We start from the raw sequence: 119,331 nt of genomic DNA on the forward strand, positions 1-119,331 counted from the left end.
GTAACGCGAAATAAGCGTTGCGATAGTCAAATTCGCAACACGATTTTCGGTTTGCGAATTTGACTTTCGCGTTGAACGAAACATACAACATCAAGTTATATACAACATCAAACACATTCCAAGCTATAAATACAAGCTAAGGACACTTGAAGAAGCAAGATAACAACTATCCAAGCAATCAAACATAAGAGAAAATCCCAACATGATAACAACTGAACAGATCATAGCAATGTTCAAACTCAAGTTAATAATGAATGTCTAACTGAAAATGTATGCATTCACACATAAAATACACATAATACAACGTTTGCATTTAAAAATCACCTAAGTTAATAAGTCCCAAAAGGTGAAGCCGGTTGTGATTTTTTATTTTTATTGCGATTTTGATTTTCTTTTGCTTTGCACCATATTAGCTTTAGATTTTGACGAGGATCCATTTTTTGGTAGAGGAAAAGATGATTGTGATGGAACTGGTGATCCACATGTCAACCTTGTATGACCAATTTCCTTGCACCGACTACATATCGATATCCTCTTCTCTTCACCCTTAGACGGTATACGATCGTGATTTTTTGGTCGGCCATGTAGACTGCTGTCCATGACTGGTGGCAAAACTGTTTGTCAGTCATCTGGTATATCCCACTTAGAAGGATGTGGACATGGGTAGACAATCTCGGCATAAGTATGTCGATATACTTCTGTAGTGTAGCAATCCATAGCGTATGCGCTTGAATCATCTTGGTTTAGATGAAGAGAAACTTTTATAACATGGCGACACTGATAACCAGATGTTTGCCATTTCTTACAACTACACGTCTTTACATTTAGATCGACAAGCCCATTTAAGTTATTATCCAATACTTCAAACAAAGTGTTTGAACATGGTTTAACTCTCCATGGCGTTGACTTCACAACACGTTTCGTTATCTTTTTTTAGTCCATGGTGTAACACGACGTTCCAATGTTCCTGTAAATTTAAATAAATAATACTTAGTAAAATATATGATAAGTTACAAATTTAAAGAAATAATACCTGCATGGTTTCTTTTCTTGTAGTACCACTGTTGAATAGAGGCTCGAAAAAACTCCATTAACATAGTAATAGGTAATTTTCGGGAATGACGACTTAGAGCGTTGATTGATTCTGCACTATTAGACGTCATGAAACCATATCTTGCTCCAAGTTGATGTACTCTTGACCATCTTTCAAACCCAACATCTTCTAGTGTTTGAGCACATTGAGGCAAAACACGTCTTAAACAATTTATATGCTTATTAAAATCCACTTCCCGATAAGCTTTTACAGCCTTCCAGTATGTCCATTTGTGATTTTTTATACCAGCAGACCTTGATTTTAGATTTATGTACAAATGAACACCACAAAGTCCATGAAAAGCATCTGGGAAACACCTTCTAACAGCGTTGTCAATTGAGTTTTCCCTATCGGATATGATTGTCAGATTGCTAATAGGACCTATGCAATCCCTAAGATGCCCCATAAACCATGTCCATAAATCAGAGGTTTCAGATTTGCCAACCCCATAAGCTATTGACATTATCCCATTGTTAGCATCCATGGCTACTACTAATAAGTTTACTCCAAGGTATCGACCTTTCAAATGTGCTCCGTCAACTATAATAACTGGCGCATGCAAGTAATAAACGAACAAATCTACAAAATCATATACACAAGAAATATAATCATTTAAATGTGAAATGCATGCAACTAACAAAAATGAGTCAACAAAATTATAATTATTTACTAATCGCAGCACCAATGGCGATAAACAACAACTCAAAGCGTCCATCTCTATCTGTTTTGATATGAGTTACCGACCCAGGATTTTTCAGCTTTAAATTGTGACAATAAGTCGGCAGTTAGGAAAACGATGCTTCTGGCGACCCCCTCAACAATTCCAAGGCATAACATTTGGCTCTCCAAGCTTGAGAATATGAGATACTAATCTTGAACCGAGCATTCATGTCAGTCATAATTTCATGTCTCTGATATACCCTTCCATTCAAAAACATTAACTCATCCATAAAACCACCCAACACCTTTTTGTTTGTCTGTCTATGGGGAGGAAAAACTTGGGTTCTTGAACATGTATGTTTATCAATAAAAGTCCTAACTTGAAACATTTCGCAATCTTTTATCCTCTTTGCAATCATACGCCACGTACAGTTTTTTTCAATCATACATCTTGTTTCAAAACGATCTTTGCTTGATTTGTTAACTTTTAGTTGATAGCCATCTTCCACACATTTCGTATATAAAGCTATCTTCAAGTCTTCCTTTATATCAAAACAATCTTCTTTCTTGATACGAATAACTTTTGTGTAACAATCAACTGCTATCTTGACCAACTCTTCTTCCGGTATTTGAAGTAATTTTGGCATATTCCAGTTATACTCCCGTGGCATTTTCTTCTTTTTCCTTTCTTCGGGGACTTCTTGTTCTTCTTCTTTTTCTTCAGGGTTATATGAATTACAGAATGGATGTTCAACATGTTCATTCACAGTCGTAACTTCATCCTCATTATCATCAACAACATCTTCCTCGGCAACGGCTGTTTCATCATCAAAATTCGGGTATTGACCAATATCAAAATCATTACATGCAGGGTCTGTTTCTTCTTTCATCACATCATCAAAATCCGAGTATTGACCAATATCAAATTTTGAATACTGACTAGTACTCACAATTTTTTCTGTTGGCTCATAATCGTCTAACTGGTCAATACGAAAACCGAAATTTGGTGCTGAAAGTTGATTGAGATTTGGATTAGGAAAAGGTTATGGGTTTTGAGATTGTGTTTGATATTGTGTTTGGTATTGGAAATCTGGTGAAACAAAATTTGCTTAGTGATGAAATTGTGGTGGAACCATTAAATTTTGGGTTGAAGAACTTAGTTGATTACTACCCGCTACTGACCAAACTTCACTAATTCTAGGTTCAACAACATACAATGTAACATCATCTTCTTGCGAAACACTAATGTAAGCAATGAATCGTTCAACATCTTCATTGTCGGTTAACAAATAAGCTTTACCTTTTCTCTGATAAGATAGCCTAAATCCACTTAGAGGCTCTAAATTTAATTTCTTTGCAACACGTAACATTAGAGTTTCATAAGTTAACTTTTTTAATGATAGTTTTAGTTGAAGATTCATGGGTAGAGGCACATACTGTAAAACACCATGAACATTCTCCCATGACCCTCCAAAACACAAATTTATCCAAACATGATCAACATTAGATGATTTCATTCTACAAATTGTAAATTAATTTACTAAACAAATGAGCTATAAACTAGATATTATCACTAACTTAGAGAAAAACATACCTTTATTAAGTTGATAGTTGATAATTTGGGAGAGAAATCATTGAAAAATTATATAGAAATAAAATTATGTAAAAAAAATTAGAGATGGGGAAGGATGTCGCCGAAGAGAGTGATAGATGGAGATGGAATGAGTTGCGATTTAGGTTATGAGTTGATGCTGCTGCGTTGTTATATACCCAAAACATTTGTGTTGCGAAACTAAAACATGTTGCGAAATTAAATTCGCGTTGCGAATTTGAAATTCAGTTGCGAATTTGAAATTTTGCGTTGCGAATTTGAAATTTTGCGTTGCGAATTTGAATTTGTGTTGCAAATTTGACTATCGCGTTGCGAATTTGACTTCTGTGTTGCGAATTTGGAAAATCGCAATGCGATTTACATATTCGCGTTGTGAAATTGGAGTTCGCGTTGTGAATTTGTTGGTCATTTTGGCAAAACCAAAAAAAATTGGTTAAATTCGTATATTATAAGGCATTTTCGGTCACTGAAGTTATTTTCTCAATGAAATATATGGGCTAAAATACTAGAAAAAAATAAATTCTATTCTTTAAGCAAAGCGAGGAGGTTATGACAAAACCAAGAGAAACGGTCCCACAAAGCCTCATCACCAGTAAGCCACACCCCAAGCCAAGGTCAAAAAAAATTACTCATTTAAGCAATAATGAAATCAGGATTTTACGTTAGAAAAGATAAAGTTATAAAATTTTGACAGGTTAGATCTATAAAATTAAGAAATAAAAAATAGATTTTTAATAAAAAATATAAAATATATAAAAATTAAAAAAAAAATACTATCCCACCCACTATCTTGATGCAAAGATAAAGTTACTTCTCCCAATGGGTAAGGATGTCCCTATGATAAGTTGTTGAACTAAAAGACGAAAATGATAGCATATGATCATAAAAGTATGGTTTTCAGAACCGGATCGGTTAGCGAACCGGTCATACTACCGGTTCACTAGTTCAACCGGTCGAACCGGTTCGACCGGTCGGAAGAACCGGACGACGTCATAATTATTTAAAAAATTAAATAAAAATACCAAAAATATTTAATAAAAAATAAATTTTTATATCACAATTCATATTCAAAGCAAGTCATAACATAAATAAGTTAAAAACCATAAAATCAAGTGAAACAAAATGATTCAAATTAACTACAACATAATATTTAAGGTAAAACATATTAAATAATAAATATAATTAAAAAATAAATTTGTGGCTAAAAAATCATAACAAAATTATATTCTTTGGTTTAATTTTTTTTTTAAAATAATCTCATATGGCTAAGAAACATAGAAGATCATCCCAACTAACTTCTATAAATAATAGAGGTAATTTGACATTCAAAATCATGGAGCCTTTTGGTAAGCATTGAGTGAATTATTCTTTCACTTCAATCAAACTCGAATTTTAGGCTTCAATCGAGGTTCTAAATTTTTTTTGAGTTCAAGCTTTTTCGAGTTCAAGTTTCAATATTATATTACGAGTTCGAGTTAAACTTCATAATTTTTAGCTCGTGAGTTGAATCGAGTTGAGCTTACTTTTAAATTTTTCAAGTTCGAGTCGAGCTCAACAATACTCGAGTTCGACTTGGCTCGTTTAACAAACGACGTCGTTTGGTTTAATTTAAAAAAAAAACAAAATTGCCGGTTTTTCCCGATTTCTTCTGATTTTCAGCCGGTTCGGTTTGAACGGTTCAACGGTTTCAGCCGGTTTACTAGTAGCGGTTCAATCGGTCTAAATTAAACCGGACTAGACAACGATTCCCGGTTAAACTGGTTGAACCAGCCGATCCGGTCCGATTTTCAAAACAATGCATAAAATAAGATAAACAAATAATTTATTATGAAAAAGTTAAAGCAAAGATTTTATGTAAAGATATTTCACTTTGTCCAGGGAATTCAAGTAATCGACAGCTCTCTCTGTTCACCTTTAAGGTGTGCTCGTCCATTTCGATGTTGGGTGATCCCCTGTCAATGTCATCCCCAAATCATCAGCTTTTTTTTTGTTTCAGTGAATCGAATTAACAAACACTGTATACACACCTACTTTCCCCACCAAAGCTCCTTTTGGGTGGTGTCATCGATAACAACCCTCTTCTCTCTTGGGGACCGCCCGGTTTTGGCTCCTGATAGGGTTGCCAGCGCACCGGTTGATGTAATGAAAAAACCCTTCTCATACTTTATCGCCTGCTCATACAACTCTGCACCAATTCCAAAAACAATCCATGATTTTTACTTGATCAGATAGTTATTTTTCGAGGGTGAATGGTTTATGTTTATTACGTACCAGAAGGGGAGAGATTGTAGAGGACATGAGTGAATTTCAAGGAACTGTCACTGACGCCGATCGTTGGTGCCTCCACATGGTGGTGGTGCGCCACGAGTGCCACTGCTTGAACCTTCCCTGCCGGATCTCCTCGCACCACTTTCGGCTCTGTCCCTCGGGTCAGAGACGCCAAAGATGCACTGCTCAGAAAAATCAAGAGTATTACGAAAATTACTAATCAAAATTTAAAGATGCCAAAAGTAAATTATATTTATTACATTCATAATCAAATTATTCATAGGGATTTAGAAATTTAATAATGGGTCTAAAATTTTAATTTGTTTAAAAAAATATATATAATAGATATGTAAAAAAAAAATCTATTTTACTTATAACACTAAGTTAAATTTAACTATTTTTTTCAAAACAATGAAATCTTTTGGGCATCCGCCCTGTAATTATTAACTAATGCTGTCATATAAATTATTGATAGGGGGTTTCTTTTTGGCTGTTGTGCAGGTGCAGGTGCAGGTGCAGGTGCAGGACGTTTACCTGATGGACTGGAGCTGTTGGCGCTGACCTCATCTTCGGAAATGATGGCAAAGGCACCCAGGGAGCCGTCTAGAGGCGTCGTGGCGCGGATCTCTTTTTTTTTTTTTGCAAAGCATAGTACTAAATTGCGACAGCAGCTCGCATTATAACGTTTTTTTAAGGTCATCGTGACGTATTATCGGCGTAACACGATAAAAGAATCGTATCACAATGGTTATGGTCCAAAATCGTTATGTAACACCGCATCACGCTATAAATTGTGTCGCAACGCCGTAATAAATTTTAAATTATCTAAAATATAAAATTACATAGATGAATTTTTTTAATTTAATTCTTAAAATTGGATTATAAATATATATCATTAATAATATCGTAATAGTTATGTTTAAAATTAGTTACTTAAATTTGAATTAATTAAATTATTTATTAATGTTATTTTAAAATTAAATTAATTTAAATTTAAATTGAATTTTTCTCATATCTAAAATTGGCCTGATCAATTTTAGATTAAATTTTTATATTAATATTAAGTATCATAGTTATATGTTTATTTATTATTATATTGGGAAATAATTGATAGACAATGGAGTAAACAACTTTATAATAATTTACTTTATACTGGTATGTTATAAAACTTTTAAATTTAAATTGTGATATATTGTTTATATATTAATTATGCTATTTTTATGTAGGATATTTTCTAAATCCACAATTTTTATACGCCACAAGTGAAGTGATTCGTGAAACTATTAATGGAGTTAGAAATGTCATACAGATGATAGAACCCAACTTGAATGGCAAAATTCTTGCAATGAACCAGATATGAATTTTATATACTTAAATTGTTTGAAAAAAAACTCATAAATTATCATGTTTAAACTACTAATTCATTTACAAAATGGATTCTTTTGGAACACCATTTGCTCAAGATGCAATTTTGAAGACTAACCCTGCTAAACAAAAAGAATTTATCCTTTATAGTTTTGTAGATAATAAAGATATTTGTATAAATATTTTATGAATTATATCTTAATATTTATGTTTTTATGGCTGAATGGTGGATTAATTATGGAAATTGTGCACCACAACTTCAACGCATCTTTGTCAAAGTTTTGAGTTAAACAACTTCATCTTCAAATTGTGAGCGTAATTAGAGTACTAATTTTAGTTTGATCTATACAAAGAAGAGAAATAGACTCAAGCATAAAAAGCTTCAAAAATTGGTTTATGTTCATTATAATATGAGGTTGAAGCTGAAACACATGCAAAGAAAAAGTGAACAAGAATTAGAAATGGGTTCTAATCCGATTAATCTTGAAAATATTTTTGAATTAGATGACAAACTAAATGCATGGATTGAAGAAAGAGAGAATGATGCACTTGATAGTGAATAAAATTTTTCATGGTTGCCTGAGGAGTTACTTTATGAAACTGATGAAGAAACTCAAGGTGAAGATATGAACAGTTCACCTACTCCTTCTAATGAGGAAAATGTTCAACTATCGACTTCATGTTATGATGATGACGACGATGACGACGATGGTGGTTGTGATGATCATGGTGGTGATAATGAAGGTACGTATCAACCAAAATATAGACACATTTATTCTGCTTCTTTTCATGGAGATCAAGGTACGTCCAAATATCCTTACGATGATAATTCATGTTTGTATAGAACAAATGCATCACAAAATAGAAGAGATGATGAAGAAAAAAACTCATAGGAGGATGGGAGAACATTTTTATGATTCATTTGTAGGTTCATCATCATATAGTTCATCTACAAATGATAATGAAATTAGTGAATCATCTTATGGTTTTCATTCTTACCAACCAAATTCATGTTATCCTCCTTACCTTGAACAAAATCCAAGTTATGGATTTTTTGGTCATCATTTATCATACAACATGTTTCCTACCAACGATGCATCTTATGATGCACATAATGTGATGTCTTCTTCACATGAATAGGAAGGAATCAAAACCAAGACAGTGAAAAAGATGAAAATGCTTTAGATCCGTCACTCCATTCATTTTGGTGGTGAACTATAAGATATATAACTTTTATATTTATTGTTTTGTATTTTTTCATTCCAAGTTATGTAAAATGAACAATTTTATGTTACAATATAAAAAATTTGATATGATTTTAGTGATATTGTTTATATGTTATTCATTAACATTATAATTGTTATTACCCATTATCCAGTATGATAACACTTCTATGGTTTATATTTGGTTTTAATAAATTTTTATATATGAAATTAAATTTTTATTTTCAAAATAAAATATTAAAAGAGTATATTAATATTAGTATATTAAAAGATAACTGTAAAATGTATAAATATAATATTTTAGACATATTATGATTTTTGAGGAAGAGATCACACCCGCGACAACTGCAACACGTTAAGTAACGTCCGCAGCATCTGTAACCATAACACCACAACCGTATCCGCAACCGTAATTTAATACTATGTTGCAAAGAGTGAAGCTCGTCAATCGTCTGAGCCTTACTGGCTTCCCACTATCATCGTGGCATATTCTATTCTTATGCGTCTGAATCCTCGCCATCGGACTCCATGGTGCCGTCGACACTTCATTTCCGCTTGCCGCCATATCTTCACCCAAAAAAAATACACTTTAGTTTTTTTTAGTATCATCTCCCTAACTTAACGACGTTTTAACCAATGTTTGTTGTTAAATAGAACCCCGAGGCTCTGACATTATATCAAGTTTCATATTTTGCTAACAGTTTTTTTACAGAAATGGTTTGCTAACAATTCACCTTGGAAGAAGGTATTACGTTTTGGGCCAAAGGGAAAGCTGAGTCCGAGATTCATTGGACCGTATGAGATTTTAAAAAGGGTGGGACCCGTAGCTTACCAATTAGCTTTGCCTCCAGATATGAACAAGATTCATAATGTTTTCCATGTATCTATGCTTAGAAGGTACAGATCAGATCCATCCCATTTGATCACCCCTGAAGAAATAGAGATCTGACCAGATTTAACTTATGAGGAAGAACCAGTGCGGATCTTGGCTAAGGAAACCAAGGAATTGAGTACCAAAAGGATTTTGTTACTTAAAGTGCTTTGGAAGAATCATAAAGTAGAAGAAGCTACTTGGGAAAGAGAGGAGGATATGAGGAAGTAATTTCCACATCTCTTCGTTTCAGGTACTTCTTTAAATTTGAGGATGAATTTTCTTAAGGTGGAGAATTGTAATATCCAAAATATCGAATTAGGGACTTTATTGAAATGATTTAAAATTTGAGGATTTATTTGATTAAATAATAAAGATAATAATTATTTGGAATAGTGGTTTAGACTAAATTGTAATAATGGATGATTAAGAAGGCATTTTGGTCCTTTAAGGGGAAAATGAATTTAAATTCATTTTTAATAAGGTATTAAAGTAAAAAGAGGAAAGAGAAATTAACTTACCGATAGTCATCTCCCTTTTCTTCTTCATTTCCCATGGAAAAAGCTCTCCTCCATAACAAAGGTAAAATTTTATTTGGTTAGTGTTTCCTTTCGATTCTGGTTGGTTCTTGCAAACTTAAGTGATATGTAAGCTTAAGGAAAGGTTATATAATATTTAATCTATGAGATAGAGGAAATATTGGAGATTTTAGAAAATGGGTTTTGAAATGATATGTTAATATATTAGTGTTTATTGATGCTTACTAGTATATTTGACTTGTCAAAGAGGTAAATGAGAGATTAGAAGCATTGGAAGGGTTTGAAAACAAGTTAGAAAAAGTGGTGTGATTCTTAAATTTGAATGTTCTTGGAAGATTTTAGATGTTTTATGAAGCTAAATGAAGGAAAGTCAGTATGGATAAGTAAAGAAGAGTTTATAGTAGTGTTGGGTGTAAACATAAGGAAATTTGACCCAATTTGGGTAATAATCGGGTTGAAAACTAGAAAATATGGGTACAAGTATCAGTAATGATAGAACAATACCGGTACTATAGGCTTAAAATGGGAAGAACAACTGAGTAGTATCGATATTGATGCAAGCAGTATCGATACCGAAAGGGGGTATCGATACTGTGAGGAAGGTATCGATACCATTGATAACATAATGAAAAAATGGTATCGATACCGTATTAGAGTATTGGTACCGTAGTATAGTAGTATCGATACCATGGTAAGGGTATCGATACTCTTGAGCCAGAAATGTTAAGATAGGCTGAGATTGTTATAGAAATTAAATATTATGTACTCTTGAGTAATGTTTAAATATAATTGTTAGGAAATATACTAACAATTGATATTGTACGTGGTTTTATTTGGATACTTGAGTAGATCGAAGTCCAGCTCCCGAGTCAAGCAAAACAAAAGGCAAAGGCAAAGTACCTGAGTAGTCAACTTTGCGTTTTGGATACAATAGCGAGGCAATCTAGGTGAGTGCATTTAATGTGTACTTTAGGTACGATAGTCATAGATGTATGATTGATTGATATATATATATACGGGGACTACCGAATGACACTGTGTGTGCAAAAATTTAAGAAATTCATACTAAGTGTATGAATTTTCGTATGGGCACTATGTGTGCAAAACTAAGAAATTCATACTAAATGTATGAATTTCCGTATGGGCACTATGTATGTAAAACTAAGAAATCCATACTATGTGTATGAATTTCCGTATGGGCACTATGTGTACAAAACTAAGAAATTCATAATATGTGTATGAATTTCTGTATGGGCACTATGTATACAAAACTAAGAAATTCATACTAAGTGTATGAATTTCCGTATGGGCACTATGTGTGCAAAACTAAGAAATTCATACTTTGTGTATGAATTTTCGTATGGGCACTATGTGTGCAAAACAAAGAAATTCATACTAAGTGTATGAATTTCCGTATGGGTACTATGTGTGCAAAACTAAGGTGGTGTTTGCTTTTACAGTGTAAGGTCTGCAAAGCTCTTATGTCTGCGCCGCGCAGACCACGCGCAGACATTGGGCTTCGCATGCCTTTTGGTTTTTAGAAGACAGAAGCTCTTCTAACGTCTGCGCGTGGTCTGCGCGGCGCAGACGTGGCCTTATGTCTGCAGACGTCTTCTAACCTCTTCAAAGAGGTTTTATATTTTATTTTATATTATATTATATTTGATTTTAATTTTAATATTAATTTTTTAAATAAATTAAATATTAATTTTTTAATATTAATAAATTAAATATTAATTTTTTAATATTATACTATAGATATTTAATTTTATATCATATAAATTATTTTATATATTATTAAAATTTTATATTTATTTTAATTATTTTGATTTAAGTTTAAATATAATATGTTTTTGGATTTGTTATTTTTAAATTATATTTAAACTTTTTATACAAAATGTAAGTATTTAAACCACGTTGCTTAATAAAAAATGATTTCATTGTTTGATAATTAAGATTTTAAAATATACAAAATTATAAATTATGTTTTTAAAATTTTAAAATATAATCACAATTAAATAAAAAATAATCATAAAATAATTTTATAAATTAAAAATTTATTTTCTAAAAACATCATATAATTATAAAAATAAATTATGAATATATATTTTAAAAAAATAAAAGTATTACATAATTGTATATTTAAAAAATCATATAATTTAATGATCATTTATAAATTTTATTCTATAAAACTTATAAAACTAATAATACATGTGATTATGTGAGACTTATAATAGAATTAATAAGGTGGTGTTTGTTTTTCTAAAAAATTTATTATTGTAGTTGTATAAATTATTTAAATTTCAGTATTTTAAAACTAAAATTATTTAAATCTCAGTATTGCAAAACTCTTTTAAGTTTAAAAAATCAGTTTATTTATATTTCAGTTTATTTTAGCAGTCTGTAGACGTTAAAAAACAAACAGTCTTCTTCTTGCAGACTGTAGACTTTTGGTCCACCTCTTCTACTGCAGATGTCTGCAGATGTGGTCTGCAGACTGCGGACCTTTTACCTCTGCAAAAACAAACACTACCTAAGAAATTCATACTATGTGTATGATTTCCGTATGGGAACTATATGGGCAAACCTAAGAAATTCCTAAAATGTATATGAATTTTCGTATTGGTATTGTGTGTACAAACCACATAAATTATAGGAATTGTTGGGAAATGAATGTATTGGTACTATAGGTGTGAACTATAGAGTGTTTAAAGAATTTGAAAGAATTAATGGACATCAAAATGGTCATGATATACTTGTGTTTATAATTTTGTTTATGATTAATTATGCCTCAGTAAGAAATTTCTTAGCGTATGTTAATTTCATGGGTAGGTATTAATACAAGCTCAGTAAAGAGACCATCAAACATCAAAGCAAGTATCGCCTCGTCAGTAACAGTACGACATTCATGTCTACCTTTGATGAAATTAGTTATCATGTAATAGATTTAGTAAAAGCGCTTTAAAAAATATTTGATTTACCATTATGTAAAATGATGAAATATTTGAACATCACTTTTGTTTATCTACTTAAATGTAATGCATGTTTTATTATTATTATATTAAAATATTTTATAAAAAAAGAACAAAATTTTACGGGTTTTCAAATATGAAAATGTTTTAAAAGTGATGTGACATTTGTATCTCGTGTACGAAAGAGTATATGAGAGATGGGTGTTACAACGGTAATTCACAACTTATTATGAATTATGTGGGTTTGCACACACAGTGCCAATATGGAAATTCATAAACTTATTATGAATTTCTTAGGTTGCACACACAGTGCCAATACGAAAATTCATAAACTTATTATGAATTTCTTAGGTTGCACACACAGTGCTAATACGGAAATTCATAAACTTATTATGAATTTCTTAGGTTGCACACACAGTGACAATACGAATCCATAAACTTATTATGAATTTCTTAGGTTGCACACACAGTGACAATACGGTAATTACAATACATACATTAAACAACATGAATCTATGACTATCATAACATATAAGCACATATTAAATGCACTCACCTGGCCTGCCTCGATATTATATCCAAAAATGCAAATCCAACTACTCAACAACTTTATCTTTGCCTTTTGTTTTTCTTGACTCGGGAGCTTGATTACAATCTATACAAGCATCCATTAAAGACACATATTATACCCAATGTTAGTATATTCTCTAATATTTATACTTTAATAATACTTACAAGTACTATTATTTAAATTTCTATAAACTTTCATTCTATCCTATAATTCCTGTCTCAATAGTATCGGTACCCTTACTATAATACCGATACTTCTATACTGTGGTACCGATACTACCTATCAGTATCGATACTTGTCGGAACTGCCTTTCGGGTGAGCCCGGAATTGGGCTTCGGCTTAGGAAAATGGATTAGGAGTCGCCACCGATCATTTATTTGAAAGCAAATAGGTTGATCGGATACCTTATGTCTTACATGACCTGCGTCGGATTCGGGAGTCAGTTACAATCAATGAATGGTTAGCACCCTTGAACAGCCCTTTCGGTTCTACGTAATTTACAGTTGTCTTTAATTAAGAAAAACGAAAGTTTAAATTAAAAGTTAAAAATACAATCCCAAACTTACCTCTGATTGATTGAACAAAGACCCTTAAAAAACAAAAATGTTAGATTTGAAATGAAAAACCGAATTGAAATAAGGTAAAAAATGTGTGAATATAAAATAACAATCAGAACACAAAAAGGAAGAAATAAAAAATAGACTAAATAAAAATAAAAATAGAAACAAAATAAAACATAAATATAAAAGAAACAAAAATTAAAATGTAAAAGAAAATATTCAAAAAAATGTGAATAATATACACATACAACAAATAAAAGTAAGAAGAAAATAACAAATAAGTAGATAAATAAAATAAATAAAAAGAAAAAAATAATAATAAAAAACAAATGAAATAAAGATAGTGAATATAAGACAAATAAAATAATAAAAAAAGAAAATAATAGTAAATATATTTATACAATAATATAAAAAGGATAAATAAAAATAAATATATATAATATATTAAAATATTTACAAAAAAAGTGAAATAATAAAAACAAAAAATATATAAAGAAAATAATAATAATAATAATAACAAGTAGAAAAAGAAAGAAAGAAAAAATATATAAAAAAGAAATAAATAAAATAAGAGGAATATAATTATACAGATAATAAGAAAGGTCAAAATTGAAAAGAAAATAAAATAAGAGGAAAATTTTGAAAGGAAATCGTAATTGAAATCGAAATTAAGGACCAGACTAAAGCTTTTAAAACAGGGGGGGACCAAAACGCGATTTACCCTTTTAACCTCAAAAACGTGCGGGTCATTCTGGCACTGGGTCGGGTTGTGGGTATGCTTACGGGTCAGTATAAAGCCCAAACTAAGGCTTACTGTTTCCATTTGTTTTCATTTAACCAAACCCAATACCCCCTTTTCCCCTAAATGCACTCTAGTGTTCTTCGCTTAGTGAAGAACACAACCAATATTCAACCAAATTTCTAGAAACTGTCACTGTGCCGCCTCACCGGCCGTCGCTGAAAACGGCGGGGAAATTTTTTTTATTTTTTTCAAAATATTTAAAAGCTTATTTCACCCCTCTTTCTAAAAAAAAGAACAAGCCTCGAGGGTAGATCTAGGTTCGAAACTTCAAAACCCCCTTTGGTCATCGGCCGTTTAAATCGAAATAAAAAAATAAGCATGCAAGCCATACCACCGAATCGAAGGTAAAAATATACATTGTTTTTATTTCTTGTTTTGAACAGTACAGTGCTCCTAGCTTTGATCGATTTATGCTTGTATTTTGTGCCTAATCTCTGGTAATATTGTGTGTGATTTGTGTTGATTACATCGCTATTTATAATCTAAAGAGTTCTACTTTTAGGAGTTTTACTCCGAATGAAATTTTAACATTGTTATTGTGTTTGTTGATGCACCGAAAAATAGGGCTGGTTGTTGGTTGCGTGAGGGATGGAGTGCCTTGCCGTGAAACTCGGTGTTGACTGTGTTAAAAGAGGGCTGAAGCAACGCATGATGAATGAGGAGCTAGGGTTCAAATAACCCTAGAGGAATCGGTTTGGGTTACGGGTTTTGGACCCAGTTCGGGGCTCCAATGTTGGCTTCGGGTCCACTATTGGGTGCTCCAAATGGGTCAGGGCTGCTTGTCACTGGGTCTCTGCTGTTTGGGTCTTGGCTGGGACATATGCAAATGTTTTTAATAAGTTCGGTCTGAATGTAATGGACCTGCAAGTGTATAAAATAATAAATAAATACACACACACACACACACACACACACACACACACACACACACACACACACACACACACACACACACACACACACACACACACACACACACACACACACACACACACATATATATATATATATATATATATATATATTATAAAAATGTGATATGAGAATGAGATGAAATAGTGTGTTCACAGCTGCCCCTCTTTGCTTATTATCGTGTAACGAAAATAGAGCAAAGATTAAAAGGCACAGATTTCGTCCATATCGAATATCCTCTGTCGTAGAGTTGAAATCCGACGTTGAAACTGGTAAATCACGAAATGACTCCCTCATCGTGAGTTTGAGTTAAAACTGGAAAATTCTGAGCACAATATCTTTCGTCGTGAAGTTGAAATCGAACTCAGAGTATTATAAAGTAGCTTCTGGATCGTCTTCTAGCCTAAGATACTTCGTCGTGAAGGTGAAACATATCCTGAAGACTCCGGTGTTGTTGTGTTACAGATGACTCATTCGTCGTGAAGTTGGGTTAATCTGTTGGGGTACGATACCCTTCGTTGTGAAGTTGGAATCGTATATGGCCTCTTCGTCATGAATATGAGCCTTGGAATTGGATATCTTTCGTCGTAAAGTTGAAATCCAATGAAAGTTGTGTTGTTTCGAGCCCAATATCCTTCGCTGTGAAGTTGAAATTGACTCTGAAACTGAAAAGTTTGTTAACAGACACTCCTTCTTTGAGTTGGATATCCTTCGTCGTGAAGTTGAAATCCAATCTAGAGATGGATGTTGCTTGTGTGCACGATATCCTTCATCATGAAGTTGAAATCGTGGCTGGCCCCTTCGTTGTGAAGTTGAGCCTTGGCTTGAATATCATTCGTCGTGAAGTTGAAATCCAAGTATTTTATGTTGTCAGTGGACACGATATCCTTCGTCGTGAAGTTGAAATCATGGATGGTCCCTTCGTTGTGAAGTTGAGACTGGAATTGGATATCCTTCATCGTGAAGTTGAAATCCAAATATTTCGAGTCCAATATCCTTCGCAGTGAAGTTGAAATTGGCTCTGAATGAAACTGGGAAGCCCTTTCGCTGTGAAGTTGAGCTTTAAATTGGACATCCTTCGTTGTGAAGTTGAAATCTAATGTTGTTGACACGATATCCTTCGTCGTGAAGTTAAAATCGTGGTTGTATAGTCATGATATCCTCCATCGTGGTGTTGAAATCGTGGATTTGTGGGCACGATATCCTCCGTCGTGGAGTTCAAATCGTGAATGACCCCTTCGTTGTGAAGTTGAGTCTTGATTTGGATATCCTTCGTCGTGGAGTTGAAATCCAAGTATTGTTTGTCTTCAAGTTAGATATCCTTTGTCGTGAAGTTAAAATCTACTCTCGAACAAATTGTGTCGCTTCGAGTCAAATATCATTCGCAGTGAAGTTGAAATTGGCTCTAGCTAAAACCTGCAAAGTTATGCATATATGTGATGTTATGGATGCAATGCTCTTAGGTATGCCTAAAATGCATATGCAACATATGTTATTTTGGGCTCTTGAGAGATATCGATATCTGGTTGCCTGTCTGGAATCTAGAAGTTCTGATTCCCGATCTTGAATTCTTCAAATGTTTGAATTTGGTGTGCGGATTTTATTCTTTGATCTTGATTTGGGAAATACTTCTCGACCATCTCAAGTATGTGCATGAGCTTTGATCGACTTTCGAGTACCTGTACTTTTAAACGAATCTTTGTATAGTAATATGCGATTATCTTTTGCAAAAGTAAATAAATCATTAGGTTTAAGTTAATTAAAGATGCTTAAGAAGAATTGATTTAGAGAAAAAATTGTCTTTATTCATAAAGGAAAAAAGAACAAACTATACATGACAAACATTATGGAAAATGAATACATGATTAAGTATGAATGAATGTTTTAGATCTCAATAATGTGGGCACTTAGGTGACCTTGAACGCAGCCTTTGTCAAGGAATCTTCAAAAATGTGACAACGTTCTGGAGAGTGCAACGTTTTTGCGACTTGTTGAGTCTGATTCAGATGCCGGAATGCTTCCACTGTCTGGATTTTCTTGATCAATATCCAAGTTGCCCTTTCGGGTTTTCAACTTGGATACATCTTTGGTTGCAAGACGCCCTTTGCGGGTTTTCATCTTGAACTCACCTTATATTTCTTTTTCTTTTCTCTTTTTCTTTTGTTCTTTTTTTCTTTTTTCTCTTTTTCTGTGTTCTTTTTCTTTTTTTTTTAATTTAGGGTGCCCTTTTAGGTTTTCACCCGAAACATTTTTCTCTTTTTTATTCTTTTCTTTTTTTCTTTTTCTTCTTCGAATTAGGACGCCCTTTCAGGTTTTCATCCTAAGCGAAGTATTTCTTGACTGCATACGAATTGACGGGATGTGGCAGTTCAAGTCCGTCCATTTCAGCCAGGACAAGGGCACATCCGGAAAAGGCCTTTTTCACGAATTAAGGTCCTTCCCAATTTGGCGTCCATTTTCCTCGGAGATATTTCTGGACTGACTAAATTCTCTTTAGCACTAGATATCCTTCAAGGAATATTCTCGGATGCACCTTCTTATCATGTGCTCGAATCTTTCGTTTCTGATAGATTTGACAGTGATGAATGGCTTTCAGTTTCTTTCATCTATCAGATTAAGCTGATCATATCTTAATTGCACCCATTCTGCATCATCCAGTTTGACTTCTGTCAAGACCCGAAGTGATAGAATCTCTACTTCAATGAGCAACACTGCTTTCATTCCATAAGCTAGTGAAAATAAAGTTGCCTCAGTCGAGGTTCGTACCGAGGTTCGGTAAGCGAACATAGCAAAAGGCAACTTTTTATGCCAGTCTCAATCATTTTCTCCACTATCTTTTTAATGTTTTTGTTTGTTGCTTCTACTGCTCCGTTCATCTTTGCTCTGTAGGTAGTAGAATTGTAACGCTTTTTGTTGAATTGCTCACAAGCAGCATTCATCATCTTGTTGTTCAAGTTTATAGCATTATCGGTAATGATCATTTCAGGAAAACCATACTGACATATGATCTCTTTCTTTAGAAACTTGCAATTAGTGGATTGAGTGACACTGACATATGATACAACCTCTACCCATTTTGTGAAATAATAAATTGCCACGAGAATGAAACGGTGACCATTCGAAGCCTTTGGATGGATTTGCCCGATGACATCAATGCCCCACATAGAGAAAGGCCATGGTGACGTCATGACATGAAGTGGATGAGGTGGAACATTGATTTTATCCCCATAAATTTGACACTTATGACATCTTCTAGCGTAGTTAATGCAGACATTTTCTAGTGTGGACCAAAAATATCCGCATCTCATTATTTGTCTTGACATCATATGTTCATTCGCATGTGTTCCACAAACTCCGTCATATACTTCTTCCACTATCATTTTTGCCTCTTTTGCATCTACTCACCTTAATAGGACTTGATCATGGCTTTTCTTGTACAAGACCTCCCTGTCAAGGACATATCCAGCTGCCATCCTTCTAATGGTTCTTTTATCAGTTTCGATGGCTTCCTCTGGATAACTTCGATGCTTGATATATTGCAGAATGTCGTAGTATCAAGGTTTAGTGTCTTTCACTTCTTCAATTTGGTGCAATGAGTCGGGCACTCATACGACTACATGTCAATTAGTATCATTTTAGACTCCCCGCCAGCCTTGAATGTGGTTGCCAAGGTAGCTAAAGCATCAACCATTTGATTTTCTTCTCTTGGCACATAGTGGAAGGTGACTTCATCGAATCCTTCGAGCAGATTCAGTACTAGTTTTAGGTACTCTGCCAGCTTTACATATGTGGTTTCCCATTCTCCACGGAGCTGATAGATTACTAAGGCTGAATCTCCGTATACTCGTAAGGTATTTATATTTTGCCCCAGTGAATCTCGAATTCCCGAGACACAGGCTTCATACTCTGTCATGTTGTTGGTGTAATCGAAATTCAGCCTGCTAGTGAATCAATATCGCCCCGATGTCCTGTCCTAACGCATTTCATGCACCATCGAAATGCATTCTCCAAGAACCATCGGTAGAAGCACTTGCCTCTTCTAAGGTAATAGCCATTAGGTCCTCGTCTGGGAAGTCAAAGCCCAAAGGTTCGTAATTTTCATCGGTTCTTCTTGCCAAGAAATCCAATATGGCACTTCCTTTTATGGTTTTCTGGCTCACATACTCGATGTCAAATTCAGACAATAGCATATGCCATCAGGCTAATCTTCCAGATAGAGCAGGTACACCCATCATTTACTTTAAAGGGTCTAACTTGGATATCATCCAAGTGGTGTGATACACCATGTATTGTCTAAAACTGTTTGTAGCCCAGACTAAAGCACAACAAACCTTCTCGATAGGAGGATATCTGACCTCATAATCGGTGAACTTCTTGCTCAGATAATAGATGGCTTTTTCCTTTCTTCCAGATTCGTCATGTTGACCCAGGACACACCCCATTGAGTTCTCGAATATGAATATATATAAGAACAGAGGTTTGCCTGGGATAGGGGACATCAGGATAGGAGTGAGAGATAAATACTCCTTTATTTTTTCAAATGTAATCTGGCAGTTTTCATCCCATGCACATGGGTTGTTCTTTTGGAGAAGAAGGACGATTAGGTCACATTTGTTGGTTAACTGAGATATGAACCGTTCTATGTGGTTCAATCTGCCCAGAAAACTACTGACCTCTTTTTGTGTTCGTGCTGGAGGTAGACTCTAGATAGCCTTAACTTTATCAGGATCGACCTTGATGTCTTTTCTACTGACCACGAAGCCTAATAGCTTCTTAGATGTTACCCTGAAGGTACACTTGCCAGGGTTCAATCGCAACTGAAACTTCCTCTGTAGCACCCCCAACCCGTACTCTACCCGGATACAAGTCTGAGGTGTCACATTGACTTTTTAAAACATTTACTTATACAAAATAGTGAATAATTTTAAAACTTTCACCAAATAAGACTGGATAATTTACATAAAATAAAATCATAATATTTTATAAAACTTATTTGCGCATAGTGGATTCAAATCTTTATTTACATGCCAACTATAATCAGTTTACAAAATACATACTATTTAATTCTTTTATGATATGATCTTTGGAAAAGAGAAACTGACATGTCTTGCTTAACTTTCATCATTCTTCTTCTCGGAACCTACGTGTGAAATAATCACACGCTAAGTCGTTGACTTAGTGAGGCATATAAAGCATATAATAGAAACCATAGAACATTTCATATAACATAATACATACATGTACATATGTCATCATTATCAACATCAATATCATTATCATGATCTCTATCATTATCATTAACTCATTTAAAATATGTTATCGTATATATAACATTTGTAAAATGTCATCTTGTACTTACCAATTGTAACATATCATATAATACATTTCACCCAACAATACACACAATATCAAATATAAATCATGTAATGTATTTCATATAACCAAGCATATACATCACATGCAGTGTATTTATGTTATCACTTTAATAGTCCATTTATTATTCCATGTATACTTTTGATATCTTTTATAAACCCATGTATTATTATTGAGATCTTTTATAAGCCCATGTATTAACCCAGTACAGTACTGAGAACTTAAGGTATGTGAGTACTTTGAGGTTGTGCACATATATGCTGGCTCCACAGCTTGTATAGCGTCCCATTAGGGCATGTAAAAATTATCTCGAAGGATCTCGTATATGTCCCGAAGGATAACTCCTTAAGAATCACATATATATTCCAAAGGACCAGATATGTGTCTCGAAGAACCGCATATATGTTCCAAAGGATTATATATATATCCCGAAGGACCACATGTATGTCCTGAAGGACCTACCATCCCGCAGGATGTCATCTGTGTCCCGTAGGACCTATCATCCCGAAGGATGTCATCTATGTCCCGTAGGACCACTCCTTAAGAAACATATACATATTCCAGTGGACCAAATAAGTGTACCAAATTACCGCGTATATGTTCCAGAGGATTACATACATGTCCCGAAGGACCACGTAGAACCCTCGACTCTTAGCATGCCAACTATACCACTAGCTCTCATATCACATAACATGGGCATTGTCATTTATTATTGTTCACATCACTTGTATCATTCTTGTATGATCTCATAGATCATTGTATAACATTCTCGTATGATCTCATAGATCATTGTCATATAACCCATATCACATAGGTTCATATCATATCACATGTATCACATATGCATGTAATCATATAGATCGTAACATATAGCTTATATAATTTCTTATGTGTTCATATAAACACGTATGTCATATCTTGTTCATATATGAATGTATTCACATTTATTAGATTCACGTATCTCATATTTTATTCTCATATGTTCACATCAATCATGTCACATAAAATAACATGTCATAAATATCACATAGTTGATATCATATTTTCATATATTCATGTAGTTTAGTATCACATATCGCATATACATGTAATCATGTAAATCATGTCACATATAATAACCATATAAATCACATGCTTGTGCTTATGGAATCATGCATTCAAACATGGGAAATAGACTTATTGTAAATCATACCCAATGATGTATAAAACATCCTTATATAATGTTATGCATGCATCATAAATCAAATAACAGTTTAGGAGTCACTTCTTACCATAGTAACTCCGTCACTGGCTCATCGCAAGCCAATGTTTATTCTATAACATAGGTACAAATTAAATTTGCACTCACCTTGACACTTTATAAATCCAAAATATGTTCCTCACTATAATCCACAATAATCCTTTTATACTTGACTTGTCTTAATCACAAATCAATCAATATCTGTACAAATCACAATTTCATAACAATACATATGTTAGTATTTTACTAACATAAACACATCTCTAAAACAAAATCCATAATATACTTGAAACTCATTTTCCATCAAAATATTTAACACTTAATAATTCCTTTTGTATTGGCACCAACTTTTCCAATTTATATAAAATGATCATTCACCATTTTATCACTTAAATTTTAAATACCGGAAATTCCAGTAATTCCAAAAATTCCATAAATTCAAGAAATTCCAGTAATGGAATTATTACCAACCTAGTACTTTTACAAAGGTACAATTACCTTTAAGCACCCCAACTATATAATTGTTGCACTTAAATCACTAGTCTTTTCAAATTTCCAAAATGGTCATATTTCACATCTAAATGCTCATTTCAATCCCAAAACATCAATTTCCAGCATAGTACATCAACTATTAGACAATTATACAACCATTCCAAACTTTTTTACAAAATTACAAATTGGTCCCTCAACTTTTTGAAAATTACAAAATGATCCCTAAATTTTTCCAAAGCTTTTAAAATACTTTCTTCATCATTTCCAGACCTTATATAATTTTTCCATGATTTTTCTCATCTTTTAAGACCAAAGCCTAATGGTTTAAAGTTTCAAAACTAGGTTTTTCATGATTTTGCTCGATTTTGATTCGATTCAAGCATGAAATAAACTTTCAATCAACCTTATAACATCTCTAAAATCGGATTCCTAATCAACTTTCATCAGAACACAAAGTTCTCCAACTTATAATTTGGCCGAATTTTACATAATAATTTCTAGGAAGATTGAACATATTTTAACCATAAATAAAGCTTGAATATGAATCTACAACCTTTGATTCATCAAGATTTATCATCAATTTCATGAATCCTATCATGAACAAAAACCCTTAAATTTTGGATCTTTGAAATCCAGAAAGATTAGAAAGAAATATTGGTACCAAATGATACCGTTTTCCGCGTATATCACTTTCCTAGTTCACGATATAACTCAAATTCTAAGGAAATTGGCTCAAAAATGGAAAAGTAATATTTTCTTACCTTGGAAGAGAACTCACGTGAAGATGCTGGAGAAGATGATGAAGCTTTGATAATTCATCAACTTTTTTTAATATTTAATGAATTAAAAATTCATTAAATACCAAGTTACTACTTTACCCTTTAAATTAAAATACCCATACTAATTTACCCTTAATGAACTTGATATTTACATTAATAACAAGCTATTGTAACCTTATCATCTTCCAATAGTCAAAGATGGACAAAATATTTTCCCACTTTACCATTTTACCCTTTCAATTTTCAAAAATTAAAAATTCAGTCACCTTACTCCAAAGGTTCAAATTAAACATGAAATAAAACCATTAAATATTATTTTCCAACATTTTAAAAATGCTAAAATAATAATTTTATTTTAAAATTACATTTTGGTCCCTAAACTTTTTAAAGTTTATACTTTGGTCACTAAACTTTACTTTATTTATAATTTGGTCACTAAATAAATCCATTTATGGAATAAAATTATTTTTTGGGAAAAATACCATTTATGACTTTAAACTTTTCATAATTTTCTACTTTGATCCTCAAACTTTCAAAATTTGCATTTTGGTCACTAGCCCACTTTTTAGGATGTTACAATTCTCTCCCCCTTAAGAAAATTCGTCCTTGAATTTTCACTGCACAAAGAGATGAGAAACTGTCTACTCATATCTTATTTACATTTCTCTGTTATAATACAGATCTACATCTTTTAAAGATCTCACAAGGTCCAATGAATGTAGGTCTTAGTTTCCCTTTTTCGCCCAAAATGAAAATTCTTTTTCCAAGGCGAAACTTTCAAAAATACTTTATATCTGACTTGAAATTTAATTTAATTTCTTTTATGATCAACATATGACTTATGTCTATCGTATGCCACTTTGAGATTATGTTGAATCTCCCGAACTTTCACTTCTACATCTTGAATCAAATCCGGACCAACAACACTCCAATCTTTGAGTTCATACCAGTTCAATATATTTTTCCATAGAAAAATCATATTGAACAGGAATGACATGTGTTGACTTGGTCAATCGATCAACTATCACCCAAATCGAATCTCTTTTATTCGGAGTTAGAGGTAACCCTGTCACAAAGTCCATCGTCACATTATCTCTTTTTCCAATGGAGAATAGAGAATGGTTGCAATCATCCTGAATGAACTTGATGTTCGGCTTTAACTTGCTGACACATCAAACATCTAGCAACAAACTCAGTATTGATTCTTTTCATAACCGACCACCAAAATGATTCTTTACATCCTAATACAATTTGTTTTCCACCTAGATGTATAGTCAATGGACTATAATGTGGCTCAGAAATAATATCTTTCTTCAACTCATCATCATGAGGAATACAAATTCTTCCACGGTAAAATACACCCATCAGACTTGACTTCAAAGTCTTTAGTCTCATTTTTTTTTACAAATAAAATACTTTTAAGCATCTCTCATCTCATCTTTTTTTTTTTCATTTTCATTTTCATTTTCATTTTCATTTTCATTTTTTTTCAAATTGTTTCAAATTGTTTCAATTTTTTTCTTTTTTTTTTCTTTTTTTTCCTCTCTTTTTTTTCGCTCTTAGGCCTTCTTTAGAGACAACATGACCAAGAAAAATAACTTCTAACAGCCAAAACTCACACTTTGACAGTTTGGCATATAAATTTTTTCCCTTAAGTATCTCGAGCACAGTACGAAGATAAGCATCATGCTCTATCTTTGTCTTCGAGTATACCAGAATGTCATCTTAATCCAAGTAAAATTGAAATACTCGGTCTAATGAATCCTTGATAACCATAAATATTGAATTTCACCTCTCAATATGGAGGTAACCCAAATAATAAATCTAAAACTACATATGAAAATTTCCAAGTTAAAGGAGTAGAAAATTGGAAACACATCAGAATATCATTCAAGATCATGAAAAATATTCTCTATTAACAAGGCAACACACTCCTTACACAATCAAATCAGAAAATTTTTCACTTTGTGTAGGATGTATACTTTTTAAAACACTTTTTACTTCGGTTTAAGCCTATAACCAGCTAAACCTTAGCTCTGATGAAATTAAATGTAGCACCCCCAACCCGTACCCTACCCGGGTACAAGTCTGAGATGTCACATTGACTTTTCAAAACATTTACTTGTACAAAATAGTGAATAATTTTAAAACTTTCACCAAATAAGACTGGATAATTTACATAAAATAAAATCATAAGATTTTATAAAACTTATTTGCGCATAGCGGATTCAAATCTTTTTTTACATGCCAACTATAATCAGTTTACAAAATACATACTATTTAATTCTTTTCTGATCTGATCTTTGGAAAGGAGAAACTGCCTGTCTTGCTCAACTTTTATCATTCTTCTTCTTCTCGAAACCTACGTGTGAAACAATCACACGCTAAGTCATTGATTTAGTGAGACATATAAAGCATATAATAGAAACCATAGAACATTTCATATAACATAATGCATACATGTACATATGCCATCATTATCAACATCAATATCATTATCATGATCTCTATTATAATCATTAACTCATTTAAAACATGTTATTGTATGCACAACATTTGTAACATGTCATCTTGTACGTACCAGTTGTAACATATCGTATAATACATTTCACCCAACAATACACATAATATCACATATAAATCATGTAATGTCTTTCATATAACCAAGCATATACATCACATGCAGTGTATTTATGTTATCACTTTAATAGTCCATGTATTATTCCATATATACTTTTGATATCTTTTATAAACCCATGTATTATTATTAAGATCTTTTATAAGCCCATGTATTAACCCATGTACAGTACTGAGAACTTAAGGTATGTGAGTACTTTAAGGTTATGCACACATATGTTGGCTCCACAGCTTGTATAGTGTCCCATTAGGGCACGTAAATATTATCCCGAAGGATCTCGTATATGTCCCGAAGGACCACTCTTTAAGAATCACATATATATTCCAAAGGACCATATATGTGTCCCGAAGAACCGCATATATGTTCCAAAGGATTATATATATCCCGAAGGACCTATCATCCCGCAAGATGTCATGTATGTTCTGTAGGACCTATTATCCCGAAGGTTGTCATCTGTGTCCTGTAGGACCACTCCTTAAGAACTATATACATATTCCAAAGGACCAAATAAGTGTACCAAAGTACTGCGTATATGTTCCAGAGGATTACATACATGTCCCGAAGGACCACGTAGAACCCTCGACTCTTGGCATGCCAACTATACCACTAGCTCTCATATCACATAACATGGGCATTTTCATTTATTACTGTTCACATCACTTGTATCATTCTTATATGATCTCATAGATCATTGTATAACATTCTCGTATGATCTCATAGATCCTTGTCATAAAACCCATATCACATAGGTTCATATCATATCACATGTATCACATGTGCATGTAATCATGTAGATTGTATCATATAGCTTATATCATTTCTCAAGTGTTCATATAAACACGTATGTCATATCTTGTTCACATATGAATGTATTCACATATATTAGATTCACATATCTCATATTTTATTCTCATATGTTCACATCAATCATGTCATATAAAATAACATGTCAAACATATCACATAGTTGATATCATATTTTCATATATTCATGTAGTTTAGTATCACATATCGCATATACATGTAAATCATGTCACATATAATAACCATATCAATCACATGCTTGTGCTTATGGAATCATGCATTCAAACATGGAAAATAGACTTATTGTAAATCTTACCCAATGATGTATAAAACATCCATATATAATGTTATGCATGTATCATAAATCAAATAACAGTTTAGGAGTCACTTCTTACCATAGTAACTTCGTTACTGGCTCATCGCAAGCCAATGTTTATTCTATAACATAGGTACAAATTAAATTTGCACTTACCTTGACACTTTATAAATCCAAAAGATCTTCCTCACTATAATCCACAATAATCCTTTTATACTTGACTTGTCTTAGTCACAAATCGATCACGATCTGTACAAATCATAATTTCATAACAATACATATATTAGTATTATACTAACATACACACATCTCCAAAACAAAATCCATAATATACTTGAAACTCATTTTCCATCAAAATATTTAACACTTAATAATTCCTTTTAATATTGGCACTAACTTTTCCAATTTATATAAAATGATCATTCATCATTTTATCACTTAAATTTTAAATACCAGTAATTCCAGAAATTCCAAAAATTCCATAAATTCAAGAAATTCCAGTAATGGAATTATTACCAACGTAGTACTTTTACAAAGGTATAATTACCTTTAAGCACCCTAACTATGTAATTGTTACACTTAAATCACTAGTCTTTTCAAACTTCCAAAATGGTCATATTTCACATCTAAATGCTCATTTCAATCCCAAAACAACAATTTCCAGCATAGTTCATCAACTATTAGACAATTATACAACCATTCCCAACTTTTTTTTCCAAAATTACAAATTGGTCCCTCAATTTTTCAAAAATTATAAAATGGTCCCTAAATTTTTCCAAAGCTTGTAAAATACTTTCTACATCATTTACAGACCTTATATAATTTTCCATAATTTTTTTCATCCTTTAAGACCAAAGCCTAATGGTTTAAAGTTCCAAAACTAGGTTTTTCATGATTTTGCTCGATTTTGATTTGATTCAAGCATGAAATCAACTTTCAATCAACCTTATAACATCTCTACAATCAGATTCCTAATCAACTCTCATCAGAATACAAAGTTCTCCAACTTATAATTTGGTCAAATTTTACATAATAATTTCTATGAAGATTAAACATGTTTTAATCATAAATCAAGCTTGAATATGAATCTACAACCTCTGATTCATCAAGATTTATCATCAATTTCATGAATCCTATCATGAACATAAACCCTTAAATTTTGGATATTTGAAATCCAGAAAGATTAGAAAGAAATATTGGTACCAAATGATAATGTTTTCCGCGTAGATCACTTTCCTAGTTCACGACATAACTCAAATTTCAAGGAAATTGGCTCAAAAATGGAAAAGAAATATTTTCTTACCTTGGAAGAGAACTCACGTGAAGATTCTGGAGAAGATGATGAAGCTTTGATAATTCATCATCTTTTTTTAATATTTAATGAATAAAAAAATTCATTAAATACTAAATTACTAATTTTCCCTTGAAATTAAAATATTCATACTAATTTACCCTTAATGAACTTGATATTTACATTAATACCAAGCTACAGTAACCTTATCATCTTCCAATAGTCAAATATAGACAAAATATTTTCCCACTTTACCATTTTGCCCTTGCAATTTCCAAAAATTATAATTCAGTCACCTTAATCCAAAGGTTCAAATTAAACATGAAATAAAACCATTAAATATTATTTTCCAACATTTTAAAAATGAGAAAATAATATTTTTATTTTATTATTTTTGTGACCTATATGTAACTTTTTATAATTACATTTTAGTCCCTAAACTTTTCTAAGTTTATACTTTGGTCATCAAACTTTACTTAATTTATAATTTGGTCACTAAATAAATCTATTTATGGAATAAAATTATTTTTTTGGGAAAAATATCATTTATGAATTTAAACTTTTCCCAATTTTCTACTTTGATCCTTAAACTTTCAAAATTTACATTTTGATCGCTAGCCAACTTTTTGGGATGTTACATCCTCAATCTCTGAAAGAGCTTTCTCAAGTTCTCAACATGTTCATTCTCGGTTTTTGCCTTGATAATCATGTCGTCGGCATAAACCTCGATTTCTTTGTGTATCATGTCATGGAACAGGGTCACAATAGCTCTCTAATATGTTGCCCCATCATTCTTCAATCCAAAAGGCATCACTTTATAACAGAAAGTTCCCCACATTGCGATAAATGTGGTCTTCTCCATGTATTCATTATGCATCTTCATCTGGTTATATCCCGAGAATCCATCCATGAATGAAAAGAAAGTGTTCCCGGCTGTATTGTCTACCAACGTATCGATGTGGGGCAGAGGAAAGTTGTCTGTGGGACTTGCTTTGTTAAGGTCTCGGTAATCAACACACGTGCGAACCTTCCCGTCTTTCTTCGGAACTGGCACTATGTTGGCCACCCACTCCTGATACTTGGCCACTTGAAGGAAACCGGCATCGAATTGCTTCTTAACCTATTATTTGATCTTAAGGAGCATCTCAGGTCGCATCCTTCTCAGCTTTTGCTGCACGGGTTTGCATTTTGGCTTGATAGGCAGTTTGTGAACTACCATGTCTGTGTCTAACCCCGGTATGTCTTGGTACTACCATGCGAACACATCTATGTATTCTTGAAGTAAAACTATCAAGTTTTTTCTTGCTTCAGCCGAAAGAGTTGTGCTGATCTTAACCTCCTTTCTGTCCTCTTCAGTGCCCAGATTCAAGATTTCGATCGTCTCCTCAAGTTGCAGTATTTGTTTTTCTTCTTTTTCTATCATTCTTAACAACTCGGTAGGTAAGTTGCACTCCTCTTCATTGTCGCATTCATCAAATTCCCCCGAGACAAATGGCCGATTCAAAAATCCACATCTGGATCAGGATCATCAATGCCTATATTATCATTATCTGGGGACCTGAAGGAAGAGAGAAACGTGTATACGTGAGAGGAAAATATCTCACATGGAACAGTCAAGAATTAAATTCGAAATAAAATAGAAATGAAGTACTGAAATGAAGAAAAGGAAAAATAACTGAAGAAGAAATGAAACAAGAAAAATTGTTTGCCATGAAAAGAGAAAAAATGCATCTTTTATTGAAATTAAACCACAAATTTCATTCACCCTTACAAAAGATCACCTATTACCCAGGGTATAGGCAAATAGGGATAGCTCGAATATTACTCTGAAATACTCTTATAAACCACATGTAGTTCTTCCACCAACCAGCTACTAGGCACGAACCCAGGTAGCAGAGGTCAAATTTCGGATCTATCTGCGTTGTCAACGTCTTCTGTGGTCACGGAATTGATGCTCAGATCTTCCAGGGCCGCTTCTAAGTCTGATGAGGTGGTCTCAAACACATAACCACCTGACTTGAACGTACGGTAAAGTGGTGGAATACCATGTGTTCTCGTTGAAATTCGTTTCCAGTTAACCTGACTATCTTTCTTTCCCGGTTATTTTGGATTTCCTTCCTCTTTTCTTAATAATTGGGCTGAAAACCAAGCTCAAATTGATCTAATTTTGAAATAAGAATGACTGGAGTAATCCTTCCTTGCAACTACTTCCCAAACCCCCTTCCATTCTTGACACCTTAGCCTAGGGTTTGCATGATCTTCATTCTGGTACACTTGAAAAGTCAGGGTATAGGAATTCTTCTTCCTTCTACCACTAATATAGCATTCACAAACTCTAGGGAGCAGAATGAGCACTCCATCGCTTTCTCATCTACTTCGATGTATGGGGCCTCCGTGGTCACACTTGCCACGATATCTTCCTCATCATTGATCATTACTAAGCCTCTGTCAATAACAAACTTAACTTTTTGGTGCAGCGTGGATGGTACTGCACTTGCTTAATGAATTCATGGTCTTACCAGAAGACAGTTATAGGAATGAATGATATCCATCACCAGAAACTTAACATTGTAGGTGGCAGGTCCAATCGTTAGCGGTACCTCAATCTTGCCAATTACCTCTCTCTTGGTCCCATCAAATACTCAGACCACGTTCTGGCATATTCTTATATGTGAGGTATCAATTGGAAGCTTTTTCAGTGTAACTAAAGGCATCACGTTCAGGGCTGAGCTGTTGTCGATTAAAACACTCGGTAAAGTGTGCCCTTTACATTAGGTAGTGATGTGTAATGCCTTTGTTCGGCCTCTTCGTCCGGATCGAATCTCATCGTCTGAGAATGAGATGAGATTATCATCTTGAATATTATTTACCAGTCAGTTCATCTTGCTGACAGGTATGTCTTGCGGCACGAATGTTTGATTTAAGACTTCTAACAGTGCTTCTCGGTGTGCCTCCAAGTTCAATAATAGTGCTAACATTGAAGTGTGCGTTGGCAAGCTGTGGAGCTATTCTACAACACTGTACTCGCTATGCTTCAAGAATTTGAGGAATTATTTAGCTTCTTCCTCCTTTATAGGTTCATTGATAGCTAACACATCTTCTTTGAAAGGCTAAAGTGGTCTCTGCCCCACTTTGCTATCACATTCTTTGGAAGTACTTACCTGGAATTCGTACATCCATGGCACTTGTCGATTATCCTTATATTGAAAAGGCTGAGGTGCTGTGTTCACCACTTTTCATGGTGTTGTTGTTGTCATCTTTGCTTTAGGGGTAATTATAAAAGGACTACCCCTACCAAATCCTTTTTTTCTGATGATTCTCTAGTAGTGCAAACGTCTACTTCCGGGGAATCCTGAATCTCTTTGTAAAATTCCATCTCTTTCCGGTCCATCATGAGTTGGACTAACGATATGAATTCTGGGAACTCTTGCACTTTATTCCCTTTTTCGTTGTGGTAACAACAATGGTTACCATCTTCATTCTTTGCTACCTATGATTGGGGTGCAAGAAGCCTCGCCTTTACCATTTAGCTCCATACCCAAGCCAAAGGAGCTTTAACTTCCGAAACACTGGTTTTGACTCTCATGCCGTTCTCGGTGATGACTGTGTTGATTCTTGTCTCCTGATAATTGGGTAAGGGATTATGGGCGTCGTTCGGTGTTTCGAAGTTGAAATGGATCCAATTTTTGTTTCGCATTCATTGTACAAGCCTCTTGAATGCGAGATAATTTTCGATCGAATGCCCCTGCACACTGTCATGATATTCACAATGAGCGTTCTCGTTAAACCATATCGGGTAAGGGGGCTTTATTAGATCCATAGGGTAAGACGAAACTACGTGAGTTTCGAAGAGCTGTTGGTACAACCTTTTATATTTCATGGGAATATGATCGAACTGCTTCCTCTCTCTTTCTTTCCTTGGTTCTCTTTGAGCTTGGTTAGAAGTACCAGATGGTACAGGTGCAATTGTTTTGAACTTGAGATCATAACACTTTTGTTGGCATTGTAGGTGTTGACATTGTTGATCTCTCGGTCTTTGTTCTCTATGGGTGGCTTTTTACTGGAGTCCCCTCCCTCAATTTTTCCTTGTTTATTACCAATTCGATCATTTCACTGGCCATGACCAGATCTGAGAAACTTCCCGATGTGATTGCCACCAGGTGCCTGATGTAAGGTGCCTTCAGGGTTTGTACAAACAACTTTCTAGTTTCCTTTTCATCCAAGGGTGGATGAACTTGCACAGACAAATCCCTCTATCTCTGTGCGTACTGTCGAAAACTCTCGTTATGCTTCTTCTCCAGGCTCTGCAGTATAACTCGGTTTGGTCTCATATCATTAATATGCTTGTACTGCTCTAAGAAAGACTTGGTTAAGTCTTTCCACGTCTTGATATGAGTTTGGTTGAGCTGGATGTACCACTAGATAGCTGAACCGAACAAGCTCTCCTGGAAGCAGTAGATCAGGAGTTGGTCATTTCCCCCATATCCTGTCATCTTCCGACAGAACATAGTGATATGGGCTGAAGGGTAGCTGTTCCCGTCGAACTTCTCAAACTCTGGGACTTTAAATATTGGTAGAAGCACCAAATCAGGAACCAAGCTCAGCTCCATTGCATCCACCCCATAATAGTCGTGGTCCCCTTTGATCATCTTCATCTGGTCTTCCAACATTCTGATATTCTCTTCCATCTTTTTTGCCTTATCCTCCTCGTCAAAATCTGGGATAGGACAGTCGTTCGGATGACTGTCAGGGTTGGTTGCAGAAGTTTGTATATTTACAACCGATACAGCTTTCCCTTTGGTAGCAGATGAGTCCCCTTATAGTCCGGGTAAGATCCCGGATGAGACAACCACTTGTGGGGTTAGTGGTATAGCTACTCTCTCGAGTGAACCTCCCCCGGGTGCACTGGCCTACTGCAAACCTGACAACTTAGCTACGATTTGATCAACCAAAGACTCCTAGCTTCTTGTGATGGAATCCAGGCACTCTGACTATTTTGGGCTATCTTATATTCAAGTTCTTTATGCAATTTTGTCATGTTCTCCTCGATTTTCTCGATTATGGCCTTCATTTCTCTCTTTTTTGTTCGAATATTGTGTGGATGATGCGTATCAAATGCTTGCGAAGGTAAACTCGATGTTTGCCCTTTTTTCTCCTTCTGAGACATGTTCTGTTAGTTAATATGAATGTAAAAGCATGGAAAAATATAAAAATAAATATGAAATATAAAATGCAAAGAATGCAATGCATGATGTATGTAATTTAGAGGCATTGATCCAGAAAAGTTTCTGTTATTATAAATAATCTTTATTTAAACAAAAATGTTTTATCTTTTAAGAGACATAAAAACAATCAAAGGTACATCCGGACTAAATCCTCTAGACCTCGAACATATTCTAGTAGGTTAAAAAGTCTTCTATCTTCATCTGTCACTCGTTGAATGCCTTGTCGAACCACTCCAGTTTCACTTGCTAGGTCGTGTAGATGATGGGCTGCCTTCTGTACTTGATCAAGGAAATCACGGATGACTGCGTATTTGGCCTTTACCTTTTGTTGAGCTTGCTCCCAACTGAAATGCCACTGTAAACCTCCGTCAAAGGGCACTATCTGAAGCTCGCTTACTTACTTCTTAAAACCATCCACAACAGCTTCTAACTCAGCTATGGTTTTTCCATCTCGCTCATGTTGTTTCTCCAGATCAGCCACTTGGATTCTCAAGTGTTTGTTCTGATGTTGACTGTCTGCTAAACGTCTCTGAGTAGTCTTTAGTTTTTCCTTCAGATTTCTTTCATCAGACCCCTCAAACTTCCTTTTCAGGCTATGAGCTTCGTCTTTCCAGTACTCGGAAGTTCTTTTCAAATTGGAGTTATCCTTAACTTTATCTTGATACTCATTTCTCAAGTCTTCGAGCTCGAAACAAACTTTCTTCTATTCTTTCTCCAGTTTGTCTGTCGGATCTTTCTGTGTGTCGGCATCTAACTTCCACTGGTATCGTTCAGCTTCAATTTCCCTTACCCTCTGCTTCATCTCGTTATTCACAGCTTCAAACTCTGTCTTGGCTATCTCAAGTTCGGAAGGGACATGCCTGAGATGTTCCTCCATGGTCCAGGTGTCCTTATAGTCTGGCACCAGGATGTTGTCGTTTTTCCTCAATCTTCGCCACTCCAAATAATCTAGAGTAAACAAGTCTTTGGCAGCTACGACATCCATCCATAATACCTTCTTCCATGACTCAGGTACCTCTTTGATCATCTTCTTGTAGTTATCACCATGGTACACAAACTCTTATGCAGATAATCCGTATGTGGCTGGGACAAACTATCGTGCCCCATACTGTCAAAGTGCCAACAATGGAGAATATCCAACTCCGCCCCATAGTCCCATTAGGGTCATAGTGTCGGAATGCCCACACGGAAAAGAATGTCACTGTAGAACAACCAGGGAGCTATCCAGGCAATATCCCGATCTTGAAGATGAGTGAAAACTTTCATCCACTTTTTCTTTGAAGTGTCTTCATGCCATTTCATAGTGATGAACTCTCCCAAAGGTGAATAGGTGGTGATGAATCGACAGTAGGCAACCCCGTTAGTCTTCCAGAAGTAGCTGTGAATCCAGACTTGAAAGAGCTGAACACATCCAATGAACCTTCATCCACCAGTTTTTCTACAATGATTGAGAGACCGAAAGGTCTCGGCTAAGATGGCCGGTGTTGGGTTGACTCACCTCGGGAGTTGTTCAAATAGTTCCACCACAACTGCGTCGTTGCCCCCAAAGTCTTCGAAAAGATAATCAAACCATACAGACCCAGTGCAAAAAGGTCTATAGTCTTTTATTCATCAGGGTGGTTCTTCATTAGTTGCTTTATGTGGATCCACTCAATTCATTCCCCGCTACCTTTGTGTCGGAGTCAGTCAGTCACCCATTTTTCATCAACCCCCGCAATCTTGGCCAGTCCATTCTTGAAAGGCTGACTCTTGATGTGTTTGATATATGCCCTCTCTAATCTAATGCTTTCGTAGTGCAGTAATGTATTATACTCTTCGATAGTGGGCACAATGTCCTTCCAGTTAAAGGTGAAACAGTTGTACCCTGGATTCCAGAATTGAATCATGGCTCTAATCAAGGACTCGTCTATCTTGACATGGAGTAAGAGTGCAATATCACCATACCGTTGGTTGAACTTCTGCTTTCAATCATTCTTCCAATTGTCCCAAAGATTTCGCAGCTCTTGGACATCATTCTACTTCAGGCTGACAGAGGCGTAACTAACCAGTTCTAACATATAGCTTCCCTGAAGACTGTCTCCCTTCTCTTTCTGAGTCTTTTCATACCATAGTCGTACCTCAGGGTTTTTTTATCTCTTGTATTACAATACCTTTGTCCATTAATTCATATTATTTTGTGTGTAACAAAAACCTTTATAGGGATCAATAGCCTCTTTTATGATGCGAAATGCTAAAAAAACAAACACAAAAGCAAAAAGTTAGAAAAAAATAAGAATAATATTAATGAAAGTAAAAAATGTAAAAAAAAAGAGTAAATAGTAAAAATATCCTAGGGTTTGGAATGGGGTTTTGGGGTAGGCTCTAATTCTCCATGGTCTCCCAGTTTAGGTTCTAAAAATGGTACTCGAGTTCTCCTTGCTGGTGCTCTCTTGGGCTTGCCAGACCCTTAACATTCCCATATGCCCACACGGTGAATAAATTCACTCGAAGACATAAGGTATATGAATCCTAAAGGCTACTTGCTAGGCCCACACAGTGAATAAATTCACACGAAGGTGTCGCTCTCACCCCCATTTAAATATAGTTCAGAGCTCGGGTATAGAGCCTTAGATGAAAAATAAGTTTAGAATGCTGAAATCATTAGAAAATGATTAGTACAACTATTTATTCGAAAATATAATCAAAAGTAAGCAATAAGGATCGAAATGTTACCTTAAAATTTAAACTTACCCTTTTCGTTAAAAAGACAACTGGAAATTACCTTAGCCTGACTCACTTACTGTCCCCAGCGGAGTCGCCAAGCTGTCAGAACTGCCTTTCGGGTGGGCCCGGAATTGGGCTTCGACTTAGGAAAATGGATTAGGAGTCGCCACCGATCATTTATTTCAAAGCAAATGGGTTGATCAGATACCTTATGTCTTACCTGACTTGCATCTTACCTAAGATGTATCGGATTCGGGAGTTGGTTACAGTAAAGGAAGGGTTAGCACCCTTGAACTACCATTTCAGTACTACGTAATTTACAGTTGTCTTTAATTAAGAAAAACGAAAGTTTAAATTAAAAGTTAAAAATACGATCTCAAACTTACCTCTGATTGATTGAACAAAGACCCTTAAAAAACAAAAAAGTTAGATTTGAAATGAAAAACTGAATTGAATTAAGGTAAAGAGTGTGTGAATATAAAATAACAATCAGAACACAAAAAGGAAGAAAGAAAAAATAGATTAAATAAAAATAAAAATAGAAACAAAATAAAACATAAATATAAAAGAAACAAAAAAAAACGTAAAAGAAAATATACAAAAAGAATGCGAATAATATACACATACAACAAATAAAAGCAAGAAGAAAATAACAAATAAGTAGATAAATAAAATAAATAAAAAGAAAAAAATAATAAAAAACAAACGAAATAAAGATAGTGAAAATAAGACAAATAAAAATAAGGAAAAAATAAAATAATAGTAAAAATATATATACAATAATATAAAAAAGATAAATAAAAATAAATATATATAATATATTAAAATATTTACAAAACAAGTAAAATAATGAAAACAAAATATATATATATAAAGAAAATAATAATAATAATAATAATAATAACAAGTATAAAAAAAATAAAGACAAAATATATAAAAAATAAATAAATAAAATAAAAAGAATATAATTATATAGATAATAAGAAAGGTCAAAATTGAAAATAAAATAAAATAAGAGGTAAAATTTGAAAGGAAAACATAATTGAAATTTAAATTAAGGACCAGATTAAAGATTTTAAAATAGGGGGACCAAAACGTGATTTACCCTTTTAACCTCAAAAATGTGCGGGTTATTTTGGCGCTGGGTCGGGTCGTGGGTAGGCTTACGAGTCAGTATAAAGCCCAAACTAAGGCTTAATGTTTCCAATTGTTTTCATTTAGCCAAACCCAATACCCCATTTTCCCCCAAATGCTCACCGTCACCGTGAAATTTTTTTTTTATTTTTTTCTTCAAAATATTCGAAAGCTTCTTTCACCCCTCTTTCTAAAAATAAAAAAAATAAAAAAAAGAACAAGCCTCGGGGGTAGATCTAAGTTCGAAACTTCAAAACCCCCTATGGTCATCGGCCGTTTAAATCGAAACAAAAAAATAAGCATACAAGCCACACCACCGAATCAAAGGTAAAAATATACCTTGTTTTTATTTCTTGTTTCGAACAGTACACGTGATCCTAGCTTTGATCGATTTATGCTTGTATTTTATGCCTAATCTCTGGTAATATTGTGTGTGATTTGTGTTGATTACATCGCTATTATAATCTAAAGAGTCATATTTTTAGGAGTTTTACTCCGAATGAAATTCTAACATTGTTATTGTGTTTGTTAGTGCACCAAAAAATGGGACTGGTCGTTGGTTGCGTGAGGGATGGAGTGCCTTGTCGTGAAACTCGGTGTTGCCTATGTGAAAGGAGGGCTGAAGCGGCGCATAATGAATGAGGAGCTAGGGTTCAAACAACCCTAGAGGAACCGGTTCGGGTTACGGGTTTTGGACCCAGTTCTGGGCTCCAATGTTGGCTTCGGGTCCACTATTGGGTGCTCCAAACGGGTCAGGGCTGCTTGTCGTTGGCTCTCCGCTGTTTGAGTCTTGGCTGGGCCATATGAAAATGTTTGTAATAAGTTCAGGTCGAATGTAATGGATCTGCAAGTGTAATAAAATAATATATATATATATATATATATATATATATATGTTAAATAAACATAAATATATACATATATTATAAAAATGTGATATGAGAATGGGACGAAATAGTGTGTTCACAATACCATTTCTACATTCTGGATCCATGGTATTGATACATTTCTTCTAGTACCGATACTTCTATACTATGGTATTGATACTCCTTTTCAGTATCGATATCATTCATTTGATTTCCCTAAATTTAAACCTATAGTATCGATATTGTTCTTACAGTACTGATACTCTTACCCATATTTTCCATTTTTCAGCTCGATTCTTACCCAAATTTGGTCAAATTTCCTTATGTTTACCCCTAATAATACTATTAAACTCTTCTTTACTTATTCTAACTAACTTCTCTTCATTTAGCTCCTTATAACATCTAAAATCTCCTAAGAACATCTCAAACCAAGAATCATACCACTTTTTCTAACATGTTTTTAATCATACCTAAAGTTTCTAATCTCTTATTTACTTCTTTGACAAGTCAAATATATTAATAAACATCAGTAAAAACTCATATTCCAACATATCATTCAAAAACTCATTTTCTTTAATCTCAAATAATTCATCCATCTCTTAGATTAACCCTTCCTTAAGTCTCTATAATACTCAATGTTTTAAAAACCAACCAAAAACGAAAGGAAAAGCTAGCCAAATGAAACCTTACCTTTGGCTATGGAGGAGAGCTCTTTCACGGGAAAGAATGAAAGAAGATAACTTAGTGTTTTTCACTTTCTTCTTTTTTTCCTATACTTTAATACCTTAATAAAAATAAATTTTAAATTCATTTCCCCTTTAAAGACCAAAATGTCCTCTTTATTCATCCATTGTTTCTAATTGGTCTTAAACATTATTCCCAATCATTCATTTCTTTTTATCATTTATTCTAATAAATCCTCAAATTTAAAATCTTTCCAATAAAGGCACTGACCTGGTATTTGGGGTATTATAGAGGCATTACCAGGTGAGTGCATCTTACTTATGCTTTTAAAGTATGGAATAAGGAAGACTTGCGATGAGTCAACCTCGAATAATTTGGAAAGAAATTGTTTTCAAATCGTTTTATTATATATATTTTACATTATTTTGTTAAATGATTTCTTTGAATGATTTTGGGTATGAACTGCCCACTGTATTTCATATTATTAAATGATATTGCTTTTATTGATTATGGTAAAGAGATTTGATAAGTGAAATGATGGAAATGCCTATTGTAAATGCATTGAGAGTTATAGGTCTAATTGGCATGCCATAGAGTTAGAGCATCAATTATGATTTGGCACATTAATGACATCACAAATGTGGCAGTGGTGCCATTTACAACTGCATCGTGATTAAAGCACATCAGTGATATTTGTATGACGGTGGTACTACTATGTGATTCTGCGCACATCAGTGACGTCTGTGTGACGGTGGTGCGTAGGTACTTAGCACATCAGTGACATCTGAGTGACAGTGATGCTAATGTACCGGGAATACATTTTATGGCACAATTTTGACATCTAAGTGACGATGGTGCCTGCACATAAATGATAATAGTGCGTGTATTCCTTAAAGTGGCATATTGATATTGTGTTCTACAGTACTTGTGCATTATAGTGTATGCTCGATTGACTCACATATCTTGCATTCTCATTGATTTACATTGGGCTATGAAATGAATAAAAGTGAAAGACAAAGGTTTGAAATGGAATGAAAAGTACAAGAATTGAAGTGAGATGGAAAAGTACAGGTTTCATCTACTTGGTTTGGAACAAAGTTTTTACTAAAAACTTTGATTTGGCATTGAAAGCCTTATATATATATATATATATATGGATTGCTTGTTTACAAGTTATTTTATATGATATTGACTTTGATAAGTCAAATTAGTTTAGGTCAATCTTTCTTATGACACTTATATTTTATTTATATGATATTTTGATAAATATATTATTACTTATTTTACTCTATTTATTATTATTATTAGAACTTATTGTCTCACTAAGTGTATGCTTAGTGTGTGATGATTTTTCACACGTAGGTAAAAGTAAGCGACCGGAGTAAGGAACAAGGGCCATCATCAACTTTTGAAGATCAGATCTGCTCCAGATTAAGTATGACATCTTTTGAAATGATGATTATACTAGTTGGCATGTATACTAGATGGTTATGATACTTAAAAATAATTATATTTGAATTTGGTTTCGATAGGTAGTGTTTATTATTGTTGTTTAAAAATTTAGATTAGCTGATTAATATTTTCATTTAAATGTTTTTTAATGCTATCGAAATGAAATATTTTAAGACCTTAGATAATAATTGAAATATTTTAGAAAAAATAAAATTTTGCTGGTTTTAGAAAAAGGATTATTTTGTAAATTCTACATGACATCCTGGACTTGTATGCGGAAACGTATACGGGAATAGGGTGTTACAGATATTATCTTGAGGGGGAGTAAATACGTGTTGTACTATATTTCCTTAACCAAGGTTTTGTCCAACTGGGTTTTCCTGATAAAGTTTTTAACGAGGCAACTTGTTATACGTATTAAAAATAGAGAAAATAACCTCATTGACCAAAAATGCCTTATAATATACGATTTTAACCAACTTTTTTTGGATTTGCCAAAATGACCAACTAAATCGCAATGCGATCGATAATTCGCAACGCGATCTCCGGTATCGCAAATCAGTTTCCAGATTCGCAACGCGAACTTTGACTATCGCAATGCGAACTTGGACTATCGCAATACGAACTTGGACTATCGCAATGCGAATATGTAAATCGCAATGCGATAGTCGACTATTGTAATACGAACTTGGACTATCGCAATGCGAACTTGGACTATCGCAATGTGAACTTGGACTATCGCAATGCGATTTACATATTCGCATTGCGATAGTCCAAGTTCGCATTGCGATAGTCGAAGTTCTCATTGCGATAGTCCAAGTTCGCATTGCGATAGTCCAAGTTCGCATTGCGATAGTCCAAAATCGCAACGACTGGTGGTATTGCATTTGTTTCTTAAGAATTTTCTCTAAAAAGATAGTATTCGCGCGGACGTGTCAAAGACACGTATTACCACAACCATGACCACTACCATGACACGACCCGACCCGAGACGAGACGGCGGCGGCGGCGGCGCGCGAGAGTCCCCCTTGTTCTCTATCACTCAACAAGGAAGTGGGAAAGCCAAGCCTTAAATACCATTCCCAATAGTGTTTCCAATACTATGTGGGATTGAGCATTACCAACACTTGTTTCCAATACAATGTGATTATTTAGGAAACAATTAACAATCATGCACCTTAAAACAACTGAATCAACAACCAATTGCATTAGTATTATACGATTAAATATGTCATAATTAAATGACAATCTACAATCAATCGCGATTATTACAATTTTAAGCAAAACATTCAAAAATAATATCACTATTTAAGGCTCAATCCCACATAGTATTGGGAACAAGTGTTGGTAATGCTCAATCCCACATAGTATTGGAAACACTATTGAGAATGGTATTTAAGGCTTGGCTTTCCCACTTCCTTGTTGAGTGATAGAGAATAAGGGGGACTCTCGCGCGTCGCCGCCGCCGCCGTCTGTCTCGTCTCGGGTCGGGGTCGTGGTCGTGGTCGTGGTCGTGGTAATACGTGTCTTCGACACGTCCGCGCGAATACTATCTTTTTAGAGAAAATTCTTAAGAAACAAATGCAATATCGTCGTTGCGATTTTGGACTATCGCAACGAATTTGGAATAAATCGCAACGAACTTGGAATAAATCGCAACGCGAACTTCGACTATCGCAACGAACTTGGAATAAAACGCAACGCGAACTTGGACTATCGCAATGCGAATATGTAAATCGCAATGCGATAGTCGAAGTTCGCGTTGCGAATCTGAAAACTAATTTGCGATACCGAAGATCGCGTTGCGAATTATCGATCGCATTGCGATTTAGTTGGTCATTTTGGCAAATCCAAAAAAAGTTGGTTAAAATCGTATATTATAAAGCATTTTTGGTCACTGAGGTTATTTTCTCTTAAAAATATATGTACTCTTTTCCTTCATTAAGATTTTTTCCAAAGGGTTTTTATCATAGTAAGGTTTTAACGAGGCACATTATCTTCATAGACATCCAAGGGAGAGTGTTATGAATATTCATTTATGTGGATGTCTATCATTATCTCTATCTCTATCTCTATCTATAAGATAGTGTTTTAATATACTTTATTATTAGGACTTTAATATCCGTGAGAGTTAGAGTTTTATGTGATATCTACTTTTTATTCTTATAAATATGGAGTTCAAAGAAAACATTGTATAAAACTCAGATTGAGATAATAATATTGTTCTCACCCTTTATTCTTAAATTTCTTCTTCTTCATGTTCTTATTGCTTCGTTTAGATTATTTCATAACAAAAACATATTTTAATGCTTTTATATTTTCAGTTATTTTTGTTTTCCAAAAATCATTTTCTAAATTTACAATCAAACATGTTTTCTTTAACATTTTCTATTTTCTTAGAAAATAAAAAAAAAATAGCATATATTTTCTAGAACCAAAATACTTCTAAATTTTCGTAATTTTTTCTTATATTTTGTGTTATTTTTAATTATTTTTAATACTAATACATGACAACCTCTCAATGGATCACACCAATTTTTTATGGTCAAGGGCTAAAGTGAAAGACGTAGTTAAAATATAGAGCCAAACTGATAAAAATATAATAAAAGGGTCAACGTTAAATTGTCACTATAGTACAGGGCTAAAATTGTATTAAGCCTAATAAATCAAATAACTATGATTAATGTCTATACATCGGCCCATAAAGACACAACATCATCAGCGGCCAGGATTCCTTGATCTATTTCAGAAATCCCAAATTTCTTAAATACCCTCGTATCCTTAAACGAGTATAAAATAGGAATTACCTCATTTCGCCATCCCCTTTCTGGTCATTTCATCCTCCAATCATCCCCTTCTTCTCTTCTTCTTCCCTACTCCCACCGAGATTTCGTCCTCGCTATCACGCAACACCGCAGATCCGTACGCTCTTCCCTTTCATTTTATTAGTTATCTATATTCAAGTTTTATTTATTAAAATTAAATGATTTGATTTCTTTTTAATCTTAGTCTTATTTTCTCTTCATCTATCTTCAATCTGGTTTACGTGTATGGAATTGTCTTGGATTTCCCGTTTTCTTTGCTTTTGATTTCTGGCGCTTTAGTTTCAGCAATTGATTTGCAATTCTTAATGGCGTCTTAATTGTTTATTCGTTTGATTGAAATGTTAATTTAATTAAGGTGTAATCTCTTTGATGTTATTTTTTCCGATATTAATACGATTAAGATAGTAATTGACCTTTCTAGCTTATACATCTTATATTCTGAGGTTAAATTTGTTCCTGCAAATCTCGCATTTGAATGACACGCATCTTTCAATTTTCATATTGATCTGCACACTGGATTTTAATTATTCATTTTGTTGCAGGGATCATTTCAACTTTCAATATACTCACCGAAGCTTGAGAAGGGTAATTTGATATTAATCTATTTGTATTATGATTGGCATTTTCTTTTTCTTTGGCATAATTTTTTACTTGAAAAGTTTTTATTCTTTCTCACGAATTATATCCAAATGTCAACTTGAAACTGGTTGTTGATGTTGAGTTGTAATTTACACTATTATAAGATTTGTGTGTTTTTTTTTTATCTTTTATCCGATGCAAAACTTTTATCTATCTTTTAGTGGATATTAATTTGTTTATCTGAGACTCATATTAATCATGTCCCGTTCCTAGCTTATGACTTCCTTTAAATATCAAAAGCGTTCATATAGAATATATTTCATGGTTATGCCATTCTTATCCAAAACTATGGTCTCAGACTCAGTAAGACTACTAACAGTTTAGTTCTTTTTTTGTAGTTGCTATCCGCATCCTTGTTTCTTCCCATACCTTGACATTGGCATCTTTTTCTGGATCACATCTTCTCTCTGGGGTATTTTTAGATCTTTACATTTCCAATCCGCCTTAAATGTGTTCTTCTGTTTGTACACAATCTCCGCAAGCTTCCATCTTCTATTTTGTACTCGCATTTTTAACTTCTATGTTTACTTGTTCAATCCTGTGATATTTTGTGTCTTATTTTATGTTTAACAGAATTTTCCCTAGGTTTGAGCACAGGACATCCAGCGTGTTTGGTAATATTTTATTTCTCTTCATGTTCATTTGGAAACCAAGATGTGGTGGCCTGCTTGTGCAGCCATCTAGAATGATTTAATCACTTTGTTGGCACATGAAATTTCTGTGTTAAACCTATGTTCCTGATTTCTTGGAAAAAAGAAGTTTAAATTAATAAACTAAAAACTGCTTAAGGGTATGCAGCAGACAGTTCTATTGTTATCAAGCTTCCCACTTCTTCCATCTTATTTAAAACTAAACGTCAATTAAGTACGTGGTCAATATCAGCCTTGAAGCTATAAAGTTGGTATATCAGGTCTTGTTTGCCAATTTGTTTTCATCATGCTTTCTCTAATATGATATACTGCAACCATGGGTTTAAATTGAATGGACTATTGCTATATTTCACCTGCTTCCAACCATTAACTATATTGGCTGCAGATCTGGGGTTTTGGTACATGTTTTGTGTGTGTGGTGCCACATATAAACTCTTTGAAATTAAATATTAACTGATAGGGATTCTTTATTGCTTTCTTTGCAGGTGCTTCTGTGGCAAAATATTCTAATATAACGATTGATACAGTGAACAGGATTAAAAATGGAGTTGAATAGCCTGAAAGATGCATTTGATCGCGTTGCAAAGAAGCAAAAGCTATTCTGCTCTAAATCTCATGAAGTTATGGATCAGATTGTGCAAGAAATCGAGAAGGCAATAGAGATGATGCAACCAACGACCCTTGATCATAAATCCATACTTGCTGAACTGAAGAAAAAACTGCATGAAATTGCTCCACTCGGTCAGCTTGAAGGCACACAGAAGGAACTCAACATAGCATTGAGCAAGTATCCAAAAGCTCTTGAGAAAGCCCTTAATCCTGATATATCCAAAGCTTATCGAAATATTGAGTTTGATTCCCGTATAGTTAATCAAATAATTACCAGCCATTTCTATAGGCAGGGCCTGTTTGATGTCGGTGATTGTTTTATAACTGAGGCTGGGGAAGCAGAAGCTGCTGCTGCTACAAGATCACTTTTTCAAGAAATGTATCAAATACTTGAAGCCATGAAGAGTAGGAACCTAGAGCCCGCCCTGAAATGGGCAGCCGAAAACTCAGATAAACTAAAAGAAAATGGCTCAGACCTTCTGCTTGGACTCCATCAGTTACAGTTTGTGCAAATATTACAAAAGGGTAGCAGAGATGAAGCGCTCAAGTACGCAAGAACCAACTTTGTTCCTTTTGCTGGAAACCATATGGCTGAAATCCAGAAACTCATGGGGTGTCTCTTGTATTCCGATAGACTTAGCGAGTCCCCATATGCTCATTTATTGTCGCCCACCAATTGGGATATAATGGCTGAGGAGCTCACCAGACAGTTCTGCAAACTACTGGGGCAATCATATGAGAGTCCACTGAGTGTGACAATAGCAGCAGGGGTCCAAGGGCTGCCACCTCTTCTAAAGTTTATGACAGTTATGGCTGGGAAGAAGCAAGAATGGCTATCAATGAAGCAGCTGCCTGTTCCAGTGGAATTAGGTAAAGAGTTTCAATTCCATTCTATATTTGTGTGCCCTGTGTCTAAGGAGCAATCGACCGATGATAACCCACCGATGCTGATGTCGTGTGGTCATGTGCTCTGCAAGCAATCTATCAACAAGATGTCAAAGAATGGATCAAAAGCTTTCAAGTGCCCGTATTGCCCATCCGATGTTGATGCAGCACGGTGCAGACAGCTGAATTTCTGATATATGTACCCTAATATGCGAATGGGGTTGTACTAAAAAACTGATTCCTTTGGACTGAATCAAAAATGTGTAGAATTAGAAATTGTTTGTGGTGAGATGCTGGCAATGCTGTGCAACAGTGGTGTAGTATTTGCTGGACTTGCGTGTAAATAGAAATGCGTTCCAACATCCATGCTGGTAATAAATCGATAATCCTCTTTTAATATTTATTTGCTGGGTAGTTAAATAGTTTGTATATAAGGATATCTATTGTAAAGATAGGATGAGGAGGAGAACCGTTTGATTTGATAAAAGTAAATAAATTATAAATTACAAATGAAATGCTATGATTCTTTGTTGCATGAGGTTAACAAAATATGATTTTTTTTTTCTTGTTATTTCTAAGTTTCTATAATGGTTACGTCATTTTGGTTCGTTTTTCTCTAATATTCGTATTGATGCCGATTGACCTTTTGGATTGTGACACATATATGTGATACATTTGTGACCCACTCAAGTTCAAGCAGTTCATGGATCTTAGAGACCAAAGCATTCCCCACAAGCGCATCCGATGAAAAACTGCATATTTTCAACCTCGAGATTATTGGTTTCCAGTTTAATATATCGGATTCCTAATCTCCAAGCATGCAACAAGAGATCATGAACACCCCGCAGCTCAGCTGTAAGAATCGAACAACGTCCTAGACTACGCGTGAAACCAAAAATACATTCTCCCTTAGAGTTGCGCAAAATACCTCCTGCAGCCGCCATATTGTCACACGTTCTAACAGCCCCATCCGAGTTTCCCTTAATCCAACCGGTGGGAGGTCGAGTCCAAGACAGGATACTTGTAGACATTGAAGGACTAGAATTTGTGTTGCTAACATTAGCATTCACAACATCATCAACAAAATGATCGCAACAAGAAATGAACTCCTCTCTTTCAACATATCTAGGATCAAAGAAAATACTATATTTCCGTTTCCAAAGGTGGCAACAGTAAACTGAGAAGCGAATATCTCAATCATCATTCATTTGTGCATATACTTCAGCAGCCCATAAGTTGCGTTCAATCCAAATCTTGTAAGGAAGAGTCAATAACTCATTAAGCTTCTCAGTTTGGATAACCCTTACCCACATATTCCTAGCCATACTGCAATGACGCAGAATATGATCAGCATCCTCCATAACAACCCCACAAATATGACAATCCACTAGGCTAGAAAAGTGTCGACGAGATCGTTCTACATTAGTAATAAGTCGATCATGGAATAATAACCAAAGAAAAACACAAATTTTCTGTGGGACTCCTAGCTTCGAAATCAAATTCCATAGAGAATGTTCATTACTATAACTTCTCTCCGACGAAATAAAATTTATTTCATTTCTATCCACGAATTGATTTCAAAAATAAAATTTATTTCTACCAAGAACTTAAATGTTAAATTGGGACACTTTGAAGTTTGTCTTTGAAATCTTTTTCAACAACTTTCTATTACAAAATGATTTAGGAACTCAATGTTTTCTACCAAGAACCGAAAGTGTTAAAATTAGCCATTTTAACTGTAGTTTGATCATAATTTTTAAATAAAAATGAAGTTTCAAGGTATTCATAAATAAGTTATGGAGGTTCAAGTTTAAAATATTTAAACAATATGAACCATATTTAAAATATTTTACAACAAAAAAATGGATTTGAATTGATTGATTTAATAATGGTGTTGAAGAAAAACGGCCTGCTTGGGGGGGGGGTGATAACGAGAGCCGTTTATCCTTATTTGTTTATTATTAATGACAGCTAGGAGAATAATTGAAAAACGCCCAAATATTATTCCTTTACCTGAAAAAAATAAAATAAAAAGAACAAATATTCGTTTAAATGGTTGAGGTGTCATTGTGTGCTTCAGTCCGTAGGAAGCGGACATGATTATGGCCAATTCCAGTGTGCATCCCACTTTCCTTCTCTTATGACTATAATATATGATTATATTTGGTATATACATGAGTATTTTCAATTTATTTTTAACTAGTATAGTATTATGAAAATAATATTATATTAAATACAATAATTGATTATTTTATTTGTATCTTTATGCATCTAAAACGTTTTTTTATTAATGTATATCTTTAAAAATTTTATTAATAAAAATTAAATTTTAATTTATTTAGTATTAATATTGTTATATTTTCGAAGATGGACTTTAAACCCAATCTAATAGACTCATGTGATCTATCAGGGTGAAATCCAATATTCTAATCACCAGATCTATTTATCCTATCAACCTACGAGTAGCTACAATAACTCTATGTCCGACACTACCCTTTAAAGTCACTATATATACCCTTACCCATAATTGAGGGAACAACCTACTTTCTCTTCTCCTTTACACATATATCCTTTATTATGCCTTCATTTATATCATGGAAAAACATCAAACAATAATTATATCTTTGTCTATTATAATTTTTGTTCAAATTAAGAGTGAACTATCAACCATCAACTAGATAAATTTATTCTCGTTAATAATTATTATTATAACATACATAATAATATCATAATTATTACACACTCAAGGATATGCATTACAATGCGGTTAAATATACAAATATTTGAATAATTCAATCATTATATCTTAAAAAGGATGTCTATTAATAAAATAAAGTAAATAATCAATTGATCCACAAGATTTAACTAGATTAACATTCTCTTTAGTACCACCGCAAGCACTAAATATTTTGGGTGGTGATTAGTGGGTAGTTTTGCCCACATCATAATTTAAAGTTAACCGCAAGAAATGAATGCGATCGATTTTTTTTTTAAATCATAATATTTTTTATTAGACGTAAATTGAAATATTAATTTTTTAACATTTTCAGTTGTTAACCAAAATATTATAAAAAAAATCAATAAAAAAAATATTAAAAAATAATATTTTAACCTACGTTCAACTAAAAATATTATGATTTTTAATCCTCTCAACCATAAATTAAACTATCTTTCCTTAAATTCCGATGTGAATAGTCTAAAATGGATGAAGGGTCAAATCTATGTAGTGCGGGACACGTGCTTCTTTTTGCATTAATTGTACACACACATCAATCCCCAAAACACCTACTGGATTGATTGCCCCCTTTTAACATTTAATTGAAAAGAAAAACCACAGTGAAACAAAATTATTTCTCCTACTTTTATTTGTATAATGCTCAAATTATTAACCCGATTTGTATTATTTTATTCACACTAATGTAAAAGTTCTTTTTTGTCGAATTAAATATCCGAATTGTATTGTTTTATTTGTACAAATATAAGGGTTTTCTATATCTTACTGTTCACTTGACAATGCACACAAATATAAAGGATCAAGTAACAAAAAGGAGAAGATAGGAAAGTGACTTAATTGCACCATACATCTCCGGGCTCTAATTTTTGAATATTTCGATTATCTTTAAACTATGATTCTTATTTTAAATTAGTATTTAAACTTATAAACATTTGAACTTTATCATGCAACTATCGACATATGCTAATGCACATCCCATGTAAATAAAATTATTAAAAAATATTAATTATCATGTAAGTACTTATGTGTATTGTGTAATAATATGATGTGATATAAATTATAATTAATGTTAGATTTAAAGAATGTGATATGACATTAAATATGGTTTAATCACGCCATCTTATTATATAATATACATCAATAATTTACATGATGATTGACAATTTTTTAAAATAATTTGATTAATAAGAAATTTGATTAGCATATATTAATAATTTGAAGATAAAATTGAAATATTCAAAAGTTTAAATATCAATTTAAAATGAGGTTCGTAGTTTTATATCAAATTGAAATGCTTAAAATTTGAGTGCAATTAAATCTAAAATAATATTATACCAAGAGAAAAATGACATATACAGAGCTAGAAACATTATAAAGAAAAGAACCCAAACCCATCTCATCTTTGCTGCTACGTTACAAATCTTTAAACTTCTTGATTTGACTCACCACCCCAACCATCCAACCATCAGGGACAGAACTAAGATTAAAAATTGAGAAGATAAATTGACTTAAAGAAAAAAAAAATGATATGTTAAATATTTAAATATAAAAATTAGGAGAAGCAATAATCTTATTTAATTAATAATTAAACTAAAAAATACCTAAACTGTCATTATATTATAAATTTTGAGAGGGACAACAACCCCTTCAAGTCTTAACCACAACTTAGTTTTGTCCTTGCCTTCTCATTTCTAAATTACCGTACACACATTTTTATTAATATAATAAATTATTTGTTTAGTCATTCATTTATTACTTAATTTTTATTTTACTGATTTAATTATTATTCTCTTAAAATTATAACACTACATTTTAATTTTAATTTTGGTTATTAATTGTTAAAAAATTAACATGATATCTTTTATTCTTTTCCAATACTAGTATGACATTATCTCATACTAACACATTAACTTCAGCTTTGATTTTTCATTTCTCAAATGATCAAAATAGATTCAAAATGGAAGATTAGATATAATTTTTTAAAAAGTAATAGTCGAGTGACCCGAATAGGAAATAAGTAATAAGTGGATGGCCAAATAGATACTTTGCCTAAATTTTCTTAAAATAATTTAAATAAATTCAAATAATATAATCCATATGTTTATATATAATGTTATTAAAATAAAAAGACTGCATATGACTGTTCAACTATGTATTTATTTATTTTTTATACATGCATTACATTTTATCTCCATTTTTAATTTTATGACTGTCGGAGGTCTTCCACAGAAGCTGCTCTTAACCTGACGTTAGGGACAACCTACTACCCTACCTCCTCCTTACTCACTTACATATGAGAATATGATTTTATTGGTGTTGTTATTAAAATAAAAAATAAGTAGTGTCGTAAAACTAGGAAAGAATGAAATGAAGGTGTAGTGCATGCTGTACATTCGACTTGTGGTGTACATTCATTACATCATATTAATAAAAAGAAGAAGAAAAAAGAGAACAAAAGCAAAAGGCGAGGGGGGGGGGGTTCAGTTCACCATCTCCATCACCTGACTTGCTTTCCTTTCCCCTTTGGAAAGCGCGTAGACGTCGTCCTTACTTGCTTACCCTTCGCATGTCTTCATTTAATTATTCTAAAATAAATAGATTATGTTCAAACAACATGCCATTGCCCACATTGCATTAAGTCAAGGAAAGAAACACTATTTTTGGTTTCATTATTTTTTATGTAATTCCATTGTTTTTTGTCACAAAATAGAAAAACTAAAATCTGGCATTCTCAAATCCATGCAAATCGCTAACCCTATTCATATGTTTCCTCGTAATCGCCATTTTTGCCAATCTCTCTGCCGTTCTCCAAGCCGACGTCGGCGTTAACGGCTCAACCTTTTCCTCCACGCTCCCAACCCTTTGTTTCTGGCGCCATCGGCTCAACTCGGCTAACTCAGACTCCAATCCCCCAATAAATTCCTCAGCTGAACTCGAACCCGATTGCGTTAACAAAGCTCGAGCCGAGGTAAGCAAATACTGAGCCCCTGATAAATCGTTGTGCTCAATCAATCCACGAGACTCCGCCACAGCGCGCGTGCTCACGTGGAGATTCCTCAACCGTGCGACGCTGGGAGATGAAGATCGAACGGAGTGCGGCAGCCGAGGTAAAACCAAGCTTTCACCCCCTGGAGTAGACCAACTCCCGAGTGAATGGATCTGTGTAAGATGATCGTACGGACATCGTTCTATGGGATCCGCAAGAAGATACGGGTACTTTCAGTTCCACCAGTAGTTCTCTCTTCTCACCCGAATGCAAATCCCCAACCCGTACCGAACTCAACCCGAGTGCAGCCGGTCGGGCCGTCAATGAATAGACCGATGATATCTCGGCTGGGGCTGACCCAGATTCCAACCCCAGTTGAAGCCTCACATCTTGAACCACCACGCTTAACAGACCGTTGACGATTTTACAAAAAGCATCCTCGTTTGGAGCGTGAGTGCACGATCCGAAGTCGAATGAGTGCACGGGGATTTCTGAATGGCTCAGGCGCATGGTGGAAACAACTGGAAGGTTCTGATTGGTTGGATCGGACTGCGACTGTTTATCATGATTGTCAGATAAGATCAATATACTGGTAACTGCGTTTTTCTCTCTACGATCCTCCAATATTTTGACCGCCTTTTTCAGCGCGTCGTTGACACTCATCCCTTGCCTATTTCTTCCCAGCACGTCGACGATCCTTCTCGCAAGTCTCCGTCCGCTGGAACTCATCCTTTTAAACGGCAACAACCGTTTTGAACTCGACGAGAAAATCACGATCGACAAACGGTCCTTCTCGTTAAGCAAAGAGATAATCGACCGCATCACGCGTTTCAGCATCTGCAACCGCAACGCACCACCGCTAACATCCAACACCGTAACCAAGTCAATCGCAGCCCTCTTCAACCCACGCGTTACTGTCGGCGCGCTCACTTTCATAACCACCACGTAGCTTTCGTATCTCCTCCCAATCGCCACCATCGCTGTCTCCTGTGACAACTCAACCTCTACATTTCTTGCGTTACTCTTCGGTGTAACGAAAAACCCTTGGAATTCATCCTCTTCATCGTCGTTTTCGGTTTCCTCGGACTCAGTGATGGGGTTAAAATGGGAAAGAGAAACAAGTGAGGCCAATGGTTCATCGTCGTTATAGACCCGAAACAACTTCGTTTTGACGTTACTGAAAGGTGTTTTCTGGGATTGATCGGGGTGTTGAAGGGAGAGTAAAGGCAACTCTTTCCAGATGGTGGAACAGACGGGGCAAATTAGTAATTGCTGCTTCCTGATATGAACAGAGACGCAATGGAAATGGAAGGAATGAGAACACTCCGCCGTAAAAATCGCTGTTCCCTGACCCGTTTTCACGTTTTCTAAACAGATTCCACACCGACCACCCTGGAAGAGAACAAAATAACAAAAGATTATTATTGAAAAGGACAAAATTTTGCATAACGATAAAGAGTCAAAGACAAATATGAGAGAAAAAGCATACTTTGGAGTGGCAGAGAGTTGATTTAAGGAAGGAGAAACTGGAAGGAGATTTAGGGGAGGAAGGGTTGGAGAAATGGGAAGTAGTGCAATGGAGTTTGGGGCTATTTGGAAGAGAAGTCGGGGTGCAAGTGGAAGTGGTACGGCAACGAAGACTTGGGCTTGAAACCGGTTGAGATTGTAACCTTGGGGTTGATGGGTTGGAGAAAAACCCAAACCTTGAGGAAAATTTTGGACTTTTGCTGCTGTTTTTTTGCTGCTGCTGTTGCTTTTCTGGTAAAACGGGGCTGTCTTGTTTCTTGGGAATGGAAGTGCAAAAAGCTCTTCTCCAACCGGTCACCATTCTTTGAAAATTTTGTCTCTGTGTTCAGTCAAGTTGAATATTTTTCTCTTCACTTGGGGGGATTTTAGTTCATGTGGAAGAATTTAGTTGGTTGTGAGGGAGAAGAAACAGATTGAGCATAGAAATGAAATTTCTGAGAAACAAAACAAATAGATTAGATGGAGAAGAAAAAAGAGAGATGCTTTGGCCCCAAAAGATCACTGCTTTGCCCTTTATAATCTTTTTTTAGCCTGAGACTATTATATTGTTCGCTTCTGTTTCGAAATCTCCCCACAAAAAGATCAGGCCTTTTTTTTTTTTTTGAGAAAATCGCGTGACCAAAAATGCCTTATAATATACGATTTTAACCAATTTTTTTTGGATTTGCCAAAATGACCAACAAAATCGCAACGCGAAATAAAAATCGCAAATCAGTTTCCAAAATCGCAACGCGATTCTTGAAAATCGCAATGCGATAGTACAAATTCGCATTGCGATTTTCCAGAATCGCAACGCGAATATGAAAATCGCAACGCGAACACATAAATCGCAACGCGTATCCGTAAATCGCAACGCGTATCCGTAAATCGCAATGCGTATCCGTATATCGCAACGCGTATCCGTAAATCGCAACGATAATCCGTAAATCGCAACGAGAATCTGTAAATCGCAACGATAATCCGTAAATCGCAACGAGAATCTGTAAATCACAACACTGAAATTTGGGTATATAACTACGCAACAACAAATCAAACTAAATCCCTAAAGCAATCATTTCATCTCCATCTATCACTCTCTCCGGCGACATCCGTTCCTATATCCAACGACATCCTTCCCAATCCGACAACAGGTTTTAGTTTCGCAGCTCGTCTGTTTAGTAAATTAATTTACAACCATGAAATCATCTAATGTTGATCATGTTTGGATAGATTTGTGTTTTGGAGGGTCATGGGATAATGTTCATGGTGTTACAATATTGCCTTTACCCATGAATCTTCAACTAAAATTGTCTTTACAAAAGTTAACTTATGAAACTCTAATGCTACGTGTTTCAAAGAAATTGAATTTAGAGCCCCTAAGTGGATTTAGGCTATCTTATCAGAGAAATGGTAAAGTTTATTTGTTAACCGACAATGAAGATGTTGAACGATTCATTGCTTACATTAGTGTTTCACAAGATGATGTTACATTGTATGTTGTTGAACCTAGAAGTAGTATTGTTGGGTCAGTAGCGGTAGTAATCAACTAAGTTTTCTCAAAACCCACAACCTTTCTCTAATCCAAATCCCAATCAACTTTCAGCACCAAATTTCGGTTTTCGTATTGACCAGTTAGACGATGATGAGCCAACAGAAAAAATTGTGAGTACTAGTCAGTATTCGAAATTTGGTCTTGGTCAATATCCGGACTTTGATATTGGTCAATACACGGATTTTGATGATGTTTCAGAAGAAGAAACAGACCCTGCGTGTAATGATTTTGATATTGGTCAATACCCGAATTTTGATGATGAAATAGCCGTTGCCGAAGAAGGTATTGTTGATGATAATGAGGAGGAAGTTACGACTGTGAATGAACATGTTGAACATCCATTCTGTAATTCATATAATCCTGAAGAAGAAAAAGAAGAAGAAAAAGTCCCCGAAGAAAAGAAAATGCCACAGGCGTATGGAATATGCCAGAATTACTTCAGATACCGGAAGAAGAGTTGGTAAGAAAGCAGTTGATTGTTACACAAAAGTTATTCGTATCAAGAAAGATGATTGTTTTGATACAAAGGAAGACTTGAAGATAGCTTTGTATACGAAATGTGTGGAAGATGGCTATCAACTAAAAGTTAACAAATCAAGCAAAGATCGTTTCGAAACAAGGTGTATGATTGACAAAAACTGTACGTGGCGTATGATTGCAAAGAGAATAAAGATTGCGAAATGTTTCAAGTTAGGACTTTATTGATAAACATACATGTTCAAGAACCCAAGTTTTTCCTCACCATAGACAGGCAAACAAAAAGGTGTTGGGTGGTTTTGGCTGAGTTAATGTTTTTGAATGGCAGGGTATATCGGGGACATGAAATTATGACTGACATGAATGCTCGGTTCAAGATTAGTATATCATATTCTCAAGCTTGGAGAGCCAAATGTTATGCCTTGGAATTGTTGATGGGGTCGCCAGAAGCATCGTTTGCCCAACTGCCGGCTTATTGTCACAATTTAAAGCTGAAAAATCCTGGGTCGGTAACTCATATCAAAACAGATAGAGATGGACACTTTGAGTTGCTGTTTATCGCCATTGGTGCTACGGTTAGTAAATCAATATAATTTTGACTCATTTTTGTTAGTACATGCATTTCACATTTAAATGATTATATTTCTTGTGTATATTATTTTGTAGATTCGTTCGTTTATTACTTGCATACGCCCAGTTATTATAGTTGACAGAGCACATTTGAAAGGTCGATACCTTGGAGTAAACTTATTAGCAGTAGCCATGGATGCTAACAATGGGATATTGCCAATAGCTTACGGGGTTGGCAAATCTGAAACCTCTGATTCATGGACATGGTTTATGGGGCATCTTAGGGATTGCATAAGTCCTATTAGCAATCTGACAATCATATCCGATAGGGCAAACTCAATTGACAACGCTGTTAGAAGGTGTTTCCCAGATGCTTTTCATGGACTTTGTGGTGTTCATTTGTATAGAAATCTAAAATCAAGGTCTGCTGGTATAAAAAAGCACAAATGGACATACTGGAAGGCTGTAAAAGCTTATCGGGAAGTGGATTTCAATAAGCATATAAATTGTTTAAGACGTGTTTTGCCTCAGTGTGCTCAAACACTAGAAGATGTCGGGTTTGAAAGATGGTCAAGAGTACATCAACTTGGAGCAAGATATGGTTTCATGACGTCTAATAGTGCAGAATCAATCAACGCTCTAAGTCGTCATTCCCGGAAATTACCCATTACTATGTTAATGGAGTTTTTTCGAGCCTCTATTCAATAGTGGTACTACAAGAAAAGAAACCATACATGTATTATTTCTTTGAATTCGTAACTTATCATATTTATATATTTTACTAAGTATTGTTTATTTAAATTTACAGGAACATTGGAACATCGTGTTACACCATGGACTGAAAAAAAGATAACGAAACGTGTTGTGAAGTCAACGTCATGGAGAGTTGAACCATGTTCAAACACTTTGTTTCAAGTACTGGATAATAACTTAAATGGGCTAGTCGATCTAAATGCAAAGACGTGTAGTTGTATGAAATGGCAAACATCTGGTTATCCGTGTGGCCATGTTATAAAAGTTGCTCTTCATTTAAACCAAGATGATTCAAGCGCATACGCTATGGATTGCTACACTACAGAAGTTTATCGACAGACTTATGCCGAGATTGTCTACCCTATTCCACATCCTTCTGAGTGGGACATACCAGATGACTTACAAACAGTTTTGCCACCAGCCATGGACAGAAGGCTACCTAGCCGACCAAAAAGTCACGATCGTATACCGTCTAAGGGTGAAGAGAAGAAGAGATCGACATGTAGTCGGTGCAAGGAAAGTGGTCATACAAGGTTGACATGTGGATCACCAGTGCCATCACAATCATCTTTTCCTCTACCAAAATATGGATCCTCATCAAAATCCAAAGCTCATATGGTGTCAAGCAAAAGGCAATCATCTTTAAAATCCCAATCACAACTGGCTTCACCTTTTGGGACTGTTAACTTAGGTGATTTTTAAATGCAAACGTTGTATTATGTGGATTTTATGTGTGAACTTTTAACATTTTCAGTTGAATTAATGACTCAGGCCAACCATTTTGACTTAACCAACTCTTGTTATTCAGTTGTTATCACTTATTAGGCATGCATTTGACTATCGCAACACGGAAATTACAATCGCAACGAGAGAATCGCAATGCGAAATGAAAATCCCAACATGAAAATCGCAATGCGGAAATGAAAATCGCAATGCGAAATGAAAATCGCAATGCGGAAATGAAAATTGCAATGCGAAATGAAAATCGCAACGAGAGAATCGCAATGCGGAAATGAAAATCGCAATGCGAAATTAAAATCGCAACGAGAGAATCGCAATGCGGAAATGAAAATCGCAATGCGAAATGAAAATCGCATTGCGATTCTCTCGTTGCGATTTTCATGTTGGGATTTTCATTTCGCATTGCGATTCTCTCGTTGCGATTTTCATTTCGCATTGCGATTTTCATTTCCGCATTGCGATAGTCATTTTTGCCTTCAACATAATGCAGATTGAAATCAACAAAATCAACCATTACATTTCAATCAATTAAACAAGCACAAATAAGAATTATGTTCGCATCAATTACAAAATCAACTTTTACAAATCATCTTTTACAAATCAATTAAACAATAAAAAAATAAGCAATAATTCTTATTTCCAATCATCTACTATTGAATCAACTTTTACAAATCAATTAAACAATCAAAAAACAATCAATTAAACTATTGAATCAACTTTTGCAGCCATACATCATTTTCACGCAGTTCACTTCTGAGATTAACCTGCAGAAACCAAACATTTGCTCAAAGAACACTTTCTACACATCTAAAACCTACAAACAGCAAATTATTGAATTCTAGGTACTTAACCAAACATTTTCAAACCAAAAGTCTATAAACTTACCAATTGTTTATGGACATTTTTATAACGCGGATGCAGGTAGGCAGCGTCTCGTATATATCGATTTAGCCATATAATGCCGAAACCACAAGCCTACTGCAGCTCTATCTCTATCGGTGGGAGGTAGATACTTGGTGCTTCCCGTCGTCAAACGCTCCAACGCCAAGCATACGAGAGGACCACAATCTCCTCTGGCTTCTTGTTTCCAGAACGAGTCCAATAATTGATCGCATCCAAGAATTTAGCCAAATGAGAGCTCCATCCCTTAATAATATCTCTTAAATCAGCCAATGATATGTAATTTATCATGCTGTCATACACTATTGTCTTAAGGGATGGGAGCTGAAGCTCGACGAGAATCCAATGTTTACGTTCCAAAACAGGGATAAACACCTGCAATCATAAGTAATAATTCATTCATTTGCGCACTTATTTCATAAAACCTTTAAACTCAATCTAAAATAAATACTAACCTTATCGACCTCCCACCATGCATGATAAAGTTTAGCTTGTCCATTGCCCAAATCAAATGATTCATCTCGTTGATTCTTCAAGTGAACGGCGTTAAAAGACGTCGGCATAATTGTATATCGTATATTTTTATTTTTCTTAAGTTTTCTTATTATTAGAAGACGTGTCACCCACGCATCGATATGCTGTTTTACAAAAAAAGACATATATTAGTGACTTACATAAATTTAAAAAAAAATTAATCAAATTGAAATATAAGAAAAATATAAGACTTACCCCCCCATCGAAATAGCCATTGTCTTCGACCCCTAATAATACGCCCCACCAAGACCGATCAAGCAACAAATAGATATCATCGGTGAGCTTGCATATGTCAGTGAAACACCCCTGGCTCCGCTTATGTAGATAAAAATCAACTGCGGTCTTAGCCCAAAGGGTGTTATCCAGAATTGTGTATGGTAGTTGTCTCCTCTCCACTTCCGATACCGGAATGGTACTGGCCGGTAACTTATACGAGAGCCAACTCTCATCCATTATGTCTGGCACGTCAGAGGGTTTCTCAAGAAGCCTACATATGACGCCATGTGAATCGGGCTCTTGAATGGTGGGAGAGACCTCTTCAATGATGACAGTGGCCTCTTGAACGGTGGGAGGGGACTCTCGAGGAATGATAGGGGGGCCTCTTCAACGATAGGAGTGGACTCTTGAGGGATGACAGGCGAGTCGGGCTTCTTCTTGCGGTGTCTTCGCACTATTGGGGTGTACGGAGACTTAATAGCACGTGCACGCTGTCTGATGCGTGAACTCCGTCGTGCAAGCATAACCCGACGTAAAGCATCCACTCTATCGGGTCGCTAAATAATTAAATACAAAAATCAGTAAATAAACAGACATGATATTTAAACAGTGAAAACAAAGACAAATATGTTTCAAACTTGCATTGTATTCACCCAAGTCATTATTCTATCATAGTTCACAAAATGCATCAGATAACAAAGAAAAATATGTTTCAAACTAATACCCTGAAGTTAGTATTTGTCTTTGTTTTGTCTATTGGTTGAAGTAATGCAATCCATTCAAGTTTCAATTTGCAGAAGAAGAAATAGTTTACTTTCGCAACACGAAACTTAAAATCGCAACGCGAAATGAGAATCGCAACGAGAAACCAAAATCGCAACGCGAAACCAAAATCGCAACGCGAAATGAAAATCACAACGACAGAATCGCAATGCGAAATGAAAATCGCAACGAGAGAATCGCAACGCGAAATGAAAATCGCAATGCGATTTTGGTTTCGCGTTGCGATTTTGTCGTTGCGATTTTGGTTTCGCGTTGCGATTCTGTCGTTGCGATTTTCATTTCGCGTTGCGATTCTCTCGTTGCGATTTTAAGTTTCGTGTTGCGAAAGTAAACTATTTCTTCTTCTGCAAATTGAAACTTGAATGAATTGCATTACTTCAACCAATAAACAAAACAAAGACAAATACTGACTTCAGGGTATTAGTTTAGCAGAATTGGCAGCAACCGAACAAATTTACTTTCAACCAAAAGACAAAACAAAGACAAATACTATTTCACAGTGTTAAAGAATACACAGTTTAGCAGAATTGGCAGCAACCGAATAAATTTACTAAGCAATCTAAGTGAAATGGCTAATCTAAGTGAAATTACGAGTAAATTTATCATTAAGTTAAATATGGAAAATCTTAAACTTACCTCGTTGCGTAGAGTATGAACCTCATTCTGCAACGATACTATCATCTCACGTAGAGCGGCAACCTCACCACGTAAAGTTGACACCTCCACACGCCATGCACCATCGTTATCGCGTAGAGTACCGATCTCCTCACGCAAGGTATTGACCTCATCACGTAACTCATCCCGTGGAGGTGGAGAACAAGGAGATAAATTTCGTGGCCTCTTTACCGGTCGCCTATCATGAGGTGATGGTGGAGAAGAGGCTCGATGATGTGACGGGATAGGTGATGGCTCTCGTTCTAGAGGTGTATAGTCGGGTCGATCGGGTGATGGCTCTGGGTGAGGTGATGGCTCTCGAATTGGAGGAAGTGGATGCTGCTCATCATCCGTGCCATCAAAAAAACTCTGACTAGCTTGCCACCAATCAGTGGCAAGCTCTTCCTCCGTGGGTGTCAGTCTTTGTAATGGAATGTTGGCCTCCTAACAATATAAAAACTCAAACAAAGTTAAACGTCTACTATTAATAACTTGTTTATATATTATATGAAAGTATTTGTGTTAACTTACATTATTTATTGTCGCATATGGTATTAAGTCTTCCCAATCCAACAGATTTTTCCTCTTCCAGGAAATAGCCCTGGGAATATCATTTGACGTTTTTATTGCATATGTACGCATGCTGGGGAAAGCCTCGAATATCCAAATCTACAAACAATATAATAACAAAATTAGTAATTGTTAAATAATTAATTATAATTTTAGAAACATTATATAGAAATTATTACCTTAAAGGCCCAAACAAAGCCTGACAAAGTGTATTTCGACCCATTGCCACGCAAACAGATTCCATGCATTCAGGTCCTCTACCAATATTACTAGCTCCCGAGGAATAGGTTGTCTGGCCTCTCTGCCTAAAAAGTCGGCATACACAAGTAGTAGAAGGCATACTCGGACAACATCGACGTCATCCATCCGAGTGAAACCATCTTTCTTATTAAACAATTTCTTCAGGTCGTCGACGTGTAGGTTCGGCTTCTCCATTGACTCATCCGGAAAAACCCGGGATAACCATGATGGGCGGGCGATATGACGAGTGTACCGGCCTACATCATCGTGTCCGAATCGTAGACCAGTGATTAAGCAGAACTCCTTCCGCCCAAAACAAGTATACGCTGGTGGAAAATGAAACCATATCTCTTCCTCACCACGTTGTATACTGTCGGGTAGATTTGATGTCATGGTCTGAAGCCACAAATGGGTCAAATTAGCATCTCCACCCGGATGCTGTACTCTCAGCCATGGCCCGAAGCAGGTTTCCTCAAACAATTGTCTTTGTGCAGGTGAAAGCTTCGAAGCAATTGTAGTGGCTAGGCTAACTTTATTCCTTAATGTCAATGAAGCCGAAAAAAATTTATACAAAAACAATAAACATACCAAGTTAGATATACCAAAAACTACACTGTGAAGATATACCAAAAACAATAAACATAAAAAGTAGTAGTTTATTCTTGAAACTAAAATTTGCAACACTGTTTTGTCTTTTGGTTGAAATGAAAATCGCAACGAGAGAATGACTGTCGCAACGAGAGAAATGAAAATCGCAACGAGAGAATCGCAACGCGAAATGAAAATCGCAATGCGATTTTGGTTTCGCGTTGCGATTCTCTCGTTGCGATTTTCATTTCGCGTTGCGATTCTCTCGTTACGATTTTCATTTTTCTCGTTGCAGATAGTCATTTTCACGTTGCGATTTTCATTTCTCTCGTTGCGACTCTTCTGAAAATTGAAACTTGAATGGATTGCATTACTTCAACCAAAAGACAGAACAAAGACAAAGACAAATACTAACTTGAAAATCGCAACGAGAGAATAGCAACGCGAAATGAAAATCGCAACGAGAGAATCGTAACGCGAAATGAAATCTAAGTGAAATGGTTAATCTATTATTGAAATGACCAGTAAACTTATCATCATTTTCAATATGAAAAACCTACAATAATGCAAAAATTTCAAAATAAAAATAATTAAAAAAACTAACCCTCGGAGGTTGATTTTCCATTTCTGAATATTGTGAGGGATTTCTGACCGTGAATGGTTGTGAGGGATTTCGCCGGAGATGGGGACGGAAATCTTCGGAGATGGGGACGGATTTCGCCGTAGAGAGTGAGAGATGGAGATGAGACTGAGTTGTGATTTTAGGTTTTAGGTTATGAGTTGCGATTACAGGATTTTGTCTTAATATTCGTTTTTGTAATTTGAAAATAAAATACACGTAGCGATTATAATGGCGCTTTAAAAATCGCGTTGCGATTTACGGATACGCGTTGCGATTTTACGTATTGTCGTTGCGATTTACGGATACGCGTTGCGATATATGGATACGCATTGCGATTTACGGATACGCGTTGCGATTTACGGATACACGTTGCGGTTTACGGATACGCGTTGCGATTTATGTGTTCGCGTTGCGATTTTCATATTCGCGTTGCGATTCTGGAAAATCGCAATGCGAATTTGTACTATCGCATTGCGATTTTCAAGAATCGCGTTGCGATTTTGGAAACTGATTTGCGATTCTGGGGATCGCGTTGCGATTTTTATTTCGCGTTGTGATTTTGTTGGTCATTTTGGCAAATCCAAAAAAAATTGATTAAAATCGTATATTATAAGGCATTTTTGGACACTGAGGCGATTTTCTTTTTTTTTTATTATGGCACTAAGAGCAGAGTACGGGGCACATGAGCTGCACATCTCACAAAAAGGGGTACATTTTACATCCTTTTGCTTTCTTTTTTTCATTCATTGTACACACACCAAAATACCCACTGGGTTGCTCCCTTTTAACATATTTATAAAGTCTTTTAACACTTAATTGAAAAGAAAAACCACAATGAAACGAAATTATTTCTCTACTTTAACTTGTATAATGCTCAAATTATTCATATGTCATCATTCTTAGATAATCAAATAATTTCATACAGGTAATAATTAACTTACTTCAGTGGTTAAAAGAATCGTTATTGTTCCTAGAGATCACGGGTCGAACATCAACGACTGCAGTAAAGTGATTAAGTATTTATTATCAAATGGTTGAGAATATTCAAAATATATACTACTTTATAATCACTTTAGCTTAATCAAAATAATAATAATTTCACACAAAAGGGAGCAAATGCGTGAATTAAAAAACCAGAAAGGAGGTCCCAAAATCAATGATGACAATCAAATAAAAATAAGGGACTTGAATTGTGGCAAACATATTCTATTAGGCGCACCACCATATAACAAAGCAATTACTTGGTGCCATTAGTCATTAGGTAAGATCTTCAATATGTATTGCTGAAATTTTCAACTTCTAAATAATTTTTCTACATATCATCACTCTTTAAAATATTAATCAATAATTAAATATTTTAATTATTCCGACGAGTGTTTAAAGAAATTGACCTTTTGTGTGAAATGTGAAAATATATACATATACTTTTATCTCTCACGATTCAATTAAAAAATTAATTCTTTTGATTTGGCTCGATGTTACAATCTTGACTTAAAATAATTAAAATTTAAGTTGAATAATAAAATAAAACTCAAAACTTTTAGTAATTAGTGAATTGGGTTTTAAGTTTGAGTCAAATTCTTCAACTATGCATAATATATGTATTTCACATATGAAAAAATATATATGTAGATCGTATACGAGTATATAAAATCATTTAAATTATAATCAAATAATATCATAATATTGTATATATTTTCCATTAAATTTAAATAAAAATTCAAATAACTTGGCTTAAAAAAATTTAAATAAAATCTAAATTATAAACTAAAACTTATCAATTCAAATAACGTAAAAATGTTTCGACTCTAATCAATCGAATGCTCACTCCTACGTATAATATAGACCATAATTTTATAACTATACCCCTTACTGACCTAACTAATATTTTGAGGTATTCGATGTTATGAATCATTTAATAACTCTTGATAAAATATCATCATTAAAATAATGATCGGACATGGTATTAATTATTAACAATGAGATTGATTATTTTATAAATTCTTTAAAAAGTAAAAATCATTGAATAATATTATTCTTATTGGTCAAAATAGGATATTAATACTATACGGTCTAAACAAGCCAAAGGTTTGATTGATTTATTTAATCCTAACAATATGATCCGGATTGCAATATTTATTCTTAAACGGTATACAGATAAATGGTGATAATGATGAAATAAATAAATATTCCAAAGAAATGTTGCAATTTGCAAAAGCAAGCAAACGCATGTTTTATATCATAACATATACACGCCCGCCCCATCGTATTGACCGTCAAAACGCATCCTTCCGTCTTCGTAACATCAATTTATCATTTTAGTTTTAAATAGGAAAAAAAAAGTAAAGCTAGACAAAGAGTGTATAGTTTACTCAAAATGTATATTTGGTATGTGTTATTGGACACATGCTACTGCCTTTGACCACACTCCATTGATGGAGAATTCAAAACCATACATATATATATTTTTTATATAGGAAAATAACATGATAATATGCTTTTGCGAGTTTTATAAGCATCTTGGACTACCCTAAGGGTGCGTTTGGTTCACGGAATGTAAGATTACCAGTGGGAATAAAAGATTACCAGGGAATAGGATTACTGGGAATGTTGTATTTTGTGTTTGGTTGGTTTAGCAGGAATGTAAGATTACCGTGTTTGGTCAAATGAATAAAAGATTATTGGAATGTATATTTGACCAAATTGTCCTTATTATATATTTGTATAATATTACAAATTGTAAAATATTTATATATTTTCTTTAAAAAATTAAATTCATAATATTTATATAATTTTTTTACAAAATTAAAAATATAAAAAATGTTTAATGAAAGGGTAAAAAAAAATTAACTCCTAAACTTCATATAAAATTTTAATTATAGACTTTTTTTGTAAATCTAAAATAATTTAAGGATAAATTTGTAATTTAACATTCGTAGAATTTTTATTATTCAATGACAGAAGAATGATAATTTTTGAAAAAAAATAATAATTTAAGGGCATTTTAGTCCAAAACGCCGGTAATGTTACAATACCTAAGGGAAGGGAGGTAATGACATTCCCGGTAATATACCCCAAAAAATCTACTATTGATAATAAAACATTACCGGGAATGAGATTCCCGGTCAACCAAACATGGGAATGTGGGATTCCCATCCCATGGGAATCCCACATTCCTTGAACCAAACACCCCCTAAATTTAATAATGATTGGATAAAGCAACTTTAATATTTATTAAAAAAAATTCCCCTTCTTGTATCCCTATACATCTGATAATATATTATATGAGGACAGCGTCCATCCATTTGAATGTAAAAAAAAATATTAAAAGAAAAGAGAACAGTAACAGATTTGATTACACATTACTTTTGGGTCCTTGGGAGGCACCCCATATGATGATCCAACATAAAATTTTCAAAAATCAAGGCTCCTTTCATATATTCAACCAGCGTGGACCGACATTTTCAACATCACACTGTTATAACATGTTTAAGGCTAAACTCTCGAGATAACGTTCTCGAATAAATTAATTCACGAGATAATGCACTCCTCAGATTAATTGTTTAAATAGGGTGAAATCTACAATGTTGGTCGTAGGTCGCCATGCCATCCGGGCGACCTACTAGGTCGCCATGTCTTCCCGGCGAGCTATGAGAGAGATTGCATGTGTCATGCACGTTCCAACACGTTGGGCATCCGAAGCCATCCGACCGAGGGCATCCGACCGAGGCCATTCGAGCGAGCTATGCGAGGGCATCCGAGGGCAAGAGGAATCACGCGAAGAGCAGGAGGAGTGCATGACGACCTACAAGGTCGCCAGGAGTGCATGTCGACCTACAAAAGGTCGCCCGGAGTGCATGGCGACCTATGCTGGGAAGCTGCCACGCCGTAGGTCGCCCGGAAGGCATGGCGACCTACGGCCAACACTGTGCAATTCACCCTATTTGAGCAATTAATCTTGGGAGTACGTTATATCGATGTACCCAAGGTGTATTTGGAGTGGGATTATGCACATTGTCGCCTTAATTAACCCCTACTACTATGGAGCATTTTAAATTAATTTGATTCAAACTATAAAATATTTCAATTGTTTTTTCCCATTCGTGGCGAGCAAAGAATCATATACTTGACTAAACCTTTTTTCTTAGGATCTTCAAAACTTTAACGGATGCAAATCTTATGAAATTCAAAGAAATTAAACCCGCATATGCCAACTTGTTGTGAATCATATAACTCTATTGTTATATTTCCGAAGTAAACCCATACAAGGATGCTAAGTTACTACCCTATTAATAAAGTACATCTAGAGTATCCATCGAGCGAAGTGTTCAGAAATCCTTCGAAAATGTCGTATCCATGGTGTCACACTTACTAGGTAATCATTCATAGTCATGCTCATCAGCCTTTGATATGATTTTGACAATTAAATATGATGATCGACAAACTAATCTGCATAAACTAACAGTTTACTGACATATATGGTAACCTTAGATCTAACGTTAGTCACCCTATAGTCGAAATATTTAAACTACAAGAGAAACTGAAAAGGTACTCTCTTTTTTCTTTCCTTCTTTTGAGTTCTCATCAAGACCCACCACCTTCTCTACACTATCTTCATCCTTCTTTGATAAAAATCAATCGGTGAACGTTTAACCTTCTATCGACCGTTACTTTTTACCCAAACTAAAAAATATAAACTATCAACAAAACAAAGTTATTACCATAAATATATATTGTATAATTTTAAAATACGTACTAACAAAATTAAATCATTATAAACCGTAACAACATGTGTATGAACTGTTATTAATAGTAAAAATAATTTTGAAACTTAATAATGAACCTTATGGAATTTCCCGCTCTCCCCTCGGCTCTAGACCCGTCAAGTAACCAAGACGGCAGGCCATCGGATGATGTGGCGATCCTTGATGCCCCGACGATTCTGGAGCGTCCTGGTTCTCCTCTTGCTGAAGTGGACCTCAGATTTGTAAAGAAAGGTCGAAATAGCGATACTTTAGTTGAAGGTGTTGTCAATCATTCTTCAATGGTGGATGAAAATATCGACACTCTGATGGACGATGCGCCGATTCAGACTGGATCCGACAGTTCTGGAATTGTCGAGACATTGAATGTGGAGAATTTACATCAGACGAATTTGGAAGATGGGATCCAAACCACTGAAAACCCTAACGTGGAGGTAAGCAACACTAAAAAATTGTTCTGTCGTGACATAGTCTTAGGGCGCAATGTAGATAAAAAGTGTTCGAGTTTTATCTCAGAATTGGACGTGGATGTCAACCCTGAAGATGTCGCAATCGCTCATGATGGCTTTTTACTTGAGAACCGTTTCTCTGACAAGGTGCATGAAGCAATAGACGCTAAGCTTGCTCATTCGGTGATTGTTCGATTGCTAGGAAAGTCTATCGGATGTAAAGCTCTATTAAACAAAATTCAAACGCTTTGGTGCCCTCTAGGTGAGTTAAGTCTAATTGATCTTGATAACGAGTATTGTCTCATCAGGTTTGCTCTCGAAGAAGATTTCCTTCATGTTTTTTTCTGGAGGACCGTGGGTGATTTATGGAAGCTATCTTACTGTTCAATCGTGGAGTAGGATCTTCTCAACGCCATCGGATCATCCGGCTAAGATTATGGTTTAGGTAAGATTACATGGATTGCCTTATCGCTACTATACCAAGAGCTTATTTCAGTATATTGTCGGTGCTATGGTAAGGTTGTCCGTATTGATTACAACACTGAGGATGGGTCACATGGCCGGTTTGATAGGCCTGCTATCATTGTTAACCTTGTTAAGCCGCTAATCTCAGGTATAATAATTGATGGTTATCGTCATGCTATTGAATATGAAGGTTTACGGAGGTTTTGCTATGCTTGTGGAAAATATGGCCACGTAATTGAACAATGTGGAAATGACGCGCAAGATACTGTTACCGAAGCTCAAGGCGATCAGGGTGGTAGGAAAGCTGATGATCTTTATTGCCCTTGGATGCAAGTGATTAACAGGAAAAAAAAAGAATAGTACGAATAGAAAGAATGAAGTCCATGCGACTAAAGCTACGGGTACTAACATAAATTATGGGTCACATTTCGGTGCTCTGACAGCACTTCAAGAGGAGGATGAACTAATTAATGTTCCGATTGAATAATGTGGGTCGATCATCTAAGCTAGTACGATGGCTTCAAAAAGGACGATCATCTAAGCTAGGACAAAACTAAATCGTGATAAGCATGTTGCTATTCACGTCCTAGACAACGATGAGAATAAAAAGCCACACGACTCAAATGTTCAAATTTCAAAGGGTCATTCGACAGATGTGAAAAATGCAGGGTCACATAAAGGTTTAGCTGTGATCAAGGGTCTATCTCGTAAAGTTCTAAAAACTAAAAATAGTAGGAACGAGCACCAAACAATCTAGTTTTTCTGAATGGGTGGCGGTTATGATGGTAGAGTTAAATAGTGTTAATGATGATATCATTAATCCAACGTAAAAAATTCAACAAACTACGGAAAATAATGTTGATACGGTGCAATGGAGAGCAAACAATGTGTTTGATCATATGGATACTGCTGATATGCAAGTCTAGATTTTTTCTTTCCTCCTCTTATCTCCTTTAAATTGTTAAAGTACTATTTTAAAATATGCAGGGTGCTAGTGACCCAATTCTGAATCATTATTTTAAACTTTTGTTGAGTATTCATAAAGTTGATATTCTGCCCTTGTTTGAACCTCGGGTGAGTGGCTCTGTGGCTGATAATTTTATTCGGCGATCGGGGTTTGATTTCTCTTATAGAATTTAAACGAATAGGTTTTCTGGTGGGATTTGACTTCTTTGGAAAACCTTTGTTCAATTCTCTATTCTTGTTGTTTCTTGTCAATATATCCATGTTTTTTGTTCTTATACGAATGAGGATCAAAGCTTCTTCATCACGTTTGTGTAGGTTAGTCCTCATCGTGGTAAAATAAGCAGTTTATGGAGCCAATTAAGCATCTTGAAACCCAATGTTGGGTGGCCGTGGGTGTTAGGCGGTGATTTCAATGTTATAAGCAGTGTGGACGATTATCAAGGGGGCTCTCAGTGGCACAATTGTGTGTGCAATAAATTCTTTGATTTTTGTTTTAATTCTGGTTTGATCGATATGGGATTTAATGGGCCCAAATTCACGTGGAAACGCAGCAATCTTTTTGAACGGTTGGATAGATGCATTTGTAACTCTAATTAGTATAATTCCTTTGCTTAATCTGAGATTTTTCACTTTGAGAGAATTGAATCGGATCATCGCCTCATTCTTTTAGATATAGGGAATCGAAGGAGGAGCATTCAAACTCGACCCTTTCGGTATATTGAAGCTTGGGTGGATGGTGTAGGTCTTCAGGATAATATTTGTGATTTCCAAACTAATAGTAAGAAACGAGGTATTGAGGTTTTTGGCCATATTGAGAGACGTAAAACTTTACTTCTTACTCGTTTCCGTAGTATTGAGCTTGCTCAACGAGTATCTTGTGGAGCTTGAGGTTGTGTTGAAAAAAGAATTGGATTTGGTGTTAATTCAGGAAGAGAGTCTTTGGCATCAGAAGGCTCGAAACATTTGGATTACGAAAGGGGATAAAAACACAATTGTTCATACTTTTACGATCCCCCGAAGGAAACATTATACGGTGAAGATGCTAAGATTACCGGATGGATCTTGGTGCCATGATGATAATTTGCTTAAAGCCCATGCAGTTTCTTTCTTTTTAAAGCTTTTCACTAGTGAAAGAGACACTGGCTATTATATGTTTACTGATTGTAATTTTCCAGCGATTAGGGAGGATGAAATATGCTCTTTCGTGGCTGGAATCATGTATGAAGAAGTTCAGTCGCTAAAGAAGTTCAGTCGGTTATCTTCAGTGTAGACCCTTTGAAAGCTCAGGGTGCGGATGGTCTTCTAGAAAAATTAGAGTATTGTGGGTGGTTCTATGGTTAATTTCGTTTAACGATTTTTTGAACAAAGGATTATGGAGGATTGGGAGAATAAAACATTATTGGTCTTAATTTTAAAATTAAGTAATCCTACTTCTGTCAGCCAATTTAGGCCTAATAGTTTATGTAATGTTTTGTACAAGGTTATTACACAGTTGATTGTGAATCGATTGAAGTCATTTCTCCTTACATGGATTTCTTCGATACAAGTGAGTTTTGTTCCTGGTCATCAAATACGGTTAACATTATTTTAGCTCAAGAGGTGATACACTAAATGGCTAAAAAATCTAGAATGAAGGGGTGGATAACTATTAAGGTGGACCTAAAGAAGACGTATGATAGATTGGAATGAGATTACATTGAGGACACTCTTAATGCTATTGACATCCTAAATAAAATTGTTGGGCGTATGATAGATCGGATGGTCTTGACTCAAGTCTTGTGGAATGGTGACTTAACAAAGTCTTTTCACTCTTCTAGAGGCATCCGACAGGGGGCCTTTATTGCCCTACTTGTTTGTTTTATGCATGGAGCGTTTATCTCAAGCGATTGTGTTAGAAATTACGTCAGGACTTTGGAAGAATATTCGACTGTCAAGAAATGGCCCGAGTCTTTCTCATATATTCTTTACAGACGACCTTGTGCTTTTTCCCGAAGCAGATTTAGATCAAGTGGAAGTTGTAAAGGAAGTACTTGATCTTTTCTGTAAGAACTCTGGGCATCATATATGTGTGGTCAAAACGCAGATTTATTTCTCCAAAAATTGCCCGCCGAATAAAAGGGATAATATTGATAAAAGATTTAGTTTCGAAGTGGTCGATGATCTGGGACGTTATCTTGGTGTCCGGTCCCACTCTTACATGGTAGAGTTACCAAGGCCACGTATGGATATTTTTAGAGAAAATGAACCAACAGCTCTCAGGGTGGAAAGCGAAAACTTTATCATTAGCTGGACGTATCATTTTAGTAAAGAGGGTTTTGCAGACAATCCCGATGTATTCCATGCAATCTTCTTGACTTCCGGGAGGATTATGTCAAGAAACTAATTAGACATTTTTGTTTGGGGTGTGACTGATGGGAAGAATGGTGACTCGCTTGTCCGTTGGGATACCATTCAGAAACCTATTGAGGATGGAGTTTTGGGGATGTATGATATACACCACCAAAATCGAGCGTTCTTGATGAAGATTTGATTTCAACTTTTTCCCAACCTAGTAAATTTTGGGTTCAAGCCTTTCGAGCTAAATATAGTTGGGAGGATCCCTTTCCTTTTAATCTTAATACCATAACTGGATTTAGATTGTGGACGAGTTTGAAGTGTATATGGAGTGAGTTTCTCGAAAGCATTTCTTGGAATATCCGCAATGGACGGGATACTGACTTTTGGTACTGCAATCGATTGAATGGTGAAAATCGTCTTGTTTTCTCCTATACAGGCAACGTCTTGTTTATGCAATTGTTGTAACTTGTCGAGCTCTGCGGATTGTATTATTTGTTGTGAAGGTGCTGAAAATGCCGACCACGTTCTGCGTCACTGTACAATGGCGAGGAAGGTTTGGTCTAAGGTAATTCGTCTGAGTCAGAAATGCCATTTGTGAATTGGTTTGAAAGGATTCTATTTTCGAAGGTTTCTTTGCCATTGATGGGGAGAATTGGTTCATTAAATTTGTTGGCAGTTATGGAAGCATCGATGCGGCTTAATCTTTGATCTCAACTATATTCAAAAGGAGGATTTGATCTCAGCTTAACCTGCCATTAAATTTAGGTGAAGTCACATGAAGAGGAAAACCGGGTTATAAATTTTCCCATAAAAAAAATAATAGCGAATGTTAATCCATGTTCAATAATTCATATTTTTTTAAAAGAAAAAAGCAACTAGTGATTTTATTTTCATTAAAATAATGTGTAGATTAAAATCCATTATGGAATCCAATTTAAAGGTTTGACACATATTTTTAATTGTTGGTTAACCGTTTATCGAAACTCGTAACTATAACTTTAATTGTTAATTAATATTTTTAATAATTAATTAACTTATTAAATATAACGATTATATCGATTAATGGTTACGATTAACACGGTTTTAGTGGTAAGTGCGGCTCACGTTCACCCTTTTACAAAATCAAAATTTTCAATCATGAGGAACATGAAAACGCCAAAACTAAATGAATACATCAGACCACGAAGTCGGAACATAAAAGCAAAATTTTTAGAGATGCAGTTCAAGCCAAGACTTATGAATTCATGCACTTCAACTCGTTGAAAAAGACTGGTACGCAACTAAACCCACTCTTTTATTTTTTCCTAGTGGGGAGAGAAGTAAGAGGTGGTCTTTCCTCAAGCGTTGCTCCAACTTCTGCCAGTAATAGCAACGCCAGACATTGCTCCCACGTAATACGGTTCCACCCATTTCTTCCACCGGCAGAACAGCCTTATCAATTCATGTATCTTGTCAAAATCGTTTTTACAATTTTATAAATTTGCATACATTAGAATTTCAGTTCACGCTAATTTTGGGACGGCGTCGTGTTATATCGTATTTGTTGTTGTTTTTCAGTGACAGAAGGAACAGAAGGTAGGTTCATGATGAAACACACATTCCACAAAATCCGGAAGACCTTAACACATTACAGGTTTCTAAATAGGATTATATAATGCATCTACGATCACTAATTTTCATAACACATTGAGCGGTCATCATAAACTAGTGGTAAAGATGAACAATAAATATTCTCGCAATTAAAACATAGATTAGAAATTTAGAATGCAGTATGATATTGATATAGTCTTCGTTCCGCACAAACACAACCTCTGCAAGCATCTGCTCTCAATCTAGGCCCTGGAGTTTCTGCTTTGGCGGACTCTTTCTAGTTGGTGGCCTTGGATTTCTCCATTGCTCTCGGAGCTGTACACACGGAAAATACAGTTAATTGTAGCCTGACACTTCGGTCATCAACAATTTATTGGTCAAACAAGCACAAAACATAATTCCAGATAACAAAATAATCTTTGCACATCATATCAAGATTCAAGACATGAGAAAATTCAGTTCAAGTAATACTCCTCCATACCCCACACCCAAAATTTTTGTTGTACCTTGAGATACATGCATGAATATGATGATTGGTACATCTTCCATTCAAAAGAACCCAAGAATTGTTAAATCATGTACAAAACATAAAATTAGACGTGCGCATCATTTCTATTGTAAGACGAACAATAATTCAGATCTACACTCAAATAAATGAACATAAAGATACAGATAAACAAAAGCTGATTACATGTGCATGCATCCCGGTTCCCTCGATGAAGTCAATTTGATCCATTCCAGGAAAATCAAGAAACCAAATATTACTTACCTAATCCAATTGCATCAGCACTCTTCATTATTTTCAAGCTCTTGCAAGTTTCAAAATTAAAGCACGGTTCAGCGAATAAAGGTAACAGAATTTTCAATCTATCAGAAGTAAGAGTTTCATCATAAGTAAATAGGGAAAAGAAAATATTAACTCAACCAGTAAATTTAAGTGACAAAAGCTTACTCCCAAGTAACATCGCCAACAAGCATCCAGTCACCATCTTTATCTTTGTATGTTAGCACATATTCTGATACATGCAAAAGATCCTTCAACTTGCTCTGACTCAATATTTCCTTCCCAGCAGCACCATGAGACCCACATTGACCTGAAATCATAATGCACATGTGGTTAATCAAACCTTTGCCAGACATTTCTTGTCAAGAAGGGTTTGGTTTTATATTGCCACAGGGCTAGGAAAGAATACACAGCATACCAAGGGTAAAACAGCTGAACATCTTCTCAAGAGCAGAAGACAGTTCCCGGTAAGTTGAATAAGTGCTCAAATCAACCTTCCTCAGATAAGGAGCACCGTCCATACTGACCTTGACAAAAAGAGCAGCAGGACCAGGCTCTCCATCAACTTCATCATTGTTCTTCGAAGAAGAGGCCAGGGTTTTAGCCCTAAATGATCTTACTGGTGGCCACCCAACAACCTGTGCCCTGTCAAGGATGGCATATCACAACAACAATCAAATAAAAAAGTTAAGAAATAATGCTTGTTGTAACCGGTTTTTGCATGGGCACGAATTTTTTTACTTGGCGGGAAAAATGATGTGGATCAAAAATGATTTTGATTTAAAAAATATTTTGGGAGTCGCCGTCGATCTTTTTGGGTTAGGTAGGTCGAATAACTAAAAATTATCTCTTAAAAGAGTTTTTAAGAAAACATCAGTTAAAATATAAACTGATATGCGTTTTAGCCAAAAAAATCGTTCTTTTTAATAATAAAAAGGGATTGGTGGTCGATTACGTTTGGGAAAAGATTAGCACCCCACAACGCCCAAAATTGGTACTCATTAATTATAAATTGTCTCTATTATTGAAAATTTAAAAATATATTTAATTCATAATCATGTTATTAATATAATTTTAAGAAAATATATTAATATATATATTTTTATTTTTATAAGTTATTTATTTACTTAGAAATATCAGAAAATGACTTCTAGGTATTTTAAGACATCCCATTTCTTAATATTAAAAAATAAATAAATATTAATAAAATATTTATATAAAAATAAATTAATATATATAATTTATAAAAATAGGATATTTATTTATTTAAGAATATCAGAAAAGGACTTCTATGTGCTTTAAGACATCCCATTTCTTAATATTAAAAAATAAATAAATATTAAAATATGATTTTTTTTCTAAAATTAATTTATATAAAATTAAATTTATAAATAGGATTTTTAAAAATAAATAAATAGATATTATTTATTATATATATTAAATAATAATAATAATTAAATATATTAAATTAAATAAAAACTAAACAGTGACTAAAATAGATAAAATTAAAACTATTGTATTAAAATACATAATATATAAATTAACAGACAAAATGAAAATTATTATTAAAAAATCATTAACAAAAATATAAAATATAAAACCTAAAGATCCTAATTTGAATTATTAAAAAGATATGTACTAATAGTGTAATTTAGCCTTAATATTAATTATTCGGGTTAAAATAAAATTTATTAACATTACCAGGGACTAAATAAAGTATTTACCATAAATATGTAAGTATATTAATAATGACTAAAATATAATAAAGTAAAACTTTAAGGCAAAATTAATATGCTCAGAAATGTATTTTAGTGACTAAAATGAAAGGATTACAAACTATAGGGTATTGCGGACATGGTTTGTCCATGTATGAAATTACACAAAGGCCCTCACAAAAACTACGTCGTTTTGGTGATGGTATTTATACCCCCTTTTAAAACCGGCCTTAAGGCCAAATTTCCATTTTTCTCTTCCTCGTTCTCTCTTTCAAATAGAGAGAAGTATTTTTCTCTGGCTTCTCTCTAGGTTCCCTCACCAGAGGGAATCCAGTCACCAGCCGGCAGCCACAGGGCGCCGTTAGCTACGCCTCCGGCCACCGGAGACGGTGGCCGGATTTTACAAAAAACACCCCCAAATTACAGCTTATATTTTCCTTCATCTAGATCTAAGGTGGGTTTTGCTAAAAACCATCTAGATTTCCCTAAATCTAAACAAAACCGTAGGTATTACCTTCGGTTTTCACGGTGAAACTGACGAGCAGGGTAAGTTTTCTTCTCTTTTCTTTTGATTCGTGGTTGACTGGGATCGTTGGTAGTTTTTCTCTTTGTATATAGTTTGCTATGTCGCTCTTTTTTTGTTTCTTTGCTTGTTGTGTTCTTCGTTTCTCTCTATGGTTCTGTCGTCCCCTTTCTTTGCAAATGTAACGAGGCTTTTATAGCCTCGTAGAGACACTCCTCGGACCGGTCTCATGGGTGAATTCCGGTGAGTCACCGAACTTCCAGTGGTGACTCACCATTGGGGGAAACGTGAGCGGCTGGGGCTCGGCCTTCTGGAGCCTTCGGTTGGCGTCGTGGCAGCAGATGAAGCGTCAACGTGGAGGTGGCGGCTGAACAGAGCCCTAGGGTTATGATACCCTAGGGTTTTGTCTGGATGCATCTTGACCGTTAGATCAAGGCCAGATCCAACGAATGTGAGCAATGGTGGCTGGAACTGAGATGATATAAACCCTAATTGGGTTTAGGGTTAGTTTTAAGCTTGGATCGAGTTGGGCTTGTAAATTGAGCCGGTTTGTAATTGGGTTGGGTGTGATTTGGGCCTGAAATGTAATAATAATAATTTATTATTAATAATAATAATGATAATAATAATAATAATAATAATAATAAACAAATAAAATAAAAAAAATGAAATGAAATGAAAAAAAACTAGTGTCTTTAGCTGCCCCTCTTTGCTCATTCTTATGTTAATGAGAACAGGGCAAAGACGAAAAGACAATAAGTTTTTTTCATTTGGCTTCACTTGATTAGGATGGAAATGTTGAACAAGTTCTTCTTCTTTGGGGTTAGTTCTTCTCATTATGAACTTTTCCATTTTTCCACTGGGGATGACAATTTATCTTCTTCTGTGATGTAATCTAGTAAAAAGTTAAACAAATTCTTCTCATTATGAACTTATTCTTCTTTTTTAGATGAGTTCTTCTCATTTTGAACTTCTTCTGGAAATGTTGATGTTGATCTATCTCCTTCTATGATAGTATTAAGCAAAAGGTTGAACAAATTCTTCTTCCTCTTCATATGAGTTCTTCTCATTATGAACTCTTCCTGAAATGTTGATACTAATCTATCTCATTCTGTGATAGAGTCTAGCAAAAGGTTGAACAAGTTCTTCTCATTATGAACTTCTTCTTTCTCTCTAGATGAGTTCTTCTCATTATGAACTCTACCTGGCAATGTTGATCCATCGAATGATGAATTTGAGCAAAAGGTTGAACACGTTCTTCTCATTATGAACTTCTTATTCCTTCTTCAGATGAGTTCTTCTCATTATAAACCCTACCTGGTAATGATGATCCATCGAATGATGAATTCGAGCAAAAGGTTGAACAAGTTCTTCTCATTATGAACTTCTTCTTCCTTCTTCAGATGAGTTCTTCTTATTATGAACCCTACCTGGCAATGTTGATCCATCGAATGATGAATTCGAGCAAAATGTTGAACAAGTTCTTCTCATTATTAACTTCTTCTTCCTTCTTCAGATGAGTTCTTCTCATTATGAACCCTACCTGGCAATGCTGATCCATCGAATGATGAATTCGAGCAAAAGGTTGAACAAGTTCTTCTCATTATGAACTTTTTCTTCCTTCTCCAGATGAGTTCTTCTCATTATGAACTCTACCTTGAAATGCTGATCCATCGAGTGATGGATTCTAATATTTGCTAAAATCTTTAAAATTCCTGTCAAATATTCAACATGGATAAAATGAATGAAAATGCCCCTATTTTGCATATGCCTAAATATGATGCATGAATGTTGACTGTATTTTTTACTTCAAAGTGACAAACTTGGTATTCCTTCACTTGGCCAAAATGTCATTTCAAGCTGGCATTTCTAATTTGGAAAAGCAATCTTTGTGTCTTCTTTGTTTCATGAAAGTCTCAGAAAAAAATGTTTCATTTATGGAACTCTTGTCGTAGTCATAACTATGACCTTGATGCCCCATTTTGTCTTTGATAAAATCGACTTTCTTCATCTGAACTTGTGTGAAAAATCCAATAAAGCTTTCATCTTTAAAAGAGAATCTATCATATTTGAAGAGAGAATCTATCATCTTTGAGGAATGTAGAGGTAGATATGCTAAACTCAACAGAGATTAATTAGGAGATCATCGTCTGTTCTGATTTGACTCTTGAAACACATCACAATGAGGATTTATCCTAATTCCTTTCATGTTTCCACATCTAATCAAATCTTGAATAAGACAACTTGGACCATATCAAGTTGAGATGTTTAACAACAACCTATTGTTCAATCTTAGTTGGCTCCACTAGTTTTTTGTTGTTAAAATTTCAGCTTCCCATCTGTGAAAAAAAATATTCATCATATCTCACTTCTAACCTTGGGGTTGAAGAAGACAGGCTTTATCTTGCATCAATAAATGAAAACCATATGATCACAACATTGGTTCAACACCATAATCACTGGTTCGTAAAATATTTGACAACACATTCATTTTTTTCCTGTGGTTTCTGCTCAGATGTTCGTAAAACATTTGACAACACATTCATCTTTTCCTGTGGCTTTTGCACATATTTCAGGTCAGGGAAGCTCTTTCATAGTATTCAGAACTTTTGTATGATGTCATAAGATCACTTGAGAACAAAACTCAATAGGAATACAAGTGAGATGTTGGTGTGTTTCATGACCAAAACTTGGTCAAATTCACAAAATATGCTAGTGTCGAATTGAATAAGAGATACCAACTGCTTTTGATATCATCTCTGGCAAGGACAAGTGTGATATCAATCACATTTTCTTCCATAATGAGTGTTGTAGGAAGTAGAAACACATCAGCTATAGGAGCTATGTATAGAAGGGAGTTCATAGAATTCTTGCTGATAAACCAAATAGATGAAAACTCAGTTCACCTTGACTGACAATGATAACCCCAATAACAACGGGAATAAGGGTAATATACATAAGTCAAACCTCCCTCTTCAATGTCATCAAGTAAGCAAAATTGATGTGAAAAATGATTTTGTAGCCTCAACAGCATGATTGAAACTAATTGCCAAGAATTTCAAAGAAATATTTCTAATCATGACCAACACACAGAATACAAAATTCAAAGCCGAGATTTTGAGGAACTGAACCCTGGATCGAGTAGTCTGCCTGGGGACCATCTTTATCCATGCAATCGTGATGTATCTTAACAAAGAACATGCTGTCATGTGACACATGGTTAAGAATATTGGGTATTTGAAACCATTATTGCTGAGTAAATATTTGTTCAACAACATGATCCTAATGCAATTGCCTGATGAATGAAGTAATTATGTATAGTCAGCTCGACTGTCACTGCTTTACCATTTTCATTCTTTATTCCTTTCTGTCTCGTTGGAAATATTTGCTCAAGTCAATGATCTTTACATAAGATATGGGCCTTAAGCATGCCCCAACATTTGCTGATACAAGTGTTCAGAATACATTCAAAATTGTTGATTCTGATTAAAATGGGGTTTAAGCATGCCCCAGCATTCAAATACGTTAACATTCCTGATTTTGATTGAAATGGGCTTTCAGCATGCCCCAACATTTGTTGATACAAATGTTCAAAATGCATTAATATTCCAACTTCTGATTGAAATGGGCTTTCAGCATGCCCCAACATTTGTTTCTTGTTGATGTGAGCTTTCAAAATGCTCAAATATTCATACTAACGTGGGCCTTCAGAATGCCCTACATGGATCATTTCTGTCTGAAATGGGCTTTTGAGATTCCCCAATATTCTATTTCTGGTTCACTCTCAACGTCTGTTTAACTTGAATATCATGATCCTCACGAGGTCTAATTTTGAAAATGCACTGTTGTGGGTACTTGTGGCTTTATTCATGCCCCAAATCTATTTATCTTGAATACTCTCCTTCTGGTGTCACTAAATAGCAGTGTTGTTAAGTAATTTGAGAAATTCTCTTCATGTTATCACAGACTTAAGAAGTAATCAATCATTCTGGAAGAAACGTCTGAGATATGTGCCTCTTCTGAATGAGGTCCCCATTTTTTGGATCTGGATGGATCTAGTCGAACAGAGTGGTATAAATCGCTTGGTAATTCATTCCAGGCAGACACAGTGAACCTTGTTTTTAGTGAAGGCTATTTCTGGAATATACTTTTCTCTGATTATGAAGCGATATTTCAGGATGATTTCACATATATTGATAGTTCTTCTAATACCGAGGAAATCCTGAATCCTGATTCTGATGAGGATAATAAACTGTTATACTTGACGAAAATAGGGTACTCAGAGGCTGAGGATTCAATAGACATGGAGAGATGTGGTCTGGATTCATCAATTGCAGAGTTGACAGATTTTATATGTACTGCTCAAATGGCTAAGGTTGCTGATGAACTTCTTCCAGTAGAAGATAGGAAACTATTATGCAATGACCCCAATTACAAGCAAATGCGAAACTCGAGCTATGATTTTTTTGGAAAAGGAAGAAGCAGAGGAAGCTTGAAAAGAAGCTTCTTAATGAAGACGATCATGTAGTTCATCTTCTAAATCCAATGATTGGTTTTGGGGTTCCTACCGAACTATATCATATAACTCAAAGAACACTTCCAGAAGATGCTATTGCGCATCCTTATTTCTACTATGAGAACGTGGCACTTGCTCCAGTTGGTGTTTGGACCGAAATGTCACAGTACTTATACGATGTAGAGCCATAATTTGTAGATTCGAAGTATTTTTGTGTTGCTGTACGGAAAAGGGGCTATATTCATAATATGCATATTGAGAACAAATTTCCTCTTATTCTGCTTCCTCCACGCACTATACATGATGCTTTTCCATTGAAAAAAAACTGGTGACCTTCATGGGATCCAAGAACAAAGTTGAACTGTTTATAAACATGTACAAGAAGTGCCAAATTGACAGAAAGGATTCGTAAGGCTCTTGAAGCTTATGACGATGAGCCACCTTCGAGTGTCCAGAAGTATGTTCTTGATGAGTGCCAAAAATGGAATCTGGTATGGGTTGGAAGGAATAAAGTTGTTTCACTTGAACCTGATGAAGTGGAAATACTTCTAGGTTTCCCTAAAAACCATACACGAGGAGGAGGATCTTCTAGAGACATGTTCCCCGGTGGTATCAATGTCATGTCTCTTTTTTCTAGGATTGGTGGTGCAGAGGTTGTCCTTTACCGGCTCAACATACCTTTGAAAGCAAATGTGCAAGAACTGAATGGTGATTAGTTGGAGCAATTGATGAGTAGATTTGTTGAATTCGACCTTGTTGTCGGTGGCATTCCGTGTAACAACCTTACCGGAAGAAATAAACATTATCAGGATGAACTAGAATATTTTTGTTGGTGCATTTTCTTGCAATGACTGATACAACAACTTTTTTTTTTCTATAACCCCAAGATACGCACTACCATATCTCACTCTTCTCGAAATATGGAAAGGTTTAGTTGATAGCAAAACTTGGTTATCTCTATTTTTAGAATCTTGTAACCAAGGTTATCCAATATGAAAGATCTATAAGTGTAGAATCTGTTCCAATGTCTTATTATGTGCCATAAGTTCTCAAATTCAAGTTCAATAATCTTTTGAAGGACATAATGAATATAATCCTGACAAAGAAAATGATCGACATGAAAGAGGCAACAATGATGTAACAAAACTTGAGCTAGCATCACGGTATAACTAGAGTGCAAGTGGTGGACTTGTTCATTCCCATAATACACTTAATGAACTTATGGCTCTGTGATTGGAGGATCTGCTAGAGGACATGGATTGATGGCTGGGGAAAATAATTTATTTGGTGATGCTTATCGCCCTTATCATGAGATAAGTGATAATCTTTCTTGATGGATTGCTAAAGATAACACAGGAGAGCGTTACAAGTTCAATTCTCCATACTTTCTGGCTTCTTGGACCACTTACTTTCAAGAAAGTGAAATGCTTCATCATTCTGGCCTCGTTCATTATTTTTCTTTAATAGAGGTAGAATAGGCCACAACTTACTTCAAAGACCTTCCTCATTTGAGACTGTCCTGTTTGAAAATATTTTTCCTCATTTCTTTATCGAAGAATGAAAGAATTTTGTAAAGTGTTGCTTATCACATATTCACAATAGAATCAAATCATAAGAATGAATTCAAAGAATATCAAAAGAATCAACAATTCTTTAATGTTTGAGAATTATAGCTCTTTGACAAGTAACAAGATTTATGGGTTAGTTTCAGGATGGATTTCCTATTTTCTATGGTTATATCTATTTAAGATGTCACTCCTCTTCCGCTCTTTGTGAACTTTGTCACATGCCTCACTTTAAGGACTTGGTATTTTAACCGGATACGTACAAAATGACACAATCTAGCATAACAGTTACTAGACCTTATAGAATACTTCCATTTCAATTCTCTGAAATCTTTCATTTAGACTCATCTAACCAAAGTAGTGCAAAAATATTGGTCTAAAAATGAAATTTCTGAGTGCTCGTGTGAAGTTGACTATAACATGAGTTTCTTAACATCCTTAGTCCATTTATTAACACATTTGCCGTTTTGGCTAGCTGAATTCAACTTTATTGTATATAATAATATATATAATCACCTTTATCAGGCTAATTGAAACTTATCCATAAAGCCAGGGCGATTAACCAATTGCTCTAAAGGGACAGTTTTATTACATATAATAGTATAATAGGCTAGTTGAATATTATCCATAAAGCCGGGGCGATTAACCAATTGCTTTAGGGGGATAACTCAAGCATAACAAACTAGCTTAATATTATCCATAAAGTCAGGGCTATTAACAAATTGCTTTAGGGGGATAACTCAAGCTTTATTGTATATATATAATAATATAACATGGGTATCCAAATCCAATTTCTTAAGCTTGTTAAGAAGAACCTGTTATAGTCTAGGTGTTTTGGTGGAATTCAGAAAATCTCTTTGTTAGAGTTCAATTCCCAAGCAACTGACTTAAACTAGATTTATCTATTTGTAAAGATTATGTTCATCATCGAATGTCATCAATAGAAAAGTACTCTAGTCGGTTTTGCAATGTAATACACCAACGAACCCCATATTGTATGCTCCTATATATAAATACCAAGCCTTTTTGTAATTCTTTTCAATAAGAGAAGGCTATCTCATTTTTGTAATAGGATAATGTTTGGGTATATTTCATCTGAGGTAAGGTCAAGGGTTCTTGTTTTTCTGGTTTTCAATCCTGATATTTTGTCAAAGATTATAACTCTTAATCATTTAAAGAGTTTTTTTAATCCAATTGATATTCAAAGAACTACAAGATTGCAAAATTGACTCAATGCTCATAACCTTAAAAGCAACACAAATTTATTTATTGCACAAAAGGCGGAGAAATGAATAAAAACAAGTTTAAACAGGATGCTGAAAATAGAAAGGTACTACAATGGTAGATAAAAACTTCCACTTGTTTTGTTTAACTTGCTATATCATTACTCTAATGTTGGGTGTGTACTTGGCCCAGGATTTTCATCTTTATTTTCCCCCCCCCCATTTCTTGATCATTTCTTGTGTCAAGTCCTTTGGATAAACTTTCAGATAAAAACTCTTCTTTCTCCTGAGTAGTCTCCATCATCATCTTTTTCTTCTCTGGCTGGAAATTGAGCTCATTTTTAAATTCAGAACATCTTTTACTAAGGATGATAGCCTTGTCCTGATTCTGAACACATATTGTGGTTGTAATTGGAGTAATATTCATCAGACTCTTTGTATCCAGACTCTTTTCACTGGTCTTCTAAAAATCTGATACATGTGTTTGAGGTTTCTTCAGAGTTACATATTTCCCATTCATTCTTAAACCTATGGGTCAGTCTCGAATTACCTTTCCTTTTACTTCTTTATCATTTATAATCAGAGAGGTATTGGAAATTGAACGTTTTATCTTTGGCTCAAATACTTTGTTTTCCTCTTCCTCTGTGGCATGTACTTCACTTGTTTCGATACCACCAACTCCATTTTGGTGTTTGATTCCCAATTGTTTGATCAAAACAGACTGATCATCCACTTCTATGATTCCTTGAACCAAAAGGTCTTGAACCACTCGTTTGAAGTTACCACAATTCTCAATCGAGTATCCTCGGGCTCCAGCATGATAGTCACAAGAGAGTTTCTCATTATACCAACTCGGGTATGGAAACAACAAAGGCTTAGCTCGACATGGAGTAATAATATGGGCTTTGAGTAACTCAGGATATAACTTGCTGCACGGAATTGAATGAAACTTGGGTAGAATTTCCCTTGACATCACTGTCTCCTTACAACTGTTTACTTTGCTCTCTTGAAGACCATGTGCATGATGACCAAAATGTTTGCTTTGAATGTTTGATTCTTGAACATCAGGAGACAGACAATAATTCGAAAATTTTTCTTTCTCGACCAGTTTTAAGCTTTTGAGGAGCTTAGGTTTCCCATCTTCAAAACATAGCAACCCTTCTGCGATGAGTTTTTGAACCTTTAAATTCACAACCTTACAATTCTCTGTAGAGTGGCTAAATTCTCCATAATGATAATTGCATGAATTCTTGACACCCTGCCAATCTGGACACAAACAAGTATTAGGCCTTGGAGGAATTGGTGTTAAGAGGTCATTTTCAACAAGAAATGGTAATAAATCTAAATATGAGATTGGAATTGGAATGAGAGGTATCATTTTATTTTTTCTTTTCCTAGCTTTCTTTAATGGCCTTTGAATCTCTTCTATGCTTCGCTTCAGCTTGATCTCTGTCGCCTTTTCTGGGAACCTTATTGGATTTCCACATCTCTTGACAAGTTCTTGGTCATTTGTTTCTATTGCATCAGCTACATCATTCATAATCCCATTCAAATCTTTCACAACAGGATCCTCTAAGGGTTTCTCTCCATGGATTACAATATTCACCATATCCATTAGTTTTTTCATTTGCTCTTTTAAATCATCTTGGAATTTTTTTACTTGATCAGTCATCTCTTGTTGTGACTCGATAAATTGCTCTTGCAGTTTCTGGATTCTACCAACCCTTGCTAAAATCTCATTCATGGTTGTTATCCCTCTTTAGGAAGACCAAGTTAGCTCCACTTTGATTTCAAAAATTCTGTCATGGAATTCTCAACTAATTATTCCACGTTGTCATGATTAAATGCATGTAAAATAGTTTGAAATAAAATGTAATTATGCAAAGATGCAAATGCAAAAATGAAAATGTAAATACAAACGTAAAAATGTAAAAATACAAAATGCAAATGCAAATGTAAATATGTGAATGTAACAATAAGAATGAAAATTGTGCAATACAAAAGCAAACATAAAAGTATAAATGAAAATGCAAAGATGCAAAATGCAAATGCATGTATGAAAAGGTGTTACTCAAGAGTGATCATCTTAGAACAGATTTCATTGAACACAAAAGTTTCCGTGCATCAAACAAAACTTTACATATAGGGGACAACTTTCAGTCCTAACTTCAACAAAACTTTACATATAGGGGATAACTTTCCCTCCTAACTTCTCTAAAGCCAAATTAGCCTATCAGCTTATGGGTCATATTGCTTGTCTGGACTGCAGCTTCTTTCATGACATTCTCTTTTTCCTTCATCTTCTGTGTCACTTCTCGGAGTTGCTCATTTTCCTTTGTAAGAGAAACTTTGTGTCCAAGAAGTTCTTGGATAACATCTTCATATATGTTGCAGTTCTTTTTCAGTTTGGCGACCCCTATTATCCACTCTTCTGGGGTGTTTCTTATGCCAGCATTTTGAAAGGATTGACCGACCTTCTGAAAATCTTCCTGCATAGTTTCCATTTTGGTGCTCAATTTATCGTTTTCAATCTTTAAATGACGTATTTGAGCCTCAGACCTCGGCAAATCTTCTTCCTTCTGGACACCCCTACTGATACTCTTACCTTTGAATACTTTTGGTATTAATCAGGACCTTCAGTTACCCAACTAGGTCGATCATTTATCATAAATTGTAAGGTTCCATGATCCAAAAGACTTTGGATTCGACGTTTGAAGGCAAGACAATTCTCGATGGTATGTCCTTGAGCTCCAACATGATATTCACAATAAACGTTGATGTCATACTAATTCAGATACGGAGGTTGGAACGATTTTATGTAGTACAGAGCCACTTCTCATGCTTCAAGTAGCTTCTCATACAAATCTTTATATGATATAGGGATATCATCAAAATGAGAACCGCATTTTGTCTTGGATTGAACCTGAGTTTTAGAAGTCGGGAGCATACTAAACTTCGACGATTTCAGATTACATGATTTCTTCTCATCTCTAGGAGCTTTTACAATTGTCACAATTTCTTTGGTATCTCCAGACAGTTTGTGAATACGAATGATGATTGCCTGTGATTGGTTAGGATTATAAGCTCCTTGTATATATGAGATTACAGGGTTATGTTTATTGACCTCTCTCTCTTTTTGTGCAGGGGTCTCTTTTCCTTTGGCCAAAACAGATATTCTACCCATAATCTTGGACATCTGCTCTCATATTTCTCCTATCTCCTTTTTCCCTGTAATGGGCATACGATCTTTGGGTGCATAGCTCTCCTTTATCCTCGGAGTTCCCTCAGGATGAAATTCCATGTTTGCTTCATATTTTGTTCGATCATAAATTTTTTGTCCATTTATGAATTCTTTCCAATTTGATGAACAGTCTTTCAAGTCAACACCTTTTGGTTATGCCATGATCATGCAATGCAAAAAGAAATCAAAATAAAAAGGAAAAAGGAAAAATAAATTGGTTAGTACCAATTAATGGAAAGAAAAAATTATATCTATCATTGTATATAATATATTCTAAACTCATGCTTTCTAGTTCTATGCTTTTTTTGGAAAAATTAATCTAACTGCATGATTTCTAGTTCACATGCATTTATTCAGAAGAAAAAAATAAAATCAATAAAAAAAACAAAAGTTAGAACTTATTTCTCCTTTGTTTACACCTACGGACAGGGGTTCAATACAATCTTAGATCAGGAGAATTTCTAGGGTTTATTATATGCAAGGTTTCAATTCTAGGAGTAAAGGTACTCAAACTGTCCTTGTTGGTGCCCCTTGGGCTGCCAAACCCTCAATCCTAGTCTATTACAGACAAAAGTGTATCGAGTTCAATTTGAGGGGACACATTTCCCTATGCCTGACACGGAGAATAAATTATCACGAAGATATAGGATATATAAGTTACTTGCTAGGTCTGACACGGAGAATAAATTCTCACGAAGACGTCGCTTTCACTCCCACTTAAAAGGGACAAGCTTGATTATAAAGCTTATGTTATGCAATGTACGTGTTGTGTGTGAGGAGAAATATTCAAACCTTTAACAAACAAATAAATAATAAAAATAATGAAATTTAGCATATGAAAATAAAAATGAATTAATAAAAAAATATATAATAAATATTATGAAAATCATAAGTAATAAAAATTTTGAAAGAAAAGATTTATAAATTAAATAAATATGAATTTTTAATTTCTAATTAATAGAGATAAATTATAATTGATTTTAAAGCTTGACTAGTCCCCAGCAGAGTCGCCAAGCTATTGTAACCGGTTTTTACCTGGGCACGAATTTTTTTACTTGGCGGGAAAAATGATGTGGATCAAAAATGATTTTGATTTAAAAAATATTTTGGGAGTCGTCATCGACCTTTTTGGGTTAGGTAGGTCGAATACCTAAAAATTATCTTTTAAAAGAGGTTTTAGGAAAACATTAGTTAAAATATAAACCGGTATGCATTTTAACCAAAAAATTCGTTCTTTTTAATAATAAAAAGGGATTCGTGGTCGATTACGTTTGGGAAGGATTAACACACCCACAACGCCCAAAATTGGTACTCATTAATTATAAATTGTCTCTATTATTGGAAATTTAAAATTCAAAAATATATTTAATTCATAATCCTGTTATTAATATAATTTTAAGAATATATATATATATATATATATATATTTATAAGAAATTTATTTACTTAGAAATATCAGAAAATGACTTCTAGGTGCTTTAAGACAGCTCATTTCTTAATATTAAAAAATAAATAAATAATAATAAAAAATTTCTATAAAAATAATTAAAATAAATTAATATATATAATATATAAAAATAGGATATTTATTTATTTAAGAATATCAGAAAAGGACTTCTAGGTGCTTTAAGACAACCCATTTCTTAATATTAAAAAAATAAATAAATATTAAAATATGATTTTTTTTATAAAAGTAATTTATATAAAATTAAATTTATAAATAAGATTTTTAAAAATAAATAAATAGATATTATTTATTATATATATTAAATAATAATAATAATAATTAAATATATTAAATTAAATAATAACAAAATAATGACTAAAATAGATAAAATTAAAACTATTGTATTAAAGTACATAATATATAAATTAATAGACAAAATGAAAATTATTATTAAAAAATCATTAACAAAAATATAAAATATAAAACCTAAAGATCCTAATTTGAATTATTAAAAAGATATGTACTAACAGTGTAATTTAGCCTTAATATTAATTATTCGGGTTAAAATAAAATTTATTAACATTACCAGGGACTAAATAAAGTATTTACCATAAATATGTAAGTATATTAATAATGACTAAAATATAATAAAGTAAAACTTTAAGGCAAAATTAATATGCTCATAAATGTATTTTAGTGACTAAAATGAAAGGATTACAAACTATAGGGTATTGCGGACAAGGTTTGTCCATGTATGAAATTACAGAAAGGCCCTCACCAAAACTATGTCGTTTTGGTGAGGGTATTTATACCCCCTTTTAAAACCGACCTTAAGGCCAAATTTTCATTTTTCTCTTCCTCGTTCTCTCTTTAAAATAGAGAGAAGCATTTTTCTCTGGCTTCTCTCTAGGTTCCCTCACCGGAGGTATTACCTTCAGTTTTCACGGTGAAACTGACGAGCATGGTAAGTTTTCTTCTCTTTTCTTTTGATTCGTGGTTGACTGGGATCGTTGGTAGTTTTTCTCTTTGTATATAGTTTGCTATGTTGCTCTCTCTTTTTTGTTTCTTTGCTTGTTGTGTTCATCGTTTCTCTCTATGGTTCTGTCGTCCCCTTTCTTTGCAAGTGCAATGAAGCTTTTATAGCCTCGTAGAGACACTCTTCGGACCGGTCTCATGGGTGAAGTTCGGTGAGTCACCGAACTTCCAGTGGTGAGTCACCGAACTTCCAGTGGTGACTCACCGTTGGGGGCGACGCGTGTGGCTGGGGCTGGGCCTTCTAGAGCCTTCGGTTGGCGTCGTGGCAGCGATAGCGGCGTGTCAGCAGTTGAAGCATCAACGTGGAGGTGGCGTCTGAACAGAACCCTAGGGTTATGATACCCTAGGGTTTTGTCTGGATGCATCTTGACGTTGGATTAAGGCCAGATCCAACGGCTGTGAGCAATGGCGGCTGGAACTGAGATGATATAAACTCTAATTGGGTTTAGGGTTAGTTTTGAGCCTGGACCGGGTTGGGCTTGTAAATTGGGCCGGTTTGTAATTGGGCTGGGTGTGATTTGGGCCTGAAATGTAATAATAATAATTTATTATTAATAATAATCATGATAATAATTAATAATAATAATAATAATAAACAAATAAAATAAAAATAAAATGAAAAAAACTAGCGTCTTCAATGCTCATTATATCATCCACAACTTAAGAGTTCTTTATCAAGTAAATTATACATACCTGGAAGCAGGTGCACCGCTTTTGTTGTTAGCAATATCAGTTTGCTTGAGATTGGTTCCATTAGTGGCACGAGGTTGTTTTTGTAACACATTTGCAGGTTCTTCTTTCTTTACAGATGCTTGAGCTCCAAGAGATCTTACTGACAAAATCACATTAACCCCTGAATTACCAGGATATTTTCCATGTCCCACAGATTGTGGAGATTCAGAATCAGAACCGGCTTCACGAAGCATCCAACTTTTTTGTGTGTACACATAGCCTTTCACCTCAGAGAACCCATCCATGGTGTCAGAGAAACCCCTTTTGTTTCCAGTAACAACATTTTTCTGTGACGATGAGCAGATTCCATCTTTGGAAGGAAGTAGAGGAAGAAGTGGCTTCTCATCAAGTTTTCCCAGATTCAGCAAGCAAAGCTCTGTTTCTCTCTTAGGGGATTGGGATCCAGGAAGACCAAGCCTAAGCTCTGTAGCCTTCAAATTCAGATTATTCTTATTATTATCTGGCAAACTTGAGACACCAGAGCTGTCAACTGAAGAACAATCTGATAATCCAAGATAGTTACGCTCCTTTAACCCCAAGCCACAGTCAACAGAGGGAGAAGAAACATTACTCTGCACTTCCTCCTCCACGCCCAGCAGCGGTGAAGACATCAGAACCCAAAACTTCTCAAGACAACCTCTTTTACTGCAAAGAAAACCAAAAACAAGAGATCAAAATTTCTGCTCACTTCCAGAATCAAAACTTTTTAAGCCAAATATTTTTTTTAAGAAAAGGGAAAACACAAGATATGATACCACTACAAAATACAAGTAATCTCAATCTGCTTACTGAGATATCTAAACTGAACCACCAAGTAGACCAGTCCATAATTATTGACAGTTCCTGGTGAAAAGATGCCAATAACATCATCTATTAAACCCCAGCTACCTAGGTTGGTTAACTTGTGTCATTTATACGATTCCACTCTAAGCGTCAAAAACTCAAATAATGGTGTAAACCCCATTCAATCTGGAATTTAACCTGTCTTGATTCACAAAAAACTAAATTACATGTCAACGAAAAAGCCAAGTAGAGTGTTAACTTTAACAAATACTTTTTATCATGTGGAGAATGGTTTCTACTACCTGATTTAGCACGAAAAAGAACATACCAAAACCCGAATCTAATTTTTTTTTTTAAAATGGTACCAGAAATCAACTACTGTTAGTACTATTTCCACTGCTGAGAAACAATAGAATTTAAAATAAAAAAACAAAAGAGCACAAATATCTTTAGCTCATGAAAAAGGAAAAAAAGTTGAGCAAAGTCTCGGTGTCTAATGCATTAAATCCTTTTATGTTATTTGAAATTTCCATCTTACCTGAATAATAAGCAGAATGAAGAGGAGAAAGATGAACCAAAAAAAAAAAAAGCAAAAAAATAAAAGGAAAGTACTGTCCATCCATTTTCTTTTCGTTTTCCGAGCTACCAAAGCAAGTAGATAAAAAGATAAGATTGAAAAAATTGGCGATTTGATCAAATTGACATTTTTTAATTGAATATCTTTTTTTTTTAATATTGTTTAACTTATATTTCTTGAAGTGGCACTCTTTCGATTGATGTGACGAAAGGCGTATCCCAGGGACGTGCTTTACCTGGTTTTTATACTGAGTTGGATGCCACGTGTGAAAGGCGCATCTCCGGGGACGCGTCTTCACAAGGTTTTGCTGATTCAGTTGCCACGTGTGAAAGACGCATCCTCGGGGACGCGCCTTTCATTAAATATCTTAAATGCCCATCCGATTTTTCCCCAACTACCCCTCCTCATCCCCTATATAAACCCCCTCAACCCCCCTCATTCTTCACACCAAAATCATCTTCTCCTCTCTTATATAACTCAAATTCTCCAAATCTTTGAGTTTTAAATTTCTTATTAGTGGTAAGAAATTTATTTTTCAGTTATTATTATTTTTAAATAGTTATTATATTTTATATTAATATAATTATATAAATATTATTTTTTATTAAAATAATATTTATATAATTATTATTTATTGAAAATTATTAATTAATTATTTTTTGTGCTAATTTTTTTTTTGTCTACAGTTATAATGGAAAGTGAAATGCTGCTGCGATTGGATGCTGACCATATCTCCAGACATTTTAGCGATATGGTAACATTTTTTTATAATTAATGTTAATATTTATTGTTATGTTTAATTTAAATTTATTATGAATTTATATTAATTTTAATTTTTTATAATGCATATTATTTAGGATACTGATCGTATTTTAGAGACATTTATTAAAAATCCACGTATACCGACACCAGAATGTATTTTGCCATATTTGGCTTCTGCCGGGTTCGGATATATTGCAACAATTATTGGTGGTTGCAAACTCGAACTTGTCCTAATTTCTGCATTGATTGAGAGGTGGAGGCCAGAGACACACACTTTTCACCTTCCATGTGGAGATGCTACAATTACATTGGAGGATGTCTCTATGCATCTAGGGCTTCCCGTCGACGGAAATATGATGTGTGGTATGACGGATGGTGATTGTCAGTTAATGTGCATTGATTATCTTGGAGCTGCTCCGCCAGAGTTTAATGGAGGTAGAATAGTTTTATCTTGGTTAAAAGTTAATTTTGAGGTTTTAAATGAAAATGCTTCAGAGGATCAAGCAAAGGCATGTGCTCGGGCATATATTCTACGAATAATTGGAGGAATATTGATGCCCGATAAATCCCGCAACCAGGTGCATTGTATGTGGTTGCAGCATCTGATCGATTTTGATGAAGCTGGAATATATAGTTGGGGCGCTGCAGTTTTGGCATTTCTCTTTAGAGAAATGTGTCGGGCGACGAATTATAAGAAAACTGCTATCGGTGGATGTCTCCTGCTTCTGCAATCATGGGCGTGGTTCCGCATGCCTTTCTTATGCCCGATCGTGAATGAACCATACGTATTCCCCTTATTGTTGAGGTAATTATCGAACTAAATTTTGATTTAAATATTTTTAATTAAATAGGGTGATATTTAGTTTATATTATATTTCATAGGTGGATGATGAAAAGAAAGAACCATAGAAGTATACCAACTGGTTAGAGGAATTTCGTCTACTTATTGATACAAAAGTTGGGTCTGAGGTATGTTTTTATACGTGTTTAAATATTAATATTTTAATTTAAAATACTAGATATAATTAGAATATTTTATTTATTTGAATTGTATATTTATATTTCAGTTTCAATGGATACCTTACGCGAGCGATGAGGTGAAGGCTTGCATCCCACCCCACCTTGGTGGGTCATTAGAGGTTTGGATATCGGTTATACCTCTTATATGTTATGCTATTATTGAGTGGCATCCAGTTGATCGCGTGCTCCGTCAGTATGGTTGTACGCAATATATTCCTGGAGCACCTAGGAATTTAGACGATGTGCATAACATAGATAGACGAGGAAAGAAAGAGGTTAACTGGGTGGTGAGACACAGAGATTGGATTGCGCTTTGGGAGAACCGGTATACACAGTTGGCCCCTCGACAATATTACGCTGAAACTGGTCATATGGTTACGGATAACTATATGGATTGGTTTAATGAAAATGGGAAGCCGTTTATACTTTCGGCGGAAGCACGAGGGGTTAGCATTCCTAGGCGTCGAGAAAGACGTCAACCATCTCAATATCATCGTCCCCCGACGCGTGGACGGAGAGAAGGCGCTACCGGTTCTGCATCAGTCCCACCACAACATCCTTATCCACCGATGCCACAATGGTACATGCCCAACCCTCCACTTAAGATGCCATCTCCTCAGGGGTATATGCCAAGCACACCAATTCATATGTCATCTCCGCAGGGTTACATTCCTAGCCCGCCAGATTACATGCCTAGCCCGCATGGTTTTATACCATATAGAGGTGCATATACAACTATGTTTAATGATCCAACATATGGTTCATATGCATCTTATTTGGCTGGTGGTTCTTCTCCTCAGACACCTCAATCTCCATCTAGATAACAAACATCGATGCCAATGTTTCCACAGTTTTCACAGTTCCCGGGGAGCGGTGGGATGGTTACTAGCACTCCTCCAGGCCCTTCAGCCCCTTCAGTGTCATCTACGCCAAATGAAGGAAATACCGATGATGATGATAGTGAAGATGAGGAGACCGAATAACAAGTTCCACGAAGAAATCCTCCGCGAAATAGACAACCACCGCTATGTGGAACTCATTCGAGAAGACGACATCGGTGATCCATTTGTATTTTAGTATTATTTAAATAGTTATATTTCAGAAATTTATGTAATTTGGTTATGTTATTTAAATGTTTCATGGTTGTTACTGTCAATATTTTTAATGTTATTTTTTATTCAAATTTAACATTAAATGTTTAATAAATGTTTTTAAAATACAAATTATAGTATTCGAAATTTAAAATTAAAATACAAATAATATTATTCGAAATTTAAATTTAAAATATAAATTATATTATTCAAAATTTAACATTAAATTCAACTTAATATTCCAATTGTATTCGAAATTAAAAGTTATATTCCAATTATAGTTCACAGTACTTAAATTGAAATTAAATTTATCCATACATATGATTTTATCATTAACATATATATTAAAACGTATACATTAAAATCAACTTATCACTTCACATTTATTCGTAAAAACATGTCGATGCTCATTCCATACAATTTCAATGTCACAATAAACTTATCACTTCACATTTATTCAATTTATCCATAACATTTTATCTAATTTATTCAAACTTCACATAATGTTTTAATTTAAGTTATGAACTTAAATTTATCTATATGTATAGTTTTATCCTTAACTTGTTGAACTTCCAAAAGAAGTTAAATTTTGGTTATAATTTACCTGATTTCACTATCCATCTATAGTTCCCCGAGAACGTGCTTTAAAGTCCCCTAAGAAACAGTAGGTATTGACATGAATAGTTCTCGGGGGACATAAGTGATATAATAGGGCAATGATAACATATTCTCTGACAAAATAATGGAAGGCGCCCCCCGGGAACGCACCTTCACAGTCCCCTAAGGAATAATAGGTATTGACATGAATAGTTCCCGGGGGACATAAGTGACATAATAGAGCAATGATAACATATTCTCTGACAAAATAATAGAAGGCGCGCCCCCGAGAACGCGCCTTCACGGTCCCCTAAGGAATAATAAGTATTGATATAAATAGTTCCCGGGGGACATAAGTGACATAATAGGGCAATGATAACATATTCTCTGACAAAATAATGGAAGGCGTGCCCCCGGGAATGCGCCTTCACGTGAATAATACCCCCGTTATAGACACTATTATATGCAGCGTATTATAAACTTTCAAAACAAAATTCAGCTCACAAGCTTTGAAATTCTCAAACTCTAAATTTCTCAAAAATCTCAATCCTCTATTCTCTGAAAATGAGTCGTCTTTCTGTTGTTGTTTTGTATGATGGAGAAATTAAACAAGCTGAAGAGGGGGTTGTTTTTGAGTCAGATCATTATATCCCCTTAACCTTGAAGAGAAACACCACTCTTGAGGAGTTAATCACAAAAATTTTGTTAAAGATTCGTGTAGCAGGCCGGAGAAGACTATCTTCACTTCAGTACAGATTTCCTACTGAACTTTTTCCGCTCACGTATACATCATTTCAGCTTTCAAACGATGATGATGTTTCTATGATGGTTGATGCTCATATGGGAAGTTCACAATCTCTTATTGAAATATATGCCACTTTTATTGAGGTTCGTGCTTCTCGTGGTCTCTCATATTCCTCTCACTTTGGCATTGTATATCAAGCTGATCAAGTTGATAGCCCGACACAACTGGTCTGTAATGATTTCACGTTATTAATGGCGGATCCAACACCATATGTCATGCCATTAAGTTCAGTAGGAAGGCATTCATCTGCAATTTCTTATGATCTCAACCCACGTGGTTTCACCAATAATCCATATGGAAACATCTCTTCTACTTCAAGGGGCAGACATTCATCTGCCAATGTTTTCGACTTACATATGGAAATTCCAACGAGACGTCAGTCTATTCACATCCCACATGATACAATGGCCTCAAGTTCAAGGGGAGGACACACAAGCGGGAACTTATTTGACCTCAACATTGAATTATCAGAGAAACCATCATCTCCACCAGAAGAACCTCTTCGGGAGCCAGGTGCAAATGATGCCGAAACGGGATTATTCGTTGAACCTGACTCACCACAGTTTAACGTACATTCTGATGATGACGTTCCGATAAATACAACTCCAGCCGAACTTCCTGCACATATGTATGGGGCTGATTATGATGCAATGTATGAGCCTAAATTTTTGGATCTTCCTGATGTTGGCAACTATGGACTTCAATCAACAGTTAATGACGGTGATTTACATATTGGAATGGAGTTCGCATCGAAGGAGGAAGCAATGATGGCAATAAAGAGTTACAATATTCGTAACTAATTTCAGTCCCGAGTTGATCGATCTAACACAGAGAAATATGTCTGCTACTGCGTCCAACGTGACAACGAATGTCAATGGATGGTTCGTGTATCAAAGAGGAAGAGGAAGAACAACTTATGGGAACTAACCAGATACAACGGTCCTCATACGTGTTGTGCAAGAGGTATAAACCAGGATCATCCCAACTTGGACTCCAACATTATTTGCCAAGCAATTATGCCCATTGTGAAGCAAAGCTCTCATATAACTGTTGCAGTGTTGATTTTTGCTATACAGTCACAATATGGGTACACCGTCTCATATAAAAAAGCTTGGTTGACAAAACAGAATGTCATTTGCAAACTTCATGGCGAATGGGATTCATCTTACAACGAGCTGCCCAATTGGTTTCATGTTGTGCAAAGAATCAATCCCGTGACAATTGTTGAGTTCGAAACTCAACATCATTACGTGAATGATCGAGTGGTTCATGATCGCTGCCAATTCTACCGTGTCTTTTGGACTTACCCTCAGTGTATTAATGCAGTCAAGTACTGTAAACCAGTTGTCCAAATTGATGGTACTTTCTTGTATGGAAATACAAGCAAGTTTTATTATTGGCTGTGGTCAAAGATGGAAACCGCAATATTCTTCCCGCTGCGTTTGCCCTCGTTCAAGGAGAAGACACTGAGTCTTGGGCTTTTTTCCTTAAAAATTTACGTTTACATGTTGTCACCAGGGAACAAGTATGCATTATTTCAGACCGAGGAGCAGGGATAAAAGCAACAATGGACTCTTTGGGTACAATGTATAGACCTCCACATGTTCAACATCGTTATTGTGTCCGTCATATTGCTGTAAACTATTACGAAAAATACAAGAAGAACGATGAACGCCAATTAGTCATGCGGATGGGTATGTTACTTTTCCCCAATTTTTCTATCATTTTCGTATTACTTATTTATACTTCATATTAACTATTACATATTCCTAATGGCTTAGGTTACGAACTCTTACCTCAAAGGTTTGAGTTGATTCTACAAGAGTTTTTTGGCAAAAATAAGAAGGGGTGCGAGTACATTATGGACATCAGCAAAGAAATATGGACAAATGCGTATGACGGGGGGTATCGCTATGGTCATATGACAACAAACTTGGCTGAAGCAATAAATTCAACCTTAAAGGGGGCACGTCATTTACTAGTCACGACATTGGTCAAAATGACTTATTTTCGTTTGGGTCAACTCTTTGCAAAGCTCCGTGGACAAGCTCTTACTTGGATGCAAAACGGTCATATTTACCACCCAAGACTAGTAGATGATTTACAGAAAAAAGTGGCTGCATCAAATGGGATGTTGGTTACAAATTTTTCTCGCACCCGTGAATTGTTTCGTGTAACCGAAATGCCACGTCCGTTGTAAGAGATTGAAGCTAACTCTTTCAGAGTTAATTTGCATGAGAGGTGGTGCGATTGTGGTTTCTTTCAAGCACTCAAATATCCATGCTCTCATGTCATTGCAGCTTGCTCACATTCGCATTTGGACTACAAAAATTATGTTGATCCCGTATACTAACTTTCACAAGTATTCAAGGTATATGAATTTGAGTTTCCGCCCATAGGAAACGAAAGAGACCCAGATGAGATTCAAACTTGGCTTATAATTGTACCAGATCCATTGCTATTGAGGTGCTCAGGTCGTCCAAAATCTACTAGAATACATTGTGATATGGATATTCGGGAGAAATCAACAGAACAAAAACGATGTAGGCATTGTAGAAACATCAGACACAATAGAAAAAATGTCCAGCTCTATTATCATCACATAACCGTTAACCCTTATGTAACATAATATTATATTTAAATGAATGTTTTTGTTTCTAATATTTAAATGTAATTGCATTTTCTATAATTTCTCAATGTATAATAATAATAACAGATTAAATGTATAATTATACTAATTTTATTAACTTATGCATCAATATTTTGGTTAAATAATAATAACAGATGACTATATTGATAATATTTAAATAATTAAGTGATAAAATTAATAGATCGATAATCAAAATAAAAAATAATAATATAATCATACGTGTAATATAATAATTTTATACATTTTTCATATAACTACAATAAAATAAAAACTAGTTTTCATCTGTTGTTCTATCCGATTAATGTGGATAATACACTCCACTTTTAACACACATTAAAAAAATATATTCGATAATTATTAAATTATAAATGAAACAATTTACATAATATATTACTAATTTATAATAACATTAAAAATAAAATTTTTATTATTAAAAAAAATACCACCGTGACAACTGAATTAGCAAAGCGCGTCTCTGGGGATGCACCTTTCGCCACCTCAGTCGAAAAGGTGTCACTTCGAGAAATATAGGTCAAACGGTACTAAAAAAGAAGATATTCGATTAAAAGGTGTCTGTTTGATCAAATCGCCTGAAAAATTTGGAAATATTCTTGAAATGAAGCAGAACTGCAAAACAAGAACAATAGTAGAACAAAGAAAATGTAAATATATGCAAAAAAAAAAAAAAACTCACCGGAGAAAGGTTGGTTAAGGAACAAAGAGGAGAAGGTGGATTACTGCTTTCAAAATTGCAGGCGAAATTGTACGGAATGCAGAGAAATAAACAAATTAAAGCTTAAGGCCCTTCCATTAAGCAGAAAGCAACATAAGCCGAAAAACTCGGGAAGTAGAAAGACGGAGGGGCAAAACCGAAAATAAAAACAAAAAAGTGCCTAATTTTTATATTCCCTTTGAAAGAATGGGACCGTGTCGTTTTTATACTGCGCCGTCTAGAAGTTGGGATGGAGGAATCTGATCTAACGGTTGAGATTTGCTTCACAATAGAGGTTTGGACCGTCGATTCTTTTTACAAAAATTGGAATTTATTCGTCCTCACCTTACTGTACAAAATTATTTCATATATGGTTAAAAAATGCAAGATGACATGTAAAGTGTAAGGGACACGTGACAGTGTTACTCATCAAATATTTTAAAAAGAGAAAATAACTTCAGTGACCAAAAATCTCAGATAATATACTATTTTGACTAATTTTTTTTGGATTTACGAAAATGACCAACAAAATCGCAATGCGATCTCTAATTCGTATTGCGATCTCCACTATCGCAAATTCGCGTTGCATTTCGCGTTGCGATAGTTGAAAATCGCGTTGCGATTTTTCATTTCGCGTTGCGATAGTCTACAGTTGTCGTTGTGATTTTCCAAATTCGTTGCGATAGTCTACAGTTGTCGTTACGATTTTCCAAATTCGTTGCGAAAATTCGTTGTGATAGTTAAAAAAAAAAGATTTTGTTTCTTAAGAATTTTCTCTAAAAAAATAGTATCCGCGCGACCACTACCACGACCACGACCACGACACAACTGATTCAGTTGTTTTAAGGTGCATGATTGTTAATTGTTTCCTGAATAATCACATTGTATTGGAAACAAGTGTTGGTAATGCTCAATCCCACATAGTATTGGAAACACTATTGGGAATGGTATTTAAGGCTTGGCTTTCCCACTTCCTTGTTGAGTGATAGAGAACAAGGGGGACTCTCGCGCGCCGTCGCCGCTGTCCGTCTCGTCTCGGGTCGTGGTCGTGGTCGTGGTCGTTGTCGTGGTAATACGTGTCTTCAACACGTCCGCGCGGATACTATCTTTTTAGAGAAAATTCTTAAGAAACAAAATCTTTTTTTTTAACTATCACAACGAATTTTCGCAACGAATTTGGAAAATCGCAACAACAACTGTAGACTATCGCAACGAATTTGGAAAATCGCAACGACAACTGTAGACTATCGCAACGTCAAATGGAAAATCGAAACGCGATTTTCAACTATCGCAACACGAAATGGAAAAGCGCAACGCGATTTTCAACTATCGCAACGCGATAAATCGCAACGCGATTTTTAACTATCGCAACGTGAAATGCAACGCGAATTTGCGATAGTGGAGATCGCAATGCGAATTAGAGATCGCATTGCGATTTTGTTGGTCATTTTCGCAAATCCAAAAAAGATTGGTCAAAATCGTATATTATCTAGGATTTTTTGTCACTGAGGTTATTTTCTCTTTTAAAAATATCATTCTATTGTTTTAAATTTAATTTTTAACATTATAAAATAAATATTAAAATTTTAATTTTATTTTAGATAAATATTGAACCGTTATTGATAATTATAATGTTCAGTTAAATTTATTAACTGACCAAAATAATTAAAAAAATAATCCGTTAACATCAAATAGTTAAATCAAATCAATCAAAACTAAAAGAAAATAATACGTTAACAAATATAATTCATAGTTATTAAATTCAATTATAATTTTACCCTAATTAAACAAACATGAAACTTTGCTTGTTTATTGGTTAACGATATTGTTTGAGTAAAAAATTGTAATCTTTCCAAATAACAATGGAATGGCAATCGCTAGTGTATGTCTGATTTTTTATCACTTCAATTTTGATTTAAAATTTTAAAAAGTGCATAATTTTAATTCTTTTATTAATTTATGTAATTAAAAGACAATATTTATTCATAAATAACTCTTAATCATTTGATAATGTACGTTCACATCCTTAATATTCTTAGTGTTTGAATAAAAAAGATAAAAACCATAAATTTCTAAGCTCTTAAAAGTAAGATTCATCAGAGAAAAGTAACCCACGGTAACCTTAAGTATGTATTTTTTATAATATATATAAATGTGTATTATTCTTTAGTATATATGTAGAATTTTTTAAATAACTTAGATATTATATTAAAATAAACTATAAATTATTATTTATATTTATTGATATACTAAAGACATTTATACCTTGAATAAAATACAAAAGAGACGATACAGTTGTCAAATTTAAAGCATTAAAGTGTGGGAAGTGGAGGGTACAAAAAGAAACAAGAGAATATATTTGATTGGGGGACAAGAAAGCGGCATTTTGACATCTAACATCTTTTCATTATTATCCTTTTCATGTACCCATTAAATTCACATTTATAATAAGATTTTTATATTTGTATAAATCTGTATTCTATTCATGAATTGTATCAAGATATATTACCAATAAAATAATATATATAATGGCTTGTTTGGTTGGTTAATTTTGTGATCTGTATCGCTCAAGCTCAACATAATATTATGTTTGGTGTTTCTGCTTGAAGAATACAGGATCACCAGAATACATAAATGGACTCTTATTTCTTACTTTTTTGTGCAATTACATTGTTTGATATTATTAAACGATCCATGGGTTATCAAACATTTGATTGCTGAAGCTTGTACATTTGAAAATTATCAGACACTAGATTGTTGTTGCTCAATAAGTTTGATTGATGCACTGCTGCCTACATCCCAGTGAACTATCATAATCAATTGTTCTTATTTGATTTATTGAAGAATTTTCGCACACATTTATGGTGTTTGAAAGGTTTGAATGAAAAACATCAGTTTTCTTTTAACTTAAAATATTATGGTGTCTTTTTTTGTCTTCTTAGATTCGGTTTAATGTTTGCCTTCTTTTTTCCGGCCAGTTGTATTTACAAGTGTTGCTTGTTTCTCAGCCAATGTTGTACGCTTATTTGTTGCATTTATTTGTATCCTTGATGCAGGTTGCATTACTACCAAGGAGCTTGGGACTGTAATGCGATCACTTGGCCAGAATCCTACCGAGGAACTTCATCAAGATATGATTAATGAAGTTGATGCCGATGGAAATGGGACCATTGATTTTCCCGAATTCCTTAACTTGATGGAAATGAAGATGAAGGATACTGATTCTGAGGAGGAGCTCTACAATCATAATCAAAGTTATGATGGTCAAGTAAGGACCTCTACAATCATAATCAAGATCCAATAATGGGTAAAATAAGGGATCAGGGCTGATAAGTTTGCTAAGATTCCTTTTAATATCAATAGGACATCTATGTTTCTTGTTACTTAGCTTTTGTTTGTTTGCTGTCTGTTTCTTTGTTTGCATTATTTCGTGGATTGGACCTTAATATCCTACTTGTTTGCTTGTGTTTTTCTTTTTTGTCCATTAGTGTATGGGTTGCGTCTTATTTATCTTTAATAATTTGGTGTTTTCTTTCTATTCTCATTGTCATGAAACCTAAAACCATTTGGAAAGTTTCGTTGTTATTGCTTATTGTTGGGAATTTTGAAGAGCAAGAAGGTTAAGGTCCCGACTGTTAGGGTTGGCCAAATTTCAATTTAGTTATCTTCAACTTTTAAAGAAATTTAAATTCTGCAATTTTGTCCTTTACAAAACTGATTTATACGGCATAAGCCATTTTAATTTATATACTAATTTCTTTGATTTTATTCCACAATGTACCAGGCTATCTTACTAATACTTAACGTCTTCGTTTTATATGATTTTATCCTTTCCTCTTATATTCTAAGCTTGTTGCATGTATAAATACATGCATTCTTTAAAGATTTTTTATTACATATTTGATTGCTTTTCCTACAGGTTGCTCGCATCTCTACCATGGTTGAGCCTCAAATCACTGCTGCTGCAGCTGAAGCTGCAGTTGTGATGCTTTCCGATGAAATGTCATGTCCAAGGGAAATATTTGATGGTGATCAGATTGATTTAACTAATGGGTCATTATCCCCTACTTTAAGTTTGTTCAAAAGTTAATATTGTTAATCTTACTTTTCTTATCCTTTGCACCTTAATTTACTGTTAGCTTTTGCATCATTCTGGAGTTTTGATGTGTTCGATCTTTTATATGTTTTAGAGCTCATGATATCGAAGCATCGGAGGAGAGATCTATTCCATCAGGTATATATACTTTTTAAATTTAGTTCTGCAACAACATTTGGCTGTTTTGGTTGAAGAACCAGATTATGGGATCAAAAGTAGATGTTATTCATATTGCTTCTTGCTAGCTTTTTCTTTATGATATCTTCTCGGGTTTTCATATGATTTGTGCTTTACTTTTGATCTTGTGCATGTTTATATTGGAGTTCTCCATTTCAAATCATTATTAGAATTTATAAGGAAATACTCGTGCAGAATCTCAAGACATACACATCCGAAGAATAATGATGTACCTTTATCATTGTGTTTGTGATCCTTAACAAGTGGTCAGAAGCCATGGACTGTTGGAAATAAGATTAGTAGTTAATTTGTTACTAGTTAGGACTTAGTTTGTTATTGGTTTGTTATGATTTGTTGGTTACTTGGGCTATAGAAGCCATACTTTTGTATTAGGTTGAATATAGAGTTTATCCACTATTCAATAAACACACTTCTGTCATCTCTCTCTCTTTACGTTTTCTCCTTCCCATTTGTTAACTCAGGCCACCGGCCTTTCATCACTCTCAGCCTCCATGGCTGCTTTCTCACATGGTATCATTCGCTAAAAGATCCTGGCGTCTTTTTCTCTTCCGCCGTTGCACTGACGATTGAGTTCCTTTACTCTCACGCCGTTGCTACTGCAAAGTTTATAGATTTTTTTCCCGATCTCCAATTTTGTTGTCGTTGTTCTATTGCTTCTGCTACTAGTTGCTTCCATTCTCATCAATCTATGAAAGAAATTGATTAGTAGGTTGTAGTCATTCGCTGCTACCTTTTTGGATTTATTATCGATTTCACTGCCACCGGTTATTTCTACTTCCTTAGTTAATGATCAACTTCTTCAATCGCGAGTTTGTACAACGTTACAAATCTGATGGTTCACTTTATCTACGGTGAGATTTGTTGTTGTTTCTAATACACTCAATAAAGAAAGAAAAGTACGATTCTGTTTGGGAAGAGAAAAAAAAGAAAAGAAACAGATTGGAAGTTAGATTGAATTTTTGTAGTGGCATTTCTTTGTTTAGTTAGTTCTCGTGTTTCTATAGTTTAGCATGATTGACTTCTGCTGATTTTGCTATCTTGTTGCTCCTGAAAGTTGGTGTTCTGTTATGGTATGGTTTATCTTCTTGGATTTCTTATTAAAGTTTGGATACTATGCTGGTTGGTTCGTTGTGTGGTGAGGATATTGCAATTTTGCGTTATATGCGCCTCTAATGTGTTTGGCTAAATGCTTCAGTGATATTATTGTTCTGTTATGTGTTACACTTCTGGTTGGAAACAAATGTTGACTGGTTTGTGAGGACAAGTTCTTTGTAAGTTGATGTTGAATGCTAGACATTGATACAACATTGCTTTGCTCAGCTATTGACATTTTGGTTTCTACATTGACTGTTATTTCTTCTCCAAAGTTTGACATTGAACTTTGAGGCTTAACATCCAAGTTACCATAGAAGAAAATTTCTGGGGAGGGTTTAAGAGCTTAACAGCCTTGCTTTCCTTAACCAGACAAAATAGGGTGTTTTCTTGCCCAAGAGAGGCTTCAGATTGCATCCGGGAGCTCGAAGCTTAATCATCTTGCTTCCAACAAAAAGAAGGTTCGAATAAGTGAAGAAGAATGACAGTGAAAATGAAGAAAAGAAGGAAAAAGTCTTGAAGAAAAAAGAGAGAAGTTGAATTCCACCTCACTAAGCTTGATTTCCTTTGCTGCATGTTGCCGATTGATTTGGTTTAAGTTGGTATTGCTGTTGAATTGTGGACACTTTTACTACAGATTTGGGTTGCTTGATTAATTTCAGTTTGTATTTCTTTGTTACCTGTTTGCTTCTCTCAAAAGGTGACCATGAAACTTTGAGGCTTAACAACCATGTTCACTTGGAAAGAAAATTATTTAGGGAGGATTAAGTGTTTAACAGCATTGTCCTTCTTAACCAGACAAAATATGGTGTTTTCTTACCCAAAAGCGGCTTCAGATTACTTCCGGATGCTCGTAGATTAACCGTCTTTCTTCCAGCAAAAAGAAAGTCCGAATAAGTGAGGAAGGACAATGAAGGTGAAACAAACTAGAAAACATGAAGAGGTTTCTTTTTGGTGTTAGTAATCTGCTGAAGTGTTCAAGAACAAGTGTCCATGTCTACATCAACTTACTATTTTTTTCTTCAAGAGTATCAAGATCTAAAAAAGCAGGGAGAATGTTGGAAATAAGATTAGTAGTTAATTTGTTACTAGTTAGGACTTAGTTTGTTATGATTTGTTGGTTACTTGGGCTATATAAGCATACTTTTGTATTAGGTTGAATATAGAGTTTATCCACTATTCAATAAACACACTTCTGTCATCTCTCTCTCTTTACGTTTTCTCTTACCCATTTGTTAAATCATGCCACCGACCTTTCATCACTCTCAGCCTCCATGGCTACTTTCTCACATTGACAAAGATAAATTGTCGGAGAATGAAGTGGCTGAAGAAGTACACGGACTTGTAGTGAGTGTAAACTGAGTGGTGGAACAACATAATGCAGATATGCAACAAAGGATTTTTGCTGATAAGGTTATGGAAAAGAAAATAAAGATGTTGGAAAAAGAGGGGCAAGGGATGCAACAAAGAACTTGTAATGAAAGTCAAAACTGAAGCGAGGGAAGTAGAGAGAGAAGCAACATATCAGAAAAAATGTGAAGACTTTAAAATCAAATTTAAGCTATGATACATATGATACAACGAAATCAACCCCAGAGTCCACCATGTTAGATGTTATTTTAGATATATGCTTTGTTTATTCTAGTTAACAATGTTGAACTGCATTATATTTCACTTTAATGTAAACTTTGATTTATTATTATGGATTTCAAGTTTGTTGTTACGGATTTTAAGTTTGTTGGATAATGCTACAGGTTAAAATTTTAAATTTGGATAATAAAAGAATAGAAAATATCATTTGAAAATTCAATTTTAATTAGCGTCATTTGTATAACAAAACACCACTAAATACATGGTCAATACCGATGCTTGTAGAATAAAATGCCACTAAAGTTCAATATTTTTTTTGGTGCTTATACAAAAAAAACGACACTATACATGTAGTCAATAGCGACGTTTTACATTCACAAACGTCATTATATGTCAGAATATTTAGCGGCGTTTTTTGGAACAAGCACCACTAAAAAAAGATAAATAGCGACATTTTGAAGAAACGCCATAAACTTTTACAAAGTTTGTTTTAGCGGTATTTTTTACGCCAATAGGATTTTTCGCGACGTTTAAAACGTCGCTATATGACTGAAAAAACGTCACTAAAACATGTTTTGATGTGAAATTAGACTTTAAGTTTTGTATGACTATTATTTCAAAAGTCAATCGTAGTAGAATTTGATGAAGAGGGATGGTTTTTGTGTCAAGTTTATAATATATAGATTTTGGTAATTAGACAATTAATGTATTTTTATAATATTTTAAATTATGACTGATAAATAAGAAAATATTGTTAAAATATCAAAACCTCAAATGTTATCTTTTCATTCTTTACATCGAATTGAGAGAGAAGCTTAGGAAGAATATCAATAATCATCTTCCTTACTCAAGGTAGCTAATGGATGAGTTCTTGAAGAATTCAAGTGAGAGAAAATATGAAATTCATTCAAACCCCCTTAGGTATTTGTAAGTGTAAGCTTAGAATATGTCAATTTATAACATAACATTTTGAGTTATATGTTCTTTGAATCAAAGATAGGTAAAAATTAATAAAGTCTAAAGTTGAATATTAATAGTTATTGTAACCATAGTTAGGTTTTTTAAGAGATCTAGAATTGTGCATGCAAACTTCGAAATTCATTATAGAAATTGTGATAACCTTAATATAATATGCGGGTTGTACATGATTTGTTATTATCAATTAAAAAAGACATATTGGGAGAGTTTGAGTAGAAGATATGATGTTGGGTTAGTTGTTTTGCTTTTAGGGATTCATCTTGACTGGTTCTTTTCGATTAGGAGGATCTCCACCCTCACAACAACAATTATTTGCGTGATAAATAGATTCTGACGATTTTTTTGGCAATTCATCCCTTACAATTTGGCGAAAAAATCATGATCAATAATTGTTGGACAAAGATGAAGAATAAATCAATTCATGAAGATTATGAATAATTTGAGAGATGGAGAGAGAATTTTTCTAACATTGGATGATAATTTATATATGAACTCTTAGTGTTCAATATTAAGGTGATAATGACTATTTGTAGGTTAATATGATAAATAAATATGACTATCGGTGTATTACGTAGGTCTGCCAATGATCATGTCAATGGCCATAACTAGTTATAAGACATATAGTTTAGGAGGATGTGGAACTTTAGAGGAATATCAGTGGCTTAATGTGGTTTGTGAAAAAGATCTTTTTGGAGGAAATCCAGATGAGGTATAATAATAATTTTATTAAAATATTTCATATAAAAAATACATTTTTTAATATTTTTAATATAAAATTATTACAAATTTATTTTTTATATAATATTTAAAAATAAAAATAATTAAAAGTAGAAACTAAATCTATATTATAATCATATTCAAATTTCAAAGTAATATTTTTATCAAATAATCACAAAAAACAAAAATAAGTTTAGATTTTATCAAAAAAATCAATAACAATCAGTATATTAGGAAAATGAATTGGGCATGACAAGGTCATAATGAGCGTGGAAAGTGAATCCATCAAGTCAGTCTTAGTCTCGATTATTTGTTCAACACAAACACACTTTCACATTAGATCATTGCCACGCCCAAGGCTCTCAAGCCAAGAGTCGAGCCTGTGGGGCATAGTGGACGCCCACACTCGGCCTCAGACTTCTCCGAGAGAAAAAATTAAGTTTTATTAAGTAAAATATCGGGTTACAGAAAACTCACCCACATCATCGATTAGGTCGTAGGGGTGACCCTCAATAGTGTTCACAAACACATACTTTTAACTGTGGAGTAGCCCAAACTCTGCTTGATGTCTACCCTCTACTTATATGCGAAAACAAAAAAACATAAACACCATGAGTAAACATTAAGATGCTCAAATTGGGGATATTAACTTCACCCAAGCTCTCTACCTAAAAACATTGTCGACTACACAACTTGAAACTCTTCGATCTTTCGCTTAAAGGCCCTCAGTTCATATTCCCGCTCCCAACTTTACTCTTCAGGATCTACAACTCCACACTTAACTAAGTAATCCCGTCCCAGTTTCCTGTTGGATATATGAACTGCAAAACTACACCGTTAGCACTGACTGGAAATATAAACAGTAATTAAGAAGAACAAATTCTTAAACCGTGTCGTGGTAAGAACCACTGCCTTAGAAACGAATTCGCCTTGATGTGTGTAATCGCTGCAGTAGGCGGACCGTCCCCCGAGGTTAACACGGTCGCTCCGAATTCCGTACACCCGAAACCGGAGTGGACTGCTGGTGGTATTATACTTCTGATCGGAAAGCACTCAGAGAGAACTTTAGAAAACACTTTGTAAGTGAATTGTGAATATTTTTGAATGAGTTGAGAAGCTGAATATAGCTCTCTATTTATAGGCTAGAAATAGGGTTAAAATCGTCTATAAAATTTCAGGATTAAATCTCTTATTTGCACGACCTCGAGCACGAGCCGAGCCGAGACGAGACGAGACAGACGGCGGCGGCGGTGCGCGAGAGCCCCCCTTGTTCTCTATCACTCAACAAGGAAGTGGAATGTCAAGCCTTAAATACCATTCCCAATAGTGTTTCTAACACTATGTGGGATTGTGCATTGCCAACATTTCCTACCCACCATTACCATTCTTTCAGCAAGAATCTCATTGAAAAAGAGTCGTGACGGAGCAAATCAACTCTGTGGTTGTCTGATTCTGACTAGCATCTCCCGGGTCACCATGGAAAGGCTTCAGATTGCTCACATGAAACACTGGATGGACTTTCATTCACGCAAGAGGTTCTATCTTATATGAAGCATTTACCACCTTAGCCGACGAATCCCTCATCTGTAAAAATATAATATGCTCCGACATTAGCTTAACTAGAACCATGTCTCCCACTTAAAACTGCACCTTTCTCCTGTTGTGATCAGCACACTTCATGCGTTTCACCATATTTTCCAAATATGCCTTGGCCATTTCAATATTCTGCCTTCACTCCCCAACAAAGTTGGAAACTCGCGGGCATCTTCCCAAATTATTCTCATCTAACGTATGAGGAAGCCTCAGTAGCTGACCTGTCACAAGTTAAAAAGGGCTTTTATTAGCGGAACAACTCTTTTGAGAATTGAAAACAACTGAGCAACAACCAGCAACAGAGGCCAATTCTTTTGGTTTGTTTGAACAAAATGCCTCAGATATTCCTCCAACATGTCGTTAAAACACTATGTTTGACCATCTGTCTGAGGATGGTAACTCGATGAGAAATTAAGATGAGTCTTCAACAACTTGAACAACCCCTTCCAATAATTTTCGATGAATCTCCCATCTCTATCACTGATTATGCTCTCTGGAAGGCCCAAGTACTTTACCACATGTTTGAATACCAACCAAGCTATCTCCTCTTCAGAACAACATTTAGGTGTCGGGATAAAAGTGGCATATTTCGAAAAATCTGTCCACCACAACCAATATGGATCCAAGTTTCCCTACGAGAGGTAAACTTACAATAAAGTCCAAAGAAACACTTTCCCACGGTCGAGCGGGCACTGGAAACTGTTCCAATAACTCAGCTATCCTTTGGCGGTCCACCTTATCCTGTTGACATATCAGGCAGGTTCTAGTGTAGTCCATCACATCTTGTCGTATATGGGGCCAATAATACCTTGGCCTTAGCAACGCAAAAGTTTGCCTCCAACCTGGATGTCCAGCCCACGGGGTGTCATGACACTCCCTTAGCAGCTTTTTTTGAAGTTCTCCTCCCCGAGGAACATAAACACGCGTCCCCTTTGTCATCAAAAAGCTGTTCTCTATCCAGAAACACTTCGACTAATCTTCCTCCACCAACTTCATGAGAGCTGTCACTTGAGCATATTTCTTTGAACACTCTACAATAAGTTATTGCATTTCATTGTACACCCTATTAGCTGATAGGGGAGCTACCAGTCTTAGTACTACAAGATCTGCTCTACAGCTTTATTGTCTATTCTTACAACAAACTTGGAACCCAATAAGTAATGCCTCCAAATTCGTAGACAATGGACCATGTCCAAGAGCTCCTTCTCAGGAGAAGTATATTTTGCTTCAGGTTCATTAATCTTCCTACTCTCAAATGCCACGGGGTGGTCTTCCTACAACAACACCTCTCCAACTGCATAGTCAGAAGTATTTGGCGCCCCATAAGGTGACTTTAAGAGCCTAATAAACCCAGCTTAGAGTAACCCATCCAAATGCGTCCTTAACTCAGCCAACTTCGGGGGACTCATTTGATAAGGGCACTTTGCAAGGGCTTGGTCCCTGGGACTAACTTGATCTCATGATCCATATACCTTCGAGGTAGTAGCGCCTTAGGCAAATAATCTGTCATTATATCCTCAAATTCTTCCAGAACCTTTTTAACACCCTAAGGTAATTCCTCAGATTCGACTCCCTCCTTAGACACTGGGAAAACCAAGTACGAAGTCTCTCACTTTTTCATCATTTTCTTGAACTGAATTGCAGACAACATCTTCTTCCCGGGACGAGGTAGAATCATCGAGGCCACCACACTAAAACGCTCACCCACGAACAACAAGCAACTGGATGCGGGGACCGGAATCACTCGGGCCTCCATCATAAAATCAATCCCCAGACTACATCAAAATCTTCCATATGGGAAACAGTGAAATTCAAACTACCTTCTCATGATCCAAGCCTTCTATTCACCCCCTTGACACCCCCATAAATACTCGAAGCAGCGGAGTTAACCAACTTCATTTGGCCAGCCTCCTTTGTAATGACCAACCCATATCTCTTGGCTTCCTCTAGGGAGATAAATGTATCAGTAGCCTCGGTGTCCACCAGAGCTTTAGAGTTCTTCACATTTATCGATATGTCACTACAACAAATTTGATTATTTATGGCATCTGAAATATTGTCACTATTTTTATTTTGTGACATAAAAATTGATGTCACAGCGAACGTCACCCTAGGTGTGTCACTAAATGTCAAATGTGACGATGTATAAGATTTCATCACATATTATTAAACATATAATGACATTAATGGATAATGTAACATTATAATTTGCATTCAATGACAATTAATTATGTCACCAAATAATGTGCATTTTCGTCATTGATAAACCATATCGTCACTAATAACTCAATAATTTATCTGTATACGTGACGAAAGAAAGTTATCACAATATCAGTGACGCAACACATGGTCACCTATTAGTAGTATAAATGACGTTTATACATAACGTCACTTTATAATTGATACTCGATGACAACTAGTTACGTAATTAAATTATATAAAATTTTGTTATTAATAATTCATATAGTCACGAATAATACATTAAAATCAATCTATATGTGACGAAATAAATATTGTCACATTTTCAGTGACGTAATGTAGCGTTACCTAATATTATTATAAATGACACTTATGCATAATGTCATTTTATAACTTATATTGCATGACAGTTAGTTACGTCACTAAATTATATAATATTTTTATTAATAATTTATATCATCACGAATACTACAATAAAATCAACCTATATGTTACGAAAGAGATATTGTCAAATTTTTAGTGACATAATATAATGTTATGTAATAGTATTTTGAATGATGATTATGCATAACGTCAACTTATACAATTTTCTCCAATATAGTGAAAAAATAAAGATTGTCACCATAATATGACAATATATATTAAAATGATAATACTTATATTAATCTAAAGAAAAAATAACATAGGTTACTTATTGTAAAATAATAAAATTTATATGAATATTTCACTAGAAAACATAATAATTTTTATAAATATAAAAACACTTAAATGTTCAAAGAAAATAAAAATAATATGACCATAGTATGACTTGTGGAATAACTTTTTGCGAGAATCTCAATCCAAATCTTGTGTCGACTGCAAGTCTGTTGATGATGAGTTTGTGGTATCATTTGAAGCTACAAAAATAATTAGCATGTTAATTGTCATAGTTAAAATTATATAATTATTTTATTTATTTAAAATATTGTTTACCTGAAAATTGAAGTGAGGGCACAAGAATTCCGACAGCTAACAAAGCAGATCTCATAATCTCCATTTAAGTTTGACGAAACCATCTCAACATCTCCATTTAAGTTTGACGAAACCATCTCAACTATATAAAATATTCAATTATGTAAAAATACAACTACTTTGGGTAAGAACAAAGAGACCCTAAAACTAAAACCATAGCAAATACAACTATGTAAAAATGCTAAAGTAGAGATTAAAATAAAAATGACGAAACCATTTAAACTATACAAAAAAATTCAATTATATTTAACAATAAATTAAAATATTAAAACAAATATACCAATTACCTGGATATTGAAATTGATGAACCACTTCTAGTACTATAATCTGGTGCAAAATAAATAAATTTGCAAAATAATATAACTCTAAAACAAGATTATTTCAAAAGTAAAAAAAACAATATTATTTCAAAAGTAAAAAACAAGATTATTTCAAAAGTAAAATACATAAAAGAAAATTTCTACTTCACTTTCTTGATAATCTTTATCAAATCTTTTATAAAATATTCAATTATATTTATCAATAAAATAAAAATAAATTAAAAAAACTTAATTACCTGAATATTGAAATTGACAAACCGCTTCTACTATAATATGGAGCACAACAAAAAAAATTGTAAAATAATAGAATTCTAAAACAAGATCACTCAAAAGTAAAATAAAGAGAAGAATATTTTTATTTCACTTACTTGATAATCTTATTAACCCTAAATCAAATTAAATCAAATCAAATATGCAGATTACTTTATGTAATGACAAGTCTTAACTAAGGAAATAAATAATTTATTATGAAAAGGTATAATTTCTTGCTATGAATAAGGAATGTGGAATTTGCTTGGAGGGAATTTTTATGGGGAGATGAAACTTTGCTTCCAATTTTAAACGTAGGTATATCACTATAATATTTTTAATAAAAATAAAATAGTAAAAAAATTAATAAAAAAATTAATAAAAAATTAATAAATTTAAAATAATTTTTTTTAATTATTAAAAATAATTTGACATAAATATTTGACTTTTTCTATACGAGCATAAATACGACTTGTGTTTATGAAAGACTTCATTGCTCTTGTCATGATCAAGCTACTTTTAAATTGTTGCAATATGTAACAATATTTTTTTATGACCCAGTTAATGTAATTTGTTATATATGATTGTTGGAAAGTCGATACAACGGTAAAACATACTTTGAAGGGTAAATTTTGATTTAATATTTTAAAGAGTCATTGTAGGATAGTTTTATCTATTTTTAGTGTATAAAATGTATTTTGAGCTTATTATAATTTATTAAATTATTTAATAAAATATTTAGAATAAGAAATATTGTGTTCGATTGTGCCATTACGAGTAAGCTTATAAGTAACACAATTTTTTCTTTTGTTTTGTTTTTATTAAAAGAGTAATATTTTATATTTTAAGATTGTTGATGTTATATGTATCTAAATATATTGGAGCTTTATGGGTATTTCTATGATCAAGTATAAATATCAATTTTTCCCTTAACACTTTGATGTAACATCATGGAAATCATAGAAGTATAATAATATATATAAAAAAATCATATGGTCATTTCTTTTTTACGATTTATTATTTTAAGTTTTTCTCTAAAGAAATATTTGAATGTGAGATAATCTAATACATAATAATGTCAATAAAATTAAAAACACAAAAAATACATGTAAATTGCATTGTTTAATAATGTTTTTAGATTATCTTATTTTTTTAACATTAAGTGACGTAACTTCATGACGTCTTTTAAAATGTCATATAAAAAGAGAGAGATAACAATAAGTGACAAATATTGATTTCGTCATTCCAAAACTATTTTTTGTGACAATAATAAAACGCCATTTTAATGTCTTATAAAATATGACAAATTAAATTGTCACGAATAAAACTTATTTGTGACAAATGTGCAACGCCACTAATTGAAATCGAATCGTCATTATAATAAATTGTCACTAATACCTTTTTTTCATTGGAGACGATTTTACAATGTCATTATTTTATCTAAATGTCATTAAAAAGTTTCCCACTAAAAATATTGGTGGGAAGGTTTTGGCACCAAGCATATAGTGACGAAAATCAATGACCATTTTTGAAATTGTCATAAAAAAATATACCATTAATCAATAAATACGACGAAAAGGAAAAAAAGTCACATTATATTATATTTTGTGACGTTATACGCAATGTCATATAGAAATATCGTCATAAATTGACAAATTTGTTGTAGTGGTCCATATACATCAATCCCTTCTCAGGCTCATTCTTAAGTTGTAGTTGAGTTTGCAACACCGTTAAAAAACGGATAGAACCCATGGAGTTGGATCTTAATCAGTTTCTTCTGCGGGTAGGTTCTCACTTGTCCCGTCCTTAGAAGATCCTATCATAGCATTAAACGCACTCCTCTGCGGACATTCTACATCCCGATGAGGCCCATTACATAAGAAACATCTCAACATAAGTCTAGTCCCTCCGCCACTCTACCCAGAGCCAATAGGAGGAACTCTACTTGGGATAAGGTCTCTCGTTGGAACCTTTCTACCAGTTTCCTAACTCGTTGTCTTATCGCCTCGAGTCGACTTAGCCCCATTTCTTTAAACATTCACTCATGTAGAAGGTGGAGTCTTACGCTTTCCATGATGGTCACTGTAGTCAGTGAGACACTCGACAACATATATAACTAATGTCAACTCTTGAACTTTTTGCCTTTGTAACTCTAACCTAGCCCACGGCTTGAGTCCTTCAAGGAAGTAGAATAATTTATCCCTTTATGACATCTCCCTAATATCCAACATCAACGTAAAAAACTCCCTCACATAATCTCGGATCATCCCTGTTTGGGAAAACTCTCTCAACTTCTTCCAAGCATTATAATCGACATTCTCTGGGAAGAATGAAGTTTGTAGTTGCCTTTTTAAATCTTTCAAAGTTGTTATGGAACACACTCCATTATTGAACTTGAATCGCCACCATAACTTGGCATCTCTCGCCAAGTACATCGAATCCATTGCAACTTTATCCTCTTCGGACTCAGATCGCATTGTTCGAAAGTACTGCTCCATATCAAACAAAAAGTTTTCTATCTTTTTCGCATCCCTCGCCCCTCAAAACATTGTGGATCAGGGACCTTTGCTCTTACATTTCTTTCTCCCAAACGAACCGTTAACCTAACTACAAATGCTTGTAGTACGTTGACTTGAACTTTTAAATCTTCATACCTAAGTTGAATGAGATTGATTGCTTCTATGGCCTCCCTATCCATTTCAGTCACTGTTTGTCTCATCTCTTCTTGAACAACTTCCACTCGTCTCATTGGATTGCCCGAGATCATGTGGGCTCTCAGGGTTTCCAACGCAACCTCCAACTCCTCCAACTCCAGGTCTGTTGGTTCCTCATCCTTGAAGGAATTTATCTCATTACCACCACTTCTACGTGTATGAACCATTTCTCTTGTTCGCCAGTAACTCAATACCTGCATCACAAATAACACCGTTCTGATAACGTTAATAAGCATGCACCTCTGTGAAAAAAAAAGGATTGAGCATCTCTGTGTTGTAATCAAATATTTGGCACCTCTATTTAAAAAAAAAAGATTGAGCACCTCTGTGCTGTAATTGAATGTTTGACACCTCTGTGCTTAAAAAGGATTGAGCACATCTCTGTTGCACTCGAATATCTGACACCTCTATGCTTAAAAGGATTAAGCACTTTTGTGCTGCAATAGAATATGTGGCACCTCTGTGCTTAAAAAGGGTTGAGTACCTCTATATTTCAACCTATGGTTTGGCACCTCTTTGCATAAACCAACTACTGAGCACCTCTATGCTACAGTTAAAAGTAAACACTTTTGTGTTTTTATATAAAAAGGGTCACGCATCTCTGTGCTCTGATTTCACGTGTCACAGACTTTGCCTAGTTAGTTCGGTTACGAATTCGTGCATCACGTAAAAGGAACTCTTTACCCGTCAAGTCAGCCTTAATCTTAATTATCTGTTCAACACAAACACACTTTCGCATTAGATCATTGCCACGCCCAAGGCTCTCAAGCCAAGAGTCGAGCTTGTGGGGCATAACTGATGCCCACACCCGACCTTAGACTTTTCCGAGAAAAAAAATATGTTTTATTAAGTAAAACATCGGGTATCAGAAGACTCACTCACACCATCGATTAGGTCATATGGGCGGCTCTCGATGGTGTTAAACAGACACATACCTTTACCTATGGAATAGCCTAAACTCTACCGGCTATCCATCCCTACATATATGCGATAATAAAATAACATAAACGCCACGAGTAGTTATTAAAACGCTCGAACTAGGGAAATTAACTTCACCCAAGCTCTCTACCTAAAAACACTGAATTGGCCGAAAAGAGAAAAACTTCCGCCAATGAGCCCTATACAACGTTAGCCTTGACAATCCTACCCTGTAGTGGCCTTAGGAAGGAGATGGCCACGACACAAAGCTCACTTCAAATTCAAGATTCTCTTGTTGGCCTAAATTTGAACAGAAGAAGCCTATCCAGTGTTCCCTCTAAAAAAACCAAGAATGTGAGCCGAGATAGGAAAGCCGAACAAGTGCTTGCTAAAATGCTTACAAGAAACTTCGTTTCTCAAACACTACTCCGGAGATCTGCAAGATTTCTCAATAAAAAAAACGCCCATAAAACCACAAGGTTTTAATACCCGTATTTTCGAGAAGCTGATAACAACAAGCAATGGTTCAACGAGTGGTGAGAATCCGAAGCCTGTTTTGCGAAGATCCCCGAGATTCAGCAGTGCATCGAGTAAGCTTTCAGAAAACTTTATGAATCCAACGATATAAATTTATCCTCTAATTATTTTTGTATAATTTATGATGATTTTCTAAACTTACTGTCCAGAACATAAATTCTAAGCAGATTTCACCAATTTGAATTTTTAACTTGTTCACTAATTCTATTAGCTCACCAAATGTACATATATGCATGCATAAAAAATAACATAACATTTTAGTCGTTACTCCTTACCATAGTAACTTCGTCACTTGCTCATCGTAAGCTATTGTTTGCTCGATAACATAAGTACAAACTAAATTTGTACTCACCTGGTGTCCTTAGCTTGCAACATTCCCTAGAATTTCTCATTTCATCCTTAAGATTCTCCTTAACTTTAATAATATTTGATCTTGATTTCAAGCATTCAATCTTGTTTATGGGGAGCACGAAATGTTGGCTGAAAATTTCTAAGTTTTCATGAAATTTCTAATAAATTTCATGTTAATTTGGCCTTAATTTAAGCTTAAATGAATTAACAATTCATTTAATGCGAAATGTCCATTTTACCATTAATGAAACTTGATATTTATCATAATACCAAGTCACATAACCCTTATCATCTTTCAAAGTCAAAGATGGAGAAAAATATTTCATCCTTTACAACTTTGCCAATGCAATCTTTCCCAAATTTCAAACTTGTCATTTTTCATCCGAAGGTCCAAATTGAACATGAAATTTTTTTTCTTAAATCCAACGGTCCATATTATTTCCCATCATTTTAACATGTGGAAATAATATTTCTAAGCTTAATTTATCATCATTCAATTTTTCTCAAAATTTCTATTCGATCCGATGTATTGAATTTTTTACAGGACTTTAACACTTTCTAGTTGTTAACACAATTTCCATATCAAAAATTTGATTTCAATAAAACCCCAATCTCAAGAGTAAACTATCCATTTATAAAACAAAAATTCTTTTTGGAAAATTATCACTTAGGTCCTTAAAATTTTCTTAATTTTCTACTTTGACCATCAAACTTTTAAAATTTACATTTTGGTCATTAACCAAAATTTTAGGGTATTACAAAGTATCTATGGTACCCACCATCGATGTTTTCTCACATTATGCTTTTGAGACATAGCAGTTAGATGATGTGTCAGTCTATCTAATGCATTTCATGCTCTCGTGATTTTTAGACGCCATATTTATGGCCTTCAAAAAATTATCTCAGTGTTCCAATTCCCAGTCGAAGAGTCTTCTACGTCGTTGTATATTCCATACCCACTGGACCGATGCTAAATCACCAAACTCACAAACCTTACCTTCTTTTTTAACCGCGAGGGCATATACTCGGGGAAAATAAACCATTAAAGATTAGAGGTCAGTCCATGGGTCTTGCCAAAAATCAATTGACCTTTCATCTCCCAATAAAACATGAACATTTTGAGCAAACAAGTCATCAGGCTCTTGCAGTGGATATATAATACTCTTCCAAATCCAAGAGGCATTTCTCACCGGGGTCGAGGTGGGAATTAAGCTCCTTGAAATGGACCCTAACTTTACGTCCATAACTAGGGATGTAAAATTGTGTAATCGTTCAGGTTTCAGTCGGATCCTGTCAGGTCGGGTAAAATCGGATACAGGTCAAGTCAGGTAAATTTGATGCTTCGACTCGAATCAGGTCGGGTCTAGGTCAAATCAGGCCGGGTCATTTTCAGGTTGATTTGACACCAGGTATAGTTCGGGTTCAGGTCGGATTACTTTCAGTTCGGATCGATGTCAGTTCAGGTCAAAACAGTTCAGGTCCGGAGCATATAAAGACTAGGTTAATTCAAGTTCGGATGGACTTCAGGCAGATCTCGTTTAGATCGGGTGACATCATTGGCAGATAAAATTCAGGTCGAATCTTTAATCAAATACGGATTGAGTTCAAATCGAGTCAATTTTTATTTTTGGATTAATTATTTTCTTCTTTCGCAAACGTTGAATTGTAATTTCTAATTATATACAATTTAGAGAAAATTACTAAGAATATAAATAATCATGGATCAATTTTATGAAAAAAAAATAATAAATTAAGGACTAAATTGAACAAATATGAAACTACAAGTAAAAATATAAATAAATTAAACAACACACATTGATGAAGGACTAAATCGAAATAATTTTAAAATATGAGGTTAAAATTAATATAAAAAGTATTAAATTATACCCATTTAAAAAGTTATGAGCCAATTAAAAAATATAAATAAGTAATAAGTATGGGT

At 34.5% G+C, this 119,331-nt stretch overlaps 5 protein-coding genes and 1 pseudogene across 7 annotated transcripts in view; 2 read left to right on the forward strand and 4 right to left on the reverse strand.

Annotated features, from left to right (window-relative positions):
- Nucleotides 1-6,311, reverse strand: part of LOC120195597 (phosphoenolpyruvate carboxykinase (ATP) 1-like) — a 13,621-nt gene extending 7,310 nt beyond the window's left edge. The window contains exons 1-5 of the mRNA XM_039197571.1: nt 6,300-6,311; nt 6,168-6,190; nt 5,637-5,815; nt 5,397-5,550; nt 5,235-5,317 (exon numbers count right to left, since the gene is read on the reverse strand). Coding sequence (XP_039053502.1) covers nt 5,235-5,317; nt 5,397-5,550; nt 5,637-5,815; nt 6,168-6,190; nt 6,300-6,311 — 451 coding nt within the window. The remainder of the gene's footprint in view (nt 1-5,234; nt 5,318-5,396; nt 5,551-5,636; nt 5,816-6,167; nt 6,191-6,299) is intronic.
- Nucleotides 6,312-43,276: 36,965 nt separating this feature from the next.
- On the forward strand, nt 43,277-46,455 carry LOC120195626 (protein RMD5 homolog). Of its 2 annotated transcripts, XM_039197594.1 has the most exons (5): nt 43,277-43,366; nt 43,812-43,854; nt 44,247-44,320; nt 44,482-44,522; nt 45,044-46,455. In XM_039197594.1, the coding sequence occupies exon 5, from the start codon at nt 45,101-45,103 to the stop codon at nt 46,244-46,246; it is 1,146 nt and encodes a 381-aa protein (XP_039053525.1). In that variant the 5' UTR covers nt 43,277-43,366; nt 43,812-43,854; nt 44,247-44,320; nt 44,482-44,522; nt 45,044-45,100; the 3' UTR covers nt 46,247-46,455. The 2 variants fall into 2 exon arrangements, with proteins under 2 accessions (XP_039053525.1, XP_039053526.1); XM_039197595.1 differs by lacking the exons at nt 44,247-44,320; nt 44,482-44,522.
- Nucleotides 46,456-46,762: 307 nt separating this feature from the next.
- On the reverse strand, nt 46,763-47,413 carry LOC120195598. The gene is made up of 2 exons (XM_039197572.1): nt 47,380-47,413; nt 46,763-47,229 (listed from the first exon to the last, which is right to left on the reverse strand). The coding sequence occupies exons 1-2, from the start codon at nt 47,411-47,413 to the stop codon at nt 46,763-46,765; spliced, it is 501 nt and encodes a 166-aa protein (XP_039053503.1).
- A 4,067-nt stretch (nt 47,414-51,480) lies between these two features.
- On the reverse strand, nt 51,481-53,771 carry LOC120195499 (annotated as a pseudogene).
- Nucleotides 53,772-73,994: 20,223 nt separating this feature from the next.
- Nucleotides 73,995-110,232, reverse strand: LOC120195583 (auxin-responsive protein IAA9-like). Of its 2 annotated transcripts, XM_039197563.1 has the most exons (5): nt 110,227-110,232; nt 109,784-109,789; nt 89,791-90,474; nt 74,251-74,477; nt 73,995-74,142 (listed from the first exon to the last, which is right to left on the reverse strand). In XM_039197563.1, exons 3-5 carry the CDS (start codon nt 90,438-90,440, stop codon nt 73,997-73,999), a joined length of 1,023 nt encoding a protein of 340 aa, XP_039053494.1. In that variant the 5' UTR covers nt 90,441-90,474; nt 109,784-109,789; nt 110,227-110,232; the 3' UTR covers nt 73,995-73,996. The 2 variants fall into 2 exon arrangements, with proteins under 2 accessions (XP_039053494.1, XP_039053493.1); XM_039197562.1 differs by lacking the exons at nt 109,784-109,789; nt 110,227-110,232 and adding an exon at nt 98,809-98,995.
- On the forward strand, nt 96,115-102,916 carry LOC120195599 (calmodulin-like). Its single transcript, XM_039197573.1, has 3 exons — nt 96,115-96,184; nt 101,883-102,094; nt 102,746-102,916. Exons 1-3 carry the CDS (start codon nt 96,115-96,117, stop codon nt 102,914-102,916), a joined length of 453 nt encoding a protein of 150 aa, XP_039053504.1.
- Nucleotides 110,233-119,331: the final 9,099 nt, after the last annotated feature.

Source organism: Hibiscus syriacus, unplaced genomic scaffold (genome assembly GCF_006381635.1).
Source record: "Hibiscus syriacus cultivar Baekdansim isolate YM2019G1 unplaced genomic scaffold, ASM638163v2 tig00117016_pilon, whole genome shotgun sequence".
Lineage (NCBI taxonomy): Eukaryota > Viridiplantae > Streptophyta > Magnoliopsida > Malvales > Malvaceae > Hibiscus > Hibiscus syriacus.

What these genes read in the sequence shown, in the direction of transcription:
- LOC120195599 (XM_039197573.1), top strand. Translation starts at nt 96,115, where the DNA reads ATGTATGAGCCTAAATTTTTGGATCTTCCTGATGTTGGCAACTATGGA. An exon ending in TCAATCAACAGTTAATGACG is followed by an intron (nt 96,185 to 101,882) that starts GTGATTTACATA and finishes TCCTTGATGCAG; the next exon opens with GTTGCATTACTACCAAGGAG. An exon ending in ATCAAAGTTATGATGGTCAA is followed by an intron (nt 102,095 to 102,745) that starts GTAAGGACCTCT and finishes CTTTTCCTACAG; the next exon opens with GTTGCTCGCATCTCTACCAT.
- LOC120195583 (XM_039197563.1), bottom strand. Translation starts at nt 90,440, where the DNA reads ATGTCTTCACCGCTGCTGGGCGTGGAGGAGGAAGTGCAGAGTAATGTT. An exon ending in AGCGGTGCACCTGCTTCCAG is followed by an intron (nt 74,478 to 89,790) that starts GTATGTATAATT and finishes CATCCTTGACAG; the next exon opens with GGCACAGGTTGTTGGGTGGC. An exon ending in GTTCAGCTGTTTTACCCTTG is followed by an intron (nt 74,143 to 74,250) that starts GTATGCTGTGTA and finishes TTATGATTTCAG; the next exon opens with GTCAATGTGGGTCTCATGGT.
- LOC120195598 (XM_039197572.1), bottom strand. Translation starts at nt 47,413, where the DNA reads ATGGAGGATGCTGATCATATTCTGCGTCATTGCA. An exon ending in TCATATTCTGCGTCATTGCA is followed by an intron (nt 47,230 to 47,379) that starts GTATGGCTAGGA and finishes TTCGCTTCTCAG; the next exon opens with TTTACTGTTGCCACCTTTGG.
- LOC120195626 (XM_039197594.1), top strand. Translation starts at nt 45,101, where the DNA reads ATGGAGTTGAATAGCCTGAAAGATGCATTTGATCGCGTTGCAAAGAAG.